The following is a 113,982-nucleotide window of genomic DNA, read 5'->3' on the forward strand; positions in this document are numbered from 1 at the left end:
TGATTATGATGATGGAGGTGAGGATGGTGAAAATGATGATGATGATGATGATAATGATGATACTGATGGTGATGTTGAGGATGGGGATGATGATGAAGATGATGGTGAAATAAAGGATAATTATTTGATGATGATGATGATGATGATGATGATGATGATGATGATGATGATGGCAGTGGTGCATGGTGAGGATGGTGATGATAATGAGGATGATGATGATGACGATGAGGAGGAGGAGGAGGATGGTGATAGCGAAAATTATGATGATAATGTGGTGATGATGATGATAAGGATGCATGGTGATGGTGATGAGGAGGAGGATGGTGGTGGTGAAAATGATGCTGATGATTGATGATGATGATGATGAAGGTGGTGGTTGCTTGACGTCAGCTCTACAGGTGTCAGAATGAGAGTATAAGCAACAGCGCAGCGTGTTTGACTGCAGCGATCTGCCCATCGGTGGCACTTCACACGAGAGAGGCTTCGTGTATTTGCCTTGTCTCCCCCAATCAGGCATCTCGGCGGCGCTGTGAGAAGTTAATCTTTGTTGACGGTGTGTTGTGCACTCTTCCGTGGGCCGGTCGGGCTGGATCTCTCCTGGAAAGCCCAGTCTGCGCCCATATAGACGGGATAATTACCAAACACGCAGCCGGCAGAAGCGACACAAAAGCCGCTTTGACTTCCTCACTGCTGGTCGCCCCTCGGGGCCGGTCCCGCTCCCTGCTCACCCACACCACCTCTCATCGCTCCCGAGAGGCAGAGACGTCTTGTTTCATAACAAGACACGAAGCTGACTTCTTTCAGCTCCAGTGAACTGGACATAAACCCCGACTGACAACCTCCAGTGCCCAAACAGAACAGAGAGGACGGGTGGGCCGGGATGGAGGACAAGAGCGGGGTGGGGGCGGTGCAGGGCGCACTATAAATAAAGTTGTTATTCACTTTAATCGTAGGCCTACGTGTTGGGAAAAACTACCAAACGAACGCCACCGAAAACCCATTCTGTCCTGTCACTTTACAGCGCCAAAATTCGCATCCAGGTTTTTCTTTTTGACTGCATTGGACCAGCCCAGACCTCCTTTACAACTCCTTGTTAGTGGTTAACTCTCAACTTTTTTTCTCTCTCTCCCTGAAGAGCAATTTTGTGAGAGTGGTTTCTCTCTCTCGGCCTCTCAGAGCCATCTTCCCCCTCTCAGAGCTCAGTGCGTTACAGCAATTAAAGCACGACGTGCTGTAAATGTAATGGCCCGGGGAGTGATTGTTTCTGACAAGCAACAAAACACATAGGCCCTCCCCTCCTATTAGCCCTCAGGAGGGGGTGGGGTGAGGGGTTCACGTCCGTCCGACCCGGGAGACGCAGGGACAGGACAGGACAGCACGCCAGCATATAGCGTGCATATAACATGCATGTGACTTTCTGCAGCTATGCCTCACTGCTGTGTTAGTGAAGCTATTTGCTGCAGTGATGTAATGGCAAATAAAAAGGTGGGTAATCTATGACCCAATCATAAGGAAAACAGCCACCAATATAAACAAAAATGAATTCGATTTCAGAAAAGCATTGATTTATGCTTTTTTCCCCCCACCAAATGACTCCCTTCTCATAACCTACCCCAGTTTGATATAAGGCTGCTTACTTGATATGACTTTCCATCATAAAGATTTATGCCAGCTAAAAAGGTGGGAAAACTCCATTCCACAAATCAAACCATCATTTATCATCATTATGGTGCAGCACACTGCAAAAAATATCCATTTTAACAAGTCATTTACAGGGGAAAAGTCAATGGATGAGATTGTTTCCCAGTGCAAATCAGCTTGGCTCAAGATTATTCTCTTATTAAGTGACATTAACTTGACACTAGTGGAGTGGAATTTGATACTCAAGTGAAATTATCTCACCCTATTGCCAATTCTTTTCACCTATTTTAAGGAAAACAAGATTTTAAGACTCAGTACTAAACTAAATGATTTGTTAAGATGAATTTTTTGCTGTGCAGTGCTACCAACATCACATCAATACCACTACCAAAGATGATATTTTCACTTTTTTAGCAATCTATCAATGTATGGAGGACAGTACTGTCTACTCTTATTTTTTTCTGCATCCATGATTGCAATGCCAAAGAAGTAATTTTCTAATTATCAGTAATCAGAGTGGGGAAAAATAAACTAAATGCAAGATGAGAGTGCAGATCCCCTGGCAGCTAAAGACTGCTGTGGCCATCTGAGAAGTGAAAGTGTTCTGCTGAAGTGAAGTGTCACTTTAAGCAGGCTGCCTGCTCTTGGCAAAAAGTTAGAAGAAGTGGAAGTTGCATTGCTCCTGCAAATGTCATAACATTTGTAAATGAATGGAGGGAGATGGCAACAGGATCCTGGAGTAGGAGTGATTGAAATGAAAATTGTCTGATTCAGAATGGAATTGATAAACTTTTGTTTGCCAAAAATAGGGTTGTGCACCAAATCTGTGACAGGTGTAAAAGTCATATAACTGTTCTTCAATTAAATGTTATCTAGTTGTTCCATATGCCTTGTATTGTCAAACCCTGGATTTAACTATAAAATATTATTGACACAAAGTGAAAAAATAATGCTGATACTTAAATAGGCAAAGGGTTTAACCATGCAAGAACTGCATTACAGCTCAGGCGATGTTATTCATAGTGGGCCGGGGGAGAATAGGCAGTTAGACAGGGAAGAAAGGGCAGTTAGCTAGTCAGTTAGCGAGGGGTTAGCTTTAAAGCGAGCTGTGGGAGGAGTGGTGGAGGGCTTGGCGCTCAGGAAAGCCTCTCCTGGGTCAGAAGAAAGGGACTTGGCCCAGATGCAGGCAGCGATGTTAACTTTGAGTGGCCCCTGTGGCTCCAGCTCACCACCCCCTCCTCCCTGCTTCCCAAGCCCCCAGGTTGCCTTTGCATGACATCATCCCCAAACTATGCCCCCCATACCCATGTGAATCTGAGCTGTCACAATCGGCGAGCCCTCCCACCCCCTCCACCATTAAACTGTACTGCACTGCAAACTCATACGTTTCTTTTTCTCCCCCCTCTCTCTCTCTCTCTTCTCCTACTACCAATCTCCTCCCTTCTTCTTCTTTTTTAACCCCCAGAAAGGCATTGTTTGAGTCAGGGCTTGATCAAAAAACTGTTGCCCGCCAACCGCGGGGCTTTCTGTAAATTCAATAAGGCCACCTTAAAGATTTTCCTAATTAATGGATGACATCTTTGGCTGGAGGAGAGGCGAGGCATTCTGCTCCAGCTCGCTCTTTGTTCGCCTCCTAATTAACTTTCCTAGGTCACTCAGGTCCCCGCAACCTGAGAGTGAAGAGCCCCCATTGAGGAGGGAGTTGTAAACTTACTTTTTTTGCCTCGGCACTTAAAAGGGGAAAGCAACTATAGGGAACAGAAAATATCCTATTTAAGTCCTTTGTGAGTGAACTGCTTGCACATGTTCCAATAAAGGAAGTCTTCTAAATAAGCTGCCATGTTGCTCTCCGCTCCCCCTCTCTCTCCCTTATCCCACCTCTTTCACTCCCAGCTCCACAGAAAGGTTATGAATGATAGCTCTGGGTTGAGGGGGGTAAAGGGCGAAAGGACAGCATCTGGGCATTGTGGAATTGTTAGCATCTGAAACTTTGAGGGAATTTGAGGATGGGAAAAGCACCGAGCTGCCGGGTGGCGGGGCAGATGATTGAGAAAATGTGGTGAATATAAGAAGGGGAAGAAAAAAATAAGTGCCTCTTTGCCTTTATCATTGTTTGGGCGGTTCTAAAGGAGCCCATGTCTCCCAGCCGCTTTCATCACTTCTCATCCTTATCTCCCAAGGGTAAAAAACAGTCCTGCAGCACAACTAAACTAACCAGAGGCCTCCACATAACACACAACACTCTGGCACTCCGTCACTATCATGTCCTTTATTTCAAACTGAAGAGATACACAGCCAACATGCAAAAAAAGCAGAAATCTAAATTCAGATTTTTCCAGTGTTTTGCTTGTATACTGCATACTGTGTATAAATGCAGTGATTAACACATTCATTGTGTAATTTACTGCTGTATACTCAGAATAAAACTGAGGTAGTTTGGGAAATAAAGAGTGAGTATCAAGCTAAGCGCTTTCCAAGAAGATATGCTAAAAATGACACAGAATAACATGGTTTTCGAACTTTATTTGAAACTTCATTCATTTTTTGTTCATGTATTCTGGTGTAGTCTAGTCTTCACACTCAAAAATAAATATTTGCAAAGTCCCTGAAGGCTCTCTGAATGTGAGAAAAATCAGTCAATGAAATATCTAATGTCTTTCAAAAGTGTGATAGAATTTTTTACAGTATTTTGTCCGTTTGTGTTATTATAGTTAGATGGGGATTTGTATGTATACACAATTAACTTGACATTCATTTAAGAATCTGGAGTAACCTCTCCTGACTTGCGTTCACTTACATTTTATAGCAAAATTACAGCTGTGTTGTCCTGAGTTTCGTTATACAAGATATAATGTAAACTGTCAAGTGTGATACAAACAGAACCTAGAGATAACACAATAATACAGTCATCTGAGCTCACTCTCACTCACCCTCAAATGTTACACACTCATCAATGTGCACTCTCAGCACACCACCTGACACACACACACACACACACATAGGTATACGCTCATACACACCCTGACCCGACTGACCCACATCAGGGCTTGCATTAAATCTGGTACAAAAATCCCCCCCAAAGAGCTACATCTCATACATCACAAACCAGTCTAAATACAGCAAAGGTCACATATCCTGATTCTATTAATGCAGCACCCGAGAAACAAGTAATGGCACTATAGTTTAGCTGACTGTCCCATGGGTGTCTGTCTGCCTGGGGGTGTATTAAGACCCATGAGGTGAGTGTGAGGCTCCTGGTGACAGCTCTGGCGCTGCAGGGACCCCGAGGGGGGAAACAGTGACCCCAGACCGTGACCGTTGAACCTGACCTGTGGCGCCGGAGGGACGACGTTAAGGAAAACCACGGCTGAACCACGACTGACTGCTGAAAAGTGTCTGGTCCACAGAGAGCAGCCTGCAGCAGAATGAGTGTCAGAGTGACTCCAGGTGAAGTGTGAGCGGAGGCAACGTGGCTGTGGAGGCAGCTGATGACAGCCATTCTGTGGCTAATCTATCCGACGGCCGCGACCGCCGCTCAGACTGCTGCTGCTTAGAGACACGCATTCAGACGCTGTGTGTGTGTGTGAGAGAGAGAGCATGTATATGTGTGTGCATGTGTGTGAGAGAGAGAGCATGTATATGTGTGTGCGTGTGTGTGAGATAGTGTGTCTATGTGTGTGTGTGTATTTGTTTGTGTGTGTGTGTGTACTGTAAAAACTTGCTCATCAAAACAACTTGTCTAATGAAGTCTAGTCAATTTTTAGGTTGTTTGAGCATAAAATCATTCATTTTGTGTATGTGTGCATTTGTGTGTGTGTGTGTGTGTGTGTGTGTGTGTGTGTGTGTGTATTTGTTTGTGTGTGTGTGTGCATGCACTGTTAAAGCATGCTCATCAAACCAACTTGCAGAATGACGTCCAGCCAACAGTTTAAGTAGTCTGAACTTAAAGTCATTCATTTTGCCCTCATAACTGACCAGTTGCAAATATTAAATCACTCGCACACTAATTTCCCGTCAGATCAAGTTGAAGTAACTCCAGAGAATCTGAAATGACTCATCATGAAACCAACCGGAAAACAGTTTCATTTCTAATCCAGTAGTGTCGGAATCCACTTAATTTGGAAATCAATGCCTTAACAGTAAAGAAAAACTAACTTGCAACTCACAGTACTGTTTGACTTAACTTTGAGAGTTTTACTTTACACAGTGTTGACTAAAAGTAGCTGTTTGCTCAAGCCCATAAACCATAGATTAATTTGAATGAACTTCTAGGAATACTGGACTACTGAATAGATGAGAAACATCCACTTCTATTTGCAAAATTTCCCAGAATGCACCCCGCTTCAATCAAATTCCTTCAAACTAACAAAAGATGGACACTTGCTGTATGTCTTTTTTACAATGTTGTGTTTTTGACAATAAAAAAAAAAATGTAGTAACGCTGTCAATGAAATTGGCATCTATTTCAATTTACTCAAGTAAGAGCTTTGATATCAGCTTGATAATGTGCAATCAGTTAGACATTAATTGTCTATCATGAGCAAGAACCCATCTAATGTATATTCTACTAATCCTCTGATTAAACAGAGCTGATGGAAACTAAGAAATTTAATAAGTAGATTTCTAAATCAGTTCAACTAAAATAACCTGGGAATTGTTCATGTAATGATGGCTGTTGAATTAGTTTTATGGCAAAACTGTCGTAACGTACTGTATTACTGCCAACTGCGTTACATTCATTCACTGTATAATGTTAAATTCACTGAAGTAACCTACTCTGCCCACTGCAGCTCCACCACTTGTGGACTTGTTCACTAAGCTGTGATCATCATGAATGTTATCGTTCAATATTGTTACGCTGTGAGAAATTAAACTGGAAGCTGTGTAACACATAACTCTCTCTCTCTCTCTCTCTCTCTCTCTCTCTCTCTCTCTCTCTCTCTCTCTCTCTCTCTCTCTCTCTCTCTCTCTCTCTCTTTCTCTCTCTCTCTCTCATCTGTGTGTATGGCTGTTACAGATATCAGCAACCCATAACTGCCTCTTTATACTCATTCTACCTTTATCCTTTATCCGTATATATTTCATAGGAAATCCCTTGGAGACCAGAATCTTTTGTACAACAGAGTCCTGCATCAACAGCAGCACATATCACTATTATTATCCAGTCAACCCTACATGAGTGAAACCTAGTTATGCAACTCCTGACACAGTAACAGACCACAGACAGAATATAATATGAACTGTAGATACATCGATCACATCCCCGGCTCCTCGGCTCTCACATGTTTGTCTTTGCGGTGTGAACAGCCTAAGCCCCGCTACTCAGCTGTCATAATTTGTTAACGAGTCTTTTCAGGGGGAAAAAAAAGAAAGAGAGAAGACAGAAAAAAAAAGAAAGAAAAGAAGGCTCTTCACGAGTGACTGAAAGCAGAGGTCCATCCAGAGGGGGAACCCAGGGGCGACATCAGACCGATTTCAGACCGGCCCGTGATGGCATCTCTGTATATTTTAATATTAATGACCCGGGCCGCAAAGCCGCCTCTAAGCCTCCAACAGGTGCCTCAGCCCCACTCGAGTCTGAAAAACTGGGATCATTCAACATCCCACTATCCACCGGCACCACGCAATAAAGACCGCAAATGAAGAGGATGAAGGCAGAGGGGGGATGAAAAAGAAAAAAAAAAAAAAAGACATAAAGAGTGGAAGGGGAGTTAGGGAGTCAGCCATCTCTTCGCAAATAAGTTTTTGAGTCACTTTCCCGAGCTGAAACACGGGTCGATATTTTTCCCCCCCTTGAGAAAGAGATTGACTTTTGTTTGGAGTTTGTGAGAAGTGGGAATCAGGAGCGGGACAATGGGACTCCCCACGGTGAGAGGCTGAGAGGAGCCATCTCAAATCAGTCAGCCAGGGGACTGACTAATCCGTCCATTGTCCCTCCCCAGCCACCGGCCGCACATCAACACATTCGCCCCCCATTGTCCCCCACCCTCATGCAGCGGGATTTGCTCTCCCCAACAGCCAGTTTTGTCCAAGGCAGTTCGAGCGGAAGTTTCTCACTGACAATTTGCCCCAAATAGATTTGTCAGAGCGTCCACTGCACTGCACTACACTTGTGGGTTTGTGGGTTTGGGTCCTGGGTCTGTGTGGGTTTTTTTTTCTGGAGGGGGACTCCACTTCCTTGGTGAGACTTTGGCGTGTGTGTAAGTGTGTGGGTTTGTGTGTGTGTGTGTGTGTGTGTGTGTGTGTGTGTGTGTGTGCAGAGGTGTGTTTGGATTGCATACCAGTGGAGGAGGTGGTGGCGTGGTATGAGGCGGGGAATAAAGTCAGTGGTGTGGTGGTAGTGGGGGGTGTGGCTATACTGTGATCCCACACTTGGTAATCCAGACTGAAACTGCTAAGGAAACTGTCACTTTATCATGTACATGTGTAACTCAATAGGGAGACCATGGCACTAACACTGCCAGAGTTAGGGGTTCGACTCACACCAGGGCAGCCAATACACAAAAAGTACACACTCATGGCACTGCAAGGCACTTTCAATAAAAGCATCCACCGAAAAACATGCAAAAAGAGAGGCGTATAACTCTGCATACACTCTATCACACTACTGCAAGTTATCAGCTGTTTGTCAGACTTTGCTTACGGCCCACTTGTTTAGCAGGATGCATGTTGCTGGTTCATACCCAAACATAACACTGTCTTTGTGAACCAATGCACTCTAACAGGATCGATATTCCCAGCCTGGTTCATTCCCGAGAGATTTGTCAGATGAAATACGTAAGAACTTTCTTCATTAAACCCCCTATATGGGGCATGGATGTAAAGAGAAGACTGGCAAGAGGGGAATGCCACAGTAAAATGTGAGACTGGCTCCGTGTGATGGGTAGCTGTTCCGCAAGACAGAAAGAACTCAGTGATATATGCAGTAGGTAAAGCATATGAAAAGTATGACTGTTTCGTTTTCGTCGTTCTTGCTGGGGTTTTGTGACTATGTGACTGCAGCGGCTTAAAGGTCCTACATTATTCCTTTGTCATGATTTTGTTTTCAAATATTCCATGGCTCAGGATATGAATAATGTTCTTCATCATGTTATGTAAATAAATATAGTATTTAAAAGGGTATTTATTTAATGAATTTGAAGACTAAGTCCTCACAGGCAGAACAGTCACAATACTGGACCCTGATTGGCTGACAGCACTGGGAAATGCTGCAAACTTGTCTTCAGCAATTGTTTAATAAGGGGAGCCAATAAAGCCCTCATCCAGTTGTGATGTGTTGACTGGAAAAAAGGATGGATTTTTGAAATGCAATAACTTTTAATTTTAGCACTCAAACAAAATCAAATTTTAACAGTATCTTCATTAAAGATATTTGATCATATATGTATATAAATAGAGGGACATTTGAATTCCTACAATAGGGCCCCTTTAAATTTGGAATGAACACCATTACAGACAGGTAACCTGCATCTGTTTGGTGACTCCTTTCAAGAACTGTCCGTGGTGCTGAAACCTGGCTGCATATTTTGCACTCACTTCGAATATTTCATAATATGTAAGATTATCACTATAACAATATTATCTAGGAGAGGTCTTTAAGCAATTTCCGGCTGTGGTGAACAAGGCTTTTTCGTTTACGGTGCGCCCAATCCGTCTCATATCTGTCAAAACAGTTAATGGAACGGCTTAGATTTCCCTCCGTTGAAACCGTACAAATTGTTGATTCATCCACCGGCCAAAGTACCTGCAGTCTCCGCGCGGCTATGATCTCCCCGGTCAGTTTTAAAGGATGGCTGGGCCTTTGGTTGCCTTGAATTCTCCCTATTATGCTTGCTCTCTGGCGCTTAGTGACTTCTCCCTAAAGCCAATTGGTTCACGCCTGGTTAGTTGGTTAGTTAGTTTGCAGGAATCATGCGTATAAGATGTCAAGATATTCGGCACACACGAATGGTTTCCCTGTATTGTTTTGTAGTGACTCTCACTCATTTCTCTTTTTAAAGACTATATATCAAGTAGCCGCATACTGATGCAGAGCCCTCCCCAAAAAACAGATAGACAATCCACTGGTCCCTTTGTGAACGATATTTCATTGACTGCTGGAGGAGAAGAGAGTCACTAATACAAAAAGTGAAAGAAGGCAACCCCGGCAACCATGATGTTGGTTATATTTGTGTAAAGGCTATCAGTGAATGACGAGGATTAGGACGAGTTAAGGAGATTATGTCGCACATTCACCCACCCCAGCCACCCACACACGCGCGCGCGCGCGCGCGCGCGCACACACACACACACACACACACTCAGAAATAACTTGCAAAAGTGAGGTTATTGATTTCTGAAGGAACATAAAAGAACGACAATGTGAAGTGATTTTTGTGTCTTCATTTTATAAACGTTTAATCGGCTCTTAGGCGCGCACTCACTATTTTGTGTTATAGCCTATTATTCTTTTCGTAAACTGATCAACATTACATTAAGTGGTCACTATCCTTTCCCCCTTTTTTCAGAAAGATGCTTTACAAATATCACAGAAACACTTTAGGTCGCTAATAGGAATAATAAAGATTAAAGATTAAACACTTATTATTGAGTATACTACAGACACACCGTGGGTCCCTGGGCTATAGGAATATTATAGGAATGTTCTGGTGATTTTTCATCAGGCTTGTTAGTCTCCAGCCTTAGCTGTGAAGCTAAAGGGCTGCAACAAGGTTGAAAGACACAACAATGGCTAATTGCAATTAACTACGCCTCTCCGCCCCGCCCTCGTCCGCTTAAATCGACACTTTGAGCGTCCATATGGCCTCCAGTGTACCGTGGGAATGAACACAATTAAAAACAGAATATGGATTTCTGGAGTTACCGAGCGAAAGCACAGCAAGCTGTCAAGGTCAGGGTGTCAGTGAGCGGTCTGCGGGGTTTGAGGCCCCGGCACCCCGGGGCCCTCCAGCCCGACCCGACCCGCTCCTCTCCGGACAGGCGGAGAGACAGCGGTCCAAACATGCTGTATGGTGCAGAAGCAGGGTGTAGAGGAGGGTCAACCCACCTAAACCCAGTACACCAACCTGTTTATTTGACTTTTAAAAAATGAAACGAGTAACATTCCAAATGAGTGAGACCTAGGCCTATGTCACTTTTTTTGTATTTCACTTTTTTCACTCTCCTCCAGCAGGCAATGAAATTGCAACCAAGGGGACCAGTGGATTGTGTATCTTCTTATTAATATTATTATTATTATTATTATTATTATTATTATCATCATAATCATCATCATCATTATTATTATTATTATTATTATTATTATTATTATTGTTGTTTTTGTGAGGATTAAAATGAGATGACAGTTTATTTGTAACATATAAGGACAGAATCTGTGGAGGTTCAAAACTTCAATTCATATTCAATTTGCCCACCTTTTTATTTGCGGAATACAGTTTATCCACCTTTAATAGGTTGGCATGCATTTTTATGACCTAGTATACAATAGTAAGTAGGCTATCAAACTGATGAAAATCATATGAGGATATAATCTTTTAAGGGGGGAAAGTATATATTCATGTTTTTCTGAAGAAAAAAAAAAGATGGATTTTTGTTTACATTAGTGTTGTTTATGTTAAGATCAGTGATCACCAATTGAGATGATAGCTGACCGACGTTTTTATTTTCCACTACTGCAGGACCCTTGTTTTGACCCCAGTTACAGGGGGACTGCAGCCTTGTATGTTATTGTCATAACGAGTTTTAGATCGGCCAGATTACCCCTGTCGATCACCCTGTTAATCGGACAATAGCAAATGTTATAAATAAGCCTATAATGTCCCTATAAATAAGCCTTAACAACTGACATGTGGCTGCTTAAATATCAGCAACAGGTGCACAAAACTCAATGAAGCTCAAAGAAGCAGTGAAAATGATAGCACATTTAAATAGACATCGGCAAAAGAAAGGACACATCTTTGCAGAAGATTATAATCAATAAATAATCAAAAGTTCCTTTTCCCTAACGAAAATTCACTATAATGTTTCTGTAATATTCCTATAGGGACTTAAAGTACGTCTGTGGTATTTAAAAGTGAGTTAGTGATCTTATCATACTTGGTGGTATTTTGTGGTCTTCTATTTACCTATAGTAGGCTAATTATCTTAAAGTTTTGCTGTTTTTTGTATAGTAACCCTATAAGACTTTGTTAGGCTATAGGATTACTATCGTTTTTTCGTATTGAGTTATTATGTGCAATGGGAGCATTTCAGTCTAGAGACAAAGCGATTTAGTGACACTTAACTTATGCCGAAAACATATGCAACACGTGTTTTTGTTTCCTGTTGGAACCCATGAGCAAGGCACCTCATCACTTGCCCAGGACCCCCCCTATCTACCCACCCGCCCCCTTCTCTCTCTCCTTCTCTGTCTCGCTCTCTCAGCCAGTGACGTCAGGCTGGAGTTTGGAGTAGAAAGCCAAGTGGATGAAGGAAGTGGAGATCTCCACCCTCCAGCCTCCCCCTGACACTTCTCATAAATATTACCAAGGTTTTATCTGGGGGACTCGCAGCAGTAAGTAACATCGGCTCCCGGTTTTAACAAGCTTTCACCTGTCAGAATAGCCTCAATTTGAGTTTTCGTTCCCCCACTGGCTTGGTAGGCTACGCTCGGATGCGCACCAGGCAGTGTTTTTCCTTCTCCAACTTTATGCACCGGCTGTTGCACCCCGATCAGGAGGGCTGCTGTCGCCGTTAACCGGTCGCTGTCCCGGGGCTGCAGTCCGGCTCTCCGCCCGTCCAGGAATCTGCATGTAGGACCCGGAGTCAAGTCCATCCACAAGGCAAAGACGGTCCAAAACAATGTACCATCGGGTGGTTTAATGTGGAGTCCTCGACCGGAGACTACAGTGTGTCAAGTTGGGCAACTCAGGACGTTAACTGGCCAATCTCAACGCAGCTGGTAAAGAATTCAAGGAAAAGACTGTTGACGCGTTCACGATTTTTATTGTTATTCTCAGCAAGAATTAAAAGAGAAGCACATTTTTTTCATTCTAAACTTTATTATCAAGTTGAGTGTCCATGATGAGCAAACCCGCCGGCTCAACAAGTGGCTGTTTGGATATTTTGAATGTCAAATCAAGTAAGTGGTGCTTTCCCCTTTCTTTACATTGTTTATTAAGATTATTCAATAATCCAACGTGTTAGAAAGAGTATAGGCCTTTCTCTTAAATAGCCTAGTCAACAGGTCGTAAAAATGTGAAGTTATCATAGGCCTATTCGGCTACCTGCAGCGTTGGTTATACTTGTTGATATTACTTGCATCATCATAGCCTCATTATGATTATTAAGTCTATTCATCCTCACGTTTTTACCAAAAACGGGGGTTAGTTGATTAATGGGGAATTTTGTTGCTGAATTTCTTTTACTGAACGCACGCAGTTGGCGTCAACCTGTAGCCTTAACTGGATAATTTATTTGGCTTTTGCCGAATTGCCCTGACTTCTCTCAAGGAATGTATTTTTTGGTGTAGTGCATATTGCTCTAAGTGAGGAAATTAAATATACATCCTATCTATATACAGAATATTCCTCTTCAAGAGCCCCACTTGAGTCCCACTTGTTGCCACTTGTTGCCTGTAATTCCATTTTTCAATATTGCTTTTAAAAGAGCAGCAGCCAATAGATAGATATTTAATATAATCACTTTACAAGACCTGATCTTAAGGCTTGTAAAAGATAACTCTCCTAATGTAGTGCTGGTTAACTCTTTTAGCCCAATTAATGAAACCAATAAATAAGTAGCCTAAAGCTTATTATTTGTGTGCGTGCGTGTTTGTGCGCGCGAGCGCGCGTGTGTGTGTGTGTACTGTAAAAATTGTTACTCAATTCATTTAATTAATTATTCATGAATATATTCAATGATTTTGAATTAAACTGTTAAAAAATTATTGTGCTTCTTAATTTAAAATGAAATTAATATTAATTGTAAATGCTTTTTTTCCCCTTAACCTCTTACAATTATCCCACTGGCAGGCCTTTGAATTCATATTGGATCCGTTTATTATATAGAGCAGGCTACTGTTTTATTTCCAAATACCAGGACATTTTCTGTTAAGTTCAGTAGGCCGATATCCTTCAGCGGCTGTAAGATATCACAACCATATATGTGTTATAGTTTGTATGCTGGTGCTACAGGCCTATGCTCCAGTCTCAAGAAACAGTAAAATGTATTCAGATGGGTGTGGACATGCAATTTGTTTTAAATGGGAATAAACAACTCACACATGACATGGCTCTAATGCTGTCGCCCAGGTTCATCCCACATTATGGGTGGTCAGAAAAACATTTCCTCCATTCAGTAAAACTTAATTTCCAGTTCTTTTAGCAGGTTTTCGGCTTGATGGTAATTACGTTAATAGAATATGCCATATATCTTCAAGCAATTACTGCACACAATGGAGACGAATTGGACCCCCACGGAGGGAAGTTAAATACATTTTCCCCCTTCACAACAAAATCGTGCGTCATTTTCTTTAACTGACACTCAGAAATCTCGAGTTTTTAGCTTTTTTGTCGAAATATTATGTTCTTTCGTTAACTGTGTTTAATGTAATAACGCCTTAGTGATAAAACTTTGTTTTGAAAGTGTGTGTGAACTTGAAATTTGCGGAGCAGTAGGCTATTCTGTTAAATACCGGCTGATCAACAGGCCTAAGTGACTCCAACCAATATAATTATAACTTGAATTTCTTTTTTAGAAGAGTATAGGCCTACAGATTGTTTGAATTTTACACAGCATAACTACACATCTTCTAGTGAGGAAATAAATTATTATACAGCAGGTCTAGAATTTCAACTTACACTCGTAATGAGAAGGTGAATTTCACTTTTCCCCTCTATTTTATATAGAAACTCTTAAACACTAACCGGCATGTAAATGCAACAAAATGATCGCTGTCTATCTTTGGCCTATTACACACCGCAGCCTACAGTTTAATCGCCTACGACCCTCTGATTCTTAATAATCTGACAATTGAAGCCCTATAACTCTCCCCCTGAAGTCATTGTTTTTGCTGCTGTGTAGTTATTCCCATGCTACCCTTTTTGACGGGTCACTGGCGAATCAATGAGCAGGTGGCAAAACGTCAGTGTAATTACATAGACGGCTTTTCCCTCCAGAATAAAAAAGACTCCCTCATATGCATACAAATATACTTCTTTTTAATAGATTTGAATACAAAATCTTTACAAAAAATCACATTTTTTCATCTACTCCGGGGTCGATTTACATACACTTCATTTGAGTTGGTGAAACGAGTTGGTGCGCATTATTCTCATGGTGCAGTGTCACTCCCTAATCCTGGGGCCTATAGACCTGCGGGATAAAGCAGCTGTCGAGTCCCATTATGAAGGGGAGTTGGCAGCTTGTCGAGATCCAGGCAGTCAGACGAGGTTCAATGGGGGAAAATCATTAAGTTAACACTTTCCCCTAATGTCTCCATTGTGCGCCCCCGGGCCATTGTCTTAGAGAGCTCAGATATGACGCTTCCCACCGGACTTTATACTTGAAATGTGCGCAGTGAATTCCCATGGTCGGACGACCTGTGAAGGCGCGGGGCGCTGTCCAGTGTGTGTGTGTGTGTGTGTGTGTGTGTGTGTGTGTGTGTGTGTGTGTGTGAGTTGAGGTAGAGGGAGATGGTGTGCAACATTAGGAATACATGCTATTTGGTGGCCGCTTTTATCCAAAGCGCCATACAGTAGCGACAGCGCATACAGTTTGGCATGAGTGGCACAGTAGGAATCGAACCAGTGTTACAATACAGTTTTAGTGCGAAACTCGGCTTATTGAACTATAGGACTACAGTGTTAAAGTCTGAAAATGCATTTCTTGCATTTTCAGACTTTTCCTGTAGTTCAGATACTTGTCACAAGGAAAGGGACAATTTTCACAAGTCATTTCTTTCAATATTGCAAATTGTCCCTATATTATTTCCTCAGTTTCACTAATGAACCAATTATCACAGCTTACCCTGACTTTCATGAATTCATAGATGATGCAAATGATCTTAATAAGATCCAGTTCATCCTAACGCCTGATAATTCATCCCTATAGGCTCGTTGAACATGTTGTCTAATTGAATGTGGGCCTCTCCCAGGTCGGATATTGGACATCCCATGCAAAGTGTGCGGCGACCGCAGCTCAGGGAAACACTACGGTGTTTACGCCTGTGACGGCTGCTCGGGATTCTTCAAGAGGAGCATCCGCAGAAACAGGACCTACGTCTGTAAATCTGGCTCTCAGGTGAGGCCTCCTTTTTATTTATTTCCTTTAGAAAAACCTATTCTCCTTCATCTCCCTTTTCACATTATCCACGGGCCTGAACTGTCTGTGGCGAGGTGCACTCACCTTATATTAGCTTAAGTGAGTCCAAATTTGATTTTGACGTTTTTTATTATTATAATGGAGAGCAAATCCTGCAGAAATAGCGGGAAATTTATTTGGAAGCCATATCTACTAAATCACATCAGGAGAGCATTGAGGACTATTGTTCCCTCTAAACTGCGTCCCATATCTAATAATTTATCGCACTAACCAAATAATAATATCTTATCAGTTATTGCTCCACCTGTCCCCAGAAATGTGTATAAGGTTTAGATGATTTAACTGCTATTAGAAGCAGGGCTTTGCCATAAACCTGAATGAACTGACGCGCATGGTCCTCATCCAAAACCCACTAACAGTTTTACGCACGGATTGCACATTTTACGCGCAGGTTAGTATTTGGTTTACCCCTCGGGCGCTGGGTTAAGTCTCCCTTGATGAGCCTAATTGTGTCATGCCTGGACCATTAAGTACCGGGCTAAACACCGCGCTGCATTAATATATCAGGTGTAATCCAATCTAATGTAATGACACTAAGGCGAGGATTTAGGCAGCAGAGGGCGGGATAGGCTGCAGTGGAGCCGCGGGGGAGCAGGTCGATGACTACATGATAATAGCATGATAATAGCATGATCTTTCACCTGGAGATTGGCCTCCCGGGAAGATAATGCCAAGAAGCTTTTTGTCAGCCATGCATGCTGTGAGAAATTCAACTGGAAGCTGTGTAACACATAACTCTCACATAACTCACATCTTTCTCTCTCTCTCTCTCTCTCTCTCTCTCTCTCTCTCTCTCTCTCTCTCTCTCTCTCTCTCTCTCTCTCTCTGTGTATAGGGGGGTTGCCCTGTGGACAAAACTCACAGAAACCAATGCCGAGCGTGCCGCTTGAAAAAGTGTCTGGAAGTGAACATGAATAAAGACGGTAAATGGGCTTGATTGAATCATCGTTTTGGCCATAGACTCGCCATGCAGTGACGTTTCGATCAGAGGAGGCCAAGTCGGATGGAAAAGTGTATTTAACAGAGGTTGCATTCATAGGACTCACGAGAAGCAAGACCATTCAATTCACTGGTTACTCAAAAGAAGTAACACGTTGCTTATAACTCCTTAATCATTACTTTATACATTACTTGATTCTTATGATGATTTATTTTCTATTACTTTTCGTTACGTTACACCCCCAAAATTTGCCTCTCCTGTGAATGATCAGTGAAGCCAAATAGCGTTGATGTCAGTTGTTCTTGTCATCCTTTTGCTCCATAAAATAAGCAACTTATTTTTATTTGCAACTGACACTGCTGAAATTGAAGTAGTAATTCGTTACACAACTCGGTAAATTGCCAACGCTGGATGTAAACAAAAGTGGTAAACAAGGCATTCACTCCTGCAGAGATCATTCCTTTACAGTCTGTGTCCCTTGCTGTCCCGTTTCACAGCCGTGCAGCACGAGAGGGGGCCCCGGACCTCCACCATCCGCAAACAGGTCGCCCTATATTTCCGGGGCCACAAAGAGGTGAACGGATCGTCGACCCATTTCCCGGGATCCTCTCTGCCAGGACCCCCCTTCTTCACCACGGTCACGCAACTGGAGCCGCACAACCTGGAGATGAGCACAGTGGCCACCACGCCGGAGAGGCAGGCGATCGTGGGTCTGGCACAGCCCACCCCAAAGGTATTTAATAATATTCCTATAGGGGCTTAGTGTGACTGGGAGTTTATAATAACTTTATGATATTTTGTATCTGCTGTCACTATAATATTCATATAGTATTCCCATGATTGTGTTACTTTGCGTTGATATTTGTGTTGTAGTTTACTAAGATTTTATTATAGGATTATAGTTCCTTTTCGTAAGGGTTAGAAGTTGACATTCTTGTCCCGATTTAACAGCCTATAGAGCCACAAATCTGCCAATCAGATTTGTCACTCTAAATCCACCACAGGCAACACTAATAATTATAAAACCGGCTGCTGAGGCTTGGAATTTGACCTTTTTTGTGCGCTGTAATCTGAACTGTGTTCCTTTGTAATGATGATGATGGTGGTGGTGATGATGGTGGTGATGATGACGTTCATTTCAACCTTTGTCCTCCAGTACCCCCATGAGGTCAACGGCACCCCCATGTACCTCTACGAGGTCGCGACAGAGTCCGTGTGCGAATCGGCGGCGCGCCTCCTTTTCATGAGCATCAAGTGGGCCAAAAGCGTGCCCGCGTTCTCCACGCTCCCGTTATCTGACCAGGTACACTATGACTGACGGGCTATTTGTGAGAATCAAGGAACAGGTTGAACCATGCGCAATGGGAGTTAATTGGTATGACGAGGTTTACAAGGCACTTGACATAAGGGAGTTCAAATTTGATCTTGGGCGTTCTATGACTATAATAGAGAGAGACTAAATGACAGAACTCTATTTGGAAGCCATACTTTTAAAAAATCACATCAGATGAGCATCCAGTACCAGTGCTTCCCCTTGTCTGTGTTGGCAATAATTTATCACATTGACCAAGTCATAATCAGTCATCAATCACTGTCCAACTTGTCCTCAGAAATCTAGTCGATATAAGCCGATTTGGAAATTTTTGATGGCAAATGATATTAGATGCTGGGACTTTGCCTTCCCTTAGGATTTACCGAATTAACGCCTGTGCGTAATATGGAAAAAGCTAGTTTTACGCATGAGTTGGTATTGTCCTGTTACCTTACAAGACTCTTACAAATGACTTGAAATATGACAAATCGTTGCTACATTACCAGCATAACTTGTAGACTTAGTCAAAGTTTTTCTGAGGTACTGAAACAATCCCTCTGTGCAGCTGATCCTGCTGGAGGACGCCTGGAGGGAATTATTTGTTCTGGGCATCGCGCAGTGGGCCATTCCTGTGGACTCCAACACCCTGCTCGCTGTTTCTGGTATGTAGTATCCTTGGCATTAGAAGGCTTATCTATAGAATTACGGGTCTCGCGGGCTGAGACTCGAGCAAAGTAAATTAAACTGATTATATTTCCTGAAGCGCTTACATGTGCTAAGTGTGATATATCCTGACGTTTCTTTCCTATTTATCAACAGGCCTGAACACAGATAACACAGAGTCTCAGCGGATGAATAAGATTATCTCCGAGATACAAGCACTGCAAGAGGTGGTGACCCGGTTCAGACAGATGCGTCTGGATGCAACCGAGTTCGCCTGTTTGAAATGTATCGTGACATTCAAAGCTGGTGAGTTAAAGCTGTCTCTCTGGACTGACATGGCACTATAGAAAGGGGTTAGAAAAACTGTCCTCAAACCAAGACCAGGGTTCAAACCCTGTCGGCAAGCTTCCTCCCTGCTGAAGTGTCATTGAGCAAGACCCTACTCTACCAGAAGTTAATTTTTTGTCGTTTAAATACTAGTTTTCAGGTGATGACAGCAGTATAGTGAAAATCCTGCGTGTCTCTTACAGTTCCGACGCATGGCGGCAATGAGCTAAGAAGTTTCCGCAACGCCAGCGCCATCGCTGCGCTACAAGACGAGGCACAGCTCACTCTCAACAGTTACATACACACCAGGTATGATTCAGCTCAAACCATCTAATGACCTATCTACCTATCTATCTATCTATCTATCTATCTATCTATCTATCTATCTATCTATCTGTCTATCTATCTATCTGTTGTTTGTTTGAAATCTCAGGTGGGCGTCTTTGGGGCGGTGCACACTTTACGCACGTGTTTCACAGGTGACAGGTGTCTATTGTAGCTTACGCAGTCACAGAGAGAGAAAGAGAGAGAGAGAGCCGTTTAACATAAAATTATACCAGCCACAATGTAAACACGTTGATTATACAGTTAATTGAGCATGTACAGTAATTTACAGTAATGTTAGAAAAGCTAAGGCGTTGCACGACTCGAAGCGAAGTAGCACACCACTGGAAAAAAAAATGAACGCAAATGGTCATGAAAAAAACCCAATATAGCCTAGTTCTTGAACAGTAGCTAAACAGCGTGGTTGCTAAGCGACACATACTGTAGACCTAAGCACCGGTATGTGATTTTCGGTTGGCACATAATTTCAGTCAATAGCGACTCAGTCACAGGTGTGCGTTTATTGGGTATTTTACAACCGCTTCGATTGTGGCTCAGCCAATCAACAACGTACATCGGAACTACAGGCCTTCTACAATTGATTCTGACTCCATTGATGTGTTTCAGGTACCCGACTCAGCCGTGTCGCTTCGGCAAGCTGCTCCTGCTGCTGCCGGCGCTGCGCTCGGTCAGCCCGTCCACCATCGAGGAGGTGTTCTTCAAGAAGACCATCGGCAACGTGCCCATCACCAGGCTCCTCTCCGATATGTACAAGTCCAGCGATATATGAATTCTTGCCATATTTTCACGGGCAATGGAAATGACTTGAGCAAAAGCCCCGGGGAGCCACAATAGCCAGATCCAAGCAGTCCAGCGAGTGTCAGGTCGTAGCAGGTGTCACCACGGGTTGAATTTTGCTGAGCACAAAATCTCTTATCTATTTAGGCCTAGGCTCTACTGAAACAAAGACTGTAAAACAGCCGGATTTCACCAAGTAGCCTGTTAACAGTTGCTCTAGAGGTAAGGATTAGCCTGTAACTTTCATAATAGAATTGCCTGTAAGATACTGAAAAACTGCAATCTCCGGTGTAGGCGAAGGTAGCCTACAGTGTTTCAATATAAAGACTGTGGAGGGCACCTGCGACTGTGTTTGACAAAGACATTTTATATCTCTAAGAAGTTTTTCGAGTGTCTGTAAGACCAATGAGCTTGACGACCAATGCCCTTTCAATCTTTTATTGCTATGTTCAATCCCAATGGAGGAAACCAAAAAGATGACGCATGCGTAATGGGGGACGCGAGTCGCTGTCCCTCTGATCCGGTGCTGAAACCAAACGCATGGAACAACGAAGAGGAGGCGCAGCTCGATATGGAGGAACTGGAAAAGAGACTTCAAAAAAAAATATGCTTGCATTGCCTTCTAACTAAAGTATAAAACTTCATCTGAAGATGGTGTCTGTGTTTAAGTGGTTACTGTCCTATTTGTGTTGGTGTGTCCTACCCGAGGCGCAGCATTAAAAATGTTTAGGTCGACTTTGTGAAGTTAGACACTAACACTGGATAAAATAATATTCAGCACTTGGAACTGTTTGTGGCCTGTGATGTTTTTATTCTGTTGTGGAAATTTGGAGTTATAACTATTTGAGAGTTGTAACTATCGGAGAATAAAAGAGACTGAATTCAATCGTTTTCATAGCCTAGATATAAAATTACCAGCTGGAGTTTCAAAGCACGATTTCAAACTAGGAATACAAATTATTTATTGATATGTGGGGAGGGAAATATACAAAAAGCCCATTGCTTGTGCAACACATCATTGTGGATAATAATTTCAAACCCCAGCTTGTATCTCCAGTGTAAAATATAGGCAACAATTTCAAGTTTTCCCTTTAAAAACACTCTGCTCTAAATCAAAGCAGGGCAGAGTTTTAGGAAACTCAGTACCCATAGCTTGTAGCCTAAAACTTTAACACATCTCATACCTCCTTCTTTGTAATTCCCTGGGGAAATCATCTCACCATTTTAATGAAAATTGTGGTATAGGTCTTGTTATTGTCTAAATAACTTGTACCATAAGCTGGAATTTCTCACAGTAGCCTACAGCACCAGTGGAAGCACTTATTACACTTAACTCCAGTCAGCAGTTTTAATCATTTAAAATTCACTGTATCAGTTATGTGTGCAGCGCTAGGTACGTCAACTGTGTAGATCAACAAAATGACAACAAATGTACTTATGCATGAGTGCATTTGACCTGTTTTATTGGAAAATTTTCAAAATAAACAAAAATGGCACAGCAGTATACAAATCTCAAAATGCATATAGCCAGTAGAAATACTGCAGTTCCCTCTGTGGATATATTTCTTCATACTCGCTAGAAAATCATCGTGATAACAGGGGAGGTGCTGGTTGGTGTACACACACACATGCTTCAGTTTGAAGAAAGGACCAACTAAGTGTGATTTGAAAGGCAAGGCCCATCAAAAATGTGTGTGTTACGGTCCTAGTTATGGTGAGCAACATGCCAATTGGATATACTATGGAAAACAGTGTGGGTTTTTACAAGAGGTTTGCATACATGGAACGTTATTTCAATGTTACTATATAAATGAATATATTGAAGACATACCTCACTGATAAATACATAACATACCCATGTTAGTGGCATTTCCAGACATAAAGAGAAATCATTATAAATTATTTTCAACCACAGTTATAATGCGTCGAACATCCTTACTCGGATCCAATTACAAGGTGAAAACAGCCATCAGTCAGGGTCACTAATCAAAAAGGGACAGTAAGTGATTTGGGGAGGGGAGGGGTGGGGTGGGGGGGTGAAGATCACTGAAATGTTTGTTGTCCGAGAGAAACCTATAGCAGTTAAGAGAGCTTTGGGTTGTGGGGCTGAGCTGGGCAGAGCGGAGCCGAGCCGGGCCGAGCCGAGCAGAGCCATCCTCTCTCTCTCAGGCTTGTCTGACTTTGGACGGGGTGTAGCTCTTGTCCACAGATTCGTCCTGTAGAAACATGTGCAGACAACGTTCGTTCTGGGCTAGAGGGTGACCGGCCACTCTGAAACACACAAGACCAAAAGGCAGATTTGCACTCTGAACAGCACCGGTCAAAGACAACGCACAGTGTCATCACATACAAACACACATAACACAATGCACACATGGACGGACACACGCACACAGACAGAAGAGAGAATGACGGGAGCATGGAACTGAAAAGGTAAGGAGTTGGGAAGTATCAGCATGGACGACAGAAAAGTTACATTTAAATGTTTAAGTGTGAACATTTAATTTTAAAAAGTGGAGAGGAAAGATTCTAACTTCCTTATCTCGGCCTCTTCATGCAGATCTCACAAAGGACTTTGGCAATCTAATCAAAGTGCTTGTTAAGCCAGAAATAACAGAAAAACTGCACGCATGATAATCTAAGTCTTGGTGACTGATGCAGGGACATATCAACAACTTGAAAAACATCACAGAACATACTGACACACATGGTACAGAGACAGCGGGATCTCACATACAGTGTGAGGCATCATTCTACATAGTGCGCCATGTCATGTAATACATACTGGAGCAGAAGCACGGTGACAACATCCTCATTTTGTTTTCTACTTTGGATGATGATAAATATGGTGTGCATGGGCTATCTGACCAATCGGTGCAACGTTATTTATGCACTGCATTTTACTCAAAGAATTAGTGATTTTTTTTTTGACCTCTGATGAATCCTTCCTTAAAGGAATAGTTCACCCAAAAATGAAAATTCTGTCATCATCTACTCACCCTCATGCCAGTTGAAACACAGGTGAAGTTTGTCCATATAACACACAGGGAGGTTGCCAGCACAACTCCATAGCAGCCTTCTCCAAAACAACTGAAGTCAGTGGGGACCAGTTCTTCAGAGTTCCAAAAAGATCTATATTTACACCATAATTTAGTGCAAATCTTAACTACAGCTGATTGATTTGCAAAAAATAATGGTGTATAGGTCTTTCTATTCACAGTGTGATTGTTTGGCTGTTTTTGTTTTGGAACTCTAAAGAACTGGTCCCCATTGACTTCAGTTGTTTTGGAGAAGGCTGCTACGAAGTTTGCTGGCAACCTCCCTGTGTGTTATATGGACTAACAAATTTCACCTGTGTTTCATTTGGCATGAGGGTGAGTAGATGATGACAGAATTTTCATTTTTGGGTGAACTATTCCTTTAACACTTTTGAGTCTATGTGCATTGGTCTACAAAATTACATGTTTGACTGAATTTATAAATCTCGATTCTCCTTTTGTTCATGATTGCGCCAATAAGGACCTTTTTCATACTCAATTGACAAAATAAACACTGGTTTATAGACTTTGCCAAGGGTTTGGTAGTCATCACTAGCTCTATTTACTTTGTAGTAGTAGTAGTTATAGTCGTATTAGTAGCAGTAGTAGTAGTAAAGGAACGACTGTCAATTAAAATGGATTTGTGGAAGGGAAGGACCCATCAAGCTAAATAAAAGATGCACAAGACGCTTCTGTAAGAGCCTGAGCAAACACTAAATGATCAAAGACCACGATTCTCTCCAAACTTTTTGAAAGTGCAGCTCCACCACCATGTGAAATTATAACTGAAGAAACAGATCACGAAACTATCTGGGACATGCATTGATTGTGCAGAGTAAGACCGGTTCATATTGGGTTCAGTCAGGAAATATAAGTTAATTGCACACACAAGAGTTTAGGTAGATTCCGTTTTTCTTGGGGCTTCCAGTTTCCAGTTTTCCAGTTTCCCCACATGTACCTTTGCACTGGTGGTCGGATTTATTGAGTCAAAGTAAATCTGCACTTTATATCACCTGCATTACCAGTTGTAACTGATCAGGAAATCTGCTAAAAATGTTTGGGATTGTTTTTTCCTCCATTAAGCTACTTTGACATCAAGCTTTTTAGAAGGTCCCATCAGATGACGCAGAGGAGCTTAACGAGAATGAGCCAGTGCACCTGAGACCCCAAAAAAATCTCATTTTTGAAATGGTAAATTTCTCAGAACAGATCGGCCTGATGACATTGTACACATGCATGCAGCTGAAATTTTAATGGGAAATATTTCAGACCAGGGAAGCAGCCCATAGGAGCCATTTACAAGTCAAATAACATGGCAATCATTTCACTGGAAATTTTCATTTAAACCCCCTCAGTCCTTCAGGACCTGACTAACCTGACTCAAGGCTTTGGCAATTTTGACATTGAGGACAAGGTGCAGCAGCAGCAGGATCTTGTGGCCCCATGCTTTTTCAGTGGAAAGAGTGAGCATGCAAGCCCAACTTCTTTACCTGAAGAATGCTTTATGTCTGACTAATCGCAAACTGACAGTTCTCCCTCCTCCTCCTCCTCACCTGTTTCGCAGAGATAATCATGTTTATCATTCTAAAAGATTTCCCCTTCACAATGCTCTCAATCACAGATTAAACAACACTGCCTGCCAGCTTGGCCGCTATTAAGTCTGAACAATGATATGATCAACAGCAGTGTTTCATTCATGGGAAGCAAGGAGAAAAAAAAATCTTAATTACTAACACATTCTCATCTCCTATAAAAAAAAAAACTATTTATGGATTTTAATTTTCTCGACTGTCTTTGCACACTTAATATTCTAACAGGAAACATTGATGCATTTGCACATGAAACAAAGATAATGGCCAAGTCCGCAATCAAAGCAAATAATTACAATCCCACTGTAACTTTTATTGTTCCGCAGCAGAAAATGAGGACATGCTGGATCAAAAATAAGCAGGGGTGCACACACCATCCCTCAAGGAACCATGCGCTGTAATTTGAGCTGCAATTATCATAAATTACACATCAACAATAAAACAAATGTGGGAAAAATTATGTTGTGGGGGTGCGCACTTGTGTCCTCTTTGGTTGTTCTTGTCTTCTACAAGGTAATTATAAGAGAGAATTAAGGAGGAGAATGGGAGAAAGACACCCTTCTCTATGGGTTCAGTTTGTTAACAATATGAAGAGAAGTGAAAAAGTTGAGACTCTACCTACTGCACAAAGTGTTTCATTGTTCTTGTGAGTTAAAATTGTACCTCACTAAGGCAGAAGCTGCAATCAAGTGTGACTAGACTTAAAAAAACAAACAAAAAAATAAAAAATGCTCGGATTGAATTATTTTAACCTTAAGGCTAGTTGGTCCTATGGAGGAAAGGAGAAGAGACAAGATGATAAGAAGTGGACAGGCTTACTTGTTGAGGAACTGCTCCAGACCCTGCCTCCGCTCCTCGATGAAAGAGTCATCAAATATCCCATCATCCCCTCGGAATGGAAGCTGCCGGATCAGAGCTTTGCCTGGGAGAGGGGGGACGACCACCTGAGGAAGAAGAGCAACAGAAACCATACAGCAGGAGTTAAAAGGGGCATTCAACTATTTATGGCATTATCAACCTCTATCAGCGACCAAAGAATTACAATAGCATCAAAAAGGTCTCTGGCACAGCTGACAAAAATTGACAAAAATATTAAAGTCACATTTTCACAACAGAATGAGGAAGCTAGCTAATTCAAGTAGAGATGCAACAAAAGTGAAGAGGTAATATATCACCATGCACAACATTACTGCTTGGATTCTGCTTTGATTTATGATGGTATAGCCAGATGTTTTCTAACACTCATTTGCATGGTAGTATATCATTCTGTTAAATTCTGAATTGGGCCTCTATATGAATGCCCACCTTGGATTATGGCACGTGGGATAGTAACATCATATCCTGTGTATTGATAAATGCTTTCAACTACACTTGGCTAGTGAATAGAGCAACTGGTAACTAGGGAAAAACCAAGTAAAAGCCTGGAAAGACAGCTGACAGGAGAAAATAAACCCCAGTGCGGCCGCCATGGGTTGCCAACCCATGGCAGCAGTACCCAGGGCTATCTCAGCTCATGGTTACACCCTTATCAGCTATGAAAAAGAACAGAAGAAGAATACCCCGAGAGTCTGCGGGAGCAGGGGTAGAAGAAGACTCATAGGCAGAAACTACGGCTAGCGACCCTGGAACGGACTTTACTACGAGTAGGGAGAGCACTACAGTGGAAGCCAGTTCAGATGTAGAGAGAAAGAAGCGTCAGGTGTGTTGTTGTGGCTGGGAAAAGATAACTAGTAGTAACGGGCCTCAGAATACACCAAGGGACGAAGAGGTGCCTAAGAGAGGGTGCTCAGGAACCCCGTATTGACCAGTATTTCCTAAAAAGTCAGTCAAGTCAGTAGGGTAAAGTCCAGCGACAGGTAACAAACCAAAGCTTGCAGGATATCAGTATCTCTGTCACTGAGGAGGCAGACAATGGCACTGAAATTCTGAGTGAGAGCAATGAGGCCACCCAGCCAAGGAAGGAGAAGATCAGTGGGCTAAAACCTAGAGTAAGATAGCCTCATGAGAAAAACTCTACAGATATAAATGAGTTTCGACCTATTTGACTACTTAAAAAATGGAAAAATTTCTTAGTGGTCAGAGGCTGTCAAATTACTTGGAAAAGAATAGGTTAATTGACACAACAGTGCAAATAGCCAGAATACCAGGCGTTTCCAGGTGTTCCAGGTGAGTACACAAGCATGATTTGGCACCAAATTCAGCAAGCATTAAGCAAGAGAAGAGAGATATGCACGTGGAATTTTGGACCTTGCTAATGCATTTGGCTCTGTACCACATAATCTATTGTGGGAGGCTTTCAATTTCTTCCAAGTAGCATCTAGAATGTAGTAGAATTAGCATATTTTCAAATATTCTGATGCATTTCAGAGCAACAGAGTTTACTACAGCGTGGCAGCATCTTGAGACAGGAATTATGTCAGGGTGCACGGTTTCCCTCTTAGCTCTTAGCTCTTAGCTCCCTCCCACCATGGCAATAGAGGTAATCATTAGGGCAACAAAGTGGGTGGTGGGGGGGGCAGCAGGGAGGGACGCTCTTCCCACCAATAAGGGCATATGTGGATGATACTACTAACAAATACACCTCCTTGTACAAAAAGGTTGCTGAATAAATTGAATGACAACCTAAATTGGGCTAGGATGAAAGTTAAACCGAGTAAGTCAAGGAGCGTATCCATTGTTAAGGGGAAGCTAGCAGGCAAACGGTTTTACATAGATAAGGAAGCTATACCAACAGTTCTAGAGAAGCCTGTCAAAAGCCTATAAAGGTGGTATGAAACAAATGTGAATGACAGGGAGCAGGTTCAGCAGATAAGGCAATAAGGCAGCAGCTAGTTGGAGTACATAGAGATATCAAGGTTACCAGGCAAGCTAAAGTTGTGTTGTTTGCAGTTTGGCCTATTGCCTCGGCTAATGTGGCCCTTCACAGTATATGATACCATTATCAAAGGTGGAGAAGTTAAAGAGATTGGTCAGCTCATACGTCAGCAAATGGCTTGGAGTTCCACACTGTCAAAGTAGTGTAGCTTTATATGGGGAAGGAATTCTGGAACTACCTATATCTAGCCTAGCAGAGGAGTTTAAAGGTTCAAAGGTAAGATTGGAGATGATGCTGACAGAATCCAGCAGTCAGGAGTGCAGCACCCCCTGTGTTAGCGGGGCGGACATGGAACCCAAGAGAGGCAGTGCAACAGGCACTGTCAGCACTAAGACATAGGGATATTGTAGGGTGCAACAAGGGTGACAGGAGGAGGCAGCAAGGTGTGCAAAGGCAGTGTCCCAGGCAAAGCAGGGTGAGTGGATGAAGTGGGAGAGTGTAGAGAGGAAGAAATTCAGCTGGAGAGAACTATTGGGGATAGAGGCAAAGCACATTAGATTCATCATGGGTCCTAATTAGGTGAGGATCCTGCCTGTACATTGTGTTCAGGCATAGCTACGCTTAGGCAAATACTATCAGGTTGTAAAACAAGTTTGTCTCAGGGAACATACACCTGGAGACATAACAAAGTGATTTGGTGGCTAGCAGCAACAATTGAGAGTAAACAGATTAATTCATTGCCTGATAGGAAAGAGGGTATTAACATTAAGTTTGTCAGTGAGGGAGAAAAGATCAGCAGGGAAGTCATTTTAGGCAGGCATGCTGCAAGACAGCTAGGGGCGGGTGAGATTGGTAAATGGCAGTGGATTTAGGGAAACAGCTTGTAATCCCCAAGGAAATAGTCAGCTCAAATTTAAGACCAAAGTTGGTGTTGCGGTCAGAGTCACAGTGGATTGTTTTTTTGTTGAGCTCACAGTGCCATGTGAAGATGCAGTGCGTGAAGCGAGAGAGAGACCATGAGGGGATGACAGGAAAATGGTCAAGTACTCTGATTTAGCAGCTGAGGTGGAGCAGCGAGGCTGGAAACCAAGACTGCCCTGTGAAGGCAGGTTGCAGAGGATTTGTAGGCAGATCAACTTTAGCACTTCTTGGTGAATTAGGCATCCGTGGACAGAGTTTAAAGCAGGCAGTTAAGACTATGTCAGAAGCAGCCATGGGAGCTAGTGAGTGGTTGTGGATGAGGAGGAAAAATGCTAACTGGGGCACAAAGTAGCTTAAGTAGATAGCCTAACTGGGTTAGCTTTGTGTTAGCATTAGCTTGGTATCATGCTTGAACATTAGCGAATTAGAATTTGCTTGCACACTTGTTTGGTAGTACATATTAGACGACTAGAGTCCACATAAACAGGGCCTAAAATGTTTAGAAATACTGGGGTAGCCTTTTGTTAGCATTAGCCTTGTAGCATTCTTGTACATTAGCGTAGGCTTTTGTTAGAATTTGTTTGCATATTAGTTTGGTAGTAGTTTTACATAAAGCCAGCACAAATGGGGCCTCTGTGTAATCATGTGACTTAGATAAACAATAATGGCTGGACAGCTGAGCAGGATTTGGCATCCAGATGAAGCTGCCAGTCAAACCAGTAGGACCAGTGAGACTTAGCTTAGCCTAAGCAGATACAATGTAGATATACGGACTGCTGAGTTGGACGGGTATCTGCTCTCTGCTTGGGCAATTGTAGGATGTAACTTTTATAGTGTGTGACTTTCTATGGTGCAGATGTAGTGTGTAACTTAATGTTCTGAATAAAAAGGAATATTGATGGCAGTGTGTATTGTACAGTAGTGTTGTTGGTAACAAAGGTGCAGGTGACAGTGACAGCAGTGTTGTGGAGGGGGGTGTTTCTGGGACGCTAGAATACACTGTTTAGTCTTTTTGAGGTGTCGTGGACCTGATTCAATGAAACATCAGTGAAGTGCTTACAATCAAGACTATAAAAAATAAAAATCCCCTAAATGTGACAAAACAAAATCTCAACCTGTACCAATTGTCCTCTAAACCATGACATAATTTTTTGGGAGTGTGACTGCCTTTAACTACATCCACTGCTAATATTGACTATTTTTTATTAAGAAATAATAAGCTAACAAAGTGTTTTTTTCAAAGCGGTTGAGCGGTTGACATTGTTTATTGACCGTTGAGTTTTCTCTACCTGTAGCTGCCAGCGTTGTGGTGTCTCACGTTTTACTCTTGAAACGGTTAGCCAATCAGAACAGAGGGTCGTTAATATTAATGAGCCTTAAAGACACAGCGACAGAAACAGCCTGTTCTTGGTAAGGCTCAGAGAGATGCTGGAAAATAAATGTGTAAAAATGGATTGAGAGTGTTTTTGGTACATGACACCACACAAACAGCTTTTAATGGACCTCAAGACATAAAATAAAACACTGGAAAGTGTAGAATATGGGACCTTTAAAAAAATCGCGAGCCATACTTTGTGAAGCGAGGACAACGCAGGATCCGCACAATGGTTGTTAGCAATTTAACAACTCCTTCATGTCATTTCTACTTACATTATTTCACCCATTTTAACAACAGAACAATTGGTAAACAAGATTAAAAAAACATCCTATTCATTTTCGCCATAGGCGTAAAAAAAAAAAATATGGATCCACATATAATCCAAAAGCCCCGAAATGACAACATTTGAGAGGGCTGTTGGAAGAACAATTTGACATGGCCTAACAGTTTTTTATATCCCTTTTATAAGATTACCAACACGGTAGTGTATGGACTTTCATAAACTTGACGAGTGCATATTAAAAGCAGGACAAAGAACACAAAAAAGATAGTTGAAATCTTCCTGGTTAAACCACAAAAGCTCAAAAGATCCATTGTGTCGACACCTTTCAAAAGTTACAAAGGTTTTTTTCCAAAACAACACATTGCAGATCTGGTCCTATGCTAATTTAATGAACCAATCATTCAAGAGACGCTGCATTGTGTTCGACTCAATGGCTCACCTTGCTCTCTCTTTCCAGCTCCGCTCTGAGCCACTCAAAGTCACTGTACCGCCTCCGTACACGAGACTCCTTCAGCTTGAAGATGGGTAGGTTGGTCTGCAGACACACACACAGATGACAAACTGTTAACGAGTGTCAAATAATGGCATCTAAAGCGAAGGAAAAAGTGTTTAATGGTCTAAAAATATGGAAACTACTGCATAAATACATTGGTAGTAAAATAGTTGCATGGCTTCACTAAGGAATAGTCTTGAAGGCCTGAGTTGTTACAGTTGTTACACAAGCGGAAGAATCATCTGTCGAGAAATAAATTCGTTTCCCTCCAATTTCAGGAAAATAAAAAAACTATTATCCCATCTCTGGGTGAAACAATATGAATTGTACATGGAAACTAAGTGTGGGAATAGCACAATTGCTTAGAAAGTGGAGTTCAGTAAGATTCTGCTACACCATGTTTAGCCAGTGCTTTTAATCACAGTCAGTAACATCAAGTTTCTCTGCACTGAGAATTTGAGGATTTTAATACTCAAACCAATGTCACCCATCAATGTAATGTTCTGGTGATGCATAATGTCCATTTTATTTGCCAGAAAATCATCGGCACTGGAAAGAGGTAGGGAATGACTGTGCCAACTTCAGGCAAAAGGCCGAGTGAAATGTCTTTTTGTAGTGGTAGGCCTAGCCTTGTGTTACCCACTCTGACTTTATACAAAAAAGAAAAAAAAAACAAAGACCCATACAAATTGAACCAAACTGAATAGAAAAATTGAAATGGGCCTCCAGGTGAAAAAGGTTCACTTATGTTTTTCTCACCAAGGTCTACTGCACTTAGACCGTTTTGTGCCTGTGAGTGTGTGTGTGTGTGTGTGTGTGCGTGTGCGTGTGCGTGTGTGTGTACGCCAATGCACAAAATGTGTGTGTAATTCCAAGTTGCTGTTTACAAGCACTTGAGAGTGAATTTCATATTAAAAAGGGGAGATGTTTCGACATTGACGGAGAACACTGACGCAAACAGCACATTAGAGCACAATGCCAAACCTCTTCACTAGTCCTGACGGCACATGGCCATCCCATGACAATATACAAACAAGGAGGGAAAGAATGAACATTTCATTGTCAGGCCACATTCACAGAAGGTCAGAATTCATGGAAGAAGGAACCGCAAGAGCAAAGCGATTGAGCGAGTGGGTGCAGCATGCATACAGTGTCAGCAGCAGACTGATCGATGGGCAGACGACTGTGACTGTGTGCGGTAAAGGGGATGGAGAGTTAACTAGCAGGCTGAGTAAATGGCTGAACAAAAGAAGGGGGGGGATATGTGGTCATAAAAGAACAGGAGAAAAACTGGAGAGGTTGGGAGCTTCATCTGGGCTCTGGAGGACTAATTGAGGAGGAGGGAGAGCAGAAGTGGTCTTTTTGCTCTCATGGTCTCTCCCTTTCGCTCTTTTTCCTCTTTATTTCCCCGCTCTGCAATAATAAGTCAGATTTTCTGCCCTTGAGACTCCTCTTGAGGTTTTTCAATATGGAAAACACAGGACTCACTTTTCTTCCCTCTTTGCTCTGTCCTCTCCTCAGTTTTTTATAATTATAGACGACGACCCCCCCCCCCACACACACACACACACAAACTTGGGGTGGATTTCATAATTCTAATGAAAGCTGCCCACCACCAATGTGACTTTGATTTTTTGGAGGGGACTTACGTCATATTTTTTGGGTATATTTTTATTTGACTTGCTGAAAATGATTTAGGCTTTGTTCAGCATTGGGTCACACAACGGCCATCAATGCTCCCCCATTCAAATCTTTTCTTTAAGCAGCGGACTGATCCTAACACTAATCACTCCAGTACTGAGTCACTGCCACTCCCTCTTTCCCACTGATTTTCTATCTGCCTCACCAACACCAATCTCTTCCATACTAACTTTTATCATCTCCCCCTTCTTTCCCTTCCCTCTTGTTTCAAGTTCTCTCCAGGTGAAGTTGTCAATGAGCCCCCCCCCCTCCTCCTCCTCCTCCTCCTTCTCAGGTCACAGGAGAAGTGGATTATCTTAGCTTTATCGCCCCAGTGCTCTAGCATTAACTCCTCTCTCTGCTCTCACCGTGGGCCGTCCCCGCTGCGTCGTGTTACCTCACAGCATGGAGCGCTGCAAAGTTAATCCCCACGACAACAGATCACGGTTACAGGTAATCTGCCACCGCCGTGACTCTAATCCCATCATGTACACACAGAAAACACTTAACCACGCGCACGCACGCACCAACAGAGACGCGCACACACGCACAGGTGTTGAGTATACACATTTGACCAGTCACACAGTTAACAATGTAAATATAATAGCCCACAGCATTCGAGCTTGCTTGTACACATATAGTCCGGCCCGGACCACTCATCTCTAGACAAAGGAACTAGCAGTGAGAGAATAAGGAAAGAAAGTCACCTGGCCTTTCAATCCTCTCTCCCACTCAAACCCTGTGATTAAAAGACTGGCATTACAGGACGAGGGGAGGAACGAAACGACAGAATTGAAAAGTGAGAGGTCTCACTCACTCTCTCACACACACACACACACACACACACACACAAAGAGGCGGTGCATGGGAGCTCTACAAGTCAAAGATCAGGTTTCCCTGGCCTCTGTTCTCTTCACGGCTGGTTAGAGGTTAGGGCCAGGGTGTCTCAAGTTACTAGCCCTGGTAGTGATTGGGACACAGGACCAGCCCACACCCAGTCTTAGCATTTCCTTAATAATCTAAAGGTACACTTTGTCTCTCTCACTTTCTGAAAGACGAGAAAGGAAGGAGAGGTGAGAGAAATTCAACTGAGCAAGGGAAAAAGTAAATAAGTGTAAATAATGTGTAAATAAGAAGATGGAGTTAAGCATTATGAATCTCCATAGTTATAGGAATCAAAATAAACAACAAATAGAATAGAAGTAATTAGTATGTAAGTAATAGCAAGTAATAGAAGAATTAATGAATAAATGAAACAGGTGCAAAAGAGAGAATGCTATGGAAAAAGTACCTTATGTAAAGCCAAATATACAATCTCCAATCTAGACCTCCTAGCTTTACTTTCGGTTATGTATGTACACGGCACAATCCACCCTCCATAGGAACAGCATGTGATTCATAATGTGTAAGACACAATACCTTGAGCTCATTGAAAATGGGTTGAAAGGAGGCAGAACCCTTCAAAACAGCAAACGAGACAGAGAAAGAGAGAGAGGGGGGGAGAAAGATCACTCGTCTCCTGAGAGAATGGTTCAAGGCCGCCAATGCATTAGCTTTTAGCAGGATGGATTAAGTCAAGTTTGAGAGTGTGCATCCTTAACCCCCCCGTGCCCCCTTCTTACCCCTCCCATATTCCCCCCCTTTCAGAATAATAGTATTAAAAATGGCAACACAATACCATCTCATTGCATCATATTCCAGAAAGGGGAAAAAAAGATAGGGAACAAAAGCTTTGAGGCTATGGGTCTTTCGCTCTCCTCTCTCCATATACTCTCTCTCTCACTCACTCGCTCGCTCGCTCGCTGGCCCCTGCAGCCCGACAGCCTTCCCTCTCTCCGACTCGCCTAGCTGGCAAAAAGCTGCTTTGTTGCCATAGTATCAACTCCCACTTTTGATACTGTCATTTCAAGTAGGATATGGTAGCCTTGATACAATATGTTCCCTATTTCCATTAAAATAGTTGTCGAAGAGGATGCTGTAGACTTTGGATTACACTTGACTGTGCCTGACAAGCCCCCCCGCCAGCCCCCAACCCCCCCACCCCTCTCCATTTTATTAATGACCAAAAGGTTTTTTTTCCCCCAAATGGAAGAGAGAAAAAGAAAGAGAGAGAGAGAAGCTATGGGAGTAGAGAGGAGGGGTAGAAGAGTGTGAGAGAGAGAGACAGAGAGAGCTATAAGAGGCCTTTTATGTGCTCCTATCCATAAACAAAGTGAGATCCCAAAGTTCGCTCTCCTGAGTGTGCTCTCTGGATGAGATGGGAACCAACCAAAGACAAGAAATTCTGATAATGCTTCTTTTCCCCCTCCATTGTTTGTTGAGGTCCACACAAATACAGTATGCTGCTTGGCAAGAGAGACGGGGGTGGGGGGTGGAGGGGGGTGGGGGGGCTGGGGTCCTCTCAAACCAACATCAACCAAAAAACCATTAAAGTGACATTATAGGACTCCGTAGAGCAACTCCTGTCCATTAGGAACATGAAAAACATCAGCGGAGGCAAAAAGAAAAATCAAAAAGAACAAAAAAAAAATCAGCTACCAATGCCACCTGCCTCTCGTGGTCTATAAGCTATTTCAGAAACTAGACTTAAAACTAAGGGATTTAGATGAGACAGAAACCCATTGTTTTTAACAAGACCGTCAACTGTAAAGTCTGCGCAGGGATGCCAATTGAAAATTAGAAATATGAACTTAGCATCTACCTTTTTCAAAAACTAAGTCCTATTGATTTGAATTGCCAAATGTAGGCTTGACTGTGAACGAGTGACCATGAAACCAGTATCACAGGCAGTGTAAACAGTTGGCTTCAGCCTGTGAAATGTGTCATATGACCACAGAAAGACTGGTGAAGACAATGAAGTTTCTCACATGACAATCTAATCCTTCTATAATTCTACTTTACCAATAACTTAGTGAACATTCAGTCAGGACCAAAGCAATCACAATCTGAAGGCAAAAGCCAACACTGATCTTAAAACAGACAGAGGCGGGGCATATTATATGATTTCAAAAGGAAGAATAAGTCATTGTTCTGGTGCTTACACTATACAGCAAACCATCCACTTAGCCTATATAGTCATCACAGAGACTGAGGTAACCATTCTATGAACTAGGCAACTGACTGCACACAGCTGGGAAAGAAAGGGGATAAGTGGGCAAGGGGATGAAGGCTGGTGAGGGGGTGGCTTTCTGCCCTCCCATGGGTGGGGGGGACAAGGATGGGGAGCAAACGCTCCAGCTCCCCCACCCCCTGGCCCGATTCATTCTTCTCTCCTCTCAATGAGGGGATTAGGCAGACTCTCTCAGTGCGGCCATAAGGGCTCTCTCGATTTGGGGTGGATAGTGGGATAGCAGTGAGAACAGGGGACAAGGGAATGGGCAAGTTAAACAGAAATCGCATGGCATAATTAAAGAAAAAAAATCAAACCAATTCTATTCATGAGCAATATGGAACTAAAACACAAGCAAAGCGTACACTATGCATTCCAGGCCTAGGTATCATGCCCATCACGCTCAACATGCCAGAGTTGGAGTAAAACGCTTCTAAAGAAAAGAGAAGAAAGGAGGAGGAGAGAAGCAAAGCAAAGTTGACACCACATTTGTTGAGAAGTGAGGGATGCGCCGCTTCTTCTGTGCTCTTATGCAAAGCAGGGTCACAGAGGGCTATGAGACGCACAATAATGCTGATTACACGCATATGCTAATTATTACACGCTAATCAAGTACAGTAGCCTTATATTCAACACTAATGCCTGGAGACGGCTTCTCTTCCCTCTGCGGTTTCTTTAAGGTAAAGGGAAACTATAAATACTTTAGGAGTGCTAACCAATAGAAATAGACCAGGCCACTAACTACAGGGGTGTCAGCCGACACAAATGACAACTAAGTAAGAGATGAGGCAATCAGATGGAGCTTGCTGACTGCCGAACAATTTCAGACTCAGTAGAGCTTGCACATTAAAAATGCATACAATACAGCCCGAGAATAACTCAATCCAAACAAAATGTTTGAGATGACAGACCTGATGAAAAATTAAACACTGCCGAATGTCCTGAATAAGGACCTTTTTGTCAAATCTTGAAAATGTTGCTGTTTTTAACAGAGAAATAATATGGACTTTACCTCAAGTTTGTGTCTTCTAACTAGTGTCCTTCACTGCAAACTATATAACCTACATATTAGGTAAAGACTTTTATACTTGATCATGCTACAACAGATAATTAATTCTGAATAATAATATTTAGTTGAAAATTACATAATTAAACATTTAAACAATGGCTACTTCAGTATCTTGCTCTAACACACAGTGGAGTAAATAGCACTCTCAAAAAGTGGCCTACATGAATTTTTTTGCCAATTTGGCCGTGGGTTGTTAAACTGTAACAGACAAGATTACACAAGAGAGAGGAGCAGTGTGTTGCAATAACCAGATCCCTGTGTGAATTGTTTAACCATTACTCCTCTCACTGAAGTGATTACTGAATAATGACAAATCATTAGCAAACGTAAGTCCATAATCTAACATGTAATTTTAACCAAGCATTTAGACCCTTTATCAATTCGTTTCTTAATATCTGTCAATGGATTACAGACGCTTTTTTGAAAAGAAAGGCATTTGTTCTCCCCTACATGCTCTTCATCGGTACACCCGGCGGAAGGAAATATGGTGTGGGGGTGGGCTAGGCTGGGAGGATCTGGGAGCATCTTACATCCTGTCTACAGTTCCAGAGAAGCTGACTAGCAGTTTTGTTCCTTTTTGCGGCCGTCATTGCAGCATACCATTTTGAATATATTTTGCTGATTTTCATACAATGAATAATCAATCAAGTCAGGAAAACATATGTTACAAATGTATTCCCAAAAGCACCCACATCCACACTGAAGTCAGATTAGTTGTTGATTGTACGGAGGGAGAGAGCTGAGTATTTGGTCATACGCCTCTGTTCAGGTCAGGGCGTTATTAAATGTGACAAATACTATTATCTATCCTTTGCAGTCAGCAACTGGGGTGTGGCTGGACTCCAGCTGTAACGGTTCAGGAGGAGTAACTTTTGTTAAACGAAGTTACTTTATCATCAACACTTGCAGGATGATAACGGACTGCTAATGTTATACTAACCACACTCATTTATAGTTCTTGCTCTTCTTAGAGCAGTGGGTAAAACAGTTGCACTGTCTTCGGACGATGACAGAACCGCTATCGCTAATGTAAACAAATTCCTGTTGTAGCAGAGCTACAACAACATGCTAGCTTGTGACACATAAGCAGCTATCCACATTGACAGTAAAGTCATTAACAATATCCAAGAACGTTTACTATCTTGTAATATCATGCTATCGTATCAGTAACTTTAGGTTTAAGTAACACCTGTCACTTCTCGTTAGCTTAATGTTAGATAACCACTGTTAGTTCTGACTGATGCTAACTAGCCTGCAAGCTAGCGTTAGCTAAATCGTTTCCCAACAAGCAAGTTACTGTTAGCTAACCAACCTTTGGCCCTGGAGTTAAGGGCAACCATTTAAATATCCGCTCGATGATGATGATTAATTTCGGAAAGTCATTTCTTTCTGCGACCAAAGAAAGCGTGTGGAAACTGGAAATACGTTAGCTAACATTATGTTAGATAGCTTGCAAGCTAGCAGATTCCTATCCATGATAATTACATATCAAGCTAACGTTAGCACTCTTTACTGTACGCTCACCTTCAGTCTGATTTCATACGTGGTAAATCTGGCCCTGCCGACCCCGACTGTCTCGGGGTTGCTCACATCAATCTCTAGAAAATTACTTGGGGGTCCATAGGCATCATTTAGGTTCTGAGGCTTAGTGAATAGCCTCCTCGTATCAGCTATGGTATCAGCCATTTCTCCCCCGTCGTCCTAGTAGCCAGGACTAGTGTCAAGCTTGCCAGAATAAAAATACGAAAATTCCGGTCACAATTTTCAAAATAAAACCCTTGTTGGCAAATGCGTTGCAGCCATTAGTTGGTTGCAAAGTTATCTGAGTAGGCGGCCTAATACAAAGTGCAAATGTGGAAATGTATTTAAGTATGTATTAAATATATATTTGAGAAGTTAACATTACTATTAGGAAAATATGATTGGTGGACAGCTATTTTGATGTGATTTTGTTGTTCTGAACACCCCAATAATAGCTTCGTTTAACGATTTTATTTTGAAGGTAAACTGGACGTACTTCCTGTATTGTTCTGTGTCTCCGCGGCTAGCTTGACGCAGCTGCAGCCAGGACAGCCGCTGACACGCCAGCGCGCTGCACTTCCGATCAGCTGAGGTTCAGCTGACGCTGCTTAGCAACCTGCTGCATGTTTTTGTTTACAACCAGCGCATTTGTTTGCGATTGGCTCAAGTTCGCATCGTTGAAAATCTGGACCAATCAGACTCCAGAGTGTTAAGTAATTGATGTAAAAAGATATGCAAGAGGATCCCGCGTTCAACATACTTGAAGTATAGTAGGATTTGTTCCACGAAAGTAATTTTAATTTTAAAATGATAAATGGAGTTACTGCTCTGAAAAAACGACAATGTCCTGAATATTGATGCTTATTACACTGTGATTACAGAAACGAATTATATCTTTAAACAAACAGAGCCCTCCGCCTGCATTTCTTAGGCTTAGCATTTGCAAAAATAAAGAAAACACTGGATTTTAGGGTCGCCATGGATTGCATGGAACAGACAACATAGTCAGAGACAGATGTATCCACTAGCCTACATTCAATTACCTTTATTTGTCTCGTAAATGTAAAGCAATTTGCTAATGAAAACATGGTGTTTTTTGCGATTAATTTCATACCAATGTGCGGGTTTTTTTTATTCTGTTTGTGTAATGAAATAGATCAATCAATAAAGTTTTACCATTTTGAAACAACATGGCGGCTTACGCGTCGCCCGTAGCGGCTAGATGTGTAATCAAATTTTTACTGAAAGACACGTTTCTGACCACAAGCAAAACGTGTTGTCTTGCCTCCAGTAGCATTGTGAAAGGTGAGTGTTTCTGTCGTAGTAAACGTTACACATTTTATGCAATGTACGTCTGATACGTTGCACAACGTGGGTAATGCATATTTCATAACTTTGCTGTCCATAACACTCACTCTGTCACTGTGGCTCAAAATGCAAAGCTTTTCTCTTTTCTCGTCACAGTTTCACTGCGGCTGATGAAATGCTATTAGGTCTAGAATATCTGCATCGATTTGTATTGTATGCGTTAGATTACTATTGATTTTGGTGTGATGATTCCAGGTTATACTTCGAGCATAGGCAATTCATGTGCGTCATCCTGCCCCACAAAGCCTCCAGCCACTGTTTGTGCCTCTAGTAAAACTATTGGACACTATGACGGCCTCATTCAGCGTGGGTCCCTGGAGGAGGACGGGCAGCAGAGAGAAGCCCTGCAGCAGCTGGCTCAGCTGCAGGAGACCCTGAAGAGCTACTGTAATGGCATCTACTTGAAACCACCCACACCAAGGCTGAATCCCGAAAATGACAACACTCAACCTCACAAACATAAAGACCCCAACTTGAGAAAACCTGAACACAAAGGTGGTGCATCTCCTGAAAAGGTAAAGGAGTTACTGGCCAGTGTACTGTGTGAACAGCGTGACACATGATGACCCAAATGAACAATACCCATCCCTAAGATTAACAACTTATCTCCCTCTAAATAAAGTGAACTTGACTTTGCTTTTGTAGGATGCAAGATAGTACATTTTAGTTGCCATGACGCTTGCTATAATTTTGAAGTTTTTCCCCCATTGTCCCCTCATTAACCATTAACTTTGCAATTAGCCTTAGTTAATGTTAGTTGATTCCCATTGATTTCCAACATGTGACTGGTCTTCAGGAAGCTTCATGACACTGTTTCACAGAAAAAATGTATTTCCATTTCACAACTGATGAAGACCCATATTTCATAAGGAAAAATTTGGTCTGTATGGGTGTATTTTTACAAGGACGGGCACAACCACAATGGCATATTGGAAAAAAAAAAGCCTGTTGTGTCATATTTCAATGCGCCGTCCTTGGAGCATGGCACGTGGGTGTTGGTAGCCCTCACTCAGGGGTACTAGATTTGAGAATTGAAACAGCAACTATTCGAATACTACTCAGCCTCCTTCACAGACCTGCCTCCTCCTCTCAGAGCAGCAGGCCTTTCCTGTCGGCACTGGCATGAGAGTGTTTGACTTCTCTGTCTGACTTCCCAAGCTGACACTAAACTGGGGAAAATTAACTCAACTGGAGCTCTTGATGAGCCATTTTTGAATTAAATACCCATCCTTTCCCCCCGTACAGTAATAGTTTAACAGGGAGGTTATTTGCTTGTTCAACTGGCAGTTTACACCAACTGCAAGCCTGCTAGGCCTTCATAATCATGGATTTGTTTTACAGTACAGTGAGGCATCTGGACTCTCATTCCGCCATAAAGCCCCATTGACGTCTAACATATGGGGGGGACTTCGGAGAATCCGCTGCACTGTACCCCAGTTGCATTAGCGATGGCGGCCGTGGGGCGCAGGTCAAAGGGAGGGTAGGGGTCTGGGAAGTGTATTGTGCATGCGAGTTTTGGAACAGTGTAGGGGGCTGTTGTTGTTTTTAGGTCAGGGGAGCTGACTGTCTAGTATTTGATGGTGGGAGTTTTTGTTGGTTGGCTGGCACAGACACACAGGGTTAGGCAGAGATTTTGGAAGGCAGCGGGGGCAGACCTCCCGCTGGGCTCGTCCCGGCACCCCTCTCACTCTCTCACCGTCCCCATGCAGTAATGAGGGGATCCCCCATTGTCTGGGCCATTCTTGTCCTTTTTGCTTTTGATTCCGGACTCTGACAAATACTTTGGTGTTAGTGCTATCAACACCGCCCTCCCCCCCCCCCCCCCCCCTCCTCTCCTCTCCCACCTTATTTCTTAGCCTGTCTCACAGATGCAAGCACACACACACACACACACACACAGAGCGACTGGAGTACTTATGCAATTATTCTGGTTTGAATCAGGTCACACCACTGTCCTCTCGGTGTCTGTTCTCTCTGTGAAAGTGCCGCCATTGTCCTCCACTAACTGACCAAGTCTGTGAGGAGAGTACACTTGACTTAATATTGACCCAATGTGGCGTGGTTTTGCGGATGGTCGGGTAACAATGGGCCATTGTCTGGAGGGATCCACCCTATTCAAGTCAGACCTGCATCATGGATTTCTCCTGTATAGGTCTCCCGCAGATCAGTTGTACTAGTTAGGCCCAACTTTGAAGACGCCCACCATCTCTCTATTAACCTTGCTAATGAGAGAGATGACACCTTTTGCCGTAGCTGAACTCGTTTCAAAGCAGCTTTACGAAAGTCATCGGAAAGCCAAAGTGGCCATGTCCTGCGTGTGAACTTCCCACCTGTGTGCCGGTCTATATCCTCTACCGGGAGGTGAGACGAGGCCAGGCAGCTCAGCTGGACAGACTGCCCGGAGCTCGGCGGCGGAGCTGCCTGAGGGACGGCCTTGTCCTTCTCCACTCTGCCGTGGCAGCATGGCCGCCAGCCACTGATTCCCCCACCATGCCAGAGGGCAGCTTGGGAAGTCAGGGAGAAGTCACACACTGTTATGCCGAAGCAGACAGGAAAAGGCTTGTTGCTCTTCCAGAATTTCACTCCAGCACTGGACGGGACAGGCGGAGGGGTGGGGGGAGGACAAAAAGGAGGGGAGGGAGGAGGGATGGAGGGCAGAGAGGGGGAGAGACAGAGGACGGGTAACAAGTTTGTTTTTTCATTTGGTTGTGAATCGGTCATTGTCTGCATATACCAGAGTCAAGTGCTCGTTGAAAAGCAGTGGATACTCTGAGTCATGTCTCCATGAATTACTGACTAAATTAAGTTTCAAGAAGATGATCCCTTGTGTTTAGACTTGAGTTAATTCCAACACTATTTGGCGTTACCCGGTTACGAAGACGGGAAACAGTCCTCAACCATATTGTCATAAAATCCATCTGTAATTTATCCTCCTCTGTGTAAACTAATATGCTACAACAGTTATGATTAAGCTGATGATTACATAGCTTGGACCCATCTTTAGGATATTTGGCTTCGCTCTAAATTCTCAGTTTGATTTGCAGCTTGGTCACACAGAAAACAGTGTTTTTTTGAAGCGGGGACCTTTTGATGATGGGAGGCAGGCAGCACAATGACTTCCAGCAGCACCTCAATGCAGCAGCACCTCAATGCAACAGTACCGTATCACAATTAGCAGCGCTAAACAGGCTGCACAGAGAAGTCCACTCCATCTCGTATAGAGCCTCATCCAGTCCTCCCCGTTTTGTCTGACAAATCCCCCTATTGTTCCTCTGATGATGCTTTTCTTTCGTGGGAACCCTGGCTTGTCTTGTTGATTAGATCCCCTTTGTCTTCCTCCCCTGCAGTGGGCTAGTCTGGAGAATGTGAAACCTCACACTGTAGTGGTGGCTTAATGCCTCAGCATACTTTGTTTATTAAACGATGATTCAATCTTATATGGTAATGAATATAATGCAGCTTATATAGGTCACCGGCTATAGTGTCTTGTGCTTTTATTAACAAATTAATCTATGCATGATTTTGTATGACACTAATGATCCGAGCCTTTGCTTTCATTTCGTGGTTGGGATTGGATTGCCATGATTGCTGTGAATTATTGTTTATAGTGACAAGCAGCTGCTAAAAGATTTAATATGAAACAAACATGCTTGACGGTCATTTCCGTGTTTTTCTTTCTTTTTTTTTTTCCCCAAAGGAGGAACCCCCTCCTCCACCACCCCCACCTCCACCCAGGGGCTTTTATATCTATGGAGATGTTGGTAAGAATATATGTAATCACATAAAAAAAAAAAAATTTTGTTCCCACACATAATCACTTTTACTGTGTTGTTGCATGCCGGAACCTTTTTTCTTCCTATGGATTTAGACTTTTCTAGGGTGTGTTACAACACCCAGCAGAGGAGTACAAGATCAGAAAAGAAGTTATAATACCGATAGTTCCTTGTGGTTTTTAATGTTTGTCCCTTTCAGGCACAGGCAAGACCATGCTCATGGACATGTTTTACTCCCATGTGGAAAACAGCCGCAAAAAGAGGGTCCACTTCAACGGCTTCATGTTGGACATTCACAAAAGTTAGTATTCCCCTCCCACTGCGTGGCACCAGCTACCCAAGGTTGGCTTGCATGACTTTGCGGAAGTTTTATGACTCGCATACACACTGGCGATCCTATATTTATCTCTCTGTTTGTCCTGAAGCACTCCCGCTAATTGTCTACCATTATGCATACAAGTGAAATTACTACTTTATTCTGTATTGTTAGTGGCTTTGGGTTGCCGATGCAGGTGTGCTTTAAGATGTGCCTGACGTTTGTGTACCGCTTAAAGGGATCCACCGGAGGAAACAAAGCCTGCCAAAACGAAGGCTAGGGAAAATGTTCACCTATGACCCCATATCACCGGTTGCCATGGAGATCAGCAATGAAACCTGCCTCTTGTGTTTTGACGAGTTTCAGGTGAGTGAGTGTGTTGCGGGCTGCGTGCCAGCCTGTGCGTCTGTATGCGTGTGAGAGAGAGAGAGAGTGTGTAAGTGTTGAAGTGAGCATGTGTCTCTGTTTCTCAAGCAGCTGCTTGTAAACTACAAGTAGGAAACGATACAGAAAGAATGCTGACCGCTGTTATGTGTATATCAGACTCTTCTATCAACTGCATGAATTAGCTTAAAACAGTGGTACTCTGACACCAGTAGTGAATAATAGCTGGTATTGGCTAATATACTGCTGTTACAATGCTATATGATGATGCATAACTGATGTTTAGCTATTTCATTGTAAAATATGGGAAGATACCATTTAATTAGATAAACACTAAGACAATCTTTAAAATGCAACAAAGTTTTTTTTTTAATAGTTAATATATAAACACATTACATATGGTATGTAAACAAAAATCTCCAAAACGACTATACTTGAAATGCCAACATGTTGCACTCATGTTCATGTATAAAAAAAATATGAATTTATTAATATTAAAATCCAGTGTGACAGTGAAATAATTTCTGTCACCAGAAATGGGACAAGAGATGGTCATGTTTCTAATTCAATATGTAATTCATTTATTATTTTGAAATTGACCCATTCTGCTTACATTTTTATAGGAGCTCAAAGAATAGAGATGATGAAATCTCTTAAGAAGTAGGAAACAAAAGTAATGTTTGACCAGTCAGAAGCACGTTACAGTGTTTTGTTTGGGTACAGGAGAAATTGCTTTGGGACCTGTATATTTTTTACCTTCCTTGCCGGCTGGGATAGTGAGAGGAAAAAATGTTAACATTGTGTTCCGTCATAGCTCATGTCTCTCCTGTCTCTGCAACTTGATGGTTCTGATTCTTGGGATCCCAACAAAAACAGGACTGGGGACACCTAGTGGCTTCATTCAAATACAGCAGCTCTCTCAGAGGACTTATTGGTTCAGAAGCACTGAGACATTACAGTGTAATATGTAAAATATCACGATATAACATTTTCATCTTCTATACTGTGTCAGTCGGTCAGTAATCAGTCAGTCGGTTCCCAAAACATCATAGCCAAGTCATCCAGATTGTTGTTTGCACACTGCACATACACAACGTTCATAAGTACTGCAGAAATCCTCATTACTTTACCCTTCGGCGTCAGTGGAGGGAGCCGCTGCTGATGCTGCCTCCATTATCTTAAAAGTAGTTAGTCATTCACTGCAGTAATGAAGGACCCGTGCTTCTGTCTTTGTCATTTAGCCAGCCAGATGCATCTGTTTGTAGCCGAATATAGTTCCTCTTACTGATATCATTATCACTAATGTCAGCAGGTCAAAGGTCACGGAAGGTGCGTCTGCTCTCTCTAATCACTCTCTATGCATCTGTGAGGATCAAGAGCTGCTCCTTTCATCCCGGCGTCTTTCACATTTTAAACTGCGGCACTGCTTACGCATTCTCATTGATTTGTTTTGTTTGCCATCGCCCGCTTTGCTGTTTTTGCTTGTCGACTGTTGCTACCGGTGAATGGGTTTAGCGGCCGGGGGGGGGGGTGAGACAACAAGCAGACATGTGTGCGTTGTTTGTGATGCATAAACAAGAGGTTGGAAAGGTTGGGAGAAATGGGGAGGGGGTTGCAGGGGCGGAGGGGAGGGGTTGTGGGGTCTATACCAATCAGCATCCTCCTCCACTCACCCATGCAAATGAGGCTCTGGGTATCAGTCGCACTCTCCTGCTTCCTTAAGTGAGTGGAGCTAGAAAGCGACTGGCGGCGGCGGGTCAGATGGATCTTATCCTCTTAAATGCTAATGACATTTCTCCATTCTCTTCATTAGCGCCGTGCCATTATCAGTAATTTGTAGCCCCCCTCCCTCCTTTTACAGCCCCCCACCCAGCTCCCCTAATGAATACTCGCCATTGAGAGGTCCGAGATGGAAAGATGGGAAGAGAGCGAGGGAAGGAAGACGGAAGAGTGAGAAGAAAGCGCTTGAGCGTCATTGTCTCAGGGCCTCAGTCACTGTGCAGGCTCTGTGAAATTGCTCATAGGTTGTGTACATAAAGAGGTGTAACATCAAAAGAGGTTTAATTTGGCACCCGTGCGCCTCGCTGCAAACTGACGGCCGCTTGAGTAATTGGATGCTCATTTAAATATCGGCATTGGCTGGCGGAGGTTGCACCGTTATTTTTGTGTTCCACAAGTGCTTTACATCAGTCCCCCCACCTTTCTCATTCTCTGGGTCCCCATTCTCTCCCCCCCCCCCCCCCCCCCCCTCACTACTCATTCAGCAATCAATATTGCCCCTCAGACGATGCCCATGTTGAGGGCACATGAATAAACAAATCCAGGTTGTATAAAAGGTCATTTTTAAATGATTCTTTTGAAATGAAAATAAAATCCTGCGGTCGGAGGAAGCGGGGGGGCCCATTCAGAGGGACACAGAGCCTTGGCTTTTTGTTGATTCTCATTTGCGTATACACACACACGCGCACATGCAGAGAGACACACACACTAATTTGATGCCCTTAGCCACCTCTCCTTAGCGAAAATCAAGGCTCTAACACAAATGTTAATCGAGTATTGGCAAGGGCAGTGGGGCTAATATGCAAAAGCAGAAGACTCTCCAGAGTATGAAAAGAGGCATATGTTGTGGGTATGGCCGTCAGGAGTGCCTGTTGTACACAGGGAAGAAGGTAAGAGGGAATGAGAGGAGGGGGCGGGACAAAGGCATGACTGCAAAACCTTCCTGTTATTCAAGACATTCACTTTTAGCATCAACTCAAATTCAAACAAGGGTTTCATTCCAAAATGTGAATGTCCATTTTTTAAAGAAGAAAAAAAAGTATTTCTCAATTGTCCAAAAATAGAGAAAGTTGAATCTTCAACAATGTTACTGCTGGGAAATCAAAGATCTTATTGGTTTTCCAAACGGAGCTACTTTCAGCAGCAATAATGTTGTGAGAGTAGGTGTCACTTTTTTCAAGAGAGTGATATTTCATTTTAGAGCACAACTCTTCATTTATTAAATGCCGTCCCTGTATTGAATCGAAATGATAATTGGCCGTGTATTGCGTTCGTGCTACTGACCACTTTGAGAAACAAGGAGATGGAAACATTTCAATTTCTTTTTAACACGATGGTCAACTCACGGTAAGCCATTATAATGTTGAATCAGAGGCCGGCATGGCGTGTAACATGCACATTCATTTGACTATACAGTACAGGGTAACGCATGCTTTCTCCCTTCATGGGTGCTCAAAAGAGCAACAGAGGTGAAAGAGAGAGAAAATGAGAGAATAAGAACAAAAGTGAGTGCACTGGATTACTATCAGAAAGGTCAGAACTCTTCACTTAACAGCCAGCGACTCGTAAACGTCCTTGCTCCAGTGCTGTCATAGACCTTTTGTTTATTGTGGACTCGTGGAAATGCTGCGGATGAAAAAGGCAGCGGACAGTTGAATAGTATTAATGTATTATAACCTCATAGCCTTGTGTCTGGTTGAGGGAACACGCGCACACACACACCTTTATATGGCCATCTGGGATAGAGGCTTTGTCTGCCATTGTGACCCCCGGTTTGGATTCATATTGCTCCATTTTCATTATTCTTTTCTTTCTCTTGTTCTCTCGCTGGCGCTTGCTCATTCTCACCCTCTGTTCAGTTGATTAGCTCAGGTCCGCTGCCTTGCCTCGGCTACTTGTCCTCAGCAGAAAGCTGCTTCGTGACCATTTGCAGTCAGTTGGAGTGGTTTAGATGTGTGTGTGTGTGTGTGTGTGTGTGTCTGTGAGTGTGCATGCGTGCGTGTGCGAATGGCCATGACCAGACACAAAGGAGAGTGAGCACACCTGAATGACACTAATCAACATGGAACTGAGTGTTGATGGCAAGGTTTGACCTCACACACACACACACACACACACACACCATGGCAACAAAGGTAAATTATACATGAATTTGTCTCTCCTCTCCTCCGTTTCTGTTTTGTCAGGTGACTGACATTGCTGACGCCATGATTCTGAAGCAGCTATTTGAGACGCTGTTCAAGACAGGAGTGGTGGTGGTGGCCACCTCCAACAGGCCCCCTGATGGTATGACCAGCATCACCTGTGCATGTATTTGAGCATCTGTGTGTGTGTGTGTGTGTGTGTGTGTGTGTGTGTGTGTGTATGGATTTGTTGTGTGTAAAGTTTTTTTGTTTGTTTTTAGCCACTGCATATCAACTGTACTCTTGGTCCTGGCATTGCTGAACACACAGCTCAGTAAGCAGTAGGGCGGCAGCATGGTCTAATGCACTGCAAAGGTGTCGGTGTTAAAAGTAAACACTGTGCCAGACTGTTTCTATAAGTCCACACCCATCAGAGTGAATTTAACACTTATAGTTTTGAACACAAACTCTCCAATCAAACTTGTCAGCTCCAAATAATTGTCACTGAACTCAACACTTATTAATAGTGGGAAATTTGCTGTGTACATGACTTTTAGGCTGATTACAGCCATGATTTGGCACCATGACTGATTTTTATGATGCATGGTTAGAGTGGCCATTCCACAGCAGAAATGTCACAAGTTTGAGTCCTGACACATTCATTTGTCCTGTTGAAATGTTGAAATGTTCTTGATCAAGACACTGAACCCCCACCTGCTCAGTCATTGTAAGTCGCTCTGCAGAAAGATATCAGCTTAATGTAAAAATTGCATTTGTAAATTGTACTTACAGAAGTAGCTAGGGTTTGTCCCCAAAGATAAAAAAAACTTGCACTGTTGGCTCTATTAAAGTCTGCTCAGAGGGACTGAAATGGGACAAAACTGTAACAGTAATAATATTCAATGTTACTATTCAAATACAGATTTAAAAAAAAATAACAATAAGGCTTTAGCCCTGAAGGTCCACTCAGCCGTTCAGCAACAAGCACACCACCAAATTGCAGCTAAAAGAACGTTCATGTCTACCTGAATCAAGAACCACCAGATCACATTTGCCCCTGAGCTGTGTGTGTTGTCAGTTACTCTACATATATCATTCTGTGAATACTTTTATTCAAAGTGCTTGTTCACCTCATGTTCGGCCCCGGCAAAGAATCGATTGAGCTGCACAGGACCACACCAACTACTTCCTGTTTACAGCAATTAAGCATAAGAAATGGAGAGGGACATTTGGAATTGATACTGAGGAGACATGACACAGTCGTTAACCAGGCTTTGATGTTGCATTTAGCGCCAACGCAGCAAGACTGGGGAAAGAATGAGCAAGACGGTGATCAAGGTGGAGATAAACGCGTGATGTGCCTTCTCTCCTCTTTCATTCGCTCTCTCGTTCCTCCTGGCAGGGAAGATGTCGATGCCTCAAAGCCTCGAGTGGGCCCCGGAGTGGATGGCAGCAAGATGGCTCTCGTAGACAAAGACAGCCTTCTCTGATATTTACCAGCTATTAAGAACAAAGCGCCAAACCATGCAAACTTGATAGAGAGCCTACTTGGTTTTAATTACATGGTTAATGGAACACTAAAAGCCGTAAGAGACAACCGGACATGAAAGGCATACATTTTCCATCTTTATTGATGTGGAGACGCCGGTATCAAAAGGCCCTAGAGTGGGTTATGTGATTGGAGGGGGAATTTCAAGATACGTTTTTCCTAGTAGAGTTAAAGTAGCGTTTTGTTGTTGTTTTTTATACACTGGTGTCAATGGAGTTTGATGAGATTCAGGAGGATTAGGGGGATAAATGGTGGGTTTCATTTGGGACTGGAACAGCCCCGTTGTCCTGGAATAGACACGCACTCTCACAGTTCACAGTAATGGACTGTAGTCTGCAGGCTCATTTTTAATAACTTTAATGAATTTCACTGAATTGGCAGTGGCGTGTATCCATAATAATAAAAGCCGGGTACGTTGCAGCAAAAAAGTAGTGCAAAATGAAATATGTCTAGCTGTCTTATGGTGTGATTCAGCACATTTTTCACAACATGGACCCTCTTTTTGCCTTAACACCGGCAATAGTTGTGTCTCCCACACAGCACAATCCATTACAGTACAGCAGTTATCAAGCGAGTGTTACTTCTTTGTCAGGTCCTACTGTAGTAAGCTTTAGCCCAAACATCAACAACAACCACTTGTTTGCATTCGCAGCTGGAAAGAGCTTAAGCCTCTGTCTCTGTGTCTGTGTGTGTGTGCGTGTGTGTGTGTGTCTTTGTCTGCGTCTGTGTTTGTGTGTCTGCGTGTGAATCCCTATCTGTTTTATCTGTCTATCAGGGATGCTACTTCAGATGTAATTTGTTCCAGCCGAGCTAATTGAAACCCCTATTCAGTAAGCCGCTGTGGACATTGTCCACGCTGAAAAGGCGACAGTCCTTTCTCCCGCCACCATTGTTTGGGAATGTAATGAATTTTATGTTGCTGCCGCTGCCGGTAGAGAAATCCATTTTTCTCCCCTGGTCCCAGTGCTTTTGTCCTGCCTCCCCACCCATCCTTCAGTTCATCAATAGCCACTTTATCTGCCAATCTGTGGCGGGGGAATGACATTATTAGGAGGCTAAACAGCAGCTCTAATACAGGCCCTCCCCTCCTCTTTCAGATCTGTACAAAAACGGACTTCAGAGGGACACCTTCCTGCCTTTCATCGACGTGCTGAAGGTAGAGACAAAGTCATCCCCCTCTCTTCCCTTTTTAATTTATTCATTTGTTTATCACGTACTCGCACACACACGCACACGCACGCGCGCACACTGTTGCATGTGTCTCTGTGTCTCTGTCTTTTTCCAATTTGCTCTTGTGTGGTTTGATGTTTTCTGCTACCTGGACGCCTCGCACGGTGTCACAAAGCTGTCTTTGATCATACCAGGGCATGGTGAAAGACTCACAGAGAGAGGGAGAGAGAGATAGAGGGAGAGATGGAAAGAGCGTGAGTGAGCACAGGTAATGTGAATGAGAGATGGGTGGGCGAGCTGAGCGGCTGAACCAGCCTGCTTGCATTTCAAAAGTGAAGGGGGGGAGAAGAGGTGTGAGGAGAGGAGAGGAGCGGAGGTTAGCATTTCTGGCGGAAAAACTACTTTGCAATTTAATAGCATTATTGTAAGCAGGTAGCGCCATTATCCCGCCTGCATCGCAGATGATCATTGATGTGCTTGGAGTGAGCGTGATCATAAATAATTGCGGAATAATTTTTTTGTCATGCATTTTGCAGGAGAGGAGGGCAGCATTCTTGTGCTTTTTATTGGTATTTAAAATGTAAATAGTAGAGGCAAGCAATGTCCAAAAGAAATAGACTGGATTTTAAGCATAGGAGCGCTCACCTTGCCCACCGCTCACTCACTATACACATAAACACACACACACACACACACACAATTCAGAGGATTTAAAGTACAATAACAAGCAGGGTATAATAGACTATACACTGTGACTTTGCACCTGCTTTTAATGGAGCTGGTGCATAAAGATGGCAAAGTCCTGAATGACATCATCTGGTCACAGGGGGAGAAGCCTCTTTTTCAATTCATTACAGATTACTGATTTCTTGCATATCATTATAACTAGTGAGATGATAATATAATAATGAGAAAAACTACTTTCAGCTATTTTTGAGTTACTTTTCCCACAAAATATGAGGTTTCAAAAAATGCATTAAAAATAGTCCTGGTCCTCAGCTCTGATTGGCTGAGTCACGTTCAAAGCCATTGTAAAGTAGCAGATAAAACACTTATCTGAATTGAATTGTATTGCTTAGCGGAAGAAACACATTAAATTATTACATTTTAAAATCATGATTAAGATGATAAAATGATAGTTAAATCACTGGTTAAAAAATAAAAAGATTTATTGAACATTTGTGTTCTTTTTTGTTGTAATGGTAATTTGTTAGTGTTTGTGATTACATGTACATTACATGTACAGTACCTGCAAACTTGTTATACCCCAAACCTGACTGTGGGTACTGTAGGAAATGGGGAAAGAGGTGGTGAGAGGATGCAGTTAGTTTTGTAAGGGCAACATGGCTGCATTCTCTGTCTGTATTGTCACTTGAGGACTTGGGTTTGGGAAATTTTAATGGACTGTTTCAGGGTCAGCAGAGCTACTGTACTGGCTACTGCATCTTCAAACACACACTCACATACGAGCACATACACACATGCAAACACTCATAAACACTTTTTGCGAAAATTGAGAACTGGGGAGGCCTTCGTGTCACCCTACTCCCCCACACACACACACCCCTCCCTCCCAGCAGCACCCTTGCCCTCTCTAATCCACCCTCATCAGGGTCCTGAATGCCTCTTGTCCCTCTCTGCCCCACACTACCTCCTCTCTTTCAGGGTCCCATGTTCCCCTTTGTGAGGCCATCTGGTTTTTCGGGGTTGGGGAGTTCTGGGGGTGCAGGGCGTTCTCTATAGCCGGCCCGTTCTGTAACGATAAAGCGCATTTTAGCGGGGTCACCCCGCTAACTAGCCGACCCTTAATAGATTGAATTAAAGCTCGCGGGGAGCGGTGGCGCGGGTCCGCTCGGACTCGGCCTGCATGTGCGTGCATGAGCATGTTTCTATGGCGAGCGAGGGGAATGAATGAGGGTGTTAAAAAGTGAAAATAGGCTCTGACCTCTCCTCCCTATCACCTGAGCTGGAGTGGAAGAGGTTAATCCAGCCCCTCTGTCCCCCAGGGTTGACGTCTTTATTTAACTATTGACTTCTGATTAGATGGGACCCCTCTGCCAAAGCACCACAGCCCCCCCCCACTTATCATCATCCCAGTTTCCATATATTCCAAAAAATGAGAAATCGTTAGATCAACTACAGAGTTTTAGATAGATACGCTACCAGGCAAAAGTTTAGACACACCACATTTTTCTTTATTTTTACTATTTTCCACATTTTAGAATAATACTAATACTAAAACTATGAAATAACACAAATGGAATTATGCAGCGACCAAAAAAAGTGTTAAACAAATCAAAACGATCTTATATTTTAGATTCTTTAAAGTAGCCGCCCTATGCCTTGATGGAAAGGCAAAGGTTTTGGAAAGAAATTCACACATAGGCATCAACTTCACTATTTATATTTGTCTAAGGAACAAATTTCAAGCCTTTAAGCATAAGCCTTTAGATCAACATGGCTTTAAGAGAATGAAAAACATAGCACATTCAGTCAGGTGTGTCCAAACTTTTGACTGGTAGTGTAGGTCAATAACGTGTTTTTGCAGTAGTGAGGCATGGAAAGTACAACATTACTCAACCTACAAGTCCATCAGGGAATCTATTCATTCATTTCAGGCTGTGGTATTTCTTTGTAGCTACAGCAAAGCTCAAAGTTCTGTAAGATTCAGGGTCTAAGGGTTTTTTTTATAGACACTGCCACTATTGTAGCCAAGACTCACACACACACACACTCTCTGTCCTCTCTCTCCACTCCACCTTTCATCGCCCATCCTCTCTCTACCCCTCTATCCCCGCTCTTTATTCTCTCACTATCCTGTTCTTTTCCCTGGCTTTACTCACCCAAGGTCGGGTCTCTGTGTTTCGGCTGCAGAATAGTGACTTATTTTCCCCCTCTGCTCGCTCGATGGCAGCCGCGCACACACAACCCCTCCAGCAACTTTGACTGTCTGTGGGTCTCCTGTTCTTTTTGAACCCTTCTGCTCTTCCGCTCTCCTTTCCGTGTTTTTGTTTGTTTTGTCTTTTTAATTATTATTAATAATTGATTTGCAACGTGCCGCCGGCAAAGAGAGGGTTTGAAAAAGAAATATATAAATAAAAAGTGACGGACAGAAAAAGAAAATTGAGGAGCGAGAGAGAGCGGCCGCGGTCCTCCAGTGGAGACCTTGGTGATAAGGACCGCCTGTGAAGAGCCCGCAGCCTACGAGTTCAAATCAAATGGATGTTGATATTTGATGACTGTCATTGTCCTCCCTAGCATTTAGTGGCAGGACAATGCCGCACTCTGTATGCCTCGAGGGCATACCTCACTTCTTTTATATCACTGTCTCGCCTCCCAAAAAACTCAATGATTAGAAAAGGACACATCAATTTTCCTCTACTCGCACGTTAGGAATTAATTCTGGCTCGCCATTGTTTTCCTCCTGATTTTTGATTGATCCGGTGAAACACTGACTTGTTATTTGCTGCCTTATTGATGTTGTCTTTCATTTCATTATATTGAAGTGTGTGTGTGTGTGTGTGTGTGTGAACAAGCATGAGTATAGACACGTACATGTATTCATTAGTGAGGCAGGCCACCTTGGCGTGCCTGGCTAATATGCGCAAGGAGGATTTTAATCCAAGGGCGACGCTTTTATTCCAAAGTGTTGTTTTCCTCTTCAAACTTCCCCAACATCCATCTGTATGTTTCAAGCTCTTCTTCTTTTCCGTACTCCACCTGTTTTCCTTTCTGCCTCTTTCACTCTCTACCCACTCACCTCTAACGCTCTGTCCTTCCCTTCAGTCGCGGTGCTGAAAAGTAAAGTGACATTTGAATGTTGCGTATTAAAATAGACTCTTACATTACGCAAGCATTTTTGTGTTTTTTTTTTAATGTTTTTATGCTAACTAGTGCAGACGCCTCATTATCAGGTTATTGATGCGGCTGATGCTCACACCGCCTCTGTCGGCCAGGTGCGGGTAGCACAGCCTCCCCCCTGTGTTTGGGAGAGACCGGGCTTTGGGCCTCAAGGGGGCGGGGGGGGGGGGAGAGAGGGAGAGGCCTGGAGGAGTGCAAATGGGGGGTCCAGCGGGGTCCCGGATCACGAAAGGCGGGGCCCCGAACTCAAAAGATGTTTCCCCAAGAGGAGCAGCCGAGGCAGGGGGAGGTTGTGAGAACGACCCCACAGAACAAACCACCGCTGGCCCAAGGCGGTCACACTTTAAGGGAATAGATCATTAGGTGTAATTAGGGTGTTCACATTGTTACGCACCCCCCCCCCCCCACCCCCCCCCCCACCCCCCCATTGCCCAAGAATGAATAAAATCACCAGATACTCCCCCCGCTCACACTCACACACACACACTCACACACACACACCAGCTCCCCAGTTAGTGAAAACACTTTGATGTCAGAAGAGTCGTCCAGAACTTGCCAGCATAAAGGCACTGTTTTAAGCTTTCTCTCTTTTCTCCCTCTCTCTCTCTCTCTCTCTCTCTCTCTCTCTCTCTCTCTCGACCCCTCTATCCCTCCCTCCCTCTTTTCTTCTGTCCCTCCACACAAGGCTGTAAGACACACATGGATGAATGAACGACAACCTTTCCCCTCCTCCCTCCCTCTCTCTCTCTCTCTCTCTCTCTCCCTCTCCCTCTCTCTCTCTCTCTCCCCCCCCTCCATCTCTTTTTCAGCCTTCCCACCCCGCGTTTCTTTGAGGCCCGGTCAATTCTCTGGGCCAAACAAAAAAAAGCATCAAATGTTTTCTGCTGCCGGGTAATGAGGGAGTGGACCTCATCAGGGCCCAATAGTCAGCTATCCTTGGCTTTTGTTGCAGCTCAATGGCACCGCGCTCTTTGAAAAACTCAAAAGCAACTTTTTGAGGAGCAAAGGATAGAGAAAGATATGGCGCGGAGGGAGCTGGCGGAGGGGGAGCGGGGGGGAAAAAAGCCACTCTGTTTTTATGCTAAGCGGCTGTCCAGAGAGAGCAGCGGACAGCTCGGACAATGACATGATTGGAGCTACATGTGTTTGGATGACTTTCTTCTAAAGGGACTGTGATTCTCATGTCCGTCATCTCTCTCTTTAGTTCTCTCTCCCTCCCTCCCCACTTCTTTCTGTGTGTGTGTGTGCGTGCGTCTGTGTGTGTGTGTGTGTGTGTGTGTGTTGAAATCGTTTGTTGGAAAGTAGTGAAACTGCTGGTGACTAGTTTAAATACGACCCGTCATACTGTGTGTGCCATGGCCAGTGAGGACTGTAGGCCTATGGGACAGGAAGGGGACTTTGACTTAAGTCACAAATTGAGACTAAAACAAAGATGGTTGTAATTCAATTCAACTTTATCTTCATCCCATCTGACACAGTGAAACAGAAAACCTTTTCTAGAGTATAAGCGAGAGCAGCAACAAATACAAAACATAGCACAGCAGCGCAATGGTCGGTCATACATTGAGTCCGAATTTGGGAATTTGAGTATTGCAATATTAACATAATAGTTTATGCAAAATAATTAAAGTATTTCAGCTTTAGCAAAATCACAGTATTTGGGTATTAATCAGCAGGGATTACAAGGTGGATGGAAGAACAGGATATACATTGAATGTAGAAAATATTAGGGTTATCTTCCTGATGTTGAGCTGCAGCCCCTTTTGCACAATCCACATCTCAACTGTCTCAAAGCATCAAAATCCTTCTGTCTCTTTATCTACATCTCCTCCTTTGTGATTGGTAGACATTTAATAAGGGATAATGGCCTTTACCTGGATTCACCTCATCAATGTACTTCATGAAAAGAGTGAGTGTCCCTGATATTTTGTACATGCAGTATAAGTATAAAGTGGCTGGTTTGTAGAATTAACAGAGTTGCAGTTAATAAAGTGACTGGTACACAGTAAAGTTTTAAGTGACGGGTGCATCAGACAGAAATGGTGTTTCTGGTGCCAGTAAAGTGCACCAGTGTGTTGGTGGGAGTCCTGTTCAGCAGCGCTCAGTAATGTTCAGCAGGGAAATGTATAGCGAGGTATACTGTAGAGAGTAAAGCCGAGCTGCAAAGTAGATGGGTTAGGCCTGGAGTCTGAGTGAGTGAGTGAGGATGGAGGGGGGGAGACGGAGACCACAATATGTAGGCGGATGAAATCTTGGAGGAGTGAGAACTTGACAATCCCTTCAAGATGAATAATCAAGTAATGACCCGCAAGGCCTCAGCCTCATCTGATTATAAATAACCGATGGAATCATCATCACTGATTGTGTTTCCATTCCTCCTTCTTTCTTCTCTCTTATTTTCACCTCGCTTTTTTTCCGTCAAGAGATGCTCCGCGCGGCGACCCATCAGCCGCCTATAGGTAGGGACGAATCATAAAGGGAGGGAGCGCAGACGGCAGAAGAAAAGACAAGCGGAGATTCTAATGATGTGGCGGCAATAGTGACAAGGTTTTTTTTCTTTCGTTTTTTTTTCTTCCTCATTTTGGAGGGACTATTTACCCGTTGGCGGGGTCACACTGGGTTGATGAAATGACACCTCCCTTTTGTGCGCGGGGGAGGGAGAGTTTGTCAGGTTGTTATTAAGCCTGATTCAGCCAATTGGCTCAGAGTGGGAACCCCGTTTGTGCAGGCGCACACGGAGATAAAAAGTTGACAGCGGAGAAGAATGGAGTATTTCCGTCCCCTTGCTTTGTGATGATTGCCAATTATCCCGCAGCTCAAGGAGGCCAGTGGCAGAAATTCACTGATTTCATAATTTACTGGAGCTGTCATTGAATACTCAGTCAGCCGGCGCTGGTTTGGATGGGATGATATGCAATTCTTTTCTTTTCTTTGATAGAATGGTGGAGATGATGATTATAGTTTGCGCCGTACTCCCTGACATGAATCCTGTTGACGTTTTACACTATCTGGAAAAGTTTGAACTCGGCAGCGCAAATTCAACCCTGCTGTAGCGCACTTGAATAGCGAGGGGAACAATAGATCAGCTCAATAAACTGTGAAGAAGTGACACAAAATCCCACAGCTATCACAAGAGAGAGTAGCTACCTTCTGTGCTGCCCTGCCGTTGAATTCATTCAATCATTCACCTGTTCATTTGTTCATTCATTCATTTTATTATTTATACAGAGAAGGAGAGGAAGCTCTTATTTTCAGTTTACAATGCAAGTGAGAAGCAGAGTGCCGTAAAGTAATAGAAACAATTAAAAAAAGAGTAGGCGTGTAACTATATTAATGACTAAAATAAATACCAATATGAAAAACACCATTAAAATTCCAATGGTCAGTTCAGCAACAAATAACGGAAACGTCACCACAAACGCAGTCGCCAGGAAGATTTGCATGAGCCACTGATCTAAAGCTGCATGATAGCATCTACTCTGTTTCCTGGAGTTTATTCCATTTGTATGATGCATAATGACTGAAAACACTTTTCCCTAGATCCATCTTCATATGCAGTATTATTTCCAACATCTTGTCTCCGCATCTGTATGAAACTCAGTTCTAGCACCAAAGTAGACTAAAACAAATCATGAAAAGTATTTGAAGATGTGAGAATGCAATATTATACACATACTCTTAAAAAATATTGATCAAATAAAATATAACAAATTAACCTAGGTTCTTGGTTAACAAAGCAGTGTCTCTTTTACATACTGGATCCTATCCTGAATTTAATTATAAACCTTTGTTTATAATGCGTTGATTTCTCTCTGCTCCTCCAGCTTTGCTCTGAAACATGGACGGGCATACTTCTGATCAACTTTTCACCTGTGTATTTGTGTGTGTGTGTGTGTGTGTGTGTGTAAATTGTAAATTGTAAATAGGAGTACTGCCAGACCATCTGCCTAGACTCTGGGATTGACTACAGGAGGCTGGACAAGGCTGCAGCAGGGAAACTCTACTACCTGTAAGACACACATACACACACACACACACACACACATACGCATGCACATACACTCACACACAAATATTAGTCCCTTTTGCTTCTCTTTTATAGTCCAACTCGGCTTAGAGGTTGTGCAGTGGTCTGGTAAAAGGTGAACATGAACCTGTATCCACAACACACACACATAGACATTCACACACACACACACACACACACACACACACACACACACACACACACATAGAAATTGTTTGTGCACATCTGCTAGTTTGATTTTTTTTTAAGGGCAGAAAGAGAAGGCAAACAGATGGATAAATGGGGAGAAACAGACTGGCAGATTTATAAAGACCTACATTACCTTGAGAGATGCATGAAAAGAATGAAAGAGGAATCAATAGAGTATGAGAAAATGGTTGAGCTTTAAAAGCTAGTTTTCTATTTTCCTCATTGCATATACGCTGTTCAACACACTCACTGACACACACACACAGTATGAATAACGCTGCCGTTGCTCATTGCTGTGCTGGAGCTTTCAAGTGCCTTCGTCTTTTCAGTGTATGTAAATAGAGCACATCACACCCTTTTACCTGAAGTTAAAACACACACACACACACACAGACACATACACACACTTTACTATCTCATTTTGACGTGCATTCACAGGCTAATGCTTGTGTTTAGAGCCTAACATCCTGTTCTTTACTGATGGAGTGAAAAGCTAAGTACCCCCCTCCCTCTCTCTCATCGCTTCCACCGTTTGATGTGGCCACTTCAGCATTATTAATTTCATATTCTATTATTTCCTCTCTCTCTCGCTGCCTGTGTGCGCTTGTGTTTATGTGTGTGTGTGTCTTGTGCAGCACAAGGGAGCCTGATGCGGAGGCCTTCATGGACGCGCTGTTTGATGAGCTGGCCTTGAGACAAAAGAGAAGTATGGAAGTTAAAGGAAAGCAGCAAGTTTTTTGCAGATTGGTTCATTGGTCATTAAGTGATGAGAACATAGACATCATCATCCATGTGTCCCTGGTAGATCATTGGCTCCAGTGCTCCATGCTACACTATGTTGAGTTATAGGAGCGACTAGTATTAGCCAAAGTAACAATACTGATCTTTTAGTAAAGAAAAGTTGTCTTCTATCTATTATATGGCCTGTAGATTCATACATTTCAAAATGAAATATCATTTACTCAATATAGCTGATGTAGCCAGGTTTATTTTTTGAATTATTTTAGGTGAGCAACCACGTAATCATCCGCTGCAGTGATTTTTAGCTGTTCACAGTGGTGAACAGATCACCGTGGTAACTAACCATGGTAGTTCAAAACAGTTTGTTTTTGTGTTGTATTTCATGTCAATTTTACCAGTCTCCTACACAAAACTGCCAGACTTGGCTGCATATCATTTAAGATTACTTGACTTACTTGGGCCTGAAAAGGTCTTAAAATGTATGAAATCATGTTAGAAGGATCTCTGGAAGATCTACAGTTACTTTCATTTTCAAATTTATTTCAGTTGTGAAATTGGTTGTATGTTTCATTCTATCTGGCATTAAAATAGGTATTTAAAAGTCAGACACACTGTAGCAATGCACTGTTTCTACACGCTGTTGATGAGTGTGTTCCTCCTAGTGGGTTTTTCCTGTTTTGTTTTATTTTATTCCCCAGCTCTCTGTGTGGAAGCTGACAGTGGAGTGTAGAAAGAACAGGGAAGTGGACTTCTGCGGTCTAAAATGAACAAAAGCAACGCATGATTTAACTGTAAATGTGATGATACGAGACTGTGTGGCAGGAGCGAGGTTCAGTCAAATTGTTGGGTGTGTGTTTCCATAGTTACGGGTCCTCGGACGCTCACGGTGCAGGGCAGAGAAGTGACTCTGGGAAAGACCTGTGGCTCCATCGCCGACTGCACCTTCGACGAGCTGTGTGCCAGAGTGAGTGTGCCATGTTGCTTTTATTTCTTAAATCTGTTTTTCCAAATGTTATTTTACCTCTTTGTGGGGCACCAGGCATATACAGTATGTAAAGCAATACATATCTATACATATAATTCTGCATTAGTTACTGTTACATATTAGTATTACTGTATTCTGTATTAGTCTGTATGAGTTACGCACATACATGTATACTTATTCAGAAACAGTTAAAATACTGAGAATTTACCCTCCCAGTCTCTTCTGTTCAGACTGACACACACACACACACAAAATCCACACACTACTAATCAGAAATGTCCATATTCAAAGAACTCCCCTCACCTCTTTATTAACTCTCCCTTTTTTTTCCCCTCTTCATTCCCCTTTTCGCTCTGTCTCCATCTTTTGCTGCATTGCATGTATTGTTTTTGTTTCATGCTGTCCTTCTCCCCTCTTCTCTCCTCCATGTATTTATTGATCCACTGTGCTTGTAAAGTCTAAAGTCTGATGGAAAGTGGAGGGTTTTTGCTGGTATCCATCCGGCTTAGACATCCATCCTGCCGTAATATGTTAGTGTGTTCCTGTTGATTTACAGACAAAACCTCCTGAATGGTAAAGAACCAAGGACACTCTAACTAAAGATTACATCAGCCTAAGCCTGTTGCAAAACATGCCATTGTTTTTATAATTGGCATTTTTCAGCACATCATGTTACAGAGTGCAATATTCTACAGTCTGTGTGCACATTTAAGTGTGTGTTCAGTTCAGTTCAGATCTTTATTGTCCCGCAAGGGGAAATTCATTTTGTAGCAAGGCACAAGAAAAACAGTGAGAACCCAATGCCACTTAATATAGTACAAATACAAAAGAGTTCATACAATAAATAGTCCTTACAACAAAAATAAAGTGCTAAAAAGTGTGCAAAAATGCAGAAGTGGAGTGTGTCTGTGTGTATACATACAAGTGCATGTGTGTGTTTGTATGGCAGCTGTGAGCATGCGCTACAGTGAAACGGTTTACTCTCTGCACTGTGTTGTGCTGCTGTTGGTTAGCAGCTCAGGTCTCGGAGTGCGAGACGTTGCCTCAGGTGACTCCAGAGTGTTGAACCCGCTCGCTTGTCTTGCAGCCTCTGGGTGCCGGGGACTACCTGGAGATGGCGCGACACTTTGACACCGTGTTCATCCGCCACGTTCCCATGCTGACGCTGACCCTGAAGGACCGGGCCAGGCGCTTCATCACACTCATAGACAACTTCTACGACAACAAGGTAGCCGGCTGATTTACTGAAAATAGTAATGTATTACTCATTTCAAAAGTAATTTTATTCCTTTACTTACTACTCCCTGGGAGCAGCACTACGTTACACTACACATTACATTACGACTGATCAGAGTGACCAAATAGTGTCGATGTCCAATATTCTTTTCACAGCAGTGGAAATACTTACAACCAGGGAAAGTAAACTCTGCCATTTCTTAACTAAACCAGCCTGCTAACTATTGCTAACTATGCCTCCATCAACTGAGAGGATGATGACTAATTATGACAAAAATCAATCAGGGTTGGGGGTGGGATATAGTTTTTGTAAAATTCAATTTCGCTCTAAGGAATGCTACCAAAAGTAACAACTTATTTTTATTTGTATTATCATTTTCAAATATTTCATATTTAATATAATCACTGAAATTGAAATAGTAAATCATTGCACCACTCGTTACTGCAAAGAGTAATATTACTGTAGAGCATTACCACCCAACACTGCTTATAATACAGTTTGCAGCTGGGTGCCAGCCTCACTCTACCTCAGTCCCAATTCAGTGTAATTTAATCAATCACATGTTTATTGTCCCAAAGAGGAAATTTGATTAGTAAAAAAAAAAAAGAAAATACCCACTTACAATAAATCATCTCAGGGATGTGATAAAACACCTGGAACTCAAAAGAAATTTATTTTAAGGAGGTAATGAGGGAATTGCCGACTACATTTATTCAACCAAAAACAATAATTAACCATTAAGAATAAAAAGGAGTTGAGTGTCAAAACCCCCTCCTGAAATTCTACAAACAAACTGAAAATTCCCTTGTCTGATACCTCCCTCCCTCCCCCCCCTCGTCCCAGGTGAGGGTGGTGCTGCTGGCGGCGGCTCCCCTCGACCGGCTGTTTGTCCGCTCCGGAGGGGAAGATGAGAGGGACCGGCAGCTGCTGGACGACCTGGGCCTCAGCGGGGTGAGACCACAGTCCGTCTCTCAACCTGCAGCCTTCCTCTGGGACGTGGTCAGGAGGTCAAAACAGCAGGAAAACAGTCATCTTCCAATACAAACGAATGGGAGCTGTATGTCCAGCTTAGGATAGCCTGTAATAGACACAAACAATAAAGTCACGTTTTCACAATAGAGACGAGTAAGCCAGCTAGATCCAACAGAAACGTCTAGTGAAGAGGAAATATCTCACAATTCAAAATAATGTAATAAAAATATTGCTTTGTCATTTGCTTTATTTACATGGAGAATGAAATATATCACTTGCTCATAGCACCGACCTCCATTGTTGAGCAGTTTGTTTTGTAAGCCAGAAATCTCTGCACCTTGCAAAGTAATCAATGAGTCATTGATCAAAAACCCTATCACCCCCTTGCAGACATTTATGGTTATTTTGTGCTATGGGACAGTAAAAATCTTACTTATTGCACCTTTAATTCTAATTCCATAGTCAGTCACAACCATATATGTAAAAGCTGACAATTTAAATTACATGGCTTGGATGGGTATCTACAAGTTTTTATTATTAGTGTGTGTTTTATTTTTTTCTCCACTTCTCTGTGTGCATCTATAGCTAACTTGCCTGCCTGTGTCCTGTTGTAAATGTGAAGTGTCAATGCATTTATTTGGAAGTAACCATCATCAGTGCGTTTGTGTGTTTATGCACACGTGCTTGTGGGCATGGCAGGGTCAGGTCAATTCACTTTCAATATCAATTCAAATCAATTCAAAATGGAAATTGAAACTGAAATTCATAATACCAAGAGTCGTCATTCTCAATCATTTCTTTATAGATTTGATTTCAAATTCCAGTTTCTAACATTCTAAGAGGATCTACGTCCTTAGACACTGAGTGTATTAACCTCCAGCCCTGGTGTGTGTGTCCTCTCTCTAGGCGGCAGGAGAGCGTCTCAGTCTGTTCACAGCCGAGGAGGAGATCTTCGCCTTCCAGAGGACCGTCTCCAGACTGATGGAGATGCAGACGGAGGCGTACTGGATGGAGGGAGACCGCAGTGACAGCAAGACTCATATGAACACCTAAAATCCATTACCTAACTGCCATGATAAGCATCCACATAACGCGGTACATACCTCGCCAACCACTGACATGGGATCAGAGGAGGCTCCTGTTTTGGCTGAAGCAGACACAGGGAAGATGAGGGATTCTGTTTGGGGATCCAAGCAAAACAGGCTTTTAGGATACGGCATTAAGAGAAAACAAGCTAAAGGGAATGAGCAGCAACGCTGGCAGAGGTTACAATCCATTTGATCCAAGAGAAATCAGATATTCGCTGAAAATATATAACGATGCAAAACCCTGTGTTGTATTACCGCACCAAATAATACCTGTTTTCTTTTGGATCTGACTTCTTCTCTTCATCCTAGCATGGCATGTTTGTAGCCCTCTTTTTGCCATTTCAGTCTATTTGGCCTCCTGTGAGGTGCGCTCTCTCCCCCTTGTGGACTGTCGGTATATATAGACTTTGTAGAATATGGGAAGCTCTCCAACATCTGTTAACCACAAGGCAAACAGGTGCTTACCTCAGGGAGAGAATGGGAAGGGGCACATGTGTTCTCCACAGTAGATGGCTACTGCCCTCTAGTGGGTGAACGGCAAAAGAGTAAAATATTCTAGAGCTGTTTGTGTGGTAATGGGACAAAATCAGTCTGTGGGTGTGAATGAAAGAAGGGAATAAAATCTCAACTGTAAACAACACTGTACACATGTTAAATGTTATGTATGATATTTATCCATGCATTGAATAAATGGTTTAAATTAATTTCACTGTGTTGATTGCACTTACTTAGATGTCCAAGTTTAAATGAAGCACATAATTAAGGGATTGGTAGGAATTAAATCAGCTTGCTTATCAAGGCTCTAACACTTGAGGGTCTCAGACTTGAGTCTATTTTGACTCAGTCTTGTCTCAGCCACTGATGGGTGTGGATGTATCCATATTATAGGTCTTGAACATCATGAACATGCATCCCCTCTTGTGTAATGCAGCAGGACACAACAGTATGCTCAGACACTGTAATATGAAAACCCTATGAAACCATTTTCATCAGAATTTCAATAATAAATACAATAGGACACTCAGTGGAATTCAATATTGAGGCATCTCTATATTGGCACAGCAGCTGTTGGATGGGCGCTAATGTAATACAGGTCTTGACTCCAAATCAACTAGCTGGTCTTGGTCTTAATTCGGATTTGACTAAGGTGGCTTGTTCCTTCAATGCTGGACCCATGCAAAATAAGCTTATCCTTTCTGTAACATGTAGCCTAAATGTTGGGCCAGTGTTTGATTGGTGGTCTTTGTATGAATAATGTGGCTCCAAAATGAGATATGAAAAAAGGAATGCATATACTCAAAAATGAGCACAACATTAAAACAATTTAAGTTGGATAACTCAACTTTATTTTCAATTCTTTCAATGTTTTTGTCTTCTATGTTTTACATGTAATGAATGGTGAGCTTTAGGACAGATAATGATTTGTACAGTCTATGGCGTTTTGGGGTAGAGCTCCTCCTGTGTGTCTGTAGGTGGCAGCAGAGGGTAACTGATGGCTAATAGGTTTGTTATTGCGTCCATCCGAGGATGAGGTCATCCTAGTGCACCACTCTGCCTGTCCAGCCTGGACCGACCCGGCCCGGCCCGGCCCTGCCCTGCCTGCCAACCACAGTCAGGACAGGTAGCAGCATCTACATTAAGATTCTCTTTTTCTAACGAGTATTATGTTCTGAGTAGGGATGTGATTTGTTTTTGGTTTATTTTTACAGCATTTCTGATTTTTTGCATGCACAACTCTCACATTTCTAATGGGATATTACAGAATTCCAGCATTTTGTGTCCCTGAGTCCTTTGATGTACTGACAAGTGAAACATTCAGAGCAGTGTTTTCATGCTGTTACAAAGGGTATGTCGTAATGTGCTTTTTTCATGTGCTATTATAGTGTGTTACATAAGATACTGTATTTGTGTCCAAGTGTCCAAGCAGCCAGTATCATGGAGCAAGTAAGGAAACCCCAGAGTAAATGTATTATCCAATTAGATCCAGGGGACAGCACATGGCTTAAAGACCAATTTGTGTGTGTGTGTGTGTGTGCACGTGCACGGGCGGATGCACACATGTATGTGCGTGAGGTGTATCAATTAAAAGTGTGTGTGAGTTAGAGGCCCTGGTCTATCCTACCATAACTCTCAATTAACAAAAAATCAATCACGCTCTATTCCGAGGCCCCTAATCCAATCAGAGCATTACGCTGTTTGGGGAAACATCAGACACAAACAGAGATGGCCGCCCTCCTTTGTGAGCGTCTTAATTGGATGATTCACGCTGGCACAGAGGGGTGGTCGCAGGCTCCGTCCCCTCCGGAGCGCAGCCTTGACACCCGCTGCCGACGGGGAGAAGGAGGCACCAAGGAGGGAGGGAAGGGAGCACAAAAAAACAAATCCACCTTTTCTCTCTGGCTCTTAGTTCTTTTTCCCAGCACTTGAAATAGGGACACAGGGATATTTGTTACATGCACAGTATTATCTTGGGCCGCAAAAGGCCTGAAATGTACGTTTGAATTTGGGAGTGTTATGAGGTCTGGTAAAAAATGAAGGAGAAGTTTGGAAGAGCAGCGTAATAATAGCAGGCAGATGAAGTATGCTTAATTGGATATGGGCTTCAATAATTGTCCTGATGCAGTTATCCAATCAGGATTATCCCAGCTTCATTCTGCATCACTCCAACCTGAAAGAGGTTACAAAGTGTCAGCAGGAGTGTGTCCTATGGAAAGGAGAGGGAGAATAATACAAATGGCTCGGGTTTTGTGTGTGTTTTCATTTGTGTGTGTGTGTGTGTGTGTGTGAGAGAGAGGGGCATATAAGGTAAAGGTGGCTTGTATAATGTGCACAATAAAATGTCCCAATGCCAGAGAGATACACAGGTATGTCAGCTGTTATGCCTCATTAGATCAAAGCACGGTTGTATGATTTGATTTGATTTGACTTATTGGCAAAAAAGGAAGCATAAGCCTACTGGTTAAAATTATGCATATCTGTACCCAGAGGAAAGTAAATGGCAGTCATAAAATCATTTTCAATGTTGTTGCTATGCTGTACAAAGTTACATTATTCCATCTAGGCAAAATATTGAGTTCATCTGAGGTTATAAGAGGGATGATGAGACAAAAAACATCCTTTACTGAATGATCACCCTGCTAGCAAACACACACACACACACACACACACACAGTTTAAAAGCTGTATTTGAATCCACTGAAAACAAATTAGAATTTACACATGATTCAAATATTATAGCCTACAGGTTCAGCATGATATAAAGTAATTTAAGGATACAGAAAGCATTGCCCTTGCCTCATTGACTGCCTACGTATTACTGCATGCATGCATACACACACACACACACACACACACACACACACACACATCCTATCCTCCCTCCATGCATTCAGAGAGCAGTTAACTCTATAGTTCACTGCAGGAGCCAAACTGCTGCATCAGGTATTCTCTTTGATGTGGGGGGAACAAAAACAGCATACAATGTGTGTGTATGTATAGGGACCAACTGTATACTGTAATCCTGTACAGTGTAGACTCCAGACTGGTGCTGTGAAGGAGAATGTGTGTTTCATCAGCCTGCCTGGTTCAATATGTGACACTGAACACAGTTAAACAATAGTATTCATCCTTTTTATGGAGCTGTCTCTCAGCTTGCCTACATGTCGCCCAATAAAAACACAGTCAAAGGCACAAGTGTAAGATATGATTATAGATGTGTTTACAGGCTTTGTGCATATTTGGGTTTTTTTAGCAATTAATTAATTATTGATGAATGAATATTGGGCATAACCCTTGCAAAGAACTATAATAATCCCTTAAGACATTTTATGCGGATACTATACAAATATCACAGCAAAACAATAAACTGTACACAATTTAATATGAATATTATAGGAATATTATAGTGATACATCAAGAGAGAAACACCATAACCAACGATAAGCTCAGTAAATACTCACAATGGAGTCAAACACCATTAGTCCCTATAGGAATATTATAGTGGCATTTTGTTAGGGACAGCTGTGCGCGCGCATTCCTGCACACACAGACCGCGAGAACGCGCAGCTGGACGCGCACCTTTTGCAAGGCAGGAACAAAGAAGACGTGGACGAGGCTGTTTTGATCCAGTCAAGAAGGTGGAGGAGGAGGAGAGGAGGAGAGGAGGAGAGGAGGGGGGTCCAGAGCATCACTTACAGGATGGAAAACCGTCCAGGATTTCTCCCCTTATCTCTGGCTAATAAACGGGATGACGTCATGCTGGACGAGGTGGAACGGGCTTCAGAAAGGGGGCGTGGCCTGCGCTCCTTGACAGACGCGATTGACAGCCTCGCTCATACATTAAAGGTACAATCCGCCATCCCGCAAAAGCAACAAGAGGGTGGGAAAAAATGTGGATGTTCAAGTTGGAATAAAAATACAGTTTCCTCGGGATATTTCAGAATGCTGAACAGAGGGAAAGCATTAAACATAGACACACACCTCAATGAAAAATCACTGTAATATTCCTATAATATTGCAGTGGGGACTTGTAGTGTGTCTGTGGTGATCAATAGTGAGTTTATAGTGACCTTATCACACTGAATTGTATTGTATCATCTCCTATGGTATCACTGCAATTTCCCTGTAATATTCCTATAGGGATTGAATTGCACCTGTGGCACTCAATGAGTGAATTTACTATGACCTGGTGGTACATTATGGTATTTTTTATCATGTCCCATAGTAGCATTAGAATATTCTCATAGGATATTATATAGCCTATATATATATAGTTACATATTGTTTTGTTGTGATATTAAATCGTATAGTAGCCTTCTTATTATTACTTCCTTTTTTTGTAAGGTCAATTTCTATTCCACTAAAGTCAACTGTTTATAAACTATTAATAATCAGTTATATCAAATATCACGCATTGTAACAAAGTCGAAACCTGTTGTCACACAGTTCCAGTATTTAACTGATGCCAACGGGTATCCTGTAATTCAAGTTGGAAATACAAAAGAATTGCCTCTATCCAAACCTTGAGGAAAAATCCCTATAATATTCCAATAGGGACTCGAGCACAGTAGATATCTGTAAAATATCCTTCTAAAACATTATCACTGGGTTATGATCGTTCTGTCTCGTGAAGATGTATTCTTCTATTTGCCAAATTGCTGTTGTTATGACTATGTGTCCTTCTATTTCTGCGCCCCTCAACATGTCGGGACGTGTTCATGGTGTCCCTCCTCGCGCACAGACTGTACTGTCCTGTAGGACGGTGTCTCTTTAAAAGGCGATCCCATACACAGGATCCAGGGGGCTGGCCCTTGATCGACTTGCATGCGTGTGTGTGTATGCGTGTGTGTGTAAGTGTGTATGCGTATGCGTGTGTGTGTGCGCAGCGCTGTGGAGAGAGCAAGCGAGATACAGTAGTAACCCAGAGTGAGGTGGCAGTCTTCTTATTCCACATCGACACCGACTTGCCCTGCATACATCCTCCTATCAGCCTGTACAGCGGAGAGAGAGAGAGAGAGAGAGAGAGAGAGAGAGCACTTGGAGGGAGTGAAAGAGAGAATTACTCAAGATGGCATCTGGAAGTGGCTGTGGACTATCCAGGATCTAGCCTTTTCCCCCTTTTTGTTGCCACGGAGCGCAAGTGACTGGCCGTGCAAGGTATTTCATCTAAGGCATACAGGTCTTCAGAGAGGATTTATTCCCAGTGTGGTGAGGGTTGAGCACTTTCTCCTCAGCCATTGATCTCCAGTAGGTGGATTCAGTTTCCTTGCACCAGGACGGGATTTGGGGTTGAGCTCCACTATTGATGAGCAAGTAGTGTCTGTATTAGAAGGGCTGCATAGCCTACCGTGTTGAGCTCAGTGAGGCAGATGGATATGCGTAATTTCAACTTTTTGTCATTTTAAAGAGGTATTGTAGCGGCTTTGAAATAAGGATTTTTTTAAAACCTTCAGACTAGACCCTAGAAATTGCAAAATTTTAGTAGAATAGGCTGAATTTGAACTTGGACCTAACCGAGTGTGTTGGTTATTTTTGTCCTCAACAGGGGTAAATAGCTCTGAGTTGCTTGTGGCCCTTTGGGGACTTCGCTGGTCTGGAATAGCAACAAAGAACGGGGGCGCGCATTCATGGGACGCGACTTTGACAGCTCTCCGTTTCGCGTCTTATAACTTTATCACCTGGCAGCGGGGACGAGATTGTGAAGGAGGAGGAGATGGCTGAGGCTCCGCTCCCCGACCCTCTCCTGGACTTGGACGTGGCAATCGACCCGGACTTCGAGCCTCAGAAGCGGCCAAGATCGTGCACCTGGCCGCTGCCGCGACCGGACTCTAACGCGGTGAAACCGGAGAGCAATGACACAGATATTATACCCGAGGAAGAGGACGATGAAGACGACAACGCCACCTCTGCGGCCATCAGAGTCAATGGCGCGGCGACGGAGGACCAGAGCAGCAACAGCCCCGTGGCCGATGGACCGCTCTCCTCTCCCGGCCTGGAGAACGGAGGCTCCCCGCTCTCCTCGCACTCCCCCACGGCCACCTCCGGCGCGCTGACCCCCGGCGGTCTGGGGACCCAGCAGACGCCGAGGAAAGCGTCATCTCGCCGGAACGCCTGGGGGAATCTCTCCTACGCCGACCTGATAACCAAAGCCATAGAGAGCACGCCGGACAAGAGACTGACACTGTCCCAGATTTATGACTGGATGGTGAGATGCGTCCCCTACTTCAAAGACAAAGGCGACAGCAACAGCTCTGCAGGATGGAAGGTAAGAGTCATCCCACCGCCCCCCTCCTTCCTCCATCAAAACAAAAACAAGAAGCATGTGGCTTGTAAACCTCCGACGCACACACACCACCCCCCCCCACACACACACACACACACACACACACACACACACACACACACACACACACACGCACACACTGGACATTACACACATTTCTTTCACGGGCGTCAACTGGGAATGGTAAAAGGTATGGCACGCGTCATGCCTCACCCTCGGTCCAAATTAAATCTTGCGGTTTTTATCATTGTAATGGAGATCGCAGATCAAACAAAAATGGGCAGAAATCATTTGGAAGCCATATCTAAATAAATCACATCAGGGGAGTATTCGAGACCATTGATCCCTCTAAACTGTGTGGGTTTGGTGACATACTCTAGGTCTAATAATCTATAAAATTGACTAAATTATAATATGTTCTCGGACACCAGTCATTGTTCTTCTTGTCCCCAGACATTTAGTATATATGGATGGGAAGTTTTGATGGAACATTCTATCACATGCAGGGACTTTGCCATACCTTAGTGTTTTGTTTTGGGGGGTTTTTTACTTGACGCCCCTTATGAGTATGTGCATAATATTTCTCTGAGGCCACAGCCAGTCACATGGCTGGAATTAGCGCAAACAGAAATGGCAACTTAGTAACCGGTTTGTCTGGAAACACAGTAGCCTATTTTGAGTGACGCAACCCCCTTTAAGACGCTCAGAGCATGACACAATTACATAACAGTTTACTGAACAGCAGCTAATCCATTAATTGGACTAGGGCTCAATGTAAACAAAACGATTTAACAACCATGGACTATTGGATGCAGATCCAGAGAAGAACTGCCCTTTATGCATAACCTCCCGCCATGAAAAATCACTGATATTCCTATAGGAACTTCTGGTGTGTCTGGTACTGTGGATTTTTTTTGTGGTGTAATTTTTGGACCTACAGTAGCTTTTGTTGTGATAGCCTTCTTCGAAAATTCATTATAGGATTACTCCACTTGTTTTTCGTACAGGCCAGATCAACAGTGTGTATGGCCCCGTTTGCCATTTGTTATGTAAACCTTGGCAGGGATCTGTGTGTCTCCTGGGTCAGGTAGGCTACTGCCAAGGTTGTTGATCCTGCCATCAGGGAATTACATAACTGCTGGGATGCCATGAGGTCGGGTGAACAGTTAGGGGTAAGAATACCATCAAAGGGAGTGATCTGGTCACATATGGGGCCCGGGAAGAGAGCAAGAGAAGGAGGGAGGCGCGGAAGGTCAGAGAGCAGAGGTTGGAGATCGAAAACCCGCCGGAGATTGAAGAACCAGTCCCGCCGGCCGCTAGGCCTCTAGGCCATATTTTGTCAAGGCTTCATGAGTTTAGGTCATCTGATACGTTTCAGGGAAGAGCAAAGAGGGAGGCTGTGTGCAGTCCCACCAAGTCAAGGCCGTGTTCACCGTCGCCCTGCAGGGCTGTTGCTCCTGGAATTTCGGGCATGAGGGCCAGGCTGTCGGTGGTATAGTGTTACACATGGGCCGTCGATAAATCTTGGCTAGGGTGCACACCCTATGCTTTTTATAGTTTTCATATAAGATACTGTTTTCGTTACAGACTCCAGTTGTTGCTTTTTGAAATGTACACACACACACACACACACACTAGAGTTATGTAAGTAATGCAATGGAGTAAAACTAAAGCATGGAGCACATTCACCTCCACATCAACAGAGACTCAAGGTTTTCTTTAGGATAATAAATCTTTACAGCTCCAATTTGAAAGCCAGCATCATCAGCATTAAGGCTTGAACTGCATGCCATGGGCTGCAGTTATTAGTAAAGAGCCTATGAAACCAGAGAGGATGTGTAGGGCCAGGTGTTCAGAGGTCTCCCTCTGTTGAGGGGACTTTTTCAGAGTCCCTTCACTCTCCATTTCACTCTCAGAGACTCTTAGGTTTCACCTCCACACAGCGCCGGGTTTGAGCCTGAACACCTATGGTTTCATGCAGGTAGGGCACCTTTGTTGAGGAGATTTGCTGAGCAAATCCTAGTAATCCTTCTGGGTTTCTCTCCCAGGTTCGCACTGACGTCACCCTGCTTCATATCTTTGTCAGTTAACGATTAGCCCTGCAAAAAGTAGGTTAAGACTGGCAAGCATAACACCAGAACATCTTAGGTTGTCTTTCATGAGCAGAAGCCATCACACAGGCTGGCATTAGAAGCATAGCGTTCGGCCATTTATTTGTTCTTACACAGTGAAGCACTCAGCATATGGCAACCGTAGCCAAGGTCTGATTTTAACAGTTTAAATTGCCCGATATTTGAATTGTCCTATTCTTAATTCCTTGTTAGTGATGTACAGTCTGAAACAAAATATAATCAAACTCATTCTTAAGTGCTGTAACAGTTCGTCAGCTCAAGTGCCGGAGCAGTCAGCCTTTTTTGGTGCCATAGATCATAACAGCCTGTGTTGGAGTTTTCCAGTGGGAGATCTGTCCTGGAGGGACAGGTCGGGTTTGCGGCTGCTGAAATGTGTGCTAAGAGAAGCTTTGGTATGGTGGGGGAGTGAGAGGCAGGATCTCAAAATAGCACCTGTAAACATGCCTTTAACGCTCTGAGTGTGTGTGTGTGTGTGTGTGTGTGTGTGTGTGTCTTGCATCTGTGTGTCTTTGTCTCTGCGTAAGAGAAAGATTAGGGTGCGTGCATCCGTGTGTACATGTGTGTGTGTGTGCAAGCACGTACACAGGTGTGTATGCATGCATATGTGCGCATGTGTGTCTTTGAGTGTGTGTGTGTGTGTGTGTGTGTGTGTGTGTGCTAGTATTCCTGGCAGCAGTGAACTTTGTGCTCTGGTGTTACTTAACCCTGCTGTAACAGGCTCCCTGTTCCCAGAGCTGCAGCTCTCCCAGCAGCTGCCCATCACAGGCCAAGACCTAGTTATGTCACAGTGGCACTCCACATAAATATATACACACATACATACACACACACAGCCGGAGGTGTTCATTTAAGGCAATGAGGTTTAAACAGCCGCACACACTCCCATACACTCTACATACAGTACACTCTGCCTCAGATATACAGTAGATGAATGCTTAGATCCCCCTGTGTGTTTACAGAATCTCCATACATTCCCTCATAGACGGACATGTACAGACATGTACAGCCCGTTCGCCTGATCATGTTCAGGCGTATCTCCGGGGTTCGCGGCTGTGTGTCTCTGTGGTCCTTTATTTATACAGAGGTCTGAAAAGGACAATTAGTGTAACTCATTTATAATTCATTCATTAGATTATGTTCATTGTTATCGCATTGTGTAAGACCCCCAGGGTTGCAACCGGTAGTGTTCGTTGACGGCCCATTGTTGTTGTTTAACAATGCGGTAGGCTACATTAGCCTTAGTGTCCTTATGTAACCGACGGTCACTGGCTACTGGCAGGTACTTCGTGCTCAGCTCGAACCACGAACCCGCCGCTCGCCAAGCGTGATGCGACCACAGGAGTTAAATACACTTTGTCTCATCCAATCTGTCACTCCAAAAAGGGACCACATTCATTCACGTCGCGATTACCCACCACACACACACACACACACACACATACACACCCTCCCCCCTACCCTCCTTGCATTCCCCCTTCTGACTCTGTCTGGGGGCGTATGGAAAACAGCCCCTCATAAGGCCACCAGGCATGTTGATTATCATTTTAATGGCCTAGCACGCTGAAAGTGTTGATTCTTCAGAGCTGAAATTATTTATTGTCCCTATCAGACAAGGAGGGGGTTGACAAAAGGGGAGGGGCTAACAAAAAACATTAGTCTTTTTATTGCCTGCCCCTGCATAACAGGATGAATGGTTTACGGGTGATAAGATCGCCGTGTCAGCCATGAACGTCAGTCTGGGACTAGGCTGCTAGCGGTTGGAATTTAAACTTCTGCCACACTTTGCACAATATCTGAGGTCTACATGAAATGATTGGCCAGTAAGGACATTCTAATAATAATGCAGAAAATACTCTGAAAGATTAGCTGGGAAACGGGGGCTGTGTGTGTGTGTGTGTGTGTTAGTGTGTCTCAGGTACTCAGAGCACAATCGGGAGGCCTCTCAGATAGAGCTGGCGCCGAGCCAAGCTGAAGGAATTGAAGCAAAAAGGCAATAAAGGGGAGTGGAGGAGATGAGGGGGGGGGGGGTGAAGACAGTAGAAGGAGGAGAGGGGAGGGGGAGCCGAGGGAGTAAATTAACAAGCTTTGCTCTAAATTGGTGTATTACAGCTGCCCTCTGGCAGTGATTCCCAATAGAGGGGTCCGCGGGTGTGCGAGGGTACGGGGCGCTAGGTTATGGGAACCTGCCGGCTCCAGGCAAGCCTCCAACTTTGAATAGTGTCACTCTGAACAGTCAACCTCTGGCTGGAGGAACACCCCAGGGCTCTGCTCTAGTTCCACTTCCAATCAATTGAGAAGTTTTTTTTTTAATTGGGCGCCTGAGGAGCCAGCTCTCTGTTGCATTTACATTTTACATCTGAAAACGATGTCAGCAAGTATTCCGATGTATCGCTCTCTCTCCCCCTCTCTCTCTCTCTCTCTCTCTTTCTCTATCTCACTGTCTTTCCATATGTCTGTTTTTATATCTTGAAGCCGACACATTATCATTCATCATATTTGCTGTCATAGTTAGTCCAGGTAGTGAAAGAGGCTGACATTTATCAAATTGACTATTCTATTTGAAACCTCCTCTGTGTGTGTGTGTGTGTGTGTGTGTGTGTGTGTGTGTGTGTGTGTGTGTGTGTCTACAGTGTGTATATCCTTCAGCATTAGTTCAAATGGCTGGCAAAAGGCCGGTCAAGAAAGAGAGAAGAGAGGATTCTTGTGCATTTCCCTTCACGTGCCTCCCCGTCATTTTCCTCGTCCTCTCCACCCCAGCCGTGTCACACTCTGTATGATCCGCGCTGCTCAAAGCCACTTCTCAATTATTCAATGCGCTCGGGATTAATTCAGATCACTGTATTAATTTTTAAGAGCCTGTTCTTGGCTAAAGGCTTACCCTCTTTCACATTCTCTGTCTCTCTTTCATCGCTCTAACTCCCCTTTTTTTTCTCTCCCTCTTTCTCGCTCTTTCTCCCTCACGCCATCCCGCCATTGTTTTCCTGCCAGCTCCCTTATTTGTCTGGATGTAAAACACTTTGGTGAGCAAAAACAAGCCGTCCCCCCGTAGCTTGCCTCTGCTCCTCTGAGCCACAACTCTTGAAGTCTGTGGCGGGCCTCTAATGAATGGAGATAAATCTTCAAATCTCGGTCGGTTCTGTCAGCTATCCTGTTGTTATAGTCACCAAACTCCTCCGTGACTCCCTCTCGTGTCTCTGTGGCCATCAACACTAACCATGAGACAGATTGGCCAAGTTGTTGTTGTTGTGAAATTGTTTAGTTTGTAAAAGAGCTGAATACACTCTATCACCATGATGTGGCCCAGATGTGTCGGGAGTTGTTTGCTGTAAATCACATAGGTTTAGACAGAGGTTAAACATGACTTATGATTGTTCTTTTTAGTGATGAGGGCTTTGGCAGACAGGTCACAGGGGTGGTTTGTGTGTCGATGTGTGTCTGTGTGTGTGTGTGTGTGTGTGTGGAAGACACACATACGCACAGCAAAAGAGAAACTTCCCCTTTTGGCTGCAGACGCCAAAGCCTTGATACCATCTCAGATACAATCGCTCCCATGTCTCACACACTGATTACATGCTAAGGCCGGCTCTGGGGTTAGACGGGCCCTTTGCCTTGTGTAAGTGCAAGCCTCTGTAGCACATAACTAAAACGTCTCATTTTTCTCCACTGGCGTATGATATACAGCAGGATGCGCAGCAGGGTGTGCGGTGGGGTGGCTTAGTGGTTTAAGAGACTGTCCTTCAATCAAATTACTGGGTTCAAACCCTGTGTTAGCGAGCAAAAATAATTTTTCCACAGGGAAAGATTCACATTATTCATATTCATTTTATTATTAATGGCGAGGATGAGTGGATGTGGTGCTGCTGTAGTTTTCCATTAGCCGGTATGATAAATAATCAAATGAAAAATACGAGCAGCGCTAGGTGGAATTCTCCTAGGAGGATAACTTTAACTTGCAGACTTGTACACAGACTAATAACAACAGAGAACAACCATGATTCAGTGTCTTTGCAGGGCCTGTTGAATAACCAGCATCACTGATCTTGTTATCAAAGCGCCCTCACACTACAGAACAATTGCTCAGCAGTTCATGCAACATCAGATTACACTGAATATTTCCAACTGTTGGTGCATGAAAATAGCGCTCCAGCCAGATAACTGTAGCAACGTGCACAGCTGAAGTTACAAGGAATCATCAGAGCTAAAAAGGGTAAGCAAGAAATACATAGTAATGACAAGAGTTAGCGCAAAAAGGGGATAAAGGGGAAATTTCTTACTCAACACATAAGATATCATTGAAATCAAGCTGCTGAAGTGTCCATGAGCAAGATGCTGAATCTCTACCAGCTCCAGCAGTGCTGCTCTCTAGTTGACCCTGACCTCTGACCTCCCTGGAGGAAGGGTAAGCAAACAGAGAGTTTCCCTATGGGGATAGTAGTAGTAGAAAATGGGTTGTAATTACCTCACAGCAAACACAGAAACACCACACTGACTGAAAAACCACACAATGGACCTGTCGCTGAAGGACACAAAAATAAATACAGAAAACCTAGGAAGCCTTCTCCAAGAATAAGACGTCCCCCTTGCCCAGTTTGCTCTGTCAAAATAAAATATCCCTGCAAATACACACATGCAAAACAAAAGTCCCTTGTGGGCAAAGACACATTACTCCGTTACACTGGTGCGTGCAGACTTCGCCTGTGTGTGTCTGCGCTGTGTATTTGTTTGCCGACACCAATCAAATTTGCAGACAGAAAGCACCCATATTTGTCAAACATGCGTCTGCGGCTGCTTTTCATACACTGTCAGAGAAATCCATTTTAGCTATAGGAAATTCACTGCACATTATTTTGCTGCATCAGCACTATTAAAGTCATGGTTATGAATGACCTTAGCTGCGAGGGGACTGGAGGATGGCTGACATTACTACTTACTTAGTACTTAGATATGTCTTCTTCTCCTTCTCCTTCTTCTTCTTCTTCAAATTTACCCTATGCAGCCCTTATGAATATTGATATAGTAGAGAATACAGTAGTTCTGGATGCAATAATAGAACTGGTTTGTTTATATCAAACAGGAAAAGGGCAGTGGAGGACAGGATGTCTTACTAGGCAGGGAAGTAAAGTCTTCAGACTCCCCAAATGACTGCCTTCCCCTCAACTGCTGTGTGCATCCGTGTGTGTGTGTGTGTGTGTGTGTGTGTGTGTGTGTGTGTGTGTGTGTATGTGTGTGTGCGCTTGACCTTGTGATACAGGCGTCTTTCTTTCTTTCTTTCTTTCTTTAACTCAAGGTCTGTGGTGTGGTCTGTGTGTGTGAAATACACATTTACTAACACACACACACACACACACACACTGTTGAAGGATGATGTACTGCTCCTCAGAGTGATGTGCAGGAGTCATGAGAAGATGAGGTCACCTCTGCTCCCCTCCTTACCTTGGACACTTTGATTGCAGTGTGTGTGTGTGTGTGTGTGTGTGTGTGTGTGTGTGTGTGTGCATGCATAAGGGCATGCATACTTGTGTTGTGGGGGGTTACTTGTTTGTCTCCATAGCAACTGATGACTTGCCAAGCAGGTGGGGGACGACTCGCAGTGTGGGTGTCAGCTGATAACAAACTGACCCGCTGAACGCATCTCCCCTCCCCCTTTACTCACACACACACACACACACACACACACACACACACACACACATACACACATATACACACCCACTCACACACACACTGAGACTGTACATACCTCCCAATCTGCCCCGGCTTCTCAGTTTCTCCGATAACCACATTGCTCAAGTGGGCCCCTTGCCTCTTTCCCCTCCCCCTCTCCACCTCTTCCTATGTAATCAACCCACCCCAAATACACACACACACAACACACACACAACACACACACATCAACACACACACACACACACACCCTGTGCCCTCATTTACCAAGCCATATTTTCATATGTGATTAATTGCGCATACAATGGTGGGGGCAGCGGTCAAAAGCAGTGTTTGTGTGTGTATGTCTATGCGTGTGTGTGTTGCGGGGACGTGTGTGTATATGCAGACTCTGTCACCCGCCATCCATCCGCGGCTGATTTGAAGTTATCATCTTTGAATTTGGCTCTCCAATCCGACCCGTGGCTTTTAAACTTTAATTTGTTTTCTTCCGAGCCTGTCTCTTTCAATTACGCCACTCCACCTATCCGCCATCACCGAGTCTGCGAAGGACCGGCTGAGCTACTGTTCCTGATTAACATTTAATTGACTACAATAAAGCTTTCTGTGTCAGAGGAGAGAGACACAGACAGAGAGAGAGAGATGGAGAATGAGGAAAAAGTGAAGGTGACACGGTGCTGACATATCATGGAGGAAAAAACACTTTCACAAGTCTCTCCGTTTCTCCCTCTCACTCTTAAAACCAGGGTTATCTGCTTTCCCTGCCCTCTTCATCCCTCCACTCTCTCTCTCTCTCTCTCCCTCACTCTCTCTCTCTCTCCCCTCGATCCACTCATATCCCTCCTTCCCAGTAAGGGTTAGCCCAGATTGATGACAGCAGATTAAACCGGGATTATGTTAGATTAAGTGTTTTGGAAGCCATGGCTGCAGCTAAATTGAGCTAACCCACCTGTGCATGTGTCTGTGGGTGTGTGTGTGTGTATGTGTGTGGGTGTGTGTGCACATATATGTGAGTATGCTCATGTGTCTATGTGTTCGCAGATGTGTGAGTCACAGAATCCACTTGTTTAGCCGCGTCTCATGCTCAGTGATTCTGATTATTTCTCAATGTCGTGTGTTATGGTGTTTGCTGAATGAGGTCAGTGGTGGCTGCGTTATTGTCGGTTCAGAGCGCCGTTTCATAACTACTCTTGGAAAGAGTTCAGGTATTTTCCTTTCAATAACCATGGAATCAATTGTGTTTATTTCGCATCACCAAGTTTGGAAGCCTCCGATGTCAGCTGCCATTTTATCACGCCACACCCCACGGCAGGTCCGCTCTGTAGATCTTGCTTGCTACATACACCCGGTGCACAGAGTATCCTCTGTGCAGCCACAACAGTGACACGATCTGTCAGGAGCATATTGCTAATATTGAGTTACACCCCCTTGTGCACAGCCCTTGTCTCAGCAGTTGTCTCGAAGTTTAAAAATGTCTCTTTAACCTGTCTCTTTAGGGGAAATAAGCGATCAGAGCTTTCAGCTGGATTCACCTGTTAGTGTGTTGCGCGAAAAGAGCAAGAGCTCCCCATATTTTGCATGTTCACTGTGCCATTTTACATACTCTTAAAGTAATAATGTGCAACATTTTCATTAAAACAAATGTCCATTTTACTACTCTATCGTCAGTTGCTAAAACACAATAGTGATTCAACCTTTACCCAGTTCAGGAAAGCTTTTGCATTTGCTGGCGTCTGGTAGGTCTTTCTCAGGAAAAATCCTCAGGTGCATAGGAAGTGATGCGTTTTACGTTTCCGGCAGCAGCAACAGCAGTTTGTTCGGAATAAATAGAACCGACAAAATGGCTGAACAGACAAAAGAGCGCCACCTGCAGAAACTCAAACGTTACACTGTTTGATTGACAGGTGATCTCTGGGAAGCGCAGCGCAAAAAACACCACAGCAATGAGCGCTGAGCACCAAAGATGTCGCCAAAGTAAATAAAGAAGGATCTCTCAGATTGTCACTTTAACCTGTCTCCTTAGGGGAAATCAATAAGTGTTGATAGATTTCAACTTGATTCAGCTGGTATGGGTGTTGTGCTCCTAATATTTTGCCTGTTCAGTGTAGAATTTTACATCCTCTTAAGACTAAAGGTTATGGGTGGATGCCTGCCAACCACAGTGACCGCACTCCCAGATTTGATAAGCAAAAGCCGGACTGAGAGTACCATCAACATGCCAGCCAGCCACCTGCTCAACCCGCAGGCTTTCTGTCCACACACAGGATTCTCTTCTCCTTGTGAAATCCTATAGGTCAGAGTAAGACATGCAAAGCGTGTGAGTTTCTGGTATGAATTACACAGCTCTAGATGTGTTGCTGTATACATGCTGGGCTCCAATGTTCCACATCCTTCATGCATCATTAGAACAGGGGAATGATGTTTTCAGTTCTTTCTGGCCATCTGATAATAGTTCCCATAATGCCCCTGCGGCGTTTGTTGCGCACTCTCCATCACAAAATATGGTCTCTTAATACCCTCATGTGTGTTGGCCTTTCAAGGCCTACTTGATGTGTGTGGAGCTGGAAACTGAAGCGGTTCTGTGTCCATTGTGTTAGTTAGTCCACCCCAAGGTCCCACACACACTCTCAGCACTAATCCCACTCTTTATGAAGTCACAACTATGGCCCTGGACTTCAGAGGTTGTGTGTGTGTGCTTGTGTGGTGTGTGTGGTGTGTGTGTGTGCGTGTGTGTGTGTAGAAGGGGTGTTACTCTGGGGATGAAGGCAAGCCATTGTTGAGCCTGCTTTAGCCACTGAACACTGAAACAGAAAGGCAAGGCTGATGGAAACAGCTGAAGTTACATCAAAGGGTGTGTGTGTGTGTGTGTGTGTGTGTGTGTGTGTGTGTGTGTGTGTGTGTGTGTGTGTGTGTGTGTGTGTGTGTGTGTGCGTGCGCGTGCGTTTGTGTGTATCTGTGTATTTCCGTGCGGGCCTGTGTGTCTGAATGTGTTTAAAGGCAAAGTATTACAGGGGCACTAAAGGGCAAAGTCCTTTCTGTTTGTCTTGAGCAATTTGCATGTATTTAACATGTATTACACATGGGAAAATGTTTGAGTGCTTTAGTGCACTGCATTCACGAGAAGCTAACTGCCATAGTTGTGTGCAAACATACAAAGAAAACACACAGGTGATAGAATGTCAATTACACCTTTTTTCTCAATTCACTGCTTGAAAGCTAGAATTCATCTGCTGGGGCTCCATGGAGCTAGGGACTGAGGTGCAGAACTTCTCATACTCAAAATATGAGAAACTGGATCATGACCTGTTGCTTCCCTTCTCTGACTCCTATATTTCATGTCATTCTCCTCCATAAAACGCTCTCTCAGCAGCAGTTGGTGAGACAAAGAGGAGTGGGTGGCTTGTTTGGAGGTAGAGTGGGTTGGTGGTAAGAACCTGAAGCCTGCAGTCCTGCCTCAAACGTTTTGATGCCTCGTATCAGTATTCCAGCCTGCGACCTTCTGATTAGCCAGTATAAAGGATAGGAGTTACCCTTTCTCACAGATCTGGTGCGCCTCACCCTAATCATATCTTCTGCCTCTTGTGACAGTTTCCAGTTATGGCTCCTTGTCATCTGGGGACTAAAAATCAGGCCAAGTCACAGCGCAGGTTAGGAGGTCAGTCCTGGAGCTGAGGAACCTCTTTTCATTTCTCTTCTCCTCCCCCCTTATCTGTTATCGTTTATGAGGCCTGAGTAAACCTTTGTGTTTGCGCACCTGGGTTTTATAAGAGAATGGGAGGAAGGGGTTTGATAAGGGTCAGGAGATACGCCCGCAGAGCACAGGAGATATGGGTCAATCTGATTAGCGTGCCCCTGCGTGTTTGCTGACAGTGCACAAACCGATTTGACCTTTAGCCGAATAATTTTAGGACAAGTGTGCTTGATTGTTCAAACAAACTTTCGAGGTTGAGGTTGACCCTAAACGCTGACAGAAGTATCGGGTAAATGGATTCAGCTGTTTTACGGGTGAGGTTAAGCTTGTGAAGTTAGTGAAATTTGATTCCAGGCTTGTGGGCAGGGGGGCATCTACCGCAAGCTGATGAAGGGAAAGGTCAGAACTTGACTGCCGGCCCAGTAACCCAGAGAGAAAGGTTTCGGTGGGACCTCTCGCCCATAAACCTCGGGTCTGTGTTTGACTCTTACTGCATCCATCGTAACATGATGTGCCGTTGGAGAGCTCACAGCATTGAACCTCTGCCTTTTTTCCCACCTAGTCCTCACTGTCGGAATTCAGCGTGTGAGTGTTGCATGTGAGGCCTTGATCTAAAACATAGATGGTGCACTGATGGTATGTGACCAAGGTTGCTGGACTATGGTTGTACTGGGCAGCTCCCAGGACATGAATGCGTGCGACTGTATGAATGTGAAGCAGGACGTCGCTGGGAAAGAGCAAGCGTGCTCAGTTGACTTTCCCTGAATGAAGGTTTAAAAAAGAATTAGCAACTTTGGATGATATGTCAGAAATAATTGGATATTAGCGAATGCTGACCCAGTGAAGTGACCCAGGACAACCGGACATGTATTCTTCACAGTCGCATGGCATTGAAAAGATGGTGCTTGATGAATAGTAAGAGCACTCGGCTGCATCCTCTCCTTAAGGCGGATTGTGGCAGAGTAGTAGTTCGCTCTCTTCTCTTTGTGCCTCTCTCCCTCTCTCACCACGTGCCATGCTGTTTTTCATCTGATGCGGGTAGCTGGGCAGAGAGACATGCCCAGTAGTGTGTGTAGGTGTGTGTGTGTGTGTGTGTGTGTGTGTGTGTCTGGGTCTGTGTGGTTCATTGCTTATGGGGGCATGAAATCGCTCCAGAGCCCCAAGGCACATTGTGCACCACTCTACCCAGACACAGAGCCTTCCACTCTGTCTGTTGTACACTCTCTCTCTCTCTCTCTCTCTCTCTCAACCCATCTTCTGTACGTTGCTGTGTGTTTGTGGGCACGTATGAGCGCGTGCATGTGTGTGATTCCTCCTTACTTGTAGCTTATCCCGCCATTCCCACGATGACCTTCATCCCCAACCAGCGAGCCATCTGTCAATCAATCAGCCAGTCCCTCGGTGCTGCTGGAGAGAGTAACGGATACCCAGAGACACTGACCTCAAGACCTCTAGGGTCTCAAAATGGCTCAGTGGCAAGGCGGGAATACTATACACACACACACACACACACACATAAACACACACACACTTGCAAACAAGCATGCACCGACATACAGTACATATCACCATATTCAACATGCCTCATATACACACAAACGCGTAGGAACTAATGCAAACCGCAAGCAAGCCTCAGTCAGTATAATCTATGGGAGAGACATTCAAATGCACATTTCTTATTTCCATGCTTCTCTCCAGGCATTTCAATGTTGAGGGGGCCCGATAGTGAAGGCTTTGTGTTCACCATGAATGTACGTATGTGTGTGTGTGTGTGTGTGTGTGTGTGTGTGTGCACTATGTAAGTACTGTATGCAGAGGGGGCCGGGCTAACGCAGGGGAAAGCCCTGGCCTCAGCTGTTGTTGTACATTCCCCCCCCCCCCCCCTAGAGAGATCCTCACTTTCCCTCCATGGCTAACTTTCTCTCTTTCTCCCCTCCTTTCTTTTCTGGATGGAGGCTCTGGGTCCTGGTGACATGGGAGGACTTAAAGCGAGAGAGAGAGAGAGAGAGAGAGAGAGAGAGAGAGCAAAAGTGGGCCCCTTGCCTTCTCCCTTTTCTCCTCCTCCATCTTCCTTCCCTCTCTTTTAACCCCCCTCTCTTCTCTCATTCTCTCACCATATTGGTGGGGGAGGGGTATGTACAGTGTTGGTGCTCATGTGATCTGGCTGGAGAGCCAAGGGAGAGCAGAAAGCATGTGCTCACCCACTCTGCTGCAATGTTACTATGTACACTACACACTATGGGCTGCTGTAACCTATCTTTAAAGGGGAATTAAAGGAAGAATCCACCCTAAAATACTTAAACACTCCATTTTGTTGTTTGGTGGTGTATTTTTCTTATTACCACAAATAACTGGCCAAACACAGATGTGGCGTCATGTCGACATATTTCCAACTACAATAGAGTTTGGTAGCAGAAAAATGTTCAGCTGTCTAAAACATGAACAGTGAATTTCCCTCAGAATCAAAGCTTCTTTCTAGAGCCACTATTTTGCGGTGACGTTCAACAATCATACAGAGCAAAATACACCATAGAAGAGGCAGAAATATCAATTTCTCCACTAACAACAACCTCAATAGACCATAGTGCAATGCAGCCACATGACATGTTGCATTTTGAATAAGGGGCGTGACTCTTTTTCTTTTTTTTCTCGACCAGAAAAACTTGTTCTCTCGCTCTTACTATCTAGCAGTCTAGCTGTCGTTATCACTGTCACTCTCTCCACCTACAGGTGTAACCCTCAGCTGAATGGAACACGTTCAGGCATGTTCTCTGGGGGCTGTCAAAAGGCATTCTGGGAAATGTAGGAAATCACTAACTGAAGTAGAAGTAGACGAGGCAGATTGAGGGAATAATGGGGGCCACCAAAAAAGTAAATTACAACACTTGATCACAAAATAACTCCTGGAATGCGTTGAACATCACAGATTGAAGATATGTTACAGTAAAAGAGTTGAATTTTCCTTTTAAGCGACAAGACTCTTACAGCACAGATAACACTGTACTGTTTTAATGCACGATACCGCTTGAAGTAAGGTGTCATCGTCAACATCAGCCATGGAGAGCTCTTCTTTAAAGCTGTTAGCATAGCAGAGTGCAGTATTTTACCTTCTTAGCATCGACCGCTGACACCGACAGCTCCACCTGAACACTATATGCACACCCCACTATGACCCCGCCCTCCAGCTCCACTGATGATGGGCTGCGTCGGGACCGGAGGGCTGCACCCGCTCTCCACCCCGCTCACTACTGTCACAATGTGATTATCCTGGTCCCCGCACTCCGGAGAGAGCTTAGCGGGTTGAGTGCTGCTCTCTTCTCTTCTCTCTTTTTTTTTTTTTCCCAAGTAGACGGGTCAATATTGGTCAGGAATCCATTTTCATATGAGCACTTGAGTCAAAGTGTGCATTATTCATGAAGACCCATCACCCCCGATTGGCTCAGCCGTCCACTGACAGAGAGAGACAGGGGGGGAAACGGCGTGGCGAGAGTGTGAGACAGACCTTTGCTGACCACTGTATCCTGGGGGAATGGATTGTTGATTATCGTCGTGCAATGACATCACTGTGCGGTTGAAAGGCTTTTAGTCTGATTAATGTACAGTGTGTGTGTGAGTGTGTGTGTGTGTGTGTGTGTGTACATGTGGACCATCGTGCCCCATACAGATCTAGTGTTGTTTTTGCATGTGCATGTAAGTACACACATGAACATACATGTGCACACACTTGGTTGAATCTTGTGCATGCATGTCTGTGTACATTTATGTGTGTTTTTCTCCGCACACCCACTGATACAAATCCCGTCTTGTCCCTGGGCACCATATTATAGCCTTTTGTCTCCTCTCTCCTTCCCATAATCCATCATTTCCAGAACGGTTGGCTCAGTTGTGGGAGCTGTATAAGCCTCCATCTCTTTAAATATGGGTTAGTGTGCCTCGCACTCCCTCTCTCCACCTCCCTGCTGCCCCCTCCTTTTCCCTCCGTTTGCTTTTCTTGGCTTTTTTATTGTCTCGCTTTTGTGACTCTTTTTCCTTCCTTTTTTGCCACCGCAGCAAAACGATGGCACGGTGTTCTTTGGAAACAGAAGAGAATAGAATGGAATGGCCATGCAAATGGATTGTCCCTGTTACACCAATACTTATGTAAGGTTGTCTCTTAGGGAATGAAGCCCCAGGGTTTAGCATTGGCTGCAGGTTGAACTTTCCATGCCACTTGGTGCTAGGGATGCCCGCATTCTGTCTGTGGTGGTCACACACTGGCAAAGGTGTGTATAAGTGGCAAGGATGTGTAGAGAGTGCCAGCTGTGTGTGGTCTGGTGTGTGTGTGAGAGAGAGAGAGAGAGAGAGAGAGAGAGAGGAGAGAGAGAGACAATACCTTCATTTGTCTTTGTGCAGTGTGTGTGCAGTCTGTGTTCAGATGAGTTAGGTGTTGCTGTTGTCATTCTCACTTTGGTTGCACAATCACAATACAGTAGCAGGTCACACCACACACACACACACACACACACACACACACACACACACACACACACAAACACCTAAATCCTATACACACACATGCCTTCACACATAAATAAAACATTGGTTTATCTGGCACCATCTGTATGAGTTTTTGTGTCTTGTTTTTAACAGAATAGCTTGCCATAGAACACACAGAGAACAGATATTAAAAACGAAGCATAATATCAGGCCCCACAGTTCACCAAAGGGCCCAGTACTAGTTGGAGTATATGTGGTGGGAAGCCGCTGACAGCACAGGTCATTTCACTGCTGTTGGATGAAAACCGCACTGCTTCAAAAAGTCAGCTTTTCAGGAATGTAAAAAAAAAAAAAAACAGCCATATTTTCAGATTGACCACCATGCATTTTTGGAAGTTTAATTGCAGGTTTTGAATGGCTTTCATGGGCCCAAGGGCCGTGAAGCCCGCTCCACCAATAAAGTTCAAGTTCAAGTAAAAACATGAAAATCACCCAAAAGCTGGGAGTCACGAGGTGTTTCCGCAAAACGGCAGCAATAAGTTCTATCTCTTTACTAGCTGATATTTTTGGGGTAGCTGCTGATGGAGTTAACGCACCGTTTTAGACCGGAAAAGGCTAGCCTGGGCCTCGGGCTGGGAAAGGAGCAGGGACAGATATGGGGCGCTAATCCACTCTTTAGCATTAGCCAGTATTAGCCCTCATGTTGTACCGCCGTAGGACAGGGACGAGACAGAGAGAGAGAGAGAGAGAGAGAGAGAGAGGCGTTTATTTTTGTCTGTCTGGGCCATATTTTGCTTCCACGCTTTGCCTTTCTATTTTTTCCTCTGTGTGTGTCTCTCCCTCACCCTCTCTCTCGCTTACTCTCCCTTCTGTCTCTTTCTCTCGCTCGCTCTCTGTGACTCTCTCTCTCTCTCATCCGCCGAGCTCGCCCCTCTCTCTCGCTCTGTCTCTCTCATTCTTTCTGCCCCCTGTATGATTACTGAAAACTGTATGGAGACAGTGCAAGAGCTCCGTGGAGAGCGGCCGATGCCATTGGCTGGCTGGCACTCCACCCCCACCCGTGATTGGCCGCAGGCCTCAACGTAGGATTCAATCAGCTGGGTGGAAGCGTATGTAGGTCAGTGTGTAGCGATGTGAGCTTTCTCTCTCTCTCTCTCTCTCTCTCTCTCTCTCTCTCTGTTCCCCTCCTCCACCACCTCAGTTTGGTGAACCGGGCTGTTGTGTTAATTGGCCACGTTCCAACTTTCAAACCCAGAGAGACTTGAGGCAGGAGAGGGAAAGGGGGATAAGGCGGGGGGGGCTTAAAAGAGGAAGGGAAGCTGAAGATGAGAGGCGAGGAGGAGGGCGGAGGAGCGTAGGTGGGGGAAGGGAATGATTTAATATGGGGTGCCCTGTTGCACTCGGCAGTGCAATAGTACAGTGTGTTAGTCAGTCACACACACACACACACACACACACTATACACAGGGACTACTCCTCGCATATGTAACGGTCTCGGTTTGAATGGAGGACAGTAGGAACCAGGACCAAAACAAGGAGCAGAGAGAGAGAAAGGGAGAGTATCATATGAATGAAGGGGGGCTGTGGAAGGAGAAAGAGAGGGAAACCGTTTGGGGAAGGCAGCTTGTTTTTCCTCCAGAACCTCTATTTCAAAGCCTGTGCAATAATCAGGTTTTACCCTCTGAGTTTCCCAACAGCTGGGTCTTGGCCCAACAGTGGGACAGCAAACGACTCAGACAGGGGAGCGTTGGGCTATCTGATGCGCTGCGTTTGTGACTCTGTACACACAGTAAACCAGCGGAGACTCACTGTGCCAAACAGTAGGCTCACACTGCCTCAGCTTCCCCAAGCGTCCCATTCCGGCTTTTTTTTTTTTTTTTTATGTGTGCTGCGCTGCCTGAGGAGGAGCCCGCTCGGAGCTGCTGTACTCCGCTACGCCAGTGAATAATTCACGCTAACCCAAATTCTTCTACAGTGCTTACTCTACCCCCTAAGTGCTCCCACACACAGAAACACACACACACACACTCAAACTCCCCCCCCCCCCTGTAAGTGGTGGTCCCTAGGCGTCGCCCATAGTAGTCTAACCCAGACAAGCAGACTGTGAAAAGCAGACAAAATAAAGTCTTGTACACTTCACTTTACTACTCCCTCTGCACCCGTGTCTGTCTGCATACTTCACATTAAAAGCACCCCGCAGCAGTTTGTGCGCGCGCTCCAGCCCTCCCTCTCCATGTCTGTCTGTCTCGCTCTATCTGCGCATCTCGCCCAATTTACACCCGCCTGCCTTTTTCTTATTAGGAGCCCGTCATTTCGTACAGTCAGCACGCAGCGCTCCCTTCACTTCAGCTGCAGCCCCTCCCAAATACAGTTCAGTGCATTCCTGCCTGTCTGGATTTCTCTTTTTCTTTATCTTCTCTGTCTTTCTCTCGCTTACACACGCATAGATACATACATGCACACCGCCCCAGCGTCGACACTGCATTATTGAGCATGCGGGCACCCCCCCTGCACGCACGCACACACACACACTGGGTGACTTTAGCCTGACTTTACCCTCTCTTACTCAGCCAGCCAGTGACCCACTTAGTGTGGAATAGCGCACCAGACGGACAGCCGGCTTTTTACTCCAGGGCACTCCGGGAAAACGAAGCTAAAAACAACAAAGGATGCATATGCATACACGCTCACATGCACACACACACACACACACACACACAGGTACAGCTTACTCAGGCTCTGCTCATGTACATGCAGTAGGCTGACACACTGGAACACACAGTCTGCTTTCGTTCCACCAAGTTGCCATCAAGTAGGCACCGCGCCTGGATAGTCACATACTGGTTGGTCCAGTGATGTCATCAGCTGACACATACACAGACCCAGCCACACACACGCACACGCACGCTCACATTTGTATTACTGTATTTGCGAGGACCTTCATTCATTCTCATTCCTTCTCCGCTACATGCCTTCAAGCTTAATCCTCACCCTAACTTAATCCTAATTCTAATTTTAACCCTAAATCCAAGCCCTAAACCTAAAATAGCCTCTTATAGAAGTGAGCACCTGTAAAATATCCTCACTCTTTCTATCTGTGTGAGGACTTTCGGTCCTCAAAAGTATAGAAATACTAGAACACACACACACACACACACACACATACCCCACAAAGCATGCACACACATCAACTGTGGCCACACCTTGAAACTTAAACACACGCTCTGGACATTATGCAACGCTGCACTATATGGCTGACTTTTGTTGAAGCGCAGGTGTACACCATAGAACGTGAAATTGATGCAGAATGCTCATGCCATGATTACACACACGTACACACACACACACTCAGAGGGACCTGGCGGCGTTTTCAGTTATGACATTCTAGTTCAGCTCTCTCTTCCTCCTTGCTGTTGCTCTTGCTCTTGCTCTCGTGACAAGCGACGGCCCGGCTGGCTGACTGACTAACACCGCTTCCCTTTTCCTCTGGTTATTTCTGTCAGTTTGAGCCCGGCGGCTGCCGACTGCACGTGCCACGCTGTGGCGGCCGGGGCGAGGTCAGTGTGTGAGTTTACAGGGAGAGAAGTCACCATTGGACTTCGATCTAACACCGCACCGGACTTTGACATCTCGCCACTTTTCTTCTACATGTGTATTCAGTTCTGTCATCCGTTTTATTCTCTTCCTTTATTAGATAATGCCCTTATCTTTACCTCTGTCACCCTCTTCCCTCATTTTACTTCCTTGTAGACGAGGTCTTCGAGGCGATGTGAAATTGCTGTTGTGACTGCCATTCCTGACCAAGCCTTTCATTAGTGTGTGTGTGTGTGTGTGTTTAGGTCAAAGTGCTGTGAATCATCTTTCCTCCATGAAAGGCCTTTTAACACTCTAAAGTTGGTGTGTGTGTGTGCATGTGTGTGTGAGTGTGACTAGCCATGCTGGTTTTTTTTGGTCATGCGGGAGCCGTCGTGTTGAGCCCGCTCTCAGAAAGAGGCCCGCTCGGCTGAAAAGCTTGTCAGCGCTTTCTTTCTCTCTCTCTCTCTCTCTCTCTCTCTTTTTTCTCTTTCTCCTCCACTCTTCCTTTCTTCTCCTCTTTTTTCCTCTCCAGTTTTACGAGGCCTTCGCACACAAGCTCCAAAGGATTACCAGACACACCCCTTTTCAGAAGCACTGAGCCCTGCAGCTCCTCGGTCACCTCAGGGTGTGCGTGTGTGTGTATATGTGTGTGTGTGTGTGTGTGTGTGTGTGTGTATGTGTGTGTGTGCAAATGAAGCGTGTGTGCGAGTGAGTGAGTGAAAGAAAGCAAGCGTTTGAGAGAGAGAGAAAGAGAGAGAGTGTTTGAGATCTCACACTTTCTAGCCACTCTGTCTCCTCAGAGGAAAGGGAGCAGAGGAGGAGGAGGAGGAGGAGAAAAAAAAGAGAGGTGGAAAGAGGAGAGGGGGGGGGGAAAGGAGAGGCAGATTGAGTGATTGCCGCTCACCAATACAGAGAGGGAGAAAGAGCCGGAGAGTCTGGCCCGCAGCCAACGAGTGCCACCACACAGCTTTTGTGCGGAGAGTTGACTTAGAAAAGACCTTTCAGAGAGAGAGAGAGAGAGAGAGAGAGAGAGAGAACAGAGGGGAGAGATGACAGAGAGAAATACAGAAGCGGGCAACGAGAGAGCGTCAGAGCAAGGAGAGAAGGGGGCGAAACAGGAGGGGGAGAGAGAGAGAACGATCACAAAGGGAAGTGTAAGGGAGAGGGGGACGGAGACGACAGACAAATGAAGAAATAGCAGAGAGAAAGAACGCGGGGGGGGGGGGGGGGTTTAAACCAGATGATGAGAACAGTAGAGACTCATTCATGAGCCTGGTAGATTAAAGAGATCAGGCCACAGGCAGCTACACCCCTCTACCCCCTCCATCCCTCGCCAAACTCAATTTAGCCTGGAAAATGTTGCAGAGAAACCATGAAAACAGGCAGGCGGGCATGCAGCGGGGCGCGCTCGTCGTCTGAGTCGTGGTTTTTCCCAGGTGAGGTCAGGGGAAGTGCATGTGATGTCACCGTGTCGGCGGCTGGTGATTCTGGGTAATTCTGTCGGCCACAGCTTAGATGTCGAGGAGATTACCTGCTTCTGCGAGATCTTTGTTTCCTGTCATAACAACACACACGCACACACACAAATAAGGAACCATCTGCTCAAAAACTCATTGTCAAAAAGAACAAACACCTACCTAAACACAGCAGGGGGGTATGGGCTGGAAAAGAGAAAACATTTTGGTATCTGCACATGCACACGCATACACACACACACACACACACACACACACAGACAAGAGGGGTAGCTGTGCAGTTGCCAGTGGTCTATTAATAGTGGGGTAATATAAATACAAAATGCTGCGTGTGGGGAAAAGAGCTCGACTGGAGAGTGGGGGGGTGGGGGGTGGGGGAGAGGTGGGGAGGGGACAGCCTGCAAATCAATAGAGGCCACTGTTCACCTGACTCTATGTGTGTGTGTGTGTGCGTGTGCGTGTGCGTACTTGTGTGGATGTGCATGGGTGCAGGGGAATACCAGTATGACCTGTGAACGGTTGTATGTGAATGTGTGTTTGCCGCCAGATGAGTGTGTGTGTGTGTGTGTGTGTGTGTGTGTGTGCGTATTGTCATGTATGAAGCAGAGTACCACTAAGCTGTGAGCGCCTGAGAGAGCCGGGACAAAGGGAGGGATGAAGGGAAGGAGAGCGGGGCCTCTTGTGTCCCCACTGAACCCTGCTCTCTGCTGGGTAAACTGGGGCCCAGATGCCCATACACGTACCCCCAAATAACCCCCTATGGCAGGGGGTATTTAAGTTCACAACTCCCCCGGGACCAAAATAAACACCGAGACCCAACGACAATATACAGTCTGCTCGGACTCTCCTAATGAAATTCCATCACTGTCACCATGGCGTTGAACTTCACTTCGAGAGAGAGGAGGAGAACGGTGTTTGCATACCGAGGAAGTTTGGATTTAGCCAGGCAATGAAAAATAATGACATCCTTGGTCTTTGGAGATCCATGTCGAGTTTTATTTACTGTGATTTCATTGCTTATGTCGTGAAAAGAAACGACTTGGCTTGCAAGTAGTACGGATTTCATTGGATTCTCTTGGGCGAATGAGTGAGAGAGAGAGAGAGAGAGAGAAAGAGAGATAGCTGAAGAGCGGGCGGATGAGGAATTGGAGGGAGCGGTTGTGTCCTTGTGGTCGAAGGTGCATACCGTGTATTTGCAATTTCATTCCAGTCTGGCTCATAACCTTTCCAGGATATCGTCCTCTCTCTCTCTCTCTCTCCCACGTATTTCCGGTCGCTCTCCGCTGTGTGCTGTTTAATAAAAGCAGAAATGCCAGAAAAAGATGTAACAAAAAAAGAAAAACAAAAGAATGTGTAAACCGCAGCATCCTAGGTTCGAATCCGGCCTCGGATCCCCCTTCTCTCTCATCTTGCCTGTCTCTCTCTCTCCACTTTATAACCCAGTAAAGCAGAAATGCCATACAAATCATCTAAAAAAGATGTTGCAATAGCAGAGAGATGTGACAGAGAGCAGAGGGAGATGAAGCAAAGGGGGGAAAAACATCCAGGAGGGACAACAGAGAGCGTGGGGTTTTTGCTATGTGCTGCTCAGCACGTCCTCATACCGCCGTGGTTTAATCTCTGCTTAGAGTCCCACTGTCAGCGCTGCCCAAGTCACTTCAAGTCACACACACACACACACACATGCAGAGAGTCATATCCTCTGTCAAACAAAGACATGCACAGATAAAGTCAGGATTTGGTTGCAATTCACTCGCCAAATCAGTCAATCCAGGAAACGGATTTTAGTCACAATCAGAAAATACCGGGAAAAGTTTTGCCATGAAAGAGTCTGATGTTATAATGTGAATTGCAATGTGAGTGAGAGTGAACTGACCCAAAACCCTGGAAGGAGCGGGAGATGGAGAGTCATAAAGAGTCAATAGAAGGCTGGTGAAGTAAAAACACACACACACACACACACACACACACACATATACTGTATATACAAAGATGGCTGAATGAAGGAGAGGGGTACGTGTGGATATAAGCTGACACAGCAGAGTGGAGTTTGACACCGGGGCGACGTCATCATCATCTCCTTTGGCAATGATTAATAAGCTTAATATACTCACACACGTAGGCCTGTATAAACAGAGGCTTAGACGCACACACACACACACACACACAAGCTCTCATGCACTGGCGCACACATGTAATCAGGCATAATCATATCGGACACTCGTACACGTGCGCACACAGAGACCGTTGAATTGGGTTATGCGGTCATGGAACAATAGCTTTGCTCTACAAACCCAGATTTCAAAGGATCCTCTTCTTTTTATCGGCGCGCCGACTTGAGTTCAGTTTTCCCAGGAAGTGATGCAATGAAAAGAGAAGAAGGGAGGGAAGAAACAATGCAGAGGGGTGAAGAGAGGAGATAAAGTGAAGTGCGAGAGAGGAGAATGCGGGGGCTGGAGGGATAAGAGACTGAAAATAATTCCTGGTGTGTATTTTGAGGGCGATAATGTGTAATAATAACAGAACAGTGATTCAGCCTATGTAGTTCAAGAAAGCTTTTACAGTTGCTGGTAGGTCGTTCCTGGGAGAAATGGTGGTTTGCTTGGAATAAGTAGAAGAAGAACTGGGTGTTGGTGTCAAACCCCATCAGTCTAGCACTAATAGGCTATTTGCAGAAACAATGAAACCCAGGTCGGGATGAGAGAAGAAGAACAGAGAGCAGGTTCTGGGCGTAGAAAGCAAACTGCTCTCTTTCCTTTTTGTCTGAGAGCAGGAAGTCATGTGGCTCCTCAGAGGGGGCGGAGCCTAGAGGAGCCGAGGAAGAGCCTCGCTGTTGCTGGGAGAAATAGCAGAACTCTCCTAAGGTGTGTGTGTGTGTGTGTGTGTGTGTGTGTGTGTGTGTGTGTGCAGTTTGTGTGTTTCAGCCATCGGGTGTTTGCCTGGCAAAGGTTAGAATCTCACCCTGTGCTAAAACATACACATAAAATACACACTAGTGCAACGCCGAGACACTGTGTGTGTGTGTGTGTGTGTGTGTGTGTGTGTGCGCCGTATAAACTCGACCCCCGCCCCCTTCCCCTTTTTCCAGCTGCTCAGCTGGTGTGCAGGAGGAAGAGAGCTAGAGAGCTGACAGGCCTGGAAGTGCTGACATCAGCAGAGAGTGAGGCTGTGCAGACACGCACACACTCTCTCTCACACTCACACACACACACACACACATACAGTGAAGCGAGGCATTCTGGTGCAGAGGTGCTGGGCAGGTCAGGTCAGGCATGTTAAACTGACCTATAGACTGAGAAAGAGAGAGGGAGAGAGAGAGAGAGACAGAGACAGAAAGTGAGAAAAGAAAGTGAGAAAAGAAAGACTGGGGAGGAGTAGAGAGAGAGAGATACAGAAAAGAGAAAGAACAGGGAAAGTGAGAAAAGAAAGAGAGAGAGAAACCAATTTAGCCCCCAGAATGTGTCACGCTAAGTATCAAATCCTATTTTAAGATGCTGACAGTTCCAGATTCATCTCTAGTAGGTGGAGCAGAAGAGTTGAGATTTCAGTGGGAGCTAGTCCCAATGTACAATAATGTATGAAGTCAAAATTACAGTCAAAATAAAGGAAAAGGTAGCACAAAGTCAAATTTAACTTTAAATCTTGAAAGAACAATGCAAAAACAGTTTTATAGTGACTCTGCAGCATGAAAACCACCAAGAGAAACCAGCGCTTTAGGTTTTAGTTTTAAAAACTAAGTGCACGTTTTGCTGTAACATACGGTAAGACTCACTGGTCTGTGGTCTGGTGTATGCGTGTGTGTGTGTGTGTGTGTAGTGTATCTGTTTTTAGCGCCATTAGAGTGAAGAGCCCCATGAACACCAGCGGGGCCCCGGCTCTAATCTGGACCAGATGTGGACTCCACTCACAGCACCAGAGCTCCTAAACACTCACACACACACACACACACACACACAGAGGAATACGCACCCCTCCCAGTCAAACAGAAACAGCATGTCACAGGTTCCAAACAATCTAGCTCAAACTCGATTTGTAGCCTACTGTTTAGTTAGCCAACATGATTATGTGTAATACTATTATCGCCATAATCTGTCCCAATGAGATCATAGCTCACCTTCAGCGGAGGTAATTGCAGGTTTGGGAGGTTATTAAGCGCCGTACGTCAACAGATAGAAAATGAGTCGACCCAAAGCGATTCCCCGTAGGCGTGACCTGGATACTGCCCCGGGGCGTTAGCAGGCTGTGTTGTGGAAACACCGGATCAAAGAGACGGAACACCTTGGTGTCACACGCACACACACACACACACACACACACACAGAGGCAAGGGTAGATCAAGCAGACAGGCGTGACGACAAATGGCATTGCAGACACTGAAATGCAGAGAGGGCAAAGTCGGTGTGTGTTTGTTTATGTGTGTCTTTTGGTGCCCGTGTGTGTGTGGGTGTGTGTTCTTGTATTTCTTGTATTACACTTATGAGGACCAAATGTCCTCACAAGGAGATAAAGAAAATCCTCCTTCTTTAAGGCGTTAGTTTAGGGTTAGGGACTAAGGGTTAGGCATCTAGTGGTGAGGGTTAAGGTTAGGCTCACACACACACAAGGCCCTCACAAGTTTAGTAATACAAACATGGGTGTGTGTGTGGTGTGTGTGTGTTTTTCAGTGTTGTGTTGCCATAGCAGCAGTTTATTTCAAAGTTTAAAAAATCCTTACTATTCACTTCCACGCACTGGCAAGATGCTGTTAAATAACGCAACTGTGCATACATTGATAAAAACAGAAACAGAAAACGGTGTGTGTGTGTGTGTGTGTGTGTGTGTGTGTCTGTGTGTGAAGGGGGGGGTTGACTTTCTGGAAGTTGTTGGGTAATCTGAAGGTCTGCATGGGCACAGGGGAGAGGGAGGCAGTTTGGAAGGGAGTCACGCTGCAGAACACACACACACACACACACACATTTGTGTTACTGTACTTGGAAGGACATTCTGTTGACTACACTCAGACCCTCACACCTTCCACCAACCCTGACGACACACGCCTAATCTCAGCCTCTTATCCTGCACTAGGCAATAGGTAACTGTCTGAAATCTGAGGACTTCACTGCTCAGAAATCATGTAACGGGACGCCAGCAAACCGCACAGTCACCGGACCTACATTTCTTCTTCTTTAGTGGTTTAACCGTCATTGGTGAGTCCAGCTTTCTGTGGAAGGAGCGTTCACTCGCTGTTGGTTAGGAAACAGCTTTGTATCGCACCGTTGATGAGGGATTTATGCTGAGAAGTGTGTTGCGATGGAGTATGTTTTTACATCAAAATCTTGCCTGGTGCAGCTTTAGTCAAACTCTAAATACTAACCTTCTCCGTAAACCCGACCCCTAACCCTTGGATATCCTCAATTCAACTCCCAAGCCGGTCCTCGCAAGCGCAGCAATGCGAGTACGCGCACAAACTCTCACACACACACGCATACTGCAGACAGGGCAGAGCAGTGTGAGAGAGGCAGTAAACCTCAGTCAACCCCTCACATAAAAACAGTCGCTCTCTCCTCTCTCCTCTCTCCCTCCCTCCCTCCACTAACATGTTCTCTCTTCCCCCTGACCCCCTGCACCTTCTCTTCTTCCCCTGCTTTTTCCCTCCAAAACGGGCGAGAAGAACACAAAAGTCAATTTTTGTCTTTGTGGGACCGAACCGATTCCGATCCTCCTCTCCCTCCTGTGCTTTGCCCTTGAAATGGGTGAGGGTCTCGACTCGTCTCCCTAAGGTTTTCGTTCTCACTCCCCCCCCCCCCACCCCCACCCCCCCTCCTTCCCACAGGAACAGCAACATTCTCCTTCCTGATAATTATGAGTGATTCTACCCCTCCCCCCCCTTCTCCCTGTATCCCTCACCTCCTTGGCCCTGCTACTATCGTATAGAGATGTAATTAATCATGCAGACATCCTGCTACCCTTAATACCAAGGGTGCTCTCTCTCTCTCTCAATCTCTCCCAGTGTCTCTCTCTTTCTCGCTCTGTCACACACACACACACACACACACACACACACACGCAGGGAAGGTCTCATTAATCACCTGTTCACATGGAAAAGCCCCTTCATGCATTCCTGCGTGATCATTTGGTGCTTGGCCTCTCCTGTCTTTAAGCTTTTTCTCCGTGTAGTGTACTCGTTTAGTTCACGGACCACCACACACCGCTGTGTTCTCTTTCTCTGTATGTGTGTGTGTGTGTGTTGTTGTTCAGTGTGTTTGAGCGCCTCTGTCATCAGCGCGCTCATACGCCAGGATAAATACGATAATCGTCCCTAGCAGACTTGCCCTCTGGTCCCTCTATTTTTAGACGTCAGATGTTGAAATAGTCCAAGTTCTTAAAAAGGACAGGCTGTAAGTCACCACACACACACACACACACACACACACACACACACACACACACAGCATCGTCATAATGCCAGGGCTGAAGCGGTGCGGAGGATCTGTCAACAACATACACACCCACACACACACTCGCTCCCACACAAACAAACAGCATTTCACACAGAAAATAAAGGATTTTCAGTGCAATTGCAATTTATCAGCACATTTATTAGAGCGAGTTCCCTCTGGTCGTATTTCTTTGAATGGCAGATGGCTGCTAGTTCCCCTGAGGAGGCTTGAGTGCATTTTTGTTTTTTAGAACGCATGTCTTTGAGAGGACAAACGAGTTGGATAAGTCCAATAGACATTTTGTCAGTTTGTATGTATGCATAATATGCATGTGTACATAAGTCTATGTACATGCACTACCAGTCAAAAGTTTGGACACACCTGATTGAATGTATTGTTTTTCATTCTCTTAAAGCCATTTTGATCTAAAGGCTTCTGCTTAAATGTGTTTCTTAGACAAATATAAATAGTGAAGTTGATGCCTATGTGTGAATTTCTTTCCACAGCCTTTGCCTTTCCATCAAGGCAAAGGGCGGCTACTTTAAAGAATCTAAAATATGAGATAGTTTGGATTTGTTTAACACTTTTTTTGATCACTGCATAATTCCATTTGTGTTATTTCACAGTTTTGATGTCTTTACTGTTATTCTAAAATGTGACAAATAGTATAAATAAAGAAAAATCTGTGTGTCCAAACTTTTGACTGGTAGTGTTTGTTTATGTAGGATACCTTGAATTCCTTAAAATATAAAATCCACAAGGACGAGAAGAGACGTGCTGTTTGTTGACATGCTGTGTTCGTCTTTCTGTCCGTCTGTCTGAATATGCAGTTCTCTCCAACTGTCTCTTTGTCTTTGCTGAGATGTTCTTTTGCTGACGTGCGTGCATGAGTGAGTGTGTGTGTGTGTGTGTGTGTGTTCTTGGCAGGCGTAGTCGCTCCGTGGCTTAAGGACGCTGTGTACTGGAACTCGGGTTGATAAAGCCCAGCAGGACTGTCCTGTGGTGTCCCAAAGCGAACCGTAGCGTCCCACAGTGAGCTATAATGAACCGTGCGTTAGTGAACGTACACTGCGGTCGCTGCACGAAGCTGATTTGTTCTTATTGTCTTTATTTTAAGATTGTACTGTGTGTGTCTGTGTGTGTGTGTGTGTGCAAGGAATTTGATTTTTCATGTTTTCAGGATACATTTGATAGTGATAGACTACTGATTTCCTGCTGTTTCCTGCTTTTTGTTCCTGATCCTATCCTGTCTGGGGGTGTGTGTGTGTGTGTGTGTGTGTGTTCACAGGCACAAAGTATGGCAGTAGTCTTTCTCCATATGTGTGTGTGTTTAATGTCCCACTGTGACCGTGAGCCACATGCTCAAAAGAAATGAGGTGACCGTCCCGCGGCGGTCAAAACACACTGACCCAATGAAACGTCACTACGGTAACGTGACAGACCGTGCCTCAGCCCCCAGGGCCCTGTGATTGGCTGTTTGGGGTGGGATGGGTCAGCCAACTCCCCCCCTGAGGCTAACTCTGATTGGAGGAAATTTAAGAGTAAACAAGGAGGCCTTTGAGCATATGGCCTTACGCAACATGGTACACACTAGAAGAATGGAAGGTATAGGGAAAGAGAGAGAAGAAGAGAGAGCGAGAGTCAGGTCTCAGTGATGACAAGAACAGGCTTTCTGTGGTTTGACAGGTCACCATTCTTGGAAAGGTGTGTGTGTGGTGTGTGTATCAGGGTTGGGTTCAGTTCACTTTAAATTCATTCAATCCTAAACGGAACTTGATATTGCTATTCTCATTATGACAGAGTCGTGATTCATGTCCGTTTAGATTTCTTTAAGAAAATCCATTTCCTCAGTTGACTCAAGGTTAGTGTGTGTGTGTGTGTGTGTGTGTGTGTGTAGGTGTGTGTGTGTGTGTGTGTGTGTGTGTACATCTGTACTCCCATGCCCTAAGTCCTTAATCTATACACAAAGAGGGGAGGGGAGGGGAGAAAGAATAGAAATACAAGGCGAGAGAAGTGTAACAGGTTTCCTTTCTGCCAAACTCCAGATCCCTTTCCAGTGTACACACACACACACACACACACACAAACACAACTTAAACACACACATAAACTGAGAGAGACGCCCAGCCCTGGCCGGAAAGCACACATTTGGTTGAACGGAATGGAATGTTCTGTCTGCTCTCCAGCGCTCAGGGCAGCTGGAATCGGGACCGGGAGTGTGTGTGTGTGTCCGTGTGTGTGTGTCCGTGTGTGTGTGTCCGTGTGTGTGTCCGTGTGTGTGCGTGTGTGTGTCCGTGTGTGTGTGTGTGTGTAGGGTCACAGTATAAATAACTGTCCTCTCTTGGCAGTGTTAGCGCAGACCAGCCCATGTGTTTATTTATAAACCGCCTCATACGTGTCAAAGACCTGCACTTCTTCTACGCCTCACACTTGCACTCCCTTGCATCATTTTCACTCCTCTCCACTTCTATCACACACACACACACACACACACACATATACAGCACTTCTGTCTGTACATCATGTGTGTTGTATATGTGTAGCTCCTGTCACATTTTGACACTGGCTAATTCCTAACGACATGGGTTGATATGATGATAAAATGAATTCAAGTACACTTGTGTATATTTTATTGTTGGACTTAGGGGGCGATCACACCGAGAAGCGTCGCTACAGGCGCAGCCGCGTCAAAAACGCCTCGGCAGACTGCGTCGGGCAAAACAGCTTGGTGCGCCTGTGGAGCAGGGCTGTGTGTGCGACCGTGTTAAAGACCGTTAATATCAGCTTTTCATCTGTGTTTTCCTCTGTCCCACCGTTCCTACCACATCAAACCGCATCAAAACAGGAAGGAAAGCCCGCCTTCTGCTTGATTTGATTGGCTGCCTGGCCCAAATGTGACATTGATGACCGGTGCGACTCCGCGCCTTGCGCTGAAAAGTTGAGAATATTTTAACTTTTATGCGCGCCTAAAAACCGCCAGAAAAACGCGATGCGCGTCGCAAGAGAAGAGCGCGCCCCAGGCGCGCCGTACCATAGGAAAACAATGGTTTTGGTGGCGACGCGTTTCTAGCGACGCTTCTCGGTGTGATCGCCCCCTTAAGCTGTTTTTTGCATATACAAAAATGCCTGTTTCAAAAGTAGGTATACATTTTTAGATACATTATTAATACTCACTGTATTATTAAATATTTTAGGTTTCTCATATAGGTTAAATGTATAAAATGATCAACTGACCGCTGAATTATTTTGTTACAATTACTAAATAAGTTAAAAATGGCTAAAATTATGCGACTTTGTTTTTCATTATTTCTATTAAAAATTGTGTAACTATACTTTTGAAACACCTGGTATTCAAACAGTGTGTCTCCAGTTTCACTTGTTTAAAAAGTGTAACTTGTTTTTAGGGGGGAAAATCCTGTAGTTCTTTCTTTTTTCTTTCTTTCCCTCTCTTTCTTTCTTCTGCATTAAGCCCTTTCTCATATCTTTAACACACAATGAGCTCCATTCTTTCTCTGGCTGTATTATGTCAATATTTTTATGCATCTGGTTTGTGAGTGTTTTTTTTTGTCTAGTCATAGGCTTAGATGAATGTCACATTAATGACATTCCTATGTCATTAATGTGACATTCATGTCTAAGGCCCTACCTGCTGCCTGTTTGAACTAAGCAGTGTTTTAACCACAGCCCGACTGTCAATCCCTCTTCTCAAATGCTAACCGATGTTATGCAAGTTGTCCGCTTGCCCCAACAGTGGTCACTGTTGACATTAGACTCAGATTAGTGCAGGTTTACATAATGGCAGATAAAGTGTGTGTATGTTTGGTCAGGACACACACACACACACAAACACACACTTGAGCGGCAGTGGGTGGATAAGTACACTAGAGGTGTGAGGCTCAGGTCACCGAGTCAGTCCAATCAGACGGGCGGTAGCAGGGCCGGGGGCGGGGCTAAGCTGTAAGAGAAGAGAGCTGCGACCTCAAAGCACTTTGACCCCTGACTCGGTGCTGTCTCCTGGCTCCGTGACACTCTAACCCTCTGACCCACCGCTTCCCTGCAGCACGGGGTGTCACGAGCTTTGAGTGTGTGTGTGTGTGTGTATTTATGGCTTGAGCACTTTCAACTCTGTGTGTTTGTGTGTGTTGGGTTTGTGTCTGGATTAGACTAACCTGTCGAATGTTTCTCTCAGCCAGAAAGTCCACAGACCCCGGCAACGTGAAACTGACCCAGTTCAGATATGGGCTGTAGCTGGGTGATGAAACACACTTGCAACACTGTAAAGACACTCCCATCTATGGATTGCCTAGCTACGCAAACTGATTTCACTCCGCCAATCACCAAGGCTTTAGCTCGTTCTGCGCGGAAGCCATTGGCTGGCTAGGAAACTACCCCGACCAATTAGCAAGCACCCTCTCTTAATCGTCTGAACCAATCAGAGGAGTTGGTTTTCTGAATGACCTCACAGGTGTGCGCTATTACTATACTGTTACTACATGTGTTGTCATCTGTTGTAATGCTTGTGATCCTTGTGTGTTTGAATATACACACACTCCACATACAGATACAGATAAATAAGAGATAAATAACAAACATATGAGTTCCCACCTACGCACCTTAAAAAGGACAGAGAGAAGAATGAGAAGGGAGAAGGGAGGGAGAGAGAGAGAGACAGAGAGAAAGAGAGAGAGAGAGAGAGAGATTCCTAGCGTGGTTGCTGACAGTGATTAATTGTTCCCACATGTTGCTGACGGACAAAAAGGCCTCTGTGTTCCTGAGCTCTGGCTGCAGCTGGTGTGCGTACACACACACACGCGCGCGCTCACACACACACACACACACACACACACACAAGCGCACAGCTGGTGTGTTCATTTAAGTCAGAGAGGTAAAGGGGCATTGGGAGGCCTCGCGCTCACACGAGTGAGATGGAGAGGGCACAGTGCAAAACAAAGGAGGGAAAATGGAAAGAAAGGGAGGAGAGATTGAGAAATGCAAAGAATCTGGAATCTGTCAGTTATATATTAGCTGGGCAGTGTCAACAGTGTCGTTATCCCTCGGAAGACTGTTGCCGCAAGCTCTGTGCGAGTGTGTGAGTGTGTGAGTGTGTGTGTGTGTAAGAGTTAGCTCTCCTGGCTGCATAGTAGGAGTTATGAATCAGAGCTGCTGTCTCAGTGAGCTGTTTTTATTAATGGGCTTTGGGAATAGCCCAGAGGAGCTAGAGTAGTAAACATATCCCACTCACACCGCGGTGTGCCACATACACTCACCTGCAAACACATGCATGCATTCACAAAACTGCACAAAATATATGAAACAGTCAAGTCAAGTTTATTCAGTCACAGTGACAGTCTCAATGGGCTTCATAATGACAATAAAGGAAACAAAGCAATAAATGAAATAGACCAAATAAAAAAAGTAGACCAAAGGAATTCAGGTGAAAGCTATAATGCCTTATTGATTTCAACAATCAAATCTGCTTCAATCATGAAAGCTGATATGCAGATGAGGGAGAAGGGACAGGTTAAAGACAGATTTTTAAACCCTTGAGGGAATTTAGAAATGAAAACAGGATTTAGATTGCACAATAAAGGGGTGCGACTCAGTATAAGGAAGGGGTTTTTAATATTAATATTGTGTACACAAGGCTTTTCACTACAGAATTGTGTGAAAGCGAGGTTGGACAGTCCTGAAATCTGCTATCTTTACTCTAGCGAGGCATATTTCAGTGGCATAATAAAGCCATGATGATAAACCCATAATACCACTACTACTACTACTACTACTAACAATAACAACGTGATACTTAATTGATGCTCGGAGGGAATAAATTCTCATTTGGCCTTGCTATTGCATCTGTACAGGGTTTGTGAGGCAGTGCATGTGGGAGGCGAGTACCTCTGCTGCTCCAAGATCGCCTACTATACACACACACACACACACTTTGTCACACACATGCACATCACACCCTGGTTTTTTTTACAGCTTTTCCACTGTCCGTGTATCCGTTCTTACGGTCCCGTTTCCTTTTCCGCTGCTCCGTCACACCCGGTTTGAAAAATCTCACCTGACGTTTGAAGGATACAAGCAGTGGCACGGAAAACTGAAACATTAAACAAGTGGCTCTGTTGGCGGAGGGGGGGGGGGGGAGGGGGGGATGGAGGATGGAGGGAGAGCGGAGGATTGATGAAGTGTCAGGAGCTGGCAGGTAAATGTTTACAGCAGCGGGAGAGGGGAAAAGAGAGAGAGGGGCTCGGAGATTCCATTCATTCTGCTCTCGTTCACTCCCACCGAAACTTCTCTCTCTCTCTCTTTCTCTCTCTCTTTCACTCTTTTTAACTCTATCTTCTGCCTTTATTTACATCGTCCCGGCAGCTGGAAGCATTTAGCGAGTGTGTGCGCGTGTGTGTGTGTGACTGTGTGTGACTGTGTGTGTAAGATGTTCTGTAATAAAGCAGCATTACGTCATGCCTCGAGAGATCCTGGCAGAGGATAAACATTGGTCTCTCTGGTATCTCTTCTCATCTTACCTCATAGCGCACACACAAACATGCATTCACATACACACACCATTCATAACAACTGGTCACGGATTTGCTAATGTACACAAACGGTCACAAAAGCACACAGTCATGCATACAAAGGTTTTTGCATGTAAAATTGCAAACCACTCAAGAGCGTGCAAATGCAAAAGTGGGCATTTCCATACAACTACAACAAACAAACGCATATACACACAGCTCTCTGCTGTCTCTCTCTCTTTCTCTCTCTCTCTCACACACACGCACAAGGTCATAGGTTCAGTGTGGCCCCAGAGAGCGAGCTTTCCTCTCCTGCCCACGTAGCATTCTGACACGTAACTTTAGCCCGCTCTCTTTCCTCCCTGATTGAACTGTCTTTGACCAGAATAACAATCCAGACCCAATCGTCTGTAAACTGTAACCCAGGAAAGACGGGCCCGGTTCGTGGAAAACAATATTGCGATTCCCACAAAAACCCGAAGAGTTTTGGCTCTCGTCGATTTGAACCCAAAGCTCCGCTCTGTTGCAGGGAGTAAAAACATACATAGAAGGAAAACAGAGAGGGAAGAATGCGTGCATGTTTTGGACGGCGGTTGGATTGTTGATATGGGAGGATATAGCATAGCCCCAGAGTCCCTCAGGGCCCATAAGAGCCATGTGTTTGTGAAACAAACTGAGGAAGAGGGAGGGGGCATGGAAAGAGAAGGAGACTGAAGAAAAAGAAGGAATTAAACAGGAGGTTGAAGAGGTTGCTGGGCACAAGAGGAAGAAGCAGAAAGTGGGAAAAAAGCTAGAGATAATATAGTTATGAGGATAATAATATACACTCTATTATAATCATTGACAGGATCGTCTCCATGAAATGCAGTTTTCCATTTCATAGTGCACACTAGGCATTATAGTTAGTTGTATTGTAGTTGAATGCTCTTAATGTGAGTTGATACTGGCGAATGCGAAGGTGTGTGTCTGTGTGTGTGCGTGTGTGTGTGTGTGTGTGTGTGTGCTCCGACATTTGTGTATCCATGATTAGATTTGTGTATCTCATGTCATAAAGGGGCCATGAAATCATGTCTGCTTAAGCAACCAGATGGCTGCAAATGTGTGTGTGTGTGTGTGTGTGTGTGTGTGTGTGTGTGTGTGTGTATGTCCAGATGGACATGTGCATGGGTGTAATTCACAAGTGGGAGTTTAGAGTCTTAAATAATTGTAAAGCCAGAGTTTACATCATACAGTCAATGGTTAAAAACAGCATGATCAATTAGTAAAAATAGCATAATAACCTATATAGATGATTGTGAGATAGGAAAAAGATATGAGCGCTATTCAAACTGGATTTGTTTTCGAGGAAGAGGTCCTGTAATTGTAATCAATACCAATGGCATCCGTAATGTTAATCCAGCATGAATCTGCCAAGTCCGTAATATTTACAAGTGTGGAAAGTACCTTCTGTTTTTTGGCAAACTCATAGGTCATCTTATAATGATTGACTTCAATTGACATTTCTGCAGTGTAAAAGTACAAATAGTCTTCTGGAATTACACACATAGCACGTAAAAATGACATTACAAGACATCCCGCTATAAAAACTAATCCTATTCGAATAGGGCTATAGTTTCACAAAACAGTAATAGGTTTTTCTGCCCTCTATCACTTTCCATGTCTTCTAAATATAGCCCAGCACTGCGACATCAAACTGAAATCCCTGTTGGTTCTCTAATGATCCTCAGAACGAGGCGACCCTGCTTCCAGCGCTCCCTGTCCTCTGTCTATAGCTGTTCCCCCCAGGATTAGCACTTCAGCTGTTAGTTGGGCTGAAGTGTGACCAAGTTGTTAACGGTACAAGCCAGAATGTATTTGACTGTCCAAAATTTGGGTATATTCATATAGGCTCTTCAAGAGTTTTATTTGTATATGGAAAATGGGCTTTTTAGAAATTCCTTTATCCATTATAACTCAAAACTACAAATATACATGCAAAACATTGCATAGTGAAATCCGCTAAATCACCATGTAAACAAAGCCAGTAGCGGAGCAACAAGTGATTCAACAAGAGGTGTTATACTGCAGTTGTGGCCTTTAATATGTACAGAAATATCTCTATTCTATGACGAAAACTGTTGATCATAAGAAAGGCAGCGCTGTCATGTGCAATGATTCTCCCACAATGAGGCTGTTGGGCGCTCCACATGAAGGAGCTCACAGCTGATCAATACACACTCTCACACACACAAACACAACGTGACACATGCTTCCAAATGCGCTCCTTACGCAACAGCGTGACGGAGTCCCTTTGTATTTGTCATTCATAATCGAGCAGACGCTGGCCTGGCCCACTCTCTCTCTCTTTTCTCTTTCACACACAAACACAAAAGCTACAATGGGAACAATACAGACAGCAGTGCTGATTGCTGCTGCGTGTTAATATGTTTCTATATTTAGTGAATGAACAATTGAGGCAATCGGTTTGGTGCTTCATTTTTGTACCTCTAGTCACCAAGAGCAACAATTTACATTGCTGCAGAATCAGCCGCCCCAACTCAATGGGTGGTTTATAGATCAATGTTGTTGGACTTAATGAGCGGTATTCATTGAATGGTGTATTGGCAAAATGAAAAAGAATGCAACAAATCAATATTGATGATGGTCATTGTTTGAGTAATTGCTTCGAAACGATTTTGCACACATGGCTTAACGCAATCTCTTCTCTTCCTTCTCTTTTCTGTGTGACAGAATTCCATCCGGCACAACCTTTCGCTCCACAGCCGCTTCATCCGCGTCCAGAACGAGGGAACGGGGAAGAGTTCATGGTGGATGATCAACCCAGAAGGGGGGAAGGGTGGCAAGGCCCCTCGGCGCCGCGCGGTCTCCATGGACAACAGCAACAAGTACACCAAGTCCGCCCGCGGCCGTGCCGCCAAGAAGAAGGCCGCCCTGCAAGCGGCGGCGGCTGCGGCCGGCGAGGGGGGCGGAGACAGTCCCTCGGGTCTCTCCAAGTGGCCCGGCAGCCCGACGTCCCGCAGCAGCGAGGAGCTGGATGCCTGGACAGACTTCCGTTCCCGCACCAACTCCAACGCGAGCACGCTGAGCGGCCGCCTCTCACCCATCCTGGCCAACCCCGAGCTGGACGAGGTGCCCGATGACGAGCCTCCCCTCTCCCCCATGCTCTACTCCAGTCCTGGCAGAGCGCTGTCTCCTGGTAACCCCGCCACCCCGGCCAACGGGAAGGCCCTGCCGACCGAGCTGCCCCGCCTCGCCGACCTGGCGGGTACCATGAACCTGAACGACGGTCTGACAGATGACCTGATGGATGAGCTGCTGGATAACATCAACCTGGTGCCAACCACTTCGGGACAGGCCACTACAAGGGGCTCCTCAGGGTTCACTTTCGGGTCCAAACCCAACGGGCTGGGCTCACCTTCCTCCACCTCCTCTCCCTCCTCCACCTCCCCCTCCAACGGCGGGGGTAACGGCTACAGTAACTCCATCTTCGGCCCCCACACGGCGGGCTCCGCTCTGCGCACAGCCCCCATGCAGACCATCCAGGAGAACAAGCAGACCTCCTTCTCCAGCATCTCCCGCTTTGGCAGCCAGACGCTACAGGACCTGCTCAACTCCGACGGCCACAGCCACAGCGACGTCATGATGACCCAGTCCGACCCGCTGATGTCGCAGGCCAGCGCCGCCGCCGTCATCTCCCAGAATTCCCGTCGTGGCCTCATGCTCCGCAATGACCCCATGATGACCTTTGGGACCACCGGAGGGGGTCAGGGCGGCCAAGGGGGGCTGCTGCAGAGCAACAACCACAACCAGAGCTCCCTGAGGTCCTTGAACGGAGGGCTGAGCCTAGCCAACGAGGCGAACGCTCTGGCCAACGCCAAGCAGCAGCTCCTGCACTCGCCGCTGGGAGGGAACGGCTCCTCCTCCATGCAGATCGACTCCTCCATCTTCCTGAACGGGACGGTGGGCAGCGGCGTTGGAATCTGCCAGGACCGCTTCCCCACGGATCTGGACCTGGACATGTTCAACGGCAGCCTGGAGTGTGACATGGACTCCATCATCAGGAACGAGCTGATGGACGCGGACGGCTTGGACTTTAACTTTGACTCTCTGGCCAACATGAACGGAGTTGGCAACTTCACCAGCACCAAGCAGAGCTGGGTACCCGGCTGAGGGGCGCGGCCCAGGAGGGAGCAGAGCAGGTACGGATACGCTGGGGTGTGTGTGTTTGTGTGCATGGGCATCAGTATGATCAATATTAAACCGAACAATCAAGTAGACGTGTGGCATTTGTGAACAGGCGAGGATATTCAGATGTAGGTATCTCTGAGTGTAGAACAGAAAAAGGAAAGGGATTTTCCTTGCTTTCAAGTACACACTGAATACTTAGAAATGATCATCTGATGTCCTTTATCTCTCCAGGTCTGAACTGTGTAGTGCAAGAGAAGATCAGACACACAACGTCCTTTTTGCCAAACCTGCCATCAGCACAACATAAAATACAAACCCTCTGTTTACAGACAACTTCCTCTTGAGAGCGTCACCTTTGCTCCCACACTGATGAACCATAAACGATCTGACAGACTCCAGAGACGCTGGAACATCAGCCCTCAAAGCCTCCTGTGAAACAACAAACACAAACAAACTATGTCAAACAATCACAACAAACTCACAAATCTTAGAATTATGCAATTTTCCTTTGACATCCAGTCAGACAAAGTCTATTGATATCAAAGAGACACTGCTTATCAGAAGGGGCTTCAGGTGGAATACGAGGACTAAAATGGCAAGCGAGGCTGGCGGGACGCACGGTGCAGTTGTTCCTGTCGCAAAGAAAAAAAAAAAAAGACAAAAATGTACAATGAAATCAAAAAGTGATGTGGTGTAAATCTAAACCAGTGGTTTCCTGGGATGTGTTATGTTGAAAAAATTTCCCCTCTGTTTTCACTCAGTGATTTTAAATGTTCAGTGTTTGTTTTTGAATTTCCTGTTTTATCATAATTGTTTCTGCATCATACATGTCTGTATAAAAAGTATTGGTGTATCGATGAAAGAGGACGGAGACGGAGAGTGTCACGCTCATTGAGTGACCGCACATGCGTACATGCACACATACAGACATACCCACACTTTGCCCCCAATCTGACTCCAAAGCCCTTAGGAGTGACAGGAGTTTCATAGCATAACGCCATGCACTTCGGGTTTTGTTGTTCCTCACAAATTGCTTGATTAGCAAATGAGTAATGAAATGAGCAATGAATTGTAGTATATTGAAAATGATATTACAATTAGCTGAATACAACAGAACGATTTTTATCTTTTGTGTATATCTAACTGTAAAAAAAAAGAAAAATGAAAGAAAATCTCTGTCATGGATATTTGTACAGTGGAAGTGGAAATCCTAGAAGGAGGGGGGGGAAAGGCTTTCTTAGCTTTTGGTGAGTTCTGTTGAGGTCGTTTAGCACAGCATATTATGTAGCCAAAATAAATACCTGTGTCCTAGGGTTGTGAACATTTCCACACCATAACAGGTGCTATGTTAACAGTGTTGAATCCTGTCCTGAGAGCAAGCCGTGCATTTTTTTTTTTTTTTTTTTTGTACCCGCGACCTGCAGAAGCCCAAAGCTGCAGCCACAATTGTAGCATGGCAAGGTGGAACCTATAGACAGGGAATGGGGCTTTACAGTAGGCTCATCCCTCTAGAAGCCATTTTGTTTCTCGAGCAAGACAATAAGCTATCTGTGTATATTGCCAAATTACTTGAAAACAAACAGTAGGACATGCTGGCAGCCAAATCACAACACACACGCACACGCACGCACACACACACGACACACACACACATACAGAGAAAACTAAGAGCAGGGATAGAGCAGGGACATGTGTTAAGCTCTGCCGTTTTCTTGTCATGAGCTTGTGGGGCTTGTTATGCATATTCAGCATCACTCAGGGGGAAGGGGGTTGGTTTCCCGTTTAAGTAACACCAAGTCACATTTTGATGGTATTTAAGACATTTCTTGGCAAAACAGTAACGCTTTGTGTTGTGAACTTGTAACCTGTGAACTATTGACCGTCGAGATGAAGAGGAGGAGGAAGGAAGACAGAGGATGAGTCAGGATCAGGACTTCACTCGGTCTGTTGTTTTTTGGGGTTTTTGTCGTCATCGTTTTTTCTCCTCTTGTCGGAGTCGCGACACACACACACTCATACACACATCCCCTCACGGACCCGCCTGGTGCTCCCGCAGGTTACCTCCTGTATCTCCTGAGTACATGTTAGTGTGTGTGTGTGTGTGTCTGTGTGTCCGCGTGTATGTGTTTAGCTATGGATTTTTATTTCCGTTGAATTAATCCCACGAGGATGTGTTATCCTTCACTAGCCCTCATGGTGCATACAGCACAACCCCTCTGTATGCATGTATGTATTTATGCATTATGAATTGTGTGAAATGCATATATACTCACTCTATGTCCTTATATACTCATGTAGTACTTGACCCTTGGATTTTGTGATACCTCGGAAGGTAGAGTTGAAGAAACAATGAACAACGTTACGTGCCGGGTGGGAGGGAACATTGTTACCAGCGAATTTATTGTCGGAACCAGATTTTAAAATGGTGGAAAGCGCCATTGTTGTAGCATCTGGAGGCCCTGGTACCCCTTCTCTGTGTGGGGTAGCGACAAAAAGGGTTGCCCCGCTGTGTAAAATAGTGTACAGATGTGTGTATATCACTTTGAGGCCAAGGCAGAGGAGTGTGTGTGCATGGCTGGCTAGAATGATCTACTGTGCTACCTGAGGTTTAGTGCATGACCTAGCTGTACCCCCCTTACCCCGTTCCAACGGTGCCCGTCCCTCCACAGAAATTGTAATACGGAAGTTCCCTGTGTCTTAGGAGAAACACACTCAAACACACACACACTGTACTGTTTCAACCTCGTAAAATCAGGGCTTTACAGAGCAGCACTTGCACCATTTTCCCCAGTTTGTGGGTTTATCATGACGAGTGTGTGTACTGTGATTACATTGGTGCAGGCACAGGGGAAGCCTCCGGACAGACGCTCCTCGGCTCCGCGCTCACACTGTTATCCCGCGCGGGGCAGGATCGCGTCCCGGCGCTCCCAGTAGGGAGCAGGTTCTAAAGCGTCGTCTGACTATGAGCTGGAATTTCCTACACCTAGTCGCAGCTAAAAGTTCCCAGCAGCGCTTTTAGAGCATTATCACGTTTCTGTTGGCAGGGGGAATCCTGAGCCGTCAAGCGAACAGCTTAGCATCTTGAATTTATCTACACTGACTGTGCAAAATACTAGGAGCGCTCACTCTTTCCATGATGTAGACTGACCAGGTGAATCCGGGGGGGAAGCTATAATCCTTTATGTCCAAAAACAAAATCCACTGGACTTAAAATGAAGAGTTGAAGACGTTTCACCACGCTTTAAGTCCAGTGGATTTTGTTTTTAAATTGTTTTTGGGACATCTTACTACCTGGATGACTGAAATGAATCCACACAGATATAATCCTTCATCTATTTCACCCATCCAATCCACTTCAGTTATGAAGCCGGGGAGGCAAAAAAGGGGTTATTAAGCCTTGATGAACTTTGCCAAAAGGGGATCGCAACTCAATAGCAGGAAAGTGTTCCTAATGTTTTGTACAGTGAGTGTAAAATGTATCGACTATTGGGGGAGTTAGGTTACACTTCGTCAACAGGCCTTCCTCATAAACACTCACTGCTACCGCTTCATTCAGGGAGAGAACTCATTATCAGAAGTCGGAAGACTCTTCTCGCGCCCAACACACACGCCCACAGCACCCCACGTGCAAATTTGAAGATAAGAAAAGCGAAAAAAAAAAAAAAAGAGAAGAGAAGTACCACTAGATACCTTAATCACCTCCTGGACCGTTCCTTTTTTCATACTCTTCTCTTGAGCCCTTCCATCCCCTGTTAAGAGCCCCGGCCCAGCTCTCCTCCCTGCGCCCTCATGACACCTGAACTTTGCCCTTTCGACTTTGCCCTTTATTAATCTTGCTTCTTCTCGACTTGATGTTAGTGGGTATTTTTCCTGTGTATTCCATTTTGAATTGTAATCTAGTTTGTATAAGAAATGGTGCGCATGTAAATAAAGCTTGGTGAGGCTCCACACCCTTTCTGTGTCCTTGTCTTTTATAATGCACGAGTGAGGTCATAATTCCTTTCAGTGCTGCAAAAATATGTAAGTGTTCGGAGTGCGTAAATTTCACGAGTGGTGTGGTGTGGGAGTGCAACACAGAGCGACTGTTAACAGCATGTATTGCCATGAGAGGAATTTTCAGTCCAACAAGGAAAATGTTACGGCTCTCCCCTCCCTTACATGTGCTGTTAATTCACATGAGCTAACGTGCCAACTGTTGTCCAAAACGGTGTGTGTGTCTGAACGCTCGTGCTTGAACAAATGTAACCCCACGCTCCTTCCAGTAGATAAATCTCTTTCTCGTGTCAGTCTTGGGGGATCTAAACAGCAAAACAACTCCGTGTTCTTCTCAAGTTCCTGGAAGTCCTATTACACAATGTTTGTTTTGAGTGAAGCCACGTTACACGACAGCAGACGTACGGCAAGCCTCTGATACCTGACACTGGACTGGGTACTTTTCCTCGGTTATTGCGACATATGGAGAAGTGAAGGAGAGAGGGGGTGTTTTGGAGCGTCCCTTCCGAACCTTTCCTGTCATGCCTGAAATCTCCCCCAGGCCCCCGCCCCTGCTCAACATTAACACACACCCTGGCCCGGCCCGCTGTCCCGACACAGTCTTTATAATTCGTTTCTTGCCTCGTCCCCCCCCCCTGTTCGCCCCCGCTCAGGAGGGGCAATTCACTACTTTTCTCCAGTGCCAAAGGTCAAGCCTGTTGCATAACGTCATAAAAAGGATTCCTCATGATTACCCTGTGAGCTGTGTGTGCGTGTGTGTGTGTGTGTGTGTGTGTGTGTGTGTGTGTCGGTAGAGGAGGGGGGGGGTCTAAGGTTTAGCTGACAGGAGACATCTCTGGCTGTACAAGTCCAAGTTCCTCAGACTGAGACTGTGGAGGAACATTCATAGGTCTCTTCTGTCTTCCAAGAGAAAATCTATTGATCCCAACAATATTAATGAAAACTTGGGCGTACAAGTTAATTAATTCCCATCAATTACTGTACCTGTCATTAATGCAGGCATCAAGGACGGTCACTTGCGGTAGGAATTTAATGCCATTTAGTAATAAAATCAATTATCATGATAGCTATTTCTGTGGAAGGACATCTACCAACTGTATAAACCATCTACCTGCTATCTGTTATGACCTATCATGTCTTCACAGAGAAGGGTGCCCAGACACAATTACTCCAAATGTAGCCACAGCTGTTTCTGTAACTCAAGCAACACACACATACTGTTACTACACATACTACTTCTTACTG

At 44.4% G+C, this 113,982-nt stretch overlaps 4 protein-coding genes across 8 annotated transcripts; 3 read left to right on the forward strand and 1 right to left on the reverse strand.

Annotated features, from left to right (window-relative positions):
- The first annotated feature begins 12,699 nt into the window (after nt 1-12,699).
- Nucleotides 12,700-20,358, forward strand: nr2e1 (nuclear receptor subfamily 2, group E, member 1). 2 transcript variants are annotated; one of them, XM_071920880.2, is made up of 9 exons: nt 12,700-12,760; nt 15,776-15,921; nt 16,838-16,925; nt 17,440-17,675; nt 18,099-18,245; nt 18,820-18,916; nt 19,074-19,223; nt 19,448-19,553; nt 20,196-20,358. In XM_071920880.2, the coding sequence occupies exons 1-9, from the start codon at nt 12,700-12,702 to the stop codon at nt 20,356-20,358; spliced, it is 1,194 nt and encodes a 397-aa protein (XP_071776981.1). The 2 variants fall into 2 exon arrangements, with proteins under 2 accessions (XP_071776981.1, XP_071776989.1); XM_071920888.2 differs by having other exon boundaries at nt 12,703-12,727.
- Nucleotides 20,359-21,812: 1,454 nt separating this feature from the next.
- Nucleotides 21,813-38,442, reverse strand: snx3 (sorting nexin 3). The gene is made up of 4 exons (XM_071920527.1): nt 38,266-38,442; nt 30,830-30,925; nt 25,813-25,937; nt 21,813-22,637 (listed from the first exon to the last, which is right to left on the reverse strand). Exons 1-4 carry the CDS (start codon nt 38,425-38,427, stop codon nt 22,532-22,534), a joined length of 489 nt encoding a protein of 162 aa, XP_071776628.1. The 5' UTR covers nt 38,428-38,442; the 3' UTR covers nt 21,813-22,531.
- Nucleotides 38,443-39,452: 1,010 nt separating this feature from the next.
- Nucleotides 39,453-64,500, forward strand: afg1lb (AFG1 like ATPase b). The gene is made up of 13 exons (XM_071920155.2): nt 39,453-39,567; nt 39,826-40,145; nt 43,328-43,391; nt 43,603-43,704; nt 43,958-44,085; nt 48,069-48,168; nt 50,652-50,710; nt 58,512-58,594; nt 59,437-59,507; nt 60,406-60,506; nt 61,615-61,755; nt 62,608-62,715; nt 63,643-64,500. Exons 1-13 carry the CDS (start codon nt 39,453-39,455, stop codon nt 63,787-63,789), a joined length of 1,539 nt encoding a protein of 512 aa, XP_071776256.2. The 3' UTR covers nt 63,790-64,500.
- Nucleotides 64,501-69,259: 4,759 nt separating this feature from the next.
- Nucleotides 69,260-112,692, forward strand: foxo3b (forkhead box O3b). 4 transcript variants are annotated; one of them, XM_078289798.1, is made up of 4 exons: nt 69,260-69,569; nt 69,868-70,587; nt 107,287-108,755; nt 108,976-112,692. In XM_078289798.1, the coding sequence occupies exons 2-3, from the start codon at nt 70,036-70,038 to the stop codon at nt 108,724-108,726; spliced, it is 1,992 nt and encodes a 663-aa protein (XP_078145924.1). In that variant the 5' UTR covers nt 69,260-69,569; nt 69,868-70,035; the 3' UTR covers nt 108,727-108,755; nt 108,976-112,692. The 4 variants fall into 4 exon arrangements, with proteins under 4 accessions (XP_078145924.1, XP_071776596.1, XP_071776605.1 ...); XM_071920495.2 differs by having other exon boundaries at nt 69,260-69,479; XM_071920504.2 differs by having other exon boundaries at nt 69,260-69,479; nt 109,074-112,692.
- Nucleotides 112,693-113,982: the final 1,290 nt, after the last annotated feature.

The sequence above is a fragment of the Centroberyx gerrardi genome, chromosome 18 (assembly GCF_048128805.1).
Source record: "Centroberyx gerrardi isolate f3 chromosome 18, fCenGer3.hap1.cur.20231027, whole genome shotgun sequence".
In the NCBI taxonomy this organism is placed as follows: domain Eukaryota; kingdom Metazoa; phylum Chordata; class Actinopteri; order Beryciformes; family Berycidae; genus Centroberyx; species Centroberyx gerrardi.

Excerpts from the sequence above, each read along its gene's own strand:
- nr2e1 (XM_071920880.2), top strand. The coding sequence starts at position 12,700 with ATGATGAGCAAACCCGCCGGCTCAACAAGTGGCTGTTTGGATATTTTG. Across the intron at positions 15,922-16,837 it reads TCTGTAAATCTGGCTCTCAG|GGGGGTTGCCCTGTGGACAA; the intron begins GTGAGGCCTCCT and ends CTCTGTGTATAG. Across the intron at positions 17,676-18,098 it reads TGGCACAGCCCACCCCAAAG|TACCCCCATGAGGTCAACGG; the intron begins GTATTTAATAAT and ends TTTGTCCTCCAG.
- snx3 (XM_071920527.1), bottom strand. The coding sequence starts at position 38,427 with ATGGCTGATACCATAGCTGATACGAGGAGGCTATTCACTAAGCCTCAG. Across the intron at positions 25,938-30,829 it reads AGCTGGAAAGAGAGAGCAAG|GTGGTCGTCCCCCCTCTCCC; the intron begins GTGAGCCATTGA and ends CTTCTTCCTCAG. Across the intron at positions 22,638-25,812 it reads CTGGAGCAGTTCCTCAACAA|AGTGGCCGGTCACCCTCTAG; the intron begins GTAAGCCTGTCC and ends TGTGTGTTTCAG.
- afg1lb (XM_071920155.2), top strand. The coding sequence starts at position 39,453 with ATGGCGGCTTACGCGTCGCCCGTAGCGGCTAGATGTGTAATCAAATTT. Across the intron at positions 43,392-43,602 it reads TTATATCTATGGAGATGTTG|GCACAGGCAAGACCATGCTC; the intron begins GTAAGAATATAT and ends TGTCCCTTTCAG. Across the intron at positions 43,705-43,957 it reads CATGTTGGACATTCACAAAA|GGATCCACCGGAGGAAACAA; the intron begins GTTAGTATTCCC and ends TACCGCTTAAAG.
- foxo3b (XM_078289798.1), top strand. The coding sequence starts at position 70,036 with ATGGCTGAGGCTCCGCTCCCCGACCCTCTCCTGGACTTGGACGTGGCA. Across the intron at positions 70,588-107,286 it reads ACAGCTCTGCAGGATGGAAG|AATTCCATCCGGCACAACCT; the intron begins GTAAGAGTCATC and ends TCTGTGTGACAG.